Source organism: Carcharodon carcharias, chromosome 13 (genome assembly GCF_017639515.1).
Source record: "Carcharodon carcharias isolate sCarCar2 chromosome 13, sCarCar2.pri, whole genome shotgun sequence".
Taxonomy (NCBI): Eukaryota; Metazoa; Chordata; class Chondrichthyes; order Lamniformes; family Lamnidae; genus Carcharodon; species Carcharodon carcharias.
Window position 1 is genome coordinate 127,582,951 of NC_054479.1, and position 121,896 is coordinate 127,704,846.

General features: G+C 42.7%; 3 protein-coding genes across 6 annotated transcripts; all 3 read left to right on the forward strand.

Annotated features, from left to right (window-relative positions):
• Window positions 1-9,025: 9,025 nt before the first annotated feature.
• LOC121286300 (legumain-like) lies at window positions 9,026-23,741 on the forward strand. Its single transcript, XM_041203362.1, has 5 exons — window positions 9,026-9,149; window positions 14,763-14,913; window positions 15,222-15,392; window positions 19,236-19,303; window positions 21,240-23,741. The coding sequence occupies exons 2-5, from the start codon at window positions 14,788-14,790 to the stop codon at window positions 21,283-21,285; spliced, it is 411 nt and encodes a 136-aa protein (XP_041059296.1). The 5' UTR covers window positions 9,026-9,149; window positions 14,763-14,787; the 3' UTR covers window positions 21,286-23,741.
• A 16,813-nt stretch (window positions 23,742-40,554) lies between these two features.
• tspan33a (tetraspanin 33a) lies at window positions 40,555-81,276 on the forward strand. Of its 3 annotated transcripts, none has more exons than XM_041203199.1 (8): window positions 40,555-40,847; window positions 70,393-70,450; window positions 70,722-70,849; window positions 71,263-71,337; window positions 76,911-77,006; window positions 77,701-77,826; window positions 79,091-79,252; window positions 80,298-81,276. In XM_041203199.1, exons 1-8 carry the CDS (start codon window positions 40,758-40,760, stop codon window positions 80,397-80,399), a joined length of 837 nt encoding a protein of 278 aa, XP_041059133.1. In that variant the 5' UTR covers window positions 40,555-40,757; the 3' UTR covers window positions 80,400-81,276. The 3 variants fall into 3 exon arrangements, with proteins under 3 accessions (XP_041059133.1, XP_041059134.1, XP_041059135.1); XM_041203200.1 differs by having other exon boundaries at window positions 71,299-71,337; XM_041203201.1 differs by lacking the exon at window positions 40,555-40,847 and adding an exon at window positions 50,290-50,347.
• A 9,403-nt stretch (window positions 81,277-90,679) lies between these two features.
• smo (smoothened, frizzled class receptor) lies at window positions 90,680-121,521 on the forward strand. Of its 2 annotated transcripts, XM_041203339.1 has the most exons (12): window positions 90,680-90,945; window positions 97,767-97,972; window positions 98,459-98,668; window positions 100,009-100,181; window positions 103,517-103,736; window positions 104,216-104,339; window positions 105,915-106,007; window positions 107,147-107,255; window positions 108,872-109,057; window positions 112,323-112,471; window positions 115,405-115,539; window positions 116,192-121,521. In XM_041203339.1, exons 1-12 carry the CDS (start codon window positions 90,696-90,698, stop codon window positions 116,815-116,817), a joined length of 2,481 nt encoding a protein of 826 aa, XP_041059273.1. In that variant the 5' UTR covers window positions 90,680-90,695; the 3' UTR covers window positions 116,818-121,521. The 2 variants fall into 2 exon arrangements, with proteins under 2 accessions (XP_041059273.1, XP_041059274.1); XM_041203340.1 differs by lacking the exon at window positions 105,915-106,007.
• Window positions 121,522-121,896: the final 375 nt, after the last annotated feature.

Here is a 121,896-nt window from a genome sequence, read left to right on the forward strand (position 1 = left end):
TCGTTCTATAGCCACAGCTCTCATGATATGGTTCAAAAACTGTTTTGAATGAGGTAGTTAAGAAGTCAGAGTTGCTGAATTTAACGTGTTGTCTTTTTGAACTGCATGATTCAACTGTAACAGCAGAATTATCTCCTCATATCAAAAATGTAGATTTTGCAACATTTCTGAGCCCACTAGACCTTACTGCTTTGTGTTACTGTCTCAGTCATTCTACTGTGGAAGAATTGGATTTAAGACTCTGTACCTTAAGGGACAATTGAATAAAACAGCTCAAGGAAGTGTTATCCAGCAGCAAATATATCCTGTGAGTAAAAACAGCTGTAATAACTTGCATTTATATAGCACCTTTTATCAAAGTAAAACATTCCAAGGCACTAGACAGGAGCCTAATAAGATAAAAATTGAAAAAAAGTCAAAGAAAGAGATATTATGACAGATGATCAAAGAGCTACACTTCAAGCAGCATCTTAGAGGAGAGAGAAGTGAAAAGGAGGAGAGGTTTACAGATGGAATTGCAGAGCTTAGAGCTGAGGTGGCTGAGGGTATGGCTGCCAATTTTGGGCACAGTCAGGGATGCATAAGAGGTCAGAGATGGAGGAATGTAGAATTCTCAGACATTTGTAGGAGTGATTACAGAAATATGGAGAGCCAAGGCTACTGAGAAATTTGAGCATGAGGATGAGAATTTTAAGATTGTGGTGCTTATGGACTGGAAGCTAATGTAGGTCAGTGAGCAAAGGGGTAACGCATGAATTGGTGCGAGTTAGGTACAGGCAGCAAAGGTTGAGCATAAATATATTGAGGGTACAGGACTGGCAGGAGAGCACTGGAGCAATCAAATCTGGGCTATTATCTTGGTATTCTACATATTCATTGGAATGAAATGGTAAGGAGTGTAGATTGTACATTAGAATAAGGAAAAGATGGTGATGGTAAAAGAGGTGACATACAATGGGAAACCGTTCTCTGATGCACCAGTTCAACTCCACCAATGGATTTGGACAGTTACATAATATAGTTGAGAAGAAAACATGAAATGGAGGATAGATCCAGATACCATTAGGTTATTGCTTGTTGCATTGGCTTTTCATACCTGGTCATCCCCTACAAAAGGTAAAGTTTGCAAAATTAAGGAAGAAGATTTATGTCCTCAGTTGTGTTTTTCTGCAGCTAGTCCGTTCATTGGGTGACACAAACATTGGGCTGAATTTTACCAACCTAGAAAATGATCGGGGGGATGGGGGGGGTGGTGGTGAGACCATTTCTGGATTCCGAACCTGCTCACACACCCATTAGCTTAATTTTGTAGGAGGGGGCTATTTAGCAGGCCTCCTTCACGTATGCTGTCCAATTCGACAACGACGGAGGCGGGAGGTGAAGATAGCGTAGTCCACCGCAAAGAATGTCAGCAGCCCCTCACCTTGTCACAAGTGGGAGCGCTACTGAGGGCCAAGCAACAGGAACGGGAGGGAAGCAGCGGAACTGCCTTTATTATCTGGGCAACAGCTGAGACCCTGTTAGTTTCATAAATTCGGAGACATCCACCACCATGACATCTTCAATTAACGGCAAGGCTGTGACTTGGGGAGACAGCAGCCTTGTCATTTTCTGCCAGTAACATTTAAATTCCTTCAGCTCTAATGCAGCTTCGACTTCCCACTGTGCAACTGCCTCACGTTAGGTGCTGAAACAGCAGGGGCTTGCATATGCTGGCAAAATTGCTGTCCTGCTTTAAAATTGCTGCTAATTGGCTCCTTATTACCTGGATTGGATTCCTGCCACTGCTGGGCGGGTTGCGCATGTCCACTTCCAGGGAGGCAGTAAGATATCGGGGAACTCATCTGACATTTGGTTGTCCAACTTTCCTGGACCCCCGCCACCCTCCAAAGGCTAGGAAAATTCTGTTCATTCTCTCACAAACTTTAGATATTCTTAGCAAAGCGAATCGTTTGTACTGTCTTTACAACTCCACAGAATGTATATGTCTGGAACTCAAACTTGTTGAATTTCGATTAGAGAGTACATTTTAATTTAATCCTCATTCAAATTGTCTTCATCCTCTATTGTAGGGTAAGTTCTAACAAGCTAACTGAGGAATTAGCCAAGATTTTCAGTGACATTTTCAAAGGGAAAGATTGCGTTGCTGAAAAGTTATCGTTAAGTATCTCTAATATGTTTATAAATAAACAAAAAGACTACTTATTTTAATGCAGACCACAAGCTGTGACCGTTCTGATCCTGTGCCTTTTAAGAATTGGGACAAATATCCTTAAATCCAGAGAAGTTCACATGTTGTTCGAAGCGCTCAAAAGTAACAGTTTAAAATCCCTTTACTTATATCATAATGAAATCACTGATGATTATACAGAGAAGATGAGTGACTGTCTCAAACAAAATGAAACCCTTAAGATTCTGCAGTAAGTCTGAAATTAATTTGATGTTTGTTTGACTTAAACCAAGTTCCTAAAAATCATGTGTCAATGTGCAGTTCATTGCACCATCCTGCCCTGAATTGCCAGCTTTGACTTTGCTGCCTACAAGTGTCTGTGGTAGATTACATAATTAACATCCACTTGTTACTTATCCCATCATCTTTTTGGGCCTTTGGGTGTCTTTCACCTCAGCCTCTCTTTCCCCATTTTACTTTTCATCTCTGCCGTACTGTTTCCCTGGTATCTCCTCCCTCCCCTCAGCTCAGTATGTCTTCTGTTTTCTACCTCCAGCCATTTCTTGCTATGAGCTATTTTGCCTCACCAAAGAGAGGCAGGGTCATCTTCCCCACGGAATTAACTTGATGCTACTTTGGGTGGATATTAAACTAAACTGAAATCACAATTGTCTTTTGTTGATAATTTCAGCTTAATTGACAAGAACACAAAGTTTGCTTAATTAATATCACCTCAGCTTGAGTTAGCTTTTTCTTTAAAGGGACCACTGGAGGTGAGATCCAAATTTGTGAGGCAAAAAGAGATCCACCTCCTGTAATATACATTGAGGTCCCTTTGCTGTTTTTGTTTTGTTATCCTCAAATTTGCCAAGCTCAGATTTCTCTCCCTGAATGAGTGAAGCTCACCAGCTCAGGACTCTTACTGTTGGATTGTTCCATGCTATAAATGTGGACATTGGCTAAAGCATTGGGCTCAAAGATCATGCCTCCCATGATAAACTAGTTAGGTAACAGTCAATTCTCAAATTGCACACTCCTCCTGTAGAGCTGCACTTAAAGGGACTTCCAGTCAGATAATTAGGGCTAAAGAATTGTAACTCTTTCTCCCACTCCTGACTCCCTTTGGGCATGGTTCAGTATTGGAGTGCAAGCTTTCAAAAGTTACCTCACTGTTAATTCACACATTAAGGAAGGCCAGCTGGACAGGATTGATACTATCCATGAACTGAACACTAGTATGAATGACATCTAGGAGCAATAAGAGGAGAAAATTCAATAAATTGAGATCAAAAAGGAATTGGATATGAATAATGTAGAGAATCACAAGTAAATAAAATGTATATATTGTATATGTACTATAAAACTATGTCTGGTTAAATGGTGCACTGTGTAACTTCACCTTTGTGTACACAGAGCCAATAGGAAAATACTTATTTAGGTTTTAAGGCTTTTCAGAACCAAAATACTTTAGTGTTTATGTGGAAACAAATTTGGTGAGCCTGGTCTGAGAAATATTCAGCAACTCAAAAAGTACTGTTCCAATCTGAAGATCATTACTTATATTGCAGAAGATGAAGAACTCATAGATCATGTTTATAACCAAATTGAAGAAGCCATGGCTGAATCAATGCAGTATGATACAGAGTGGCTTTCAAATCTCCTAGAAACCACACTCGAGGACCTTGAAGAAAGCATGTAACATATAACCAATCAACACACAAGGACAAAGTGGACACAATGAAGGAGAACATTCAAAAACTGCAAAACAAGCTGGACTGGGAAAAGCAGTTTCCCACTGTTTAATGGTGTCTCGAAGGTTTATGTGGCTTATTCTCAGCGAGTTCTTCTAGTCCATTATATTGTTGGAAATCATCATGCCATTGAATAAATGTGTAGTTAATGGGGAGTAGCTGTGATTGGGGTGGGGTGGGATGAGGTGGAGGCAGGGGGGTTGCTGTTTGTATTTCTCATTTTCAGCAAGTCAGTCTCAGACCTATTAAATTATCAAAAATAAAATCCAGATGAGCCTGTAAGCCTAATTTCATTGGTCATGCACTGCTTCTGCATTAGAATTGGAGCGGATGTGGAGCAGTGTAAACTGAGGTGGGATGGTGAGGGGGTGGGTGGGGACACCATGATCTGGTATTTGACCAGCAGTGGGGTAGGTGGTGGGCAGCCTGGCTGACCTTGGACTATTGAGGTCCTTAAGTAGTCATTTGCAGGGTATCTTCCCGCCACTGCTGGTATATTTTTACCCAATTGCCACAGCCATGTAAAATACAGTCATGGCATCCAGGGTCAGCGGATGTAGCCACGTACCCCCCACTTCCCAGTCAGTGGGCAGGGCCATCAGCTCTGTGTTAAATCCCAGCTATAGAATCTTACAGCGTAGACAGACTCCATTCAGCTCATTGTGCCTGTGTTGGATCTTTGAAAGAACCATTCAATTTAGTCCCACAAATTAATTCTTCAGCAAGAGGTGAGCCAATTTCAGCAGCTTTGGAGTTAATAATGAGTTGAAGGCAAGATTGCTGGAGGATCCCAGCAGCCAATCTCTACATTGATTACTGGTTAGTGTAATCATTCTACACAATGTAATCATTAATGATTTGAATGTTTTCCATTATTCAGAGTCAGTGCAAGTTAGATGATGCCTTGCAACTTGTACTAAATGGAAATCTATCTATAAATTTAAAATCTTGCAAACACATTCTTCTTGTCTGTAGATCACTATTTTTATATCAATCTTTAAATTTGAAATTGTCTTGGTAAATGTTTATGGTAAGAATTCAAATGTTGTGTATCACGGTTTGATGATTAGACCAGTTAGGAAAAGTAGATACTTAAAGAAACCAGGTGAACCTTTAGCATTACTCAAAATGTTTCAGAAAATAAATTTCATCTGTCATTTTTAATTTCAGTAACTGAAATTGCTAATATGATTAAATAAACTTTGTAACATAAATAGGCATGTTATTAGGTCACATGCTTTGGTGTACAGACATTTAAAATGTAATATTTCTCCTTAAATGTTTTACTCATTTTTTGTATAGCTGCAGTTACTAGAAAGTATAGGCATGGCAGGAGACTCCATTCCCTATGGAATGCACATCCTGTGCCATGTGGGAAATGTGGCACACTTCTTGTGGCCTAGATGGCCACATGTATATGTCTTGCCAGCTACAGCAGTGATCGGCAGCTTTTGAAGTTTGAAGCTTGGCTGGAGTCACTAAGGGGCATCCACCAGACTGAAGCTTTGTGGATAGCACTTTTCTACAGGTAGTCATTGTAGTATAATAGAGAATGTTAGACTAAATCCCATAAAAGGTTAACTGTAATAGTCTGTGATGTCATAAAAGAGAGTGACATATTAATGTGATGTGAGACTCTGGGACAGTCTAAAGTGAAAGTTAAAGAAAAGCAAACATGGTCAGAAGCTTGTAAGAGTGTTCTCCATAATCTGTAAATATATTAGAGTGTTTATAGGTAGCAATCTCCTGAAGTCATTGAAACTACTTCAACCAAACAATGCAATAATATAGTCACCCCGCAGCTTAAAAATGTGCAGACACAGAGGGAATGGCCACTGCTAGAAGGAAAAGGAAGACCAGGCAGGCAGGGTAGGGATCTCCTAAGTGCATCTGAACACTGATGAAAATGATGCTTCCTATAGGGCAGAGCTAAATCCACAGCATCATGGGTGGCTTAGTTGCACAGGGGTGAGGGTGTTGGGAAGAAGAAAGGAGCAACAGTGAGGGGAATGGACAAGAACTTCTGCGGCCACAGATGTGACTCCAGGGTGATATATTACCTCCCTAATGCTAGAGTCAAAGATTTCACTGAGCCGCAACAGGACATTTTGAGGGAGAGAGTGAACAGCCAATGGTCATGGTCCATAATGGCATCAATGACACAGGCAGAAAGAGGGATGAAATCCTGAAAGCAGATTTAGGGAGCTAGGAGAGAGATTGAAAAGCAGGACCTCAAAAGGTATGATCTCTGAATTATCCATGGTGCCATATGTTCACGAGTTCGGAAATAAAAAGATAGAGCTGATAAAAAACATGATGATGGAGCAGGAGGGAGGGCTTTAGATTCCTGAGACATTGAGACCGCTTCTGGGGCAGTTGGGACCTGTACAAGATGGGACGAGTTGCACCTCAACAGGGGCAGGATCATTCCATGTGGTAGTGAGTTCCACGTTCTCACCACTCTCCGGGTAAATATCTTTTCCTGCATGCCTTATATTTATTAGTGATTATTGTATATTTCTAAGCCCTAGTTGGACTCCCTTACAAGGAAAAACATCTCTACATACGTCTTATTGAACCCCTTCAAAATTTAAAAAATCTCTATCAGGTAATTTCTTTGTTTTGCCTTTACAGAAAAACACCATAGCCTGTTCCATCCTTCCTGATAGTTATAACCTCTCAGTTATGGTATCATTCTTACAAATCTACTCAAAATGAACCTGACAGTGGTCAAACTCAGTATCCTGCCTGAATTGAGCTTCAATCCTTACATTCAGTCCATTGCTAAGATTGCTTATTTCCACACTGAAATTCTACCCTCTTCTGTCCTTACCTACTCTGCTGCTGAAACCTACATCTGTTGCCAGCTCCAGGCTTGCCTTCTCCAATTTCAGATTTCCAGCATCTGCAGTATTATGCCTTCTCCAATATTGTCCAAGTCCAACTTCACAACTCCAATTCATGCAAAACTCCACCAATTGTACCTTTGATCCTGTATTAAGTCCCATTCCTGTCATTCCTGGCCTGCTTACATCCTTGTCCTCCGAAGCACTGATTTCAAAATCATCCCACTTGTTTATAGTAAGTTTCAGTAAGAAAAGAGCCCATGGTTTTCGAGGCAAGGTACTAGCATGGATAGAAGATTGGCTGTCTGGCAGGAGGCAGAGAGTGGGGATAAGGGGGTCCCTCTCAGGATGGTGGCCGGTGACTAGTGGAGTTTCGCAGGGGTCAGTGTTGGGACCACAACTTTTCACTTTATACATTAATGATCTAGATGAAGGAACTGAGGGCTCCTGGCTAAGTTTACAGATGATACAAAGATACGTGGAGGGACAGGTAGCATTGAGGAGGCGGGGAGGCTGCAGAAAGATTTGGACAGGTTAGGAGAATGGGCAAAGAAGTGGCAGATGGAATACAACGTGGGGAAATGTGAGGTCATGCACTTTGGTAGGAAGAATGGAGGCATAGAATATTTTCTAAATGGGGAGAGAATTCAGAAATCTGGAGTGCAAAGGGACTTGGGAGTCCTAGTCCAGGATTCTCTTAACGTTAACTTGCAGGTTGACGTGGTAGTTAGGAAGGCAAATGCAATGTTGGCATTTATTTCGAGAGGACTAGAATATAAAAGCAGGGATGTGCTGCTGATGCTTTATAAGGCTCTGGTCAGACCACATTTAGAATATTGTGAGCAATTTTGGGCCCCGTATCTCAGGAAGGATATTCTGACCCTGGAGAGGGTCCAGAGGAGGTTCCCGAGAATGATTCCAGGAATGAAAGGCTTAACATAAGGAATGTTTGAGGGTCTTTACTCGATGGAGTTTAGAAGGATGAGGGTGGATCTGATTGAAACTTACAGAATACTGAAAGGCCTGGATAGAGTGGATGTGGGGAAGATGTTTCCGTTAATAGGAGAAACTAGGACCCGAGGGCACAGCCTCCAGAGTAAAGGGAAGACCTTTTAGAACAGAGATGAGGAGAAACTTCTTTAGCCAGAGTGGTGAATCTATGGAATTCATTGCCTCAGAAGGCTGTGGAGGCCAGGTCATTGAGTGTATTTAAGATCGAGATAGATAGGTTCTTGATTGGTAAGGGGATCAAAGGTTACGGGGAGAAGACGGGAGAATGGGGTTAAGAAACTTATCAGCCATGATTGAATGGCGGTGCAGACTCGATGGGCCGATTGGCCTAATTTCTGCTCTTATGTCTTATGGTCTTTATGTACTTTCTTCATCCAATTTCCTCTCACTACATCCCTGATCCTCCTCCACCACCAATGACAGCAACTTGCATTAATAGTGCATATTTAAACTTGAAAAGGCTCCAAGTAATTTCACAGAAGAGGAAGGAGACAACATGGGCATTGAGCAAAAGGAGATATTAGATTGGATGATCAAAAACGGTCATGGAGATTGATTTTTAAGGAGAAGAGGACAAGCAGAGATGTTTAGGGAAGGAATTCCAGAACTTTTGGCGGAGGCGACTGAAGATACAGCCATCAAAAATGTGGTTAAATTAGGGGACTTTCTGAGTTTGGAGCACTGTGTGTTGCTCTCTCACCTCCCTTCAATCTTCAGGCATCACAGCTATATATCATCTTTTTATATCTGTATGCAGTATTTTAAGTAGCCAAGACACCAAGAAAACACTGCTCTTCTTCAAAATGTTGGCACAGGATATTTTACGTCCACCTGAGAGAGCATTAGGGGCTTCAGTTGAACGTCCCATCGAAAAGATGGTACCTCCTGAGAGTGCAGCACTCCTTCGGTACTGCACTAATGTTGGCCTAAATTTTATGCTCAAGTCTCTAGACTTAAACCTACAACATTTTGATTCAGAGGCCAGAATGCTATCACTTAGCCTCAGCCTACACCAAATAATAGACAAAACGAGAATAAATGAGTAACAAAATAACCTATTTGGAGATATAGCATAAAAATAAACAGAGTTCCATTAAATTCAATGTGTTTAGATTCCATATGCCCCTATTGATCGTAAAATCAACCCTCAGATTTTGTTGGATATTGTCTTTGCAACTTAATTATTGCCAACGTGGCACCATCATGTGATGGAGTCATGGCAGCTGCAATCCCGCCCCTTTGACGTCACGGGAAAGCGGTCCATCCCCGCCCTAAGCGCGGTGCATTGTGGGGATTGAATTCCCACCTGTCAATCAGGCCGCAAAGCCGGGGAGAGGCTGCGTACAACAACAGGCGTCTCTTGAGCACCCAGTGAGTTTAACCAGGGTTTGCATCTTCTCTTCTGGTCATGTGAATTTGTATGATTACGAAAAGTTGAAAGTAGATCATTTTACAAAGAGATAAAGTGAAGAACGTTTCACGTTGAAAAATGTGTCTTTACACTGAGGGTGGAGGTGGAATATGGAGCTCTTCCCCACAACAGAGAAACAGGAAGAACCAGTCCCCTGCTGCAGTTTCCGTCGTTGAATGGTTTATCTGTGATCTAACTCCACATACCGGCCTTTAGCCCTTGCTCTAATGCGTTTGGTTAACGAAAATCTATCAATTTCATTGTGAAATTACTGCTTGATCAAGCATCAATTCCATACTTCTATCACGGTTTGTGTGTCCGAGTGTTTCATAATTTCACTCTTGAAAGATCAAGCTCTAATTTTTAGATTATGCCCCCTAGTTGTAAACTCTCCAACCAGTGAAAATAGTTTCTCTCTATCTAGTCTATCAGTCCCTCTTGATATCTTGAAATCTTGGATCAAATCACCCTTAACCTAAATTCCAGGGAATGCACAGTAATTTGTGTAATCGCTCCTTGTAATTTAACCCTTGGGGTCCAGGTATGTCTGGTAAACCGACACTGCATTCCCTTCAAGGCCTTCCTAAGGTGTGGCACCCAGAACTGCTCACTACTGCAGGTGTGGTGTAACCAGGGACTTATATACATGAAGTATGATTTCTATACCTTGAATTCTCGCCCTCTAAAGGCCAGCATTCCATTAGTCTTTTTGATTATTTTCTGTAACTGTTCAAGACATTTTAATGACCTGGACCCCCATAGTCTCCTTGGACCTCCACTGTTTTTGCTTTTTCACCATTTAGAAGTCACTCTGTTCTATCTTTTTTAGGTCCAAAATGAATGATCTCACATTTGCCCTACAATGAAATCATTTTCCACAGCTTTGTCCATTCTTTTAATCTATCAATATCACTTTGTAATATGTTTCCTTCTACAGTGCTTACAATACTGGCTACCTTTGTATCATTGGTAAATCTGGATATGTGGCTTTCTATCCAACCATCAAAGTCATTAACAAACACGGTAAATTGTTGAGGCCCCAACACTGATCCTTACATAATACCACTAGTCACATCCTGCCAATTAGAGAACCTGCTCATTATCCCTGTCTCTACCTCTTGCCTCTGAACCAATTTCCTGTCCATATCAATAATTTGCCTTCATTTTCATGAGCTTTAGCTCTAGCTTACTGTCTCTTTTGAGGGAATTTATCAGATGCCTTCTAGAAGCCCAAATAAATAAAGTCCAAAGATATCTCCCATCTACTAATTTAGTCAACTCTTCAAAAAATTCGGTTAGGTAAGGCACGACCTACCCTTAATTATAGACTCAATCTGTCAAATTTTTTCAATCAAGGTATTCGAAAGGGAGTTAGACTGTTATTTGAATGGGAAGAATGTGCAGGGTTATGGGGAGAAGGCAGGAGAATGGCACTAAGTGAACTGCTCATTCGGAGAGCCGGTGCAGACATGATGGGTTGAATGACCTCCTGCAACACTCCAACGGTTCTGTGGCTCAAGTAATATCCCGATAACAGATGATAGGATAACTGGTTTACAATTCCTTGTTTCTCCTCTGTCACCTTTCTTAAAAAGTGGAGTGACCTGCACAATTTTCCAATCTATAGGAGTTGAAAGAATGTTGGAATATTAGGGAATCTCAGTGACTTCTTTTAAAACCCTAGGATGGGAACCATCTCAACCTCTGGATTTGTCACTCTTTACTACCAAGCAGAGTATGGAAATTATTGAAATTATTTAAGTAGAAGAACATAAAGAGAATGGGCAGTGCAATATTAAAAGGTATGGGGAGTGGGATTAGACTCAATAGGATATTAAAAGGTATGGGGAGTGGGCTTAGACTAGGTGGAATATTAAAGGGTGTGGGGGGTTGGATTAGACTCAGTAGGATTTTAAAAGGTTCGGGGAATGAGCAACAAGGTTGGGTATCTCACTGCTCATAGATGAATTCTGATCATCCTAAGGTTTGAATGTAGATTTCCTTTTAAGAAAATATTGATTGGACAATGCCACATTCTGGCCTTTCACACACAAACAATTTGCATTTTATATAGCACCTTTAACATAGAAATTTACACGATAGAATGCAAGTGGTAGAGTTTTGGATGAGTTGAATGTTTGAGGTTGGCCAATGACAATGTTGGAGATGGCAAGCTTTGAACTGGCAGAGGTAAGGATGAGAGCTTGAATGGCAGTCTAGTTAAGATGGAACAAAGGGAGGCACAATTTCAGAATGGAATAGGCAGTCTCTGGTGATGGATTGTAAGAATTGAAGTTTAACTTGTATTCAAACAGGATACTGAGGCCACCCACTTTCAGGTGGGTGTCCAAGATTGGATGTCAGATGAGTAGTCTGACAGCAGAGAGGCAGTGGAGAGATTGAGAGGTGGTGGAGAGCTGTTGCTGAGTGTTGTCAGCGTATGTGTGGAAGGTAACTAGAAGGGGCAATATATAGTTGAGTGCAAAGTAGCTGCTAATTGAACAGGCACAAACTGTTGAGGTATTTTACTGGATATTAAGGACTTATCTCTGAATCGGACATGTTGCTGCCTTCAGTGGCCAGTAAAATTCATATGGAACAGACAAGAATAGTGTAGTTATGTTCCTGTTTCACAAGCGCACAATGACACTTTACTGAAATCCCAGTGAGAACAGAGAAGGATGCCTCATAAAACATTGAGGACAGTGGAATCATGACCTGAGGTCTCCCTCTAGAGGTGGAACTTGAATAGTGTTGCCTATTAACTGGAAATCATTCTTCTGTGACAAAAATGCTGATAATCTTGCTGTTGTACTGTGTTAGACATGTGAGATATTGCATAATTGTCACATATGCTCTCTCCTTAGGCAGAGTCATGAATTTTGAAAAGTTTTTTTGCAATGTGCAGTTACATTCTACAAGTGTTAAACCCTTCAATTCTGCTTTATTTTCTCTGGCCACCAGCCAGTTCTCATGGTGTTGGAATAATTGTCTCAAAAGTTTGATTCCCCCCACCCCACCTCACCCCCACCACCCCCTATCATTGAGAATTCAATATCCATGTGTTAGCTTCTCTTTGAGTGGGGTATTTCCTAATCTTACTTCCCTGTCCTATAAAGAGAGAGAAGTGAGGTGAGAGTGACTGCCCTTGACAATGTGGCATCAAGGAATCCGAGCAAAACTGGAGTCAGTGGGAATTGTGGGGAAAACTCTCTGCTGATTGGAGTTATACCTAGCACAAAGGAAGATGGTTGTGGTTGTTGGACGTCAGTCATCACAGATCCAGGACTTCACTGCAGGAGTTCCTTGGGATAGTGTCCTTGGCCTCACCATCATCAGCTGCTTCATCAATGACCTTCTATCATAAGGTCAGAAGTGTGGATGTTTGCACACTGTTCAGCACCATTCACGATTCCTCAGGTACTGAAGCAGTCCATGTCCAAACGCAGCAAGACCTGGACAATATCCAGGCTTGGGCTAACAAGTGTCAGGCAATGACTATCTCCAACAAGAGAGAATCCAACCATCGACCCTTGATGTTCAATGGCATTACCATCACTGAATCCCCCACTATCAACATCCTGGGGGTTACCATTGACCAGAAACTGAACTGGACTAGCCATATAAATACTGTAGCTTCAAGAGCAGGTCAGAGCTAGGAATCATGCGATGAGTAACTCACCTCCTGACTCCCCAATGCCTATTCACCATCTACAAGGCACAAGTCAGAAGTGATGGAATACTCCCCACTTGCCTGGATGAGTGCAGCTCCCACGACATTTAAGAAGCTTGAACACCGTTCAGGACAAAGCAACCCACTTGATAGGCATCAAATCCACAAACATTCAATCCTTCCACCACTGACACACAGTAGCAGCAGTGTGTACCATCTACAAGATGCAAGAATTCGCCAAGAGTCCTTCAACAGCACCATCCAAACCCACGACCGCTCCCATCTAGGAGGACAAGGGCTGCAGATAGATGGGAACACCACCACCTGGAAGTTCCTTTCCTAGTCACTCACCACGACATAGAAATATATCACCATTCCTTCACTGTTGCTGAGTCAAAATTCTGGAACTCCCTTCCTAACAGCACTGTGGGTGTACCTACACCACATGGACTGCAGTGGTTCAAGAAGGCAGCTTACCACCGCCACCTCAAGGACAATTAGGGTGGACAATAAATGCTGGCCCAGTCAGCGAAGCCCACATCCCATGAATGAATTTAAAAAAAAGTAGCCTCCTGATTCAGATGTTGATGGAATCCATGGAAATGATGTGTGCTCTGTTTTAACTGAAGGAGAGAAGCACTGAATAAACTTCCAGTGCATGTTTGTTAGTTCTTGACAAATCTTTAACCAGATTAATTGTAATTATGTCTCATAAAGTGAATTCCATCTGTAGCTAGAGTTATGGACTCAATCTTCATGCTAGATCATCATGTCTTGAAAGTGACTCTGTTGCACAATGCTAAATGTTTCTATCTCTTAAGCCAGCCATTCTTGAAGCCAATTTAGACCCAGGTTGTTGGCTTTGTTTCCCTGAGCTGCAAGAAAAATCAGGATCCTATTCCCGATTGTCCAATGGCTCTGTGGTGTACAGAAACACAACTCCATGTTGGGATCCTCTTGTCCTTGCCATCAAATCAAATGCACCACTAGTGGTGTTTACATGTGCTTAGATATCTGGCATGGTTCCGTGGGTAGCACTCTCATCTCATAGTGCTACCACTAAGCCAGAAGGACAATGGGATCAAAACTCTTCTCTCTGCTACGTGTAAGGATCCTTCATGAAATTAATTTGAAACTTCAACCAGCAGTTGATGAATTCAAGTTCATTTTAGAAATTTGAGCAAAAATTCCAGACTGACACTCCAGCTGCAGTACTTGAGGGAGTGCTGCACTGTCGAGGTGCCATCTTTCAGATTCGATTTGAAACAGAAGTAGCTGCCCACTCAAGTGGATATAAAAAAGTCCATGGCAGTATTTTGAGAAAAAGTAGAGGAGGTATCCCATGTGTCCTGGCCAATATTTATCCCTCAACCAACATCACCTAAACAGTTACCTGGTGACCATCTGTGTTCAAATTGTGTACTGTGTTTCCCACAACAGTCACTACACTTCAAAAAGTACTTCATTGGCTCTAAAGTGCTTTGGGGTATTCTGAAGTTGTGAAAGGTCCTATATAAATGCAAGTCTTTTAACACGTAATCAATGTGCCCTCTAAATTGCGTACATGCCCAACAGCATTGGAGGTATTGTCTGGGCCTAGTACTGTGTTAAATACAGCGAATTTTAAAGTGTGTAAAAAACATTTAAAGTACTGAACATAACAACAAAATTTTAATGGGGATATTGCTTATGATAAAGAATCACAACTCAACCTCAGCTATTGCTGTTTGATCCAGTTCTGATCAGGCTCTTTCTGTGTTGAGTATCCTGGCAGCAAGCCCACCCTGTTCGAGGGCAGTGTATAACTTTTTTCAGACTCACTGTGCCTCCCCTTTGGGTTGGAGAGCCCTGTTTCATCGTGCAGAAGTTGAGGATCTTCTTGTGATGGTTCTTCCCACAGGTACTGGTAGAGATTCAGAGCGACAATGGCTGGAAAGGAGGCTGTAGCACAGTGTGATGTACCTGTTACCATCCTTGAGAATCGGATCAAAGCTGCCAAGGACCCTGAGGAGATGGCAAAGCTTCAGAAAGACCTGGACCAGCTCCTTGAGGTAACTGAACATGGGGTGGGGTTCCTCCCCTGCACACCCCTCCACCAATGGTGCTTCCTCCCTTCAAAGCCAGTGACTGAATGTTACTATTTGGTGATGGACTAGGAAGTGATGGGACTGGATGCTCACTGGCAGGCTGCAGGCAGGCAGCTCACTGACTTAGCGATGGAGAGTGCTACCACCAGACAGCTCTCCATCCTTGGGACTTTTACAAGGTTTCTACAGGAGAGGAATAAAATAGTGGAATCTAATTTCGCAGTCCTTTACAGGCTGTTGGGGTATAATTAAACAGATCCATTATTTTACAGACAAGAGAGCTGATCCGACAGACAGTGCAGCAGATCGTTAGACTGGCTATGGACTCCGAAGAACAGGCCGAACGCGTGCTAACCACAAACCAGCGCCTCACAGAGCGGGAAAACTATTATGCTGTGGTGGAGTATTTCCGGGTTCACTGCTTCGACTGGCACAAGCGAGAGGTACGTCTGTGACACTGGCATTTAGTGATGGACCAACAGAACAACAACAATAGGATCAGGCGAAGACCATTGGCCCCTCGAGCCTGTTCCACCATTCAATACGATCATGACTGATCTGTGGCCTAAATATATAGCCACCTAGGTTTCATATCCCTTAATACCTTTGGATAACAAAAATCTATCAATCTCACATTTAACATTAATAATTGACCTAGCATCATTTCTACCATCCTTTGTACAAATGTTTCCTAATTTCACTCCTGAAAGGTCTGGCTCTAAATTTTAGACCATGATCCCTAGTCCTAGGCTGCTCAATCAGCAGAAAGTTTATTTCTATCCATCCCATCTACTGCTCTTACTTCCTTGAAAACTTCAATTGAATCATTCCTCAAACTTCTAAGTTTCAGGGAATGTAATGCTACTTTGTGTAATCCCTCTTCATGATTTAACCGTTGGAGTCCAGATATCACTCTGGGAAATCTACATTCCACTTCTTCCCAGGCTAATAGATCCTTCTTAAAGTTTGGTACCCAGAATGCCCCACAATACTGCAGTTGTGATCTAACTGGGCCTTTGTATATCTGAGGCACGATTTTACCCCCTTGTATTCTTGTCCTCTAGATACAATGGCCAGGCATTCCATTAGTTTTTTTGATTTTCTGTACCCGTTCATGATATTTCAATGATCTATGTACCTGGATCCCCAAGTCTTTTTGGAGTATCATGTGCAATTTTCCAACCTAAAAGAATGTTTCCTGAATCAATAGAACTGTGAGGGATAATTCAGAAGTAAAATGCTGCACATACTGGAAATCTGTATTAAAAACTGAAAATTCTGGAAATACTCAACAGGTCTGGCAGCACTGTGGAGAGAGAAACAGAGTTAACGTTTCAGGTCAATGACCTTTCATCAGTTCTCACTTACTTCCTTTAAACCCTGGGTTGGAAACTATCTGGTCCTGAGGATTTGTCACTCTTTAGTGCCATTATTTGCTTCATCACTGTTGTTTTGTTTATGTTAATCATTGTGAGTCCCTGATTCGACAATAATTACCTTAGGGTTTCTGACAAGCTTCCTGTACTGTAAACACTGACACAAAGTAATTATTAAAAATGTCTGCCATTTCTTTGTCATTCTTATGTTTAATTGTTTAAAAAGTTGTGTTGATTTTGATATCCTTTGCGAGTTTCTTTTCATACTCCCTTTTTGTAGCTGTTACTGTTTATTTTATCACCATTTGCTGTTCTTTGTAATTTTCCAGTTATTGGGATCTGTACTTTTTTTTGCACTTTTGTATGCTTTTTCTTTTAGCTCTATGTTGTCTCTTAACTCTCAATTCATCCATGGGCACTGCTTTTGGTCAATAGAGCGTTTTCCCCTTGGGAGCATAAACTAGTTCTGCACCAGATTAAATTAATTTTTAATGAATGTATGTGCACTACAGCCATTACTGACCCTCATCTTGTTCAATATCCACTTTCCAATCAGTGTCACTGGACCAAGAGTAGGTGAGTGGACTCTAATCGATTTTCTCCCTCTCTAACCCTGGCTGAGATCAATTGGATTAATATAGAATGGGATTGAATGCGGAATATCCTGGTCTGCACCTTGGTTCCACATCATTTACCTTCAGACCATTGGAGGAATCATACAAAACCCAAGTTATTGGGGCAAAACATTGCAATGTAAGATATCATGAACCCACTGCTATCTTCTTCACGAGAAATAGATTTCAAACATTAGAAATTTAACTTCATGATTAGACTATTATTGTTAATTATTTCTGTTCCGAGTACAGACCATTGTGCCCACACAGGCTGGGAAAGAGCTATCCAGCCTAATCCCACTTTCCAGCTCTTGGTCTGTAGTCCTTTACCTTATGGCACTTCAAGTGAATATCCAAGTACATTTTAAATACAATGAGGGTTTCTGTCTTTACGACCATTTCAGGCAGAGAGTTCCAGACCCCAACCACTCTCTGGGTGTAAAAGTTTCTCCTCAACTCCCCTTCAATCCTTCTACTAATTACTGAAAATTGATGCCCTTAGTCAATGACCTCTCTGTTAAGGAAAGTAGATCCTCCCTATCCATTATCATAATTTAATACCCTTCAATTAAATGTCTCCTACAGCCTCCTCTGCTCCCAAGAATGCAAACTCAGGCAATCTAATCTTTTCCCTTGGCTAAAATTCTCCAGTCCTGGCAACATCTTTGTAAATCTTCTCTGTACTTTCTCTAGTGCAATTATATTTTTCATATAATGTGGTGACCAGAACTCCACGTAGTCCTCTAGTTGTGGCATAACTTGTGTTTTGTACCATTCAAGTATAACATCCCTGTTCCTACATTTTATGCTTTGACTAATAAAGGAAAGTATCCCATATTCCTTCTTAACCACCTTATCCTTTGTCCTGCACCCTCACTGATCTGTGGCCATGCACTCCAAGGTCACTCTGTTCCTCTACACTTCAGTACTCTACCATTTATTGTGTTCCCTTGCCTTGTTATCTTCCCTTGCCTTCCCCAAATGTATTACCTTACACTTCTCTGGATTGAATCCATTTTCCTGCCCACCTGACCAATATTAATATTTTTCTGCAGTCAACAACAGTCTTCCTCATTATCAACTACAAGGCTAAATTTTGTATCATGCGCAAACTTCTTAATCATGCCCCCTACATTTAAATCTAAATCATTGATGTACACCACAAAAAGCAAAGAATCTAGTACTGAGCTCTGCAGAATACCTCAAACAGCCTTCCAGCTACAAACATCTGTCGATCTGTCTACTGCATTTGTTGCTCCCAATGTGGTCTCCTCTACATTGGAGAGACCAAACGTAAACTGGGCGACCGCTTTGCAGAACACCTGTGGTCTGTCCGCAAGAATGACCCAAACCTCCCTGTCGCTTGCCATTTTAACACTCCACCCTGCTCTCTTGCCCACATGTCTGTCCTTGGCTTGCTGCATTGTTCCAGTGAAGCCCAACGCAAACAAGGAACAACACTTCATCTTCCGACTAGGCACTTTACAGCCTTCCGGACTGAATATTGAATTCAACAACTTTAGGTCTTGAACTCCCTCCTCCATCCCCACCCCCTTTCTGTTTCTTCCCCTTTCCTTTTGTTTTTTCCAATAAATTATATAGATTTTTCTTTTCCCACCTATTTCCATTATTTTTAAATATTTTTAAATCTTTTATGCTCCCCCCACCCCCACTAGAACTATACCTTGAGTGCCCTACCATCCAATCTTAATTAGATAATATCACCAGCTTCAACACCTATGTGTTCTTTTGTTCTGTTGTCTGTAACATCTTTTGATGATCTGCTTTTATCACTGCTTGTTTGTCCCTACAATCACACCACCCCACTCCACCTCTCTCCCCCCCCAACCCCCCCTCCCCCCAAACACACACACACACACACACACACCTTAAACCAGCTCATATTTCACTCGTTCCTTGGATTCATCTAGTTCTGTTGAAGGATCATGAGGACTCGAAACGTCAACTCTTTTCTTCTCCGCCGATGCTGCCAGACCTGCTGAGTTTTTCCAGGTAATTCTATTTTTGTCGATCAGTACCCTTTGCTTCCTGTCCATATGTATGCTAGCACCCTTATATTCATTGTTTTAACTCCCATTCTTGGCTCAAGGAATGTTATATTTCACAAGAGATGGGGGTGGGAGTTGGGAATAGTTAGCAAAATAAAAGGTTCAGACTCTAAATTCATTTAACATTTTAGAGCATCTCTTTGTTGTAAATGGTGTAGAGGGAAGAGTTCCTCTGTAATGGTATGGACACCATGATTAATTGTCCATTTGTGGTTTTATTGTTGCAGTACGAGTATGCTCGTCACCAGCTGAGCGCCTTCGTCAATCTGTGTGAGGAGCGGGTCCCACTGGCACGGTATGGTATCGCCCAACAACCACATACTCGGGCTTTTAAATTGAAGGGAACCTGAATTCCATTTGATAGTTGTGCAGTGGTGGTGGGGGGGAGAGTCATTTTTAACAGAAACCCTTACAGACAATAGTCAGTAGGTAGTTTGTATGTCATCTTAATTTTAAGCTAATGTTTAATGAAAGGTTTGATATTATGAAGCATTAAGGAAGAATGCAACATAATACAAGGAGACATTAGAAAACATGCAGACTGGGTAATCTGGCAAATAAACTTTAACGTACATAAATATGAGGTGGTGTGCAGAAACATCACTTACACCTTATAAAGTAAGAAAATGAATGGTGCAGAAGAGCAAAAGGATCTCGGGTTAAAGGTGAACAAATGTTGAAAGCAGTATCACAAGTTATCAAAACAATTGAAAATGCTCACAAACCACTGGGATTTATTTTTTGGGATATGAAAGACAAAAATGTTGAAGCTATGCTAAACTTGGGTCAGGCTGCACTTGGAGCACTGTGTACATTTCTGGTCTCCATACTATAAAAAGAACTGGAGAAAGTGCAAAAAAGATGTGCCAGAATGGGACCAGAACTGAGAGATTACAGCTACTGGTAAAGGTAACAGGTTGGGACATTTTTCTTTAGAAAAGAGACAACTTGGAGGAGACTTGATCGAGTCTTTAAAATTATGAATGGGTTGGACAGTATAAATGTGGAGATCATTTGAGGGAGATTCCTAAACTAGGGGCCATAAATACAAGATGATTACCAATAAATCCAGTAGGGAAATTAGGAGAAACTTGTTCACTGAAAGAGTGTTAGAATGTGGAACTCGCTACAACAGGCAGTGGTTGATGCAAATAGCTTAGATGCTTTCAAAAAGAAACTATATGTATTGCATGAGGGAGAAACAAAATCAAAGGATATGCTGACAGGCTGAGATGAGACAGTTTCTTATTTCCATGGAGAATGGAAGGAGACACATGTGGAGCATAAACACCAAGAGAGACTAATTAGGTCCAGTGGCCTGATTCTGAGCTGTGCATTCTATGTAATTTTATATAATTAAACTGTTCTAAGGCTGTTTACCAAGAATAAATGGGGTAATCTCTATTGTACAAATATTGAGAAGCTGTAACCGCAACAAGAAGGGTTATCTCAGTCATTACCAACCTGAATTACTCACCTAGAAACTGGGAGACCAGAAATCATCTTCCAATCTAAGTCAACACCAAACTTGGTCTTGAAGCAGGGTAACCTGGGCATTCCAATTGGATATAACGAATTGTTCCATGTCTTTTGCTTTGTTAGTTCTGGGCTTTCCAAATTGGAGAGCCTGTCAGTGGATTAAGAAAGAGTATTGATGTTCTATCACCAGGTGTCAATAGAATACACAGTGTACATGGCTTACACAACAAACTAAAAACGCTGGGAAGCAGGTAATATACTTACTTTAAGAAGTCTCCACTTTGTCAAATTGAGTCTAATAAAGCTTTCTGAAAATTGGAATTTGGGGGGGGTCAATGGAGATCTCATCTCAGTCTTGTATTCCTCTCTGCTGGACAGCCAGGTCCTTCAAATCATCAGATTGTAATAGAAGTTTTTCCCTACTTGGACTTGAGTGGTGCATCTGCTTGCAAAATAAATAAGAAATAAAATACTGCAGATGCTGGAAACCTGAAATAAAAACAGAAAATGCTGGAGAGCAAAATTGCTCAGCAGGGCAAGGAGCATCTGTGGAGAGAGCAGCAGAGATACCATTTCAGGTCAATGATCCTTCATCAGAACTCTGAAAGGTCATCAACCTGAAACATTAACTCTGTCTCTCCATGGAGAGACCTGCTGTACAATTCTGCAGAATAAATAACTACTTTAAGATGTTTTCTGTGTTTTTTCTCTGTACGTGAGCTGCATTGCATTCACTCTGTGTCTTTGAACAGGATCAAGGAAACCATTGACCAAGTGAGTGAGAAGCTGAAGAAATGACAATGTGGAACCCCCTCCCCTCCATTTAGTTGAGACCAGGATCTCCCTCTCTCAACTCCTTGTGTCTTCCAATTAGAGTCAAAACTTTTAAAGCTGGTAGCTTCTCTCTCTCTCTCTGGTGCTGCTGGTTAGACGACATTATTCAGAATAACTGGACAGGGGATCGCTACAGACCAGCAAATCACTTGATGCAAACTGCAAAGAACCCTAATACTTTTTAGTCTATAAAATGTGCACTGAAAGTATGAACACTTAGTATTTATAAAGCAAATTACATTATATACATGCTTTGTTATTTTAATACATGCTCATTAGTAATGGTGCTGATCAAGCTCAAGGTCACTAGATATGCCGAAAGACAGAGTTAAAACCATCTTCCATGCCCATTGTACGCTGCAGTTTACAGTTTAGGTCCTGTATTGATGGTCTGAAAGATAAACAGCTTGGTTACCTGATGGATGCACCAGTCAGCTAGCTCGATCACTCAGCTTCAAGGATCAGTTTGCTTTTGGTACAAAGGTCTTTTGTTGTTACTGGGACACTGTCTTTATGTAGATGATGAACTTCTTTGGAAGGGTAGAGGAGAAGTTTACTCTTTCACAGTGAAAGCATGAGGCTGTTGATTCGGTGAATGGTGTCATTCCATTGTCCATTTTCAAACAAATGAAAATATTTCAGGAAAATCACTTTTTGAAGATTGTGTCACTTTAAAATGCCAACATTTTCAGGAACATGAAAAATGTATTGGGGTCAAATATCCTTTTCCTTTTTGATTATTTTTTATCATATTCTGTGATGTCATCTCTTTCCAAAAATGCATCCAGTTTCTTTGCCAATTCATTTTTACCAGCTCCTTTAGTTGTTTCATTAAATTCATTAACTCTTTGAGTGAACACGTTTTGCCCAGCGTTTCTTCTCTGTGTATGCAGATTCTATCTTTCTATGAATTGGGCTCTCTAATTTTTAATTTGGGTCTCTGGATATTTGAACTTTTCATTGCAGTTGACATTTTGCCTGGCTGAGCTTCACACTTCAGCTTCATTCTCGAAAATTTTGATTCAATCAAAGTCTCTTTTCAAACAGGCCCAATCTTTCCTCTTCACTTGGTGGCAGGGATCCCATTGGACTGTCCACATCACCTTCCCATTCCTCAGATTACACAACAAAGATGCAGAATGAGAAAAGGCCATTCAGCCCATCAAGTTTATTCCACTTGAGTCCATGCCTGATTGGATTATCAAGAACCTCTGTCCCACAATACCTGTCAACGTCCCCAAATTAGAAGGCATCAATTTCCTTCATCGAGCTCCCTCAGCGATTTAAAAACAATCAGTGCCATTAATATCTCTCTAACCGTTCAATCTCCATTCTCAACAGATATGGACACAGCTCAAATTAAATGTCAGTTGGTCCCAAATCAAACCTCTGGGGAACTATTTCTAATCTTGTACCTTGTAGCCTAGGAATGCAGTATCGTGACCAAATTGCCCAGTTTGGTCTACTTTACTCTGCCCACATTGCCCAGCCTGGTTTATTTGAATGAGTGTAGAACTAGAGGTTTGAGCAAGTTAAACAGTTCATTTATTTCCACCTCTTTGATACCTTTCATTAGTTTGAAGGGTGTGTCATGTCTCCTTTGAACACCTTTAATTATTGTACCTAACCTTGTTCTTCTCTGCACTAGTCCCTGAGCCCTTATTGTACCTGTAGAATTTGTGCTTTAGCTCATATGAAGCCTCTGATACTCTGGTAGAAAATATCCTATATTTTGGAAACTGCTATAACAGTTTCATAGATATGCAAAAAAAACTTCTTTTCAAAATTTTGTGCTGACCTTCATTTCTCCCTCATCCTTCACATCCACAATGTAAACCAACCCAATTCATCTGACACCCACCATCGAGCTCTTTTTAAAACTCTTTTAAATACTGTTACCTTTTCTGATACCAATTTCTATTCTATAGGTTTTGGGGTTGGTTAGGACACATCATCTAGGCTAACAATTCAGGGCACTACTGAGAGAGTGCTGTTTTGGTGAAAGTGTCATCTTGCAGGTGAGATGCTGAATCGACCTATTGAGATGAATGTAAAATATCCCGTGGAAATATCTGAAGTGTAAAGCAGGAATTCCTGGATGATATTCATCCCTCGACCAACAAGACTGATTTACTGGTCTTTCATCCCATCTGCTGTTTATTGGACCTTGCTGTGTGCAAACATTTCCCTATAGTGACCACACTTTAGAAGTAATTAATTATCTGGAAAGCACTTTAGGATACCCCAGGGTCATGAATATTAAATAAATGTAAAGCTCACTAGCTTAGTTTTAAGTAAATTAAATGACTTGGCAATTGTTCCAATTGGTTTTATTTGTGTTGTTCTTCAATCTTTTATTCATTGACCTACTAACTGCATTTTAAGTTTTAAAAAACAATTAAAACTTTTAAATACTTGGAGTAAAAGTGCAACTGTTTTTATTGAACCTAGTGTGGGAGAACTGAGATTTGCAACAACTAACTCCTATAAAAGGAACTAGGTTGGTATCTATTAAGAAGCAGGGTTGAGGTGTATATATATTTTTTTTGTAGTGTCAGATGTAGGTCTTTGGTAACATTCTTGCTTATGAGTCAGAAGGTTGTGGGATCAGGTTTCGCTCCAGAGACTAAAATCTAGACTTAGTCATGGTGCCAATTCTGAGGGACAGCTTCACTCAGAGGTGACATCTTTCAGATGAGACATTAAACTAAAGTCCTGTCTGCTCTCTCAGGTGGATTTAAAAAATTGAATGAGACTATTTCGAAGCAGAGCAGAAGTGTTCTCTCTAGAGTACTGCATAATGTTTAAAGCTCACCCAAGATCAATGAAAACAGATTATCTGATCATTATCACATTGCTGTTTGTGGGATCTTGTGTGAAAATTAACTCTTATGTTTCCAGATTTTCACTCTGCTTTGAGTAAAGACGTGTTTTCTGCTCTCACACCCCTAGCTTTGTGTCTTAGCTTTAATTTTAAGGTTATGTCCCCATGTTCTGGACTCTCCTGCCAGAGGAAATAGTCTCTCTCTATCTATCCTATTAATTCACGTAATCATCTTAAACATCTCAATTAGATCGCCCCTCAATCTTCTGTATTCAAGGGAATACAAACATAGTCTCTGTAACCTGTTCACATCATTCAACCCTTTTGGCCCTGGTATCATTCTAGTGAAGTTGCACTGCATCCCCTTGTATTCTTCCTGAGTTGCAGTGCTCAGAACGGAACACAGTACTACTGCACTGTGAGCACCTTTGGATCTGAATGGATAGTTGGTCCTGGATTTTTAAACAAGTAGCTATACTCGGATTTAACTGAGAAGCGCCAGGAATAAGGGAAATTTAGGGCCAATATAATAAAGTCGGTTAAGGAGAGCATTGCTGGAGAAAGAGGATGACCCAGAGGGTTCAAGGCCAGAATCAATTTGGCTAGAGCTAAGGAACAAAAAGGGTGCAATTGCATTGCTCGGTGTAGTCAATAGACCACCAGCTAGTTAGAAGGACATAGAAGAACAAATCTGCAGGGAAATTAGAGAGATGCAAGCATTATAGAGTAGTTATAATGGTTGACTTTAATTACCCAAATGTAGACTGGGACAGTGGTGGTGGAGAGGGGCAAAAGTTCCTAGATTGTGATCAGGAAAATTTTCTACAGCAGTGTGTGTCCAATCTAACAAGAAAAGATGCACTGTTGGACCTGGTTCATGGAAATGAGGTGGGCCAGATAGATCAAGTGTCAGTGGGGGAACATTTAGGCAACAGTGATCATTGTATTGTATGTTTTAGGATGATAGAAAAGGACGATAGGCAATCCAGAGTAAGAAAAATTAACTGGACGAGAGCCGACTTCAATGCGGCAAGAATGGTGCTGGGCCAGATAGACTGGAACGAAAGATTAGCGGGAAAAACTGTAGCTGAACAATGGGCTACCTTCAAAAAAGAATTGGTTTGGACACAGTCAAGGGATATTCCATCGAAAAGGAAAGATAGGGCAAACAAATCCAGAGCTCCCTGGATTAAAAATGAGATCAAAATTAAGATAAAAAAGAAAAGTTTGCTTATGACAGGTGTCAGATAGAAAATACAATTGAGAACCAAGAGGAATACAGAAGGTTCAGAGGGAAGGTGAAAAAGCATATTAGAGAAGCAAAGAGAGATTATAAGAAAAGACTAGCAGCCAACATAAAGAGGAATCCCAAAGTCTTCTATAGGCATATAAATAGTAAAAGGGTGGTAAAAGGAAGAGTAGGGACAATTAGATACCTAAAAGGGAATTTACACATGGGCGAAGAGGCCATGGCTGAGGTATTAAATGAATATTTTGCATCTGTCTTTACCAAGAGGGTAGATGCTACCCAGGCCGTGGTGACAGATGAGGAAACTCTGTCACTAGAAGGGCTCAAAATTGATAAGGAAGAAGTGCTGAACAGATCGTCAATACTTAAAGTTGACAAGGCGCCAGGACCGGGCGAGATACTTCCAAGAGTACTGAAGGAAGTGAGAGTAGAAATTGCAGGGGCACTGGCCATAATCTCAGTCTTTCCTAGACTCAGGGGAGGTGACAGATGACTGGAGAATTGCAAACATTACACCCTTGTTCAAAAAAGGTGTAAGGGTAAGCCCAGCAATTACAGACCAGTCAGTTTAAGTTCAATGATGGGCAAGATTCTAGAAACAATTATTCAGGATAGAATGGAAAAATATGGGTTGATAAGGAAGAGCCAGCATGGATTTCTAAAGGAGAAATCATGTTTAACAAACTTGCTGGAGTTTTTTGAAGAGGTAACAGAAAAGGTCAGTGAGGGTAATGCTGTTGATGTGGACTTTCAAAAGACATTTGATACAATGCCACACAGCAGACTTGTGAGAAAAGTTATTGCTCATGGAATAACAGAGACAGTAACAACATGAATACAGAATTGGCTGAAAAATATGAAGCAGAGAGCAATGGTCAATGGATATTTTTTGGGCTGGAGGAAGGTTTGTAGGAGTTCCCCAGGGGTCGGTATTAGGACCCTTGCTTTTCCTGATATATATTAATGATCTAGGTCTTGGTGTGTAGGGGACAGTTTCAAAGTTTGCGGATGATATGAAGCTTGTAAACTGTGAAGAAGACCGTGTAGAACTTCAAAAGGACATAGACAAGTTAGCGGAATGGGCAGATAGGTGGCAGATGAAGTTCAATGTGGAGAGGTGTGAGGTGATGCATTTTAGTAGGAAGAATATGGAGAGACAATACAAAATAAGGGGTGAAATTTTGAAGGGGGTGCAGGAGCAGAAAGATCTGGGGGTTATATGTGCATAGATCATTGAAGGTGGCAGTACGGGTGGAGAGAGCAGTTAATAAAGCATATAGTATCCTGGGCTCTATTAATAGGAGCATAGAGTACAAGAGCAAGGAGGTTATGCTGAATTTATATAAGACTCGTTAGACCCCCTCAGCTGGAGTATTGTGTACAGTTCTGGGCACCACATTATAGTAAGGATGTGAATAGGAAGGAAATGCAGAAGAGGTTAACAAGAATAGTTCAGGGACGAGAAACTTCAGTTATGAAGATAGATTGTAGAGGATAGGATTGTTCTCCTTGGACAGAAGGCGGCTAAGAGGAGATTTGATAGAAATGTTCAAAATCATGAGCGGGCTGGACAGAGTAGATAGGGAGAAGCTGTTCCCGCTCGTGAAAGGATCAATAATGAGAGGGCACAGATTTAAAGTGATTTGCAAAAGAAGCAAATGTGGCATGAGGAAAGACATTTTCACACAACTGATTTGGGTCTAGAATTCACTGCCTGGAAGTGTAGTGGAGGCAGATTCAACTGAGGCATTCAAGAGGGCATTAGATGATTATTTGAATAGAAACAATGTGCAGGAGTACAGGGAAAAGGCAGGGCAATGGCACTAGATCATAATGCTCATTTGGAGACCCAGTGCAGACACAATGGGTTGAATGGCCTCCTTCTGTGCAGTTAAAATTCTGTGATTCTGTGGATGGGCAGAATTACTTACATCATCCTCTGTCTCCCTTTACCCTGCAGACTGACTTTGATGAGGCTTTACTTTGCTTAGGACATCATTGTTTGTTACATTCTCTTGTTCCCTGCCCAGGAATGCAAGGAAAAAGCAGAAGAAAGAGACCTGAAGTGTTCTGGTAAATGTGATCAGCGACTTCAGTAACAGTTAATGCTTTACATAACCGCTTGACAGATGAATTTTAGTCATGTGTTGATGTGACTTTGATGAATATAGAGTGGCAAACCCCTTGCTTTGTGGCAATGAGTCCTGCTTATACCATCATTGTGTGCAGAATCTAACACAAGTAGATTCTCGCTTTTGCACAGTGATAATAGAGAATTAATAAGCTCTGACACTTTTCATCTCCTTCTGTAACCACAGCTAGTTCCAGGATGATTTATATTGAGTACAGGAGTGTAGCTAAAAGGAGAGGAATCCAATTACTCTGAGGCAGCTGACAAATTAAGTAGCAATGAACTGTCAGCCCATATATCTGAGAGTTCTACAAAAGTAAATCAGCATTAAACAGATTTTTAATCTCCTAATTTTCACCTCTGCTGTAAAAATGCTGAGACATACTGCAGGATAGATCCATGATTGCCGGTATCCCTCCTGTATCTTGATAAAGTGGATATTCTCCATCAAGTGGTCTGGCGAATGAACGTTGCAAGGATATTCAGCATGGAGAAAATACATGTTCTCACCCGGTATCTATACACAACATTTACAGCAGGGATCACTGGATAATGACCTATCGAGAACCCTGGTGGATTTTCTCCTTCCTAATCTGCATTTACACTGCCCCGGCTGAAATCAAGTATCTCAGGACAGATTTTTTTGAACACGTTCTTGGGATGTGGGCATCACTGGCAAGGCTGGCATTTATTGCCTATCCTTGATTGCCCTGAGCTGGTGGTTGGACTTCTAGACCACTGCAGTCTAATTTTATTCATTGTAGCATTTGATACAATTGAATGGCTTGCTATCTCATTTCAGATGACAGTTAAGAGTCAACCATGTTGGTGTGGGTCTGGAGTCAGGTAAAGGCCAGACTGGGTAAGGGCGGCAGGTTTCCTTCTGAAAGGACATTAGTGAACCAGTTATATTTTTAATGACAATCCAACAGTTTCATGATCACCTTTTATGATTTCCAATTTATTTCAGTTGACTCCAGCCTCTACAGCTTTTTGGGGAAGAATGTTTCAGATTTCCACTACACTTTGTGTGAAGATGTGCTTCCTGATGTCAGCCTTGAACAAGCTAACTCTAATTTTAAAGTTAAGCCTCCTTGTTCCAGACTCCCCCACTAGTGGAAATAGTTGTTCGGATTTTTCGCTGATTAGGGCTGACTCAGGGGCCCTTTAAAGTGGCAGGCAAGATTACTGCCCCCATTTCCGTTTCTGGGATAAGGGTGTGGGTAGCCTGCCTGCATGCAACTTTTGCCCAAAAAGCTGTAGAGCTTTTTCAAAATTTCAAAACTGAGATTGATAGATTTTTGTTAGGCAAGCACCTTATGGAAACAAGACAGGTAAATCGACTTAAAGTGCAGATCAGAATCAGCCATGATTGAATGACAGAACTGGCTTACAGGGCTGAATGGCCTCCTCCTATTCCTATGTTCCCCTGTTTGATCCCCCCTGATCTGAGCTGAGGTGTGGTAAAGACTGTACCATTGACCTCAGAAGGGATAGCTGGCTTTGGTTCTCTCTTTCTTGACGATGTGCAGACATCAATTAAAGACAGGATTGAGCTCGGATATGAGGCTTCCTGAAGACCAATTCTACATTGCCACAGAGTGAATAGACTCACCTAGTAAATTGGTGATGTATTGGAGGATGACTGATTCTGTGGAACAGTGAACCAGAATCAATGACTTCTGGAGAGGAGGGGGCAGAGGGAGAGAAATCAGAAGGGAAGAATCAAAACTGGGCAACAGGTTAAAAAATATCAGCAGGTCTGGCAGCATCGGCGGAGAAGAAAAGAGTTGACGTTCTGTCGAAGGGTCATGAGGACTCGAAACGTCAACTCTTTTCTTCTCCGCCGATGCTGCCAGACCTGCTGAGTTTTTCCAGGTAATTCTGTTTTTGTTTTGGATTTCCAGCATCCGCAGTTTTTTTGTTTTTATTTAGGTTAAAAAATATGTTTTGCAACTAGCCCTGGCTTGATTTAATGTCAAAGAAACAGATGCTGACACAGGATAATCTTCGTATTTGGCTATAGTTTTCAGGACATCTCTCGGGGTTGGCAGACACTGTATATACAAACAAAATGGGACATGGGGCTTATATTTATATAATCCCAAGCAATTCCCTTTTATGGACACAACAGGAGCATAATGTCTGGAGTTATTTCCGAGAGTTTAAGTGCCATACAACTCATTTCCCCTTTAAAGAGCAATTCTGCATTCCAAGCATCTACTAAAGGAACAACATCTTCAAGAAAAGATTTTTGGCAAATCTTTCTGTGAAAATAAACGGAAAGACAAAGTCAGGACACTTATGCACAAATCCTCAGTTTTAAAAATTACTTTTAACCCATTGAAGGGGTGAGCTGACAGTGTGAATCCTACCCAGTCTGTTGGAAAAAGACAAGCTCTATGGATTTAATGGCTTTTCTTTACAATTGTGAAGTCATACGACACAGAAGGAGGCCTTTTGTTGTACTAGCTCTTCCAATTATTCCCACAACCATGCTCTTACCCCATAGCCCTGCAAATGTCTCTCTTTCAAAAATGTATCTTCTAAGCTAAGATTTTTAACTTGAAATAGGAAAATTAGCATTACATCAATTGACAAATTAAATCAATTGGGAGGTTTTAAGGTTTTCAGTTACAACATAATGAGCAATGAAAGAGTTGACTTTGGCCAGCTAAACCTGTGTGAAAGTGATGGTGACAGCTCACACATTTATTGACTGAACTTCAACAGTAATTAATTGTAAAACAGTGTGTGACATCCTAAGTTACTATGCAAATGCAACTTCTTTACACTGCTCATTGACTAGTGAAAAGAGTATCCCAGGCAGAGGTGTGTGAGGGAGAAGGAATATTATTTGTGGAAGCGGAGTTGAAGACTGTGAGAATGGATGAATATACTGCAGTTTTTCTTGATTACCTTTGGTGATTATAGAGTATTGATACAAAGCATTCCTTCATCGAAGATCGTGTGCTTTTTACAGGTACATACACTGAGCTTGGCTCAGTCCACAGCACACTTGTTGCTGGGTCAGTAGGTTGTGGGTTTTTTCGCTATAATAGGATTTTGACTTCACAATCCAGGCTGATCCTTCTGCTCAATACTGAAGGAGGTACTGTACTGTCAAAGGTGCTGTCCCTTAACTGAGATGTTAACCAAGGCCCCATCTGCCTATTTAATAAGATGTTAAAGATCCCGAGGAATTATTACAAGAGGAGCAGGAAGTTCTCCAAATGTCCCACAGGTCAGCAACCCCCAAAATAGATAAATTGGTCATTGCTGTAATTATAAATCTTTTAAATGGTTGGAATCTATGATAAAAGAAAGATTTTCATTCACATGCCACATTTCATAACCTAAGGATATCCCAAAGTGTTTTTATAGCCAATTATGTTCTTTTTGAAGTGCTGTCACCATTGTAATTCGGGAAACACAGGAGCAAATTTGTGTACAGCAAGTTCACACAAACAGCAATGAGTTAATAGCTAGCTAATTTGTTTTAGCAATGTTGGTTGAGGGATAGATCTTAGAAGATATATTGACAAAACAGGTATATATGGAAATAATTTTTTATTCATTCATGAGATGTGGGCTTCACTGGATAGGCCAATGTATATTGCCCATCTCTAATTGCCCTTGAGAAGCTGGTGATAAGGTGTCTTCTTGAACTGCAGCAGTCCCTGAGGTGTAGGTATACCCACAGTGCTGTTAAAGAGGGAGTTTCAGGATTTTGACTCAGCAGCAATGAAGGAACGGCGATATATTTCCAAGTCAGAATGGCTTGGCGGGGAACTTCCAGGTGGTGGTGTTGCCTTGTGTCTGCTGCCCTTGTCCTTCTAGATGGTAGTGGTCATGGGTTTGGAAGGTGCTGTTGAAAGAGCCTTGGTGAGTTCCTACAGTGCATTTTGTAGGTGGTACACACTGCTGCTACTGTGTGTCAGTGGTTGGGGTGCCAATCAAGTGGGCTGATTTGTCCTGGATGATGTCAAGCTTATTGCGTGTTGTGGGAGCTGCACTCATCCAGGCAAGTGGGCCTTGTGGATGGTGAACAGGCTTTGGGGCCTCAGGAGGTGAGTTACTCGCCGCAGGATTCCAAGCCTCTGACCTGTGGCGATAGAGCCCTGGGAATAGGTGAACTTGATCTGTTTCATTTTTCCTTTGTGAACCTCAGTAGGGGTGAATGTGAATTGAAATTAGCATGTTTGTGAAAAAGAAACAATCATTTTTGCCATGCATGTGTTCCTCCTGCAGAGGGCAATATTGCAAGAAGCCAAGAAAGCATGGAACAAAATTAAGCCTTTTAGTCTTTCAAGCTCTCTTTTTCCTCTAACTACACACAACCTCTGTATTAGGGACACTGCCCAACCTAATTCACCTCCCCAGGCAAGTTTCTGCAAAAGAGAGAGTTGTTGAGGATTAGGGATGGAATTCCAGCGAGCAGGACCCATGTGGGTAACAACAAAAAAACAGCGGATGCTGGAAATCCAAAACAAAAACAGAATTACCTCGAAGGGTCATGAGGACTCGAAACGTCAACTCTTCTTCTCCGCCGATGCTGCCAGACCTGCTGAGTTTTTCCAGGTAATTCTGTTTTTGTCCATGTGGGTAACACTTTGCTTCAATACTGGGGTGAAAGGATTTCATGGATGCATAAGAGGCCAGTGTCAGAACAAGTCAGAGCAGCAGTATGTTTGGGAGGATATGGGGCTGGACGTGATTGCAGAGATAAAGTGGGGTGAGTGTGCTGAGGGAATTAAGAGATAAGAACTAGCTGATTACAGTAGTTTATAAAACAAGTGTGATCCTTACCAAACAGAAAAAAATAATAACCAATTGAGACTTTGCTTTAATATACGAACAAGGAGCAGGAGTAAACCTGCTCCGTCATTCAATAAGATCATTGCTGATCTGATTGTAACCTCCTATTTACCCCCAATAACCTTTTTACCCCTTTGTTGATGAAGGATCTATCTACCTCTGCCTTAAAAATATTCAAAGACTCTGCTTCCACTACCTTTTGAGGAACAGAGTTCCAAAGACTCACAACGCTCAGGGAAAAAAATTCTTCTCATCACTGTTTAAAATGAGCAACCCCTTATTTTTATACAGTGACCCCTAGATCTAGATTCTCCCACAAGAGGAAACATCCTCTCCACCACTCTGTCAAGAATCCTCAGGATCTTAAAGGTTTCAATAAAGTCACCTCTTACTTTTCTAAACTCCAGTGGATACAAGCCTAACCTGTCCAGCCTTTCCTGGTATTAGTCTAAACCTTCACTGAACTGCTTCTAATGCATTCACATCTTTCCTTAAATAAGGAGACAAACACTGTACTCTAGGTGTGGTCTCACTAGTGACCTGTACAACTGAAGCATAACCTCCCTACTTTTATATTTAATTTCCCCCGCAATAAATTATAACATGCTATTAATTTTCCTAATCACTTGCTGAGCCTGCATGCTAGCCTTTTGTGATTCAGGCACTAGGACACCCAGATCCCTCTGAATCTCAGAGCCCTGCAATCTATCACCATTTAGATAATATGCTTCTCCTTTATCTTTCCTGCCAAAATGGACCATTTCACGTTTGCCCACATTATTTGCCAGGTCTTTTCCCACTCATGTAACCTATCTGTCACTTTGTAGTCTCCTTATGTCCTCTTCACAACATACTTCCTTACCTATCTTTGTGTCATCAGCAAATTTAGCAACCATACTACCTTGTCCCTTCATCCAAGTCATTTATATAAATTGTAAAAAGTTGAGACCCCAGCACTGATCCCTGTGGCACAACCCGCCAACCAGAAAAAGACCCATTTATGGCTACCCTCTGTTTCCTATTAGCTAGCCAATCTTCCATCCATGCCAATATGTTACCCCCTACACCATGAGCTTTTATTCTCCACAATAACCTTTGATGTGGCACTTTATCAAATGCTTTCTGGAAATCTAAATACAGCACATCCACCTGTTCCCCTTTATCCACAGCACATGTGACTCCTTCAAAGAACTCCGATAAATTGATTAAACATGATTTCCCTTTCACAAAATCAATCTGACGCTGCCTGATTTTCTTAAACTTTTCTAAGTGCCCTGCTATAACACTTTTAATAATTGCTTCTGACATTTTCCCTATGACAGATGTTAAGCTAACTGGCCTGTAGTTTTCTGCTTTCTGTCTTCCTCCCTTTTTGAATAAGAGTTACATTTGCTATTTTCCAATCTAATGGAACCTTCCCCGAATGTAGGGAATTTTGGAAAATTAAAATCAATGCATCAACTATTCCACTAGCCACTTCTTTCAAGACTCTCGGGTGAAATCCATCAGGACTTGGGGATTTGTCAGCCTGCAGCTCCAACAATTTGCTCAATATCACTTCTCTGGTGATTGTAATTTTCCTGAGTTCCTCCCTCACATTTCCTGATTTACAGCTATTTCTGGGATGTCATTTGTATCCTCTATAACAAAGACCGATGCAAAATACCTGTTCAATTCAGCTGCCATCTCCCTACTTCCCATTAGTATTTTTCAACAGTAATTTTATGTGAGGTTGATTGCCTATTCCCCCATGGAGCTTTTTGCCATTCTTGAGAGGCCTCAGAAGAGGAGTTAGCTGAGATAAGCTCCCTAATACAGATCCCCAAGATTCTTTGAAGTTCAAGCAGGAATGAAGGAAATCAAAACTTCATCTTTCAAAATCAATTAAAGTTACTGATCTTCAGTGACAGACCTTGTAACCCAATGGGAGGCAGGGGACCAGGTATACGGGGGGAGCAGGGTTTGGAGTCAAGATTAGGCCAATATCGCGGAAATGGGGCCATGCTGAATGCCAAGCTGGGAACCATACAGATCTGCAAGCCGATCATGGAGACCAAAGACAGATAAGATGGAGCAACATGGAGGCATTCTTTAAAGTTGTGTTGCCCTCCCCCCATATCCTCCCAACATCCCCTCTACATGCTTTGCACCCCTACAACCACCCTATCAACAGACCCTAATAAAGTACCCTCACCCTGACTCACTACCCCCACAATACCCACCCAGCTCAGCTGTCTACTGTTCCAGGGCTCACGCTGGTGTGTCAACAGTGCCACCTAATTTATGCCAAGACTCAGGTGCATTGGCTTGACTGCAGGTCCCTTTCACTAAACCATTCAGTCCAATGTCAATCAGGAAGTATTTTGGCAATAGAACCTGAATAGGTTAATAATTAACTCATAAGTTAACAGATTATTGCCACATGATATCACCACAGATGAATGATCTCTGGGAATGGATACATGGGTGGACTAATGTACAGCTCCCAGGGTGAGTTGCACCTGATTTTGAGAAAAGAAAGACTGGAAATACCGTACAGCGACAATGTTCCATTTAATCATAGTTAACTTCATGCTTCGTGCTGAGCTGAGGATTCCTTGGAAGGTTTAGGCCATAAATTTTTACCCAACATGTTTTTGGATAGTTCCTTGTATTGAAATAATAATTTGAAAAAGGAAAGTTTTTATGAAAACGCCTAATACAGAAATCACTGCCTTGTAGTGATCATCTTTGTACTTGAGCTAACACTTGGGCCCAATGGTCTCCGTGTGCTGCAATTCGGATGGACAGGGATGTTATTGCTCCTCATAAGGGAAGGCTATCTATTCATCACATTGCAGCAACACAAAGAACTCATTCACTTTTTCAACGGTCATTATTTTTTATGGCTGGAAGAACATGGTAATGATTCATCTATGGCCAGGTATGAGCTATCAGAGGAGCGATCATGTTGTAAATGTTCAAACTACAAGGAGCTAACAGCTGTTTCCCATTGAAAAGGGGAAGACTAGAAGATGGATCCAACAACAACTTACATTTATATAATGCCTTTAACATAGTAAAACATCCCAAGATGCTTCAAGGAGTATATTTGGTCAAAAAAAATCATCCAAGCCAAAGGAGGACACACTAAGGCAGACGTTTCGAACCTTGAGAATGAATGTGTTATTTATAAATCAGGCCATTTGGCATTGAACTGCCGAATTCTACCTGCACTCACCCTCTGCTCCAGACTATGAAAAAGACACGTTATTTTCAGCTTAGTATCTATCTTCAATTTGTCATTCCCTAATTTGTAGGCCTTTTTCCTTTGATCTGGTATGAGGATTTGGAGAGCAGAGTGAAGAAGTGGAGAGAGGTTCTCTACCAAGATCATTGAGATAAGAATTGATGGAGAAACGTGAATAAAAAGGATGCAATTTTTTCTCTAACACCACCATCAGAATAGTTTTGAGTGGAAAGAATTCCCAACAAAATTGTGACAGAAGAGTTACTGAAGATTGGGGTGACAGTTTTTGGAACCACTTTCAATACAGTTGTGTTTAACAGCTCTAGTAACAGATTTACAAAGTTAAAATTGGTTCAAGATGCTTGAGGCTGATTAAGGCACCAGGTCAAATAGGCAAAAAAAACCAACAGAACATATTTAACCAAGCGATTGAACTGGCTACTCGCATTTTGCTATGACATCAAAGGGTCAACACTTGTTTCTCAATGTGACTAGTACCTCAACTCAAGGCAGGACTTGTGGTCGCAGAATTGAGACCAGGCACGTCTCTACAAGAATGAAGAGTAACTCAGTAGAGTGCGTCTTGCTGCTCACTACAGCTCTGTCCAGCTCTCTCTCCTGTACCTCCTCAGTCCTGGTGTATAAAAGATTGTTCAGATGAGTTACTTGGAGCCAACACTCACTTAGTGGACTTGCAGATGGACATGGAATGGCCTTTCAGAGCATTGTTATCATTCTTGCTATCTCAAGGGCAATTAGAATGGGCAACAAATGCTGGCCTTGCCAATGGGGCTCAAATCCCATGAAAGAATAAAAAAATCACTTTGCTTCTTTCTCTATAACTGTCTTTATCTTTTTAATGTCTCTCTTCTCTCACTTTTTCCTTTCTATCCCTCTGTCAGTCCTCCTCTTTGTCACTCTCTCTCTTTCGTTGCCATCTCTTGTTGTCTCTCATTGTCTTTCTATGTCTCTGTCTCTTTCATTGTCTCTCTCTCTGTCCCATGTCTCATTCTGACTTTTAATCTCAGTGTCTCTTTATCATTGTCTCTTGTTCTGTGTTTCATTCAGTTTCTGTTTCTCTGTCTGTCCCTTCTTGTCTCACTGTGTCCTTTCTTTTATGTCTGTATCTGCTATTAATGTTGTCAAACTTCACAACATGAAGCTTCTGAGAGTTGAGAGTCTAAGTGACATTTTGTCAGATGTCACACACATATTCTTGATACACAGGATTTTCAGGAGATTATTTTTATAGAGAGGGGTGTGGTGTTTCCTAGTGGGGATGATACATAACTTCAGGGCATGTTGGGAGAACGTCCGTGATCAGTACTATTTATAAATTTATATTTAACACTTTATTATTCAAACCTAGGATCTAAGAATACAGTGACTATCTTGTGCAGTGGGACTGCAACACACAAATAAGTCAGAACATTGGAAAGGGGTCTCAGTTTCTTGCTGTTCTACTTCATCATTTATTACAACCAATAATGTCTGGTTTTTAATTGAATTCTTTTTCTTTCTTTAATTTCTTTGATGTAACGCACCCATAAAGTTCAAAGGGAAACAATCAAGGCTTACAGAACCTCAAGCATGAATTCTCAAGCTGATTTGTTCAAATTTGATCAATTAAAACCACAGTTTATCAGCACACAGCACTTATGACTTCTTGTCCTGTGAGGACTACTGTCCATGTTAGGCGATTGGCTTGTTCCCATTGACAGTCTTAACATTAACAAGCCAGGTTGGCTGGGCAATGGGCAAGTGACCTGGAATACTGCAATCCTGTCTGGCTCAGGGATAAAAAAAGTATGACTTGGTTCCAATCTTCCATTGCAAGGTATGTCACCTATAAGTCAACTTGGCCCCAGAAAAGTCTGCTTTATCTCCCCACAACTGCCAGATATTCAAGCTCAAACTGCTGGTCAGTAGGGCTGCCAACTGCCCCCATCCCAAGAATTTAAAATGTCAAGGGATATAGAGGATTGGATAAGGAAAAAAAAGGAGGGTTATGGCAGATACAGATGGTTGAAAACAGCAGAAGCCCAATAGGAGTGTAGAAAGTGTAGGGGGGGTACTTAAAAAGGTAATTAGGAGAGTGAAGAGGGGGGCATGAAAAAACACTGGTGGACAAGATAAAGGAAAATCCCATGGCAAATATATTAAGGGCAAGAAGATAACCAGGGAAAGAGTAGGGCACATTAGGGACCAAAGTGGCAATCTGTGCGTGGAGCCAGAGGATGTAGGTGAGGTTTTAAATGATTACTTTTCATCTGTGTTCTCTATGGAGAAGGACTATGTAGGGGTAGAAATCAGGGAGGGGGGCTGTGATGTACTTGAACAAATTAGCATTGAAAGGGAGGAGGTATTAATGGTTTTAACGGGCTTAAAAGTGGATAAATCCCCAAGACCAGATGAGATGTATCCTAGGCTGCTATATGCGGCATGGGAGGAGATTGCAGGGGCTCTGAAACTAATTTTCAAATCCTCTCTGGCCACAGTATTGGAGGACATCGAATGTGGTACCATTATTCTAGAAGGGTAGTAGGGATAAACTAGGTAATTACAGACCAGTGAGTCTAACATCAGTGGTAGGGAAATTATTAGAAAAAATTCTGAGGGACAGGATTAATCTCCAATTGGAGATGCAGGGATTAATCAGGGATAGTCAGCATGTCAGGGGAGATCATTTCTAACAAAGTTGATTGAATTTTTCGAGGTGACTAGTTGTGTAGATGAGGGTAGTGCAGTTGATAGTCTACATTGACTTCAGTAAGGCTTTTGACAAGTCCCACATGGGAGAATCAAGAAGAGCCCATGGGATCCAGGGCAATTTGGCTAAATGGATCCAAATTGGCTTAATGGCAGGAGGCAGAGGGTGATGGTCGCAGGTTGCTTTTGCAATTGGAAGCCTGTGTACCGCAGGAATTGGTGCTGAGATCCTTGCTGTTTGTAGTGAATATTAATGATTTAGATGTGAATATAGGAGGTATGATCAGTACGTTTGGAGATAACACGAAAATTGGTGTTGTCGTAAATAGTGAGGAGGAAAGCATTAGATTACAGGACAATATAGATAGGCTGGTAAGATGGGCAGAGCAGTGGCAAATGGAATTTAATCCTAAGAAGTGTGAGGTGATGCATTTTGGGAGGACTAACACATTAAGGGAATACACAATGAATGGTAGGACCCTTGGAAATACAGAGGATCAGAGGGACCTTGGCGTACATGTCCATAGATCCCTGAAGGCAGCAACACAGGTAGATAAGGTGGTTAAGGCGGCATATGGGATACATGCCTTTATTAGCCAAGGCATAGAATATAACAGCAGGGAGGTTATGTCGGAGCTGTCTAAAATGCTAGTCAGGCCACAGATAGTTCTAGTCGCCACACTATAGGAAGAATGTGATTACACTGGAGAGAGTGCAGAGGAGATTCACCAGGATGTTGCCTGGGCTGGAGCGTTTCAGCTATGAGGAGACCCTGGATAGGCTAGGGTTATTTTCCTTAAAGCAAAGATGGCTGAGGGGGGAACCTGATAGAGGTATACAAAATTATGAGGAACATAGATAGGTAGAAACTTTTCCCCTTAGCGGAGGTGTCAATAACCAGGAGGCATAGATTTAAGGTAAGGGGAAGGAGGTTTTGGGGGGTTTGAGGAAAATTTTTTTCACTCAGAGCGTGGTTGGAATCTGGAACACACTGCCTGAAGGGGTGGTAGAGGCAGGAACCCTCACAACATTTAAGAAGCTTTTAGATGAGCACTTGAAATACCATAGCATACAGGGCTACGGGTCAATTGCTGGAAAATGGGATTAGAATAGATAGGTGCTTGATGGCCAACATGGACACGATGGACCAAAGGGCCTGTTTCTGGGCTGTATGACTCTATGAACCTAAAGATTAATCTCCTGCACATTGCTGCAAGTAACCAGTGAGATAAATCATTGCAGATTTGAAAAATATTTTCATTGAACACTCTTGTTGATTAGTTGTAAAAATATTGGAGATGGGGAAAATTAGTTTGACAAGGACGGCATTTGGAGGCAGGAGTAAACCTCCAGGAATACATCCAACCAGAGTTGGCAACTCTAGTTATCAAACAGTTTGCAATCAAGGGGTTGAGTTCTCATTCGGCAGATCAGATACTTTACCACGGCTTCTTTAGGAGCTGTATTGTGATCCACGAAACTTAGTCTAACATCACCACCATAATATTCTGATTATAGCACGTACGTCCTCACATACCACATCAATCAGTTGAAGGACTGAAGCTGCAGCACACCCAGTATACAACCTAATCAGTATAACTTTCTGATGTCACGGGTGGGGGTAATTTTAATTTAACTCACTGGGCGAGAAATCCCCAAGATTAGATTTACTGCCAATTTTACACCCCCAGCAATGTTAATAGAGAGATTGAAATTGGACAGGGTATAAAACCAAGACACCCAATCACATCAATATCCCAATGGGTTGCTTATGCTAAAATTGCATGTCGCATTTAATCCTCTCCCAGTTCTGTCAGAATTTCCTCCTCCTCCTTAATTCCCATGTCATAATTACCCCTCAATTACGCCTGTCTGCAACACCCCCCGCCCCCGATTCTGCCCTTGCAAATTCCCGCCTTCCTATTTTCTTCTCTCGCTGAAAATTCTCTTTCCAAATTCCCTCAAATTTCCCTTCCTTTTCTCCTATCCCCAATATCTACTCATCTTGCTAGTTACCTCCACACCTGTAACCATTTGAATGAGGTCACGCTGTGGAGGGGAAGGTGAAGAACAACCTAACCTGCTGGCTGAAATTAGACCCCGCCCATTGTTGCGCAGCGTGATGGGCATCGCCTAGGAGCTAATGGGAAGCGCCGATTGGCGCAGCCGTACCAATGGGATGTTGTAGAGGGCGGATCCCGCGACAGGGGGGGGGGGTTTGGAGCTACTGGGCCTCCGCCAGGTTCGGTTGATCTGCAGCGCAGGCTCGTCAGTTTGTGGGGACGGCAGACGAGCGTCGCAATCGGGGAATTTCTTGCGTTTCTTTCCACTTTAAAGGGAAATCACTGCCGAGAAGCACCAGTGAATGTAATCTTGAACCTTTCTCACACCCGGTGCAGTAGGAGGAGACTATTTTAATGCAATGTAATTTTTATAGTGGGACCTTTGAATCCAGGGGAATCTTGACTAGCTAACCATGGCTCGAACTCGGACCCAGGGAGAAGATTTCACCTTCGTCAACCCTGTTGTTAAATATTTACTGTTTCTGTTTAACATGCTGTTCTGGGTAAGTGATTCCTTTTCATTCTGTCTCGAGAACCTCGTCCTGATCTATTTTTCTCTTTCTGTTCCTGTCTCCTCAAGGGAGATTTTTATCCGTGCTCGGTTCTCTTTTTAAGAGGTTGCAAACTTGCAGCTTAGCAACCGTCCCTCTTCTTAGTCCAGGCATGTTCTACCAGGGGCTAGAGCGTACAGGCATTTGGTGCTTCTAATCCCCTCCATTTCATTCAATCCACCGTCAGGCCAACCGCTGGGGATTTCCTCGCAGCACTGTTTAAAATGTTGGAGGTCCCCTATAATGCTTCGAAACATAACGTTCGTGACGGAAATAAAAACGTTAATCATTAACTCATTTGGTATGATGATGGTTCTTTTTGGGATTTCCGAGCTCTTCTCTCCCCACTTCCCCCCCCCCCCCCCAAAAAATATTGTTTTTGAGGTCTGATTTTATCCCCTCTTCGCTTCTCTTTACCCCGCCCCGCTCTAATTGAATGAGGACAAATCCTGCAATAATTAAAACAGCAGTCTTGCAAACCGCTGCCTCACCACAATGGACGGTGGCATCGGCCTGGGAGCAGCTCATGGCATCAAAAGGATAGTGATTCTCACTCTGCCCACCAACAAACCCCACCCCCACTCCCACCCCCGAAAAAAAAAGTTTGCCAAAATGATTTCAGCTCGTTTTGACTAGTGGCTGAATGTTAGGTTACACACCTGACACTTAGTTGACTTCCCCTCGTGACTGTTTACAGGTGGATATGAAAAAAAAACCCCTCGTGTCGACCTTTCACCTCTCCCAAATTAAGAAAAACTTGCATTTATACAACGCGTAATCACGCTTTAAAGCAGCCAATGAAGTACTTACTGATGTGTGGTCACTTGTAGGAAATGTGGCTGGCAGTTTGTTCACTGCAAGGTGCCACAAACAACAATATGATGAACAATGAACGTTTTTAACCGAAAGAAACAGTTTCAAGGCGCCTGGGCTTGTCCCTGACATAAGGCCCGTCCTATTTAAAATTAATACAACAGCAAAATACTGCAGATGCTGGAAATCTGAAGTAAAAGCTGCAAATATTCAGGTCAGCACTTGTGGAGAGGGGATAAGTTGATGTTTCAGTTTGGTGACCATTCAGCTCCTTTTTTAAAAGGGATGTGATTCCAATCAAACACTGGCGCTTGCCCACATCTCCTTCCCCGTGGATTCACTGAGCTGGGTTATTTGGTTCAGTCTGTTTTACATGATTGTGACCACATCCAGCCTTGAGTCCCGGAGGTGCACTGTGTGCTTCAGAAAATTATCAATGTTGCCATGAGTTGGCAAGATCCAAAATCTTCAATGTATTTACTTGTGACTTGTTATAAATATCCAGTAGCACTAAGAAAAACTTGCATTTGTGGATTGCCTTTTGTATCCCCAGGGGGTCAGCAACGGTCTCTCTCCTGCCCCTGCACCATTATCACTAGAGTTTCTTAAAGATCTATCACTGACCCTCTTCCTTGTCTACGTGCTGCTACTTGGTGGCATTATCTGCAGACTACCTTGCCTACTACCTTTCTTGACCCTGCCACTGTCTCCGCTGTCTGACAGCTTGACTGTTCTGCAGTCTCCAGCTGAACGTTAAGAATACTGAAGATCAAAGCGTCAGTCACAGCCACAAACTCCATATCCGCATTAAATGTGACAACATCACCACCAATATTGTTCTCATGTGACTCCCAGGATGTAAGAAGGTGAAATGATGGATTTTGGTCTTTTTGCCTAGCGATTCCTATGGGCCTTTTCCATTCTCCTCTAGGGCAATGTCTTGGGTTGAACCAGACCATCTGCAATATCCATACCTATTTGATGCTAAACTGAGCTTCCAACTTCACGTTCTCCACATTGTGGTCGTCACCCATTTCCACCTCTAATATCACTCACTGCTGCCCCTGTCTCTGCCCACCTGCTAAAACATCCTTTGTCACCTCCAGACTAGTGCTTATTCCAATATAATAAACCAAAAATGCTCATTATTTGCAGCTGGTCGAGCAGCATCTATGGAGAGAGAGAAACAAAGTTAATGCTTCAGGTCAATGACCTTTCATCAGAACTCCAGACCTTTAAGCATTAACTCTGTTTCTCTCCCTCTCCATAGATGCCATTTGACCAGTTGAAAATATCCAACATTTTTTCTTTTCTGTGGTTGCTGGGAATCTGTACTGTACTTTGCCTTTGGTAATTCCTGTCCTCACTTGGTCAGCTTCCCATCCTCCAACGGAATGGGACATTTGGAATTTTGGATATTATATTTTGGAAGCTTGTAAGGAAAGCAATGACTTATTAACAACTTGCATATATTTAATAGTGTCCCTAACATATTTGGCAAAGTAAAAACATTAGCTTATTCTCACAGTTTGTACAGTGAATAAGGTGTACTCGATTAGAGGAAAGGCTGCCCCCTGGACAGTGGTGTGGGAGTAGCAGAATGGGCAGGTGCTACATCTGTTACCAAGGAGGCATGGGTGTTACCAGAATGAACTAGGGCTCCCCACAGGGTGTATTCCTTCCTGAAAGCAGCCAAGAAAGGGGAAGAATGTGTTTAGTTCTTAAATCAGGTGGTGAGAAATGATCTGGCGAAGGATGAGACTGATGGAGTGGCAGTTGTCCAGGGGCTTAAACACTCCAACAGGAGGCAGCTTTTCCTCTAATCGAGTACACCTTATTCGCTGTACAAGCTGTGAGAATAAGCTATTGCTTTTACTTAACCGAATATGTTAGGGACACTATTAAATATATGCGGGAGACTCCCAAGCCTGAGGATGTGGAAACTGGTGCAGATGTAGTCAATGTCAAGGCTGAAGTACTTCATAGAGTATTTGGAGATTCTGCTCTTTTGCATTTGGGTTGGGCTGTGTTGGGAGAAAGCTCTTTTGGGTTGTATATCACTAAGGTAATGGGGCTATAGGTCTGTCAGTGTACAGCACTGGGACCTATGGGCATACCACTGATACCAGAAGTATAGGGGGAGCAGACGTACCTCAGGCCACTGCTCACACCCTTACTCTTGACCACAGTGCTCTGGGTGGTCCCCCACATTGCCCAACTGTAAGGCTGGCTCTGCATTGCTCTTATTCAGGGTTCACAGACCCCATTGTGAGAACCACTGCTTTGGTATCTGTGTTTGATTAGCAGGAAGTTTGAAGCACTAATAGAAAACCATAAATCTTTTGGCATTTTCTGACAGGATGAAGTTCCACATTTCCCCAGATATATTTTAAGAATGGTTTTGGTTTTGCAACATTTACACCTTTCCTTAAACCATTATGGTATAATGCAGCATCCATGCTCCATTACACATTACTGGTACCTGCAGTTACATACACTGAGACCTCAGCCGGAGCCACCCTTAACCAAGAAGGTTCTAGCTTCACAGTCCACTCCAGTGCAAACATGTAATTAAGGCTTATTCTCCAGTGCAATGCTGAGGGAATGCTGCATTGTTGGGGATAAAGTCTTTTGAGCTGTTAGGGCACTGTTAGGTGATGTAAATATCCTGTGGCACTCTGAGGATGGCTGGGAGTTCATTGCTAAGAAATTGGCAAAGACAGATTAGCCTGCTCACTCATCTTGCTGTGCATACAGTCAATATTCCACATAACAGTGCACTTCCAAGCAACTCATTGTGTAAAATACCTTGTGATACATAGGAGAGATCTAATAGGCTCCGGCTAGAAAGACCTTGTATTTCTAGTGCACCTTTTGCAACCGAAGCACTTTTGAAGTGCACACTATTGTAATGTCAGAAATGCAGCAGCCAATTTGCAAACAGCAATGTAATTTAATGTGGAATTCTCACATTGCAGTGTTACTTCAGATTATTGGAATTATTTTTGGCACAAAAACAAATTTGAATTGTCAGAAATTGGTTTCTGGAGGTCAGGACAGTGTGTTTAGTACCATCCGTCACATCATGTGCTAGCCTTTCACTGACTGGTGGATTCGAGAGGTCAACTGGGTTGCCATGATAAAAATTCACTTGTGGAGGTCAGAAAGCTAATAGTATTTATATCTTCAAGGGAAAACAGATGCCTGATATATTTAGCGCTTGCTTTCATGTTCTCTTTTAGTTTGGAAACAGAACTGCTGTACACTTTGAAACATAATAAAGGGTGCGGAGTAGGTGGGCAGCATCTGTAGAGAGGAGCTATGCTGGATGGGATAAGGAAATATGGGGAGAGTGGGATTAGGCTGGGTAGGATATTAAATGGTTTGGATAGGGGGATGAAAGCGGGATGAGACTGGGTGGCCTGTACAGAAAAACAACAGGATAGACTGGGTTACCGAGAAAAACTCAGCAGGTTTGGCAGCATCAGCGGAGAAGAAAAGACATTTCGAGTCGTCATGGCCCTTCAGCAGAAATGGGTGAATCCAAGGAGAGGGGTGAAATATAAGCTGGTTTAAGGGGGTGGGGTGTGGGGAGAGGGGGGTGGGGTGGGGATTAGGTGTGGGGAGAGGGGTTGGGGATTGGGTGTGGGGATTGGGTGTGGGGTGTGGGGAGAGAAGTGGGGGGTGGTGTGGTTGTAGGGACAAGCAAGCAGTGATAGGAGCAGATAATCAAAGGATGTCACAGACAAAAGAACACAGGTGTTGAAGTTGGTGATATTATCTAAATAAATGTGCTAATTAAGAATGAATGGTAGGGCACTCGGTACAGCTTAGTTGGGGTGGGGGGGGCATAAAAGATTTAAAAATAATGGAAATAGGTGGGAAAAGAAAAGTATATATAAATTATTGGAAAAAAACAAAAGGAAGGGGGAAGAAACAGAAACGGGGTGGGGATGGAGGAGGGAGTTCAAGATCTAAAGTTGTTGAATTCAATATTCAGTCCAGAAGGCTGTAAAGTGCCTAGTCGGAAGATGAGGTGCTGTTCCTCCAGTTTGTGTTGGGCTTCACTGGAACAATGCAGCAAGCCAAGGACAGACATGTGGGCAAGAGAGCAGCGTGGAGTGTTAAAATGGCAAGCGACAGGGAGGTTTGGGTCATTCTTGCGGACAGACTGCAGGTGTTCTGCAAAGCGGTCGCCCAGTCTGCGTTTTGTCTCCAATGTAGAGGAGACCGCATCGGGAGCAATGAATGCAGTAGACTAAGTTGGGGGAAATGCAAGTGAAATTCTGCTTCACTTGAAAGGAGTGTTTGGGCCCTTGGACGGTGAGGAGAGAGGAAGTGAAGGGGCAGGTGTTGCATCTTTTGCGTGGGCATGGGGAGGTGCCATAAGTGGGGTTGAGGAGTAGGGGGTGATCGGAAGAGTGGACTAGGGTGTCCCGGAGGGAACAATCCCTATGGAATGCCGTGGGGGGGGTGAAGGGAATTTATGTTTGGTGGTGGCATCATGCTGGAGTTGGCGGAAATGGCGGAGGATGATCCTTTGAATGCAGAGGCTGGTGGGGTGATAAGTGAGGACACGGGGGACCCTATCATATTTCTGGGAGGGAGGAGAAGGCGTGAGGGCAGATGCGTGGGAGATGGGCCGGACACGGTTGAGGGCCTTATCAACGACCGTGGGTAGGAAACCTCGGTTAAGGAAGAAGGAGGACATGTCAGAGGAACTGTTTTTGAAGGTAGCATCATCAGAACAGATGCGATGGAGGTGAAGGAACTGAGAGAATGGGATGGAGTCCTTACAGGAAGCGGGGTGTGAGGAGCTGTAGTCAAGGCATCTGTGGGAATCAATAGGCTTGTAATGGATGTCGGTGGACAGTCTATCACCAGAGATTGAGACAGAGAGGTCAAGGAAGGGAAGTGTTAGAGATGGACCACGTGCAAATGACGGAGGGGTGGAGATTGGAAGTAAAAGTAATAAATTTTTCCAAGTCCCGACGAGAGCATGAAGCAGCACCAAAGTAATCATCGATGTACCGGAGAAAAAGTTGTGGAAGGGGGCCAGAGTAGGACTGGAACAAGGAATGTTCCACGTACCCCATAAAGAGACAGGTATAGCTGGGGCCCATGCGGGTACCCATAGCCACACCTTTTATTTGGAGGAAGTGAGAGGAGTTGAAGGAGAAATTGTTCAGTGTGAGAACAAGTTCAGCCAGACAGAGGAGAGTAGTGGTGGATGGGGATTGTTTGGGCCTCTGTTCGAGGAAGAAGCTAAGGGTCCTCAGACCATCCTGGTGGGGGATGGAGGTGTAGAAGGATTGGATGTCCATGGTGAAGAGGAAGCGGTTGGGGCCAGGGAACTGGAAATTGTTGATGTGACGTAAGGTGTCAGAGGAATCATGGATGTAGGTGGGAAGGGACTGGACAAGGGGAGAGAGAAGGGAGTCAAGATAACGAGAAATGAGTTCCGTGGGGCAGGAGCAAGCTGATACGATCGGTCTACCGGGACAGTTCTGTTTGTGGGTTTTGGGTAGGAGGTAGAAGCGGGCTGTCCGAGGTTGGGCGACTATCAGGTTGGAAGCTGTGGGAGGAAGATCTCCAGAGGAGATGAGGTCAGTGACGGTTCTGGAAACAATGGCTTGATGTTCAGTGATGGGGTCATGGTCCAGGGAGAGGTAGGAGGATGTGTCTGCGAGGCTGAGCGTCAACTCGCAGACACTTCCTCCTACCTCTCCCTGGACCATGACCCCACCACTGAACATCAAGCCATTGTTTCCAGGACTGTCACTGACCTCATCTCCTCTGGAGATCTTCCTCCCACAGCTTCCAACCTGATAGTCGCCCAACCTCAGACAGCACGCTTCTACCTCCTACCCAAAACCCACAAACAGAACTGCCCCAGTAGACCGATTGTCTCAGCTTGCTCCTGTCCACGGAACTCATTTCTCGTTATCTTGACTCCCTTCTCTCTCCCCTTGTCCCGTCCCTTCCCACCTACATCCATGATTCCTCTGACACCTTACGTCACATCAACAATTTCCAGTTCCCTGGCCCCAACCGCTTCCTCTTCACCATGGACGTCCAATCCCTCTACACCTCCATCCCCCACTAGGATGGTCTGAGGACCCTTAGCTTCTTCCTCGAACAGAGGCCCGAACAATCCCCATCCACCACTACTTTCCTCCGTCTGGCTGAACTTGTTCTCACACTGAACAATTTCTCCTTCAACTCCTTTCACTTCCTCCAAATAAAAGGTGTGGCTATGGGTACCTGCATGGGCCCCAGCTATCCCTGTCTCTTTATGGGGTATGTGGAATATTCCTTGTTCCAGTCCTACTCCGGCCCCCTCCCACAACTTTCTCCGGTACATCGATGATTACTTCGGTGCTGCTTCATGCTCTCGTCGGGACTTGGAAAAACTTATTACTTTTACTTCCAACCTCCACCCCTCCATCATTTTCACGAAGTCCATCTCTGACACTTCCCTTCCTTGACCTCTCTGTCTCAATCTCTGGTGATAGACTGTCCACCAATATCCATTACAAGCTTACCGACTCCCACAGCTACCTCGACTACAGCTCCTCACATCCCGCTTCCTGTAGGCACTCCATCCCATCCTCAGTTCCTTCGCCTCCGTCGCATCTGTTCTGATGATGCTACCTTCAAAAACAGTTCCTCTGACATGTCCTCCTTCCTTAACCGAGGTTTTCCACCCACAGTCGTTGACAAGGCCCTCAACTGTGTCCGGCCCATCTCCCGCGCATCCGCCCTCACGCCTTCTCCTCCCTCAAAGAAACATGAAAGGGTCCCCCTTGTCCTCACTTATCACCCCACCAGCCTCCGCATTCAAAGGATCATCCTCCGCCATTTCCGCCAACTCCAGCATGATGCCACCACCAAACGCGTCTTCCCTTCACCCCCCGGTGGCATTCCGTAGGGATCGTTCCCTCTGGGACACCCTGGTCCATTCCTCCATCACCCCCTACTCCTCAACCCCCACCTAAGGCACCTCCCCATGCCCATGCAAAAGATGCAACACCTGCCCCTTCACTTCCCCTCTCCTCACCGTCCAAGGGCCCAAACACTCCTTTCAAGTGCAGCAGCATTTCACTTGCATTTCCCCCAACTTAGTCTACTGCATTCATTGCTCCCAATGCGGTCTCCTCTACATTGGAGAGACAAAACGTAAACTGGGTGACCGCTTTGCAGAACACCTGCAGTCTGTCCGCAAGAATGACCCAAACCTCCCTGTCGCTCGCCATTTTAACACTCCACGCTGCTCTCTTGCCCACATGTCTGTCCTTGGCTTGCTGCATTGTTCCAGTGAAGGCCAACGCAAACTGGAGGAACAGCACCTCATCTTCTGACTAGGCACTTTTACGGACTGAATATTGAATTCAACAAGTTTAGATCTTGAACTCCCTCCTCCATCCCCACCCTGTTTCTGTTTCTTCCCTCTTCCTTTTGTTTTTTCCAATATTTAAATAGATTTTTCTTTTCCCACCTATTTCCAATATTTTTAAATCTTTTATGCCCCCCCACCCCCACTAGAGCTATACCTTGAGTGCCCTACCATCCATTCTTAATTAGCACATTCGTTTAGATAATATCACCAACGTCAACACCTCTGTGCTCTTTTGTCTGTGACATCTTTTGATTATCTGCTCCTATCACTGCTTGTTTGTCCCTACAACCACACCACACCGCCACCCCCCCAACCTTGAACCAATCAGTTCTGCTGAAGGGTCATGAGGACTCGAAACGTCAACTCTTTTCTTCTCTGATGCTGCCAGACCTGAGTTTTTCCAGGTAATTCTGTTTTTGTTTTGGATTTCCAGCATCCGCGGTTTTTTTGTTTTTAAGTATCTTTTTTGGTTTTGTAGCATTTGATAATTCTATATTTGTCGACACTAAATTGCCACAAGTAAGGGAACTTCCTCGGTGAGGAAGTAAAACTGACATTTGCTGTTCTTGACTAGTCCTGAAACCAGTAGTTGCAGCCCAGGATCACCCCGGTTTCTACTGAATACACTGATTTGCTGTACACAGGCTATACAATTGTCTTCTGACCTTAGGTAAGGAAGGGCAGATTCTCACTGCTCATGGTAGACCCTGGGTATGAGTGGTTATCAGTTGGTTATGTTTCTTCATGATGAATTAACCAGATGTTACCCATTGTCTAGCCTTGCATGGATTGGCACTTTGATGAGATGCTGGGTCTTAGCAACTGGAGAGTGAATTAGCTTAGGTGCGGTCAATGGCTTTAGAATGGGAGTGGAAGAAATAGAATGCCGTTTACAAAAATGGGGAAGAAAAGAGTGCTTTCACTGGCAGTTTACCCTCAGAACTGCAGCAGCTCACTACCACCTTAAGGCAACTAGAGGTGGACAGCAATGGCTGCATCACAGGAACAAAGTAACAGTCTGATTCCTGATCTCGGGAAAGCAGATGGGCTTGAATCCTGTCTAGTTAGCTTATACCCCGTCCACTTCTCTCCCCACACCCAACCCAATCCCCCCCAACCTTAAACCAGCTTATATTTCATCCCTCTCTTTGGATTCACCTAGTTCTGTTGAAGGGTCATGAGGACTCGAAACGTCAACTTTTTCTTCTCCGCCGATGCTGCCAGACCTGATTTTTTCCAGGTAATTCTGTTTTTGTTTTAGCTTATATAATTGTCTGGTCCCTCTGCTTTACTGGACAGGGAAAGTTTTGAGGTGATTGCATTATATGTATATTAACAGCGCTGTACAAAATAAACCAACTCCATATGGGTGGAATAAGTTTGAAAGCACCATCTGTGGTCAATGTTCCTTTTGACTTTTCTGTGTGGCCTGTTTGCACTTCATGGTCCCTTTTAAGATTGCTGTGTGGTCATGGACCCCACAGCTTAGAGAACATTGCCTTGCTGCCACTCATGGGTCACTGCCCTCAAGCTCCTTATGATGTCCCAAATGAGCAATTCTTCAGCTAATGACCTGTTTTGAAAACACAACATTATATCAGTCTGATTTAAAGCGGGACAGCTGAGATCAGACCTGCCAGCCAAGGGGCCAGATTTGGGGCAAGGTGGTTTTGGCTGTGTAATCTCCCTGACTCCTTCTATATGTAGGTGTAGTGCCAACTGTGATTTCTGTGATGGGAGGACTGATGTGGTTGCACCAGGTGGTAGCTCAGGGTAGTTTTAGTTTTAAATTTGAACAGGGCTGACACTCTACAATGATGGGGAGAAAACAGGCTTGTTTATATTGTACAAAAACAGAAAATGCTGGAAAAACTCAGGTCTAAAGGCATCTGTGGAGAGAAAGACAGTTAAAGTTTCTAGTCCATATGACTTCAGAGCTAAGAAGTAAAAATGTGATTGAAATTTATAAAAAAATTCTTAAATTTCATCACATTTTTACTTAGCTCTGAAGAAGAGTCATGTGGACTTGAAACGTTAACTCTGTCTTTTTCTCCACAGAGGCTGTTAGACCTGAGTTTTTCCAGCATTTTCTGTTTTTGTTTCAGATTTTCAGCATCTGCAGTATTTTACTTTTATCTTGTTTATATTGTGCCTTTCTCAGGACCCATAGGGCTTTACAGCCAATTAAATGCTTGAGTTTAGTCATTGGCTGCTGCGTTTCCCACATTACAGCAATTTACACAAGGCAAAGTTCCACAATACAACTATATGGAGGGAGACTGTGGAATCTGAATAGCCCTCAAATTGTAATGTTAAAACCTCAGTTTAACCTTCTCAGATAGACATAAGATCCCATTGCACTCTTACAAAGATAAGCAGCGGAAGGAATTTCCTCCAGTAGTCTGGACAATATTTATCCCTTTTAATGTCCATTAATGTCTTTTATATAACATGACATCCAGCCCCAAATAATTTCTAGTAATAATCAAATTGCTGTTTGTGGGATGTTGTGCACAAACTGGCTGCTGCATTTCCTACATTACAGCACTAAGCATACTTAATTAACTAAGGCACTTTTGGGGAGTTCTGAGGGCATGAAAGACACTATAAGAATCCTTTCATTCTTTCAAACTTGTATAACCAGTATGTCCCATCTCCCCTCTGCTGTGTAACCAGCTAATATCTGCAGTGTGAACAGCTAATGTCCGTGTCTAATTGCCTCTCACCCTCAGGTCTATAATACTTTTCAAGGCTTCACAACAATGTTTATTTTTCTTAGATTCTGTGTCAAGCTGTCCTTGCTTTGTGTCAGGAAAGATACTGGAGCTCTGTTGGCCCAACCTTTCTATGCTGTTGTTGGTTTGGGAGTGGGGAGGAAAGCAGTGAAACAAATTAGAGAAGATAATTATTCTTTTCCGCCTCTATTTTTCACCAATAGGTCACTTCTTCAAACACAAAAACAAATGAAGATCTATTAAGTACAGGGAGGCAAGGGAAGCAGGAGGAGAATGTGTCAGTAATTTGAGTGCAAGTGTGTGGTTCAGTGACTGGGGGCCTCAGGGGATCCTTGGAGTTATTGATGGGAACTTGTGGAGCCATCTGAAACTGGGCACCTGCTGAACATTGTCCCTCGAGGCAGAACTGCAAAAGCATGTAAGTTATGTTAGTTATATAAAGCTCTGACTGAGCCTATTTAGCGTACTGCAATCAGTTTCAGGCATTGTACCTCAGCAAGAGTATATTGACCTTGGAAGGGGTGCAGCAAGGACCAATGACACTGGGGCTAAAAAGGGTTAAATTATAAAACAGCTTGCATAGATTAGGTTTGTATTTTGCTTGCATATTAGAAGATTATAAGGTTATTTAATTGAGCTGCTTAAGATGATCAGAACAGTTGATCGCACCTCTCTACTGAGACAGATTAAGACCTCACCCTGTTTATTTTTTTCTAAAATACATGGAAATATGCTTATTGCTTTCTCTCAATTTCAAATTGGCTGAATCAATGCCTGTCTGTGACCCCAAACAAAAGAAGCTACCTGGCTGTATCGGGGGAAACTTGCACATTGTTATTCTTGAAGAGTTACTAGCAACCCACTGTGGGATGCACAGACCAAATTCAAAGAGAGCTATACAAAGGCTATATGCATTTCATGAACCAGGGTGGCCAACAGGAATCTACTCGTCTATTAAAACAAAGAGCCCTGCAATCTTTCAATTCTTAATAAATGAGACATTTGGCAAACTTGGGGACCCAGATGAGAGATATACGTCCTTTGTCTCAGTGTAGCGGGGTGGGAGTCATGTGACTTGGGCCTCTGGCTTGTGGAACCAGTAATATTGTCTTGCTGAACAGCAAAATCTGTCTGCTTTTCTACGATCTGACTAGCAGACGCTCAGACATGAAGCTCTGGCCCAGGTTGGACTCCTGGCCCTATCTACACTGCTTATGCTGGAAATTCTGTACCATCAACTACACAACAGGTATGCAAACATGAATCAATTTCATTGAATGACGTCAACACTACTGGGAAAAGTGAATTATCCAGCTTTGGTTTTCAGCTCACTGACCTCTGAAGGAATACCTCATTGGGCTTTAATTCTGGACTCTGGAACACGTGGGAAACAATATTTCTTGTAGTCTGTGCACTATAAAACCTTCTTTTCTCTATCCCTCTTTTATTATGAGTACAAAAGGGGGGGTGTTGCGAACCCTTTTTTCATGTTTTATGTGTGCAAATAAACTAACCCCTTGAGTTCGTTCTATCTCTAGTTTGCTGTGGGGTTATTAATAGAAAATTGGATCACATCAAAACCAAGGGGTTGGGAAATACACTACCACTTATAAGGGGGGAAACTAATCAAAACACCTGTCTGTTTACAGATGGGTGAGATGAGAAATTAGTACTATTTAAATAAACCTCCCTCCCGTCCATAACATTATCTTGTTTCCTCTAGTGAAGGAATCCAGAACAAGGCACAATCAAATTAGAACTAGGTCATTGAGATGTGATATCAATAAGTACTACTTCACATGAATTGAATGCAAATCTGGAGCTTTCTCTCTCAAAAAGCTGTCGGAGGCTTTGGAGGTGTCAATTGAAAATTTGTTAGGTAAGAATATTGAAACTTATAGAACCAAGGCAGATAAATGGAGGTAAGATACAGTTGAGCCATGATCTAATTGAATGAAGGAACAGCTTTGAGAGGCTGAATGGCCTCCCTCCTGTTTTGTGATCCTCTGTCCAGTGTCAAGGGCCTTAAATGTCAACCATTCTGTTTGTTTAAATGAAGCTGTTCTACAAAACTGTGCCCATAAACAACAGGTTATTTGGCATCTTTTTCCCACCAACTCTTGTCTACATTGCCCACTTAACCAAACCGAATATGGAGTAGCATGTCTTCTGTTGGCTGCAGAGAAAAGTGAGCTGTACCCTAACTGGCCCCCATGGACACATTTAATATAGTTGAGATCCCCAGGATGGTGACTAGGGCTTATTTCCAGTAATGTGCCTCCCAAGTCTGAGAGAAAATCCTGGTGCGCTCCCCCACCCCACCCCCTCACTCCCATGACTGCTGTGATTGATGTGACTTTAGTAGGTTCCATCTTCTGTCCTCCTTTCATCATCCAGAGCTGAAACGGAACCAGATAATTTCTTATATGTAAGAGTGATATTGGTTTGCCCTCATTTATAATGGACAGTGTTTATCATGTTAAACCGATAGCAGGGGAGGTAGCCCACTGACCGACATTTATCCTCCCTACCTTCATTTGTTAAATCTAGGTGAGGCAGGGTGGCTGTGTGGGGTCTCTCTGATTGAGGCAGGACAGGAGAGAGAGAGTGGGATCTCCCTATGAGTGAGATAGGGCTTGGAGGCGAGTGAGACAGAGCTCAGACTTGGATCAAATACAGCTAACAAATTGGGGCAACTTATTCCAGCTCAGTTGAGAGCTCATTGTCCCAGGAAACGCCTCCATATAGACACAGTTTACACCCATCACTGGTTGCCCATCCCTAATTGCTCTTGAAATGAGTGACTTGGGCATGAGTTCAGAGGGCATTTAAGAGTCGCCCACATTACTGTGGATCTGGAGTCACATGTAGGCCAGACCAGATAAGGACGACAGATTTCCTTCTCCAAAGGACATTAGTGAACCAGATGAGTTTTTACAACAATCAATTACAGTTTTATGGCACCATTTCTGAGATCAACTTTCAATTCCATATTTTACTAATTCAATTTAAATTCCACCAGCTGCCATGGTGGGATTTGAACCTGTGTCCCCAGAATATTAGCCTGGGCCTCTGGATTACTAGCCCAGTGACCTTACCAGCACACCACTCTCTTCCCCCTGTGCAATGATGGCACATGGCCAAGTACACATACGCACGTGCACTGATGGATTCTGGCTATACTCCAAGACTTGATTTGTACCTGGAGAGGTTCAGGGTTAGGGAGGAAAGAGAATGGGAAATCAAGAAACTTCAGAAGTTTGGTCCCTGTGTTGGCCATTCTCTGTGCATGAGCCTCAAAAGTGAGTGTTCTTGGGTTATTCGGCCAGGTCTCCCTCCACATCTTACACACACACAAGGAGCAGGAGTAGGCCATTCGGCCCCTCGAGCCTGCTCCACCATTTAAGATCATGGCTGATCTGATAGTAATCTCAAACCTGCATCTTGCTTACCACGGATAACCTACTGTCCCCTTGCTTACCAAGAATCTATCCACCTCTGCTTTAAAAACATTCAAAGACTCTGCTTCTACTGCCTTTTCAGGAAGAGTGTTTCAAAGACTCTCAACCATTGGAGAATTTTGTCTCGACTCCATTTTAAATGGGCGACCCTTTATTTTTAAACAGTGACTCATAGCTCTAGATTCTCCCACAAGAGGAAACATCCTCTTCATATCCATCCTGTCAAGACCCCCTCAGGATCTTTTATGTTTCAGTCAAATCGCCTCTTGCTCTTCTAAACTCCAGCAGATACAAGCCTAGCCTGTCCAACCTCTCCTCGTAAGATAACCTGCCCATTCCAGGCATTAGTCTGATAAACCTTCTCTGAACTGCTTCCAACATGCTTACATTTTTCCTTAAGCTGACCAATACTGTACACAGAATCACAGAAATTTAACAGCACAGAAGGAGGCCATTCAGCCTATTGTGTCTGTACTGGCTCTCCAAATGAGCATTATGACCTAGTGCCATTGCCCTGCCTTTTCCCCATAACCCTGCACATAGCTTCTATTCAAATAATCATCTAATGCCTCAATTGAACATGCCTCCACCACACTTCCAGGCAGTGCATTCCAACCCGAACTACTCGTTGTGTGAATAAGTTTTTTCTCACGTCACATTTGCTGCTTTTGCAAATCACTTTAAATCTGTGTCCCCTCGTTCCTGATCCTTTATGAACGGGAACAGCTTCTCCCTATCTACTCTGTCCAGTCCCCTCATGATTTTTAACATCTCTATCAAATCTCCTCTCAGCCACCTTCCAAGGAGAACAGTCCCAACCTCTCCAATCTATCTTCGTAATTTCTCATCCCTGGAACCATTCTTGTAAACTTCTTCACTCTATCCAATGTATTCACGTCCATCCTATAATGTGGTGCCCAGAACTCTGTACAATACTCCAGCTAAGTTCTAATGAGCGTCTTATATAAATTCAGCATAACCTCCTTGCTCTTGTACTCTATGCCCCTATTAACAAAGCCCAGGCTAATAAATGCTTTATTAACTGCTCTCTCTACCTGTCCTGCCACTTTCAATGATCCATGCACATATGCACCCAGGTCTTTCTGCTCTTGCACCCCCTTGAAAATTTCACCCCTTATTTTATATTGTCTCTCCATGTTCTTCCTACCAAAATGCGTCACCTCACGCAGCTCCGCACTGAACTTCGTCTGCCACCTATCTGCCCACTGCACCAACTTGTCTCTGCCCTTTTTTGAAGTCCCTTCAAAACCACTTTAAAAGCACTTTTATACAATGTACCAATAAAAGTCTGAGGTCAATAATAGGGCAGCCCTAAATCTGAGCAAGTCCAGTACTCCAGATGTGGTCTCACTAGTGCTCTGTATAACTGAAGCATAACCTCCCTGCTTTTGTATTCCATTCCCTTTGCAATAAATGATAAAATTCTTGCTGTACTTACGTACTGATTCATGCACTAGGACACCCAGATCACTCTGCAATTTCTCACCATTTAGATAATGCTTCTCATTTATTCTTGCTGCTAAAATGGACATTTTCACACATTATACTCCATTTGCAAGATCTCTGCCCGCTCACTTAGCCTGCCTATATCTTTTTGTAGCCTCCTTATGTCCTCTTCACAACTTACTTTCCTGCCATCTTCACTTGAAGTGGTTGTGCACTTTCCAGCAAGGTTCACTGGGTAATGGTCAGCAGCATAAACCCACGTGCTTGGTAACAGAGGGCAGGGGTCAGTATTGGCAATCTCCTGAGCTATCTGTTGCAGATTAATAAGAGACTTGATGCATACGACAAAGGTTGGGTCAGTTCCTGCCACGCGCTCGGCTTGATCTGAAACGTGTTGTAACTGCTTTTGAATCAGCTGATCCTGGCCAGATTTCAACCTGTGAAGGGCAGCATTTAACTCTTGGAACCTGTTGATTGGCCCTGTTCAATTGTTGGAGACTGTATAACTTTTTTTTGTCCCAAAAAATAGCTGTCATTTTCCCCCCACCCTGCACCCCCCTCATCCCCCAACAACATCACCCAATAAACAAAAACCACTATAGTGCTGAACCCATATTCCCATCAGAGTATAAAATGATCCTGCTGCTATCCATTCTTAATGCACAGACATTCTGCAGCACGGTTCTTATTCCTCCTTTAAGTTTGACAGCGATCAGGAGGATATGCGGACTGTGAAATGTGCTATTTGACTGTGGAAAGTACATGCCAATTACACAGCCTGGCCAACAGCACCATTAGTTGCACTGGGCAGGAATGTGCTGGGAATAAAAAAACAGTGAAAGCTCTAGATTGAAACCAGGATCATAATGCTGACTGCTTTTGGGAAGGGAGGGATGGTGAGACCTAATTCTCCTGTTTATTATGAAATGAAACCATGCCTGCTGGTTCCCAGTGAATAAAGGATTAAAGATTAGTGAAAAGGAAATGTAGACAGGGTGGATGAGGGGGCGATTCGTTAAACATAGCCTCTCCTTCAATGTCTCTGCAACTTTATTTAATTTTCCAACCAGTTTGGATTTGCCTTGAAGCAGCTTTTTATCCCAAACCATTCCCCAGCTTTCAAAACGTTTATTGATCAGAGGCCAGTGAGCTTCCGAATGCTAATGAGTTCTGGAGATGAAGCTTAAAAACTCGATGCCAGGTGTTTGCTCAGGGGGTAGTAGTAATGCCTCTGAGTCGGAGGGTTGCGAGTTCAAGTCCCACTCCAGAGTCCCATAATTCAGACTGACAGTCCCAGCTGAGGGATGAGATGTTGAACCAAGGCCCCATCTGCCCCCACAAGTGGATGCAACAGATCTCATGGTGCTTTGTAGAAAAAGAATAGGAGATTTCCCGGGTGTCCTGGATAATATTTATCCCTTGGCCAACATCAGATATTTTGTCTCTTTTCAGCCCATGCTATGAAAATTTGCTGCTTTTCCCTACATTACAACAGTGACTACACGGTAAAGAAAGAACTTGCATTTATATAGTGCCTTTCCTGACCATGGGATGTCCCAAAGCATTTTACAGCCAACGAAGTACTTTTTTTGTGGTGTAGTACTTCCATTACTGTTGACAAGTTTTAAATGACCAAAGGACTGACTTGGCCCCAGTGGGATCTGTGGAGAGAATCTGGGCATTTTTAGAATGAGTGTAAAGAAGCCGGATACAAAGAAGGTAGAGCTGTCATGCTTGTGTTAACTGTTAAAACACATGCTCTATATACAGTGTGTTGTCTGACCCAACTTCTCGATTGACCCTGATCTAACTGAATGGCCTTATCCTGTTCCTGAATACTCTACAAAAGCTGAATGCGGTCAGCACTTAGTATGACTGTCCACTGGGACCATTCTGCATTCAAATGGAAATCTGGGCAGGATTAGGGTATGGTTGTACTCCCAGTATGAGAAAGAGGCTTGAGGAAGATTCCTTGAACAGTGAGTATGGCCTGCATTTTCTGTGTGGAGGGGTCTCTGGGGAGACTCTTGTTAGATTTCCTGCCTTGATCAAATTTTCAGTAGTGTTTTTAATGGATAACAATAAGTTTTAATTGTCGCTTATATTTTTTAAAAAACGGCTTGCGGATTTGAATAATCACAGCTCAGATACTTCACTGGTTAGCGGGAAAGTAAGCTACCTCAGTGTCACATCAGAAACAATTCAGTCATGGAGAATATTGGGCATTTGCATAACAGACACATCATGGGTAAAAATGTAAAATAAAACTTTCTGTACAGTCTTACTGTATGCTGCCACATCACACGTTGTGTTTTATTCTTAAGCCATTTGATTGTGAATCCAGTGTTACATATGGAAAAAGACAACAACCATTCCTTATGTTTGTGGTTGGTCCCTGTCAATCCATTAGGACACCATTGCCATGGATTGGCACGTGCCAGTGGTGGAACACTTAAGCAGTTGTGTGACTTTTGTTTTGTCCTGACTCATCTGGTAGCAGGTTGGAATGAAACTGTTTGGCATCTGAATTGGGTTGAGGGCTGAAAGCCAGGAGAGTGGATTCATTTCCATACCCAGGCCTGGAATTGCCACACAAGTGCCAGGCAATGACCATCTCCAACAAGAGAGAAATCAACCATTGCCCCTTGACATTCAGTAGTATTGCCATCACTGAATCTCCCACCTTCAACATCCTGGGGGTTATCGTTGACCAGAAACTCAACTGTACTAGCCATATAAATACCGTGGCTACAAGAACAGGTCAGAGGCTAGAGATCCTTGATGAGTAACTCACCTCCTGACTCCCCAAAGCCTGTCCACCATTGACTAGGCACAAGTCAGGAGTGTGATGGAATACTCCCCACTTGCCTGGATGAGTGCGGCTCCCACAACACTCAGAAGCTTGACACAATTCAGGACAAAGTAGCCTGCTTGATTGGCACAACAACCACAAACATTCACCCCCTCACCACTGACGCAATGGCACTGTGTACAAGATGCACTGCAGGAATTCAGCAAGGCTCCTTAGACAGCACCTTCCAAACCCACGACCACTCCACCTAGAAGGACAAGGGCAGCAGATAGATGGGAACACCGCCACCTCGAAGTTCCCCTTCAAGTCACTCACCATCCTGACTTGGAAATATATCACAGTTCCTTCACTGTCACTGGGTCAAAATCCTGCAACTCCCTTCCTAACAGCACCGCAGAGGTTCAAGAAGGCAGCTCACCACCACCACCTTCTCAAGGGCAACTAGGGATAGGCAATAAATGCTGGCCCAGCTAGTGAAGCCCACATCCTGTAAATGACTAAAAAAAATTGGTGTCTTGCTGTTAATGAATGAATTGTTTTTGAAGTTGATGGACTGATGCACACTCCATTAGTGATGGGAGCGAGTTTTGTTCACCACAGGATAGCCTGCAACTAGAGAAATTTGTGGGGTGATTTACTCGAGGGCTTTACCATCTATTCAATTTCATTTTTTCCCTTGGGAAAATGGGCCTAACATCTCTCTGGTTAAGAGGACAGGGTACAGTCTCCTGATCATCTGACACTTTCAATCCTCTGCTTCCATCACCTTATCATTTTCCCCCTTACTCGTTCCTGGCAGTTACATGAACCTAGTATACTAGGGGCTGCTACTCATTCTGTTTTCGATTGGGCAGCCTGGGTATCGAGAAATTTCAAAGGTGTAAACTGTGTGGCAAAATTCATTATCCATTTAAAACAAAAATTAATTTACTTTCCAGGCAGCGATGCAGGAGTTCGTTTGAGGCAACTATCCCATAATACTCAGAAATGGAGCAAAAACTTATTTGTAGAGCACCTTTTAACATGGTCAAACTATCCCAAGGTGCTTCCTAAGAGTGTTATGCTAAGCCACATATTAAGGCAGATGATCAACAACTTAAGTCAAATTAGGTTTTAAGGACTCTGTTAAAGGAAGAAAGAGCAGTTGCTTGGCAGAGGGATTCCAGAGCTCAAAGCCTTTGCAGCTGAAGACACAGCACCGATGGTAGTGATTAACATCAGGAATGCTGAAGAGGCCAGAATTTGAGGAGTGCAGATAATTGGCAGTTTTAGAGCTGGGGGAGATTCAAGGTGTGGAGGAGTGAGGTCATGGAGCGATTTGGAAACAAAGATTAGAATTCTCCTGGTTAAGGAATATAGATATGTGAGCATGGAGGAGTTAGGTGAATGAGACTTGGCAAAATTAAGGACACGGGCAGCAGAGTTTTGGATGGCCTCAAGTTTATGGAGGGTGAAGGTACTGGACACTGCAAAGGCTGTGAGCCCCCGACAATATTCTGACAATAGTACAGAAGAATTGTGCTCCAGAACTTGCCGCGCCCCTAGCTAAGTTATTCCAGTACAGCTACAATACTGGCACCTACCAGTCAAAGTAGAAAATTGTCCAGGGATGTCCTGTGCACACAAAGCAGGACAAATCCAACCTGACCGATTACAGCCCTATCAGGCTATTCTTGATCTTCAGTAAAGTGACGGAAGGGGTCATCAGCAGTGCTATCAAGTGGCACTTGCTTAACAACCTGCTCACTGACGCTCAATTTGGGTTCCGCCAGGCTCACTGGGTTTCTGACCTCATCACAGCCTTGGTTCGAGTATGCACAAAAGAGTTGAACTCGAAATGTGAGGTGAGAGGGACTGCACTTGACATCGAGGCAGCATTTGACAGAGTGTGGCATCAAGGAACCCTAGCAAAACTGGAGCCGATGGGAATCAGGGAAAACTCTCCATTGGTCGGGGTCAGAACGGCTAAACAGGTTAGCCTTTATTCGTTAGAGTTTAGAAGAATGAAGGGTGATCTTATTGAAATGTACAAGATTCTGAGGGGGCTTGACAGGGTAGATGTTGAGATGTTTCCACTGGTGGGGGAATCTCAAACTAGGGGACATAGTTACTGAATAAGGGGGCACTCATTTGAAACAGATGCGAAGGAATTTCCTCTGAGGGCAGTGAATGTATGGAATTTTCTACCACAGAGTTGTGGAGGCTAGATCACTGAAAGTATTTAAAGAGGAGGTAGATAGCTTTTTAAAATATTGGGGGGGGTGTTGAGAGCTATGAGGAGCTGGCACGAAGGAGGAGTTAAGGCCTGGGGCAGATCAGCCATGATATTGAAAGGCAGGGCAAGCTTGAGGGACCGAATGGCCTACTCCTATTATGTAACCTAGCACAAAGGAAGATGGTTTTGGTTGTTGGAGGTCAATCATCTCAGCTCCAGGACATCACTGCAGGATTTCTTCAAGATAGTGTCCTAGATACAACCAACTACAGTTACTTCATCAATGACCTTCCTTCCATCATAAGATCAGAAGTGGAGATGTTTGCTGATGTTCACCATTTCAACTCTTCTGATTCTGAAGCAGTCCGTGTCCAAATGCAGCAAGGCCTGGTCAATATCTAGGCTTGGGCTGACAAGTGGCAAGTAACATTTGTGCCACACAAGTGCCAGGGAATGACCATCTCCAACAAGAGGGAAACTAACCATCACCTCTTAACCTTTCAAAGGCATTATTATTGCAAAACTGAACTGGACTAGCCATATAAATACTGTAGCTACAGCAGGAGGTCAGAGGTTCAGAATCCTGTGGTGAATAACTCACCCCCTTACTCCCCAAGCCTGTCCGCTATCTACAAGGCAGAAGTCAGGAGTGTGATGGAATACTCTCCACTTGCCTGGGTGAGTGCAGCACCAGCAACACAAAAAGCTTGACACCATCCAGGACAAAGCAACCTGCTTGATTGGCACCCCATCCACAAACATTCACTCCCTAACGCACTGTGCTACTGTGCTTCTGGTGATCATCTACAAGATGCACTGCAGAAACTTACCAAGGCTCCTTAGGCAGCACCTTCCAAACCCACGACCGCTACCATCTAGAAGGACAAGGGCAGCAGACACCTGTGAACACCGCCACCTGGAAGTTACCCTCCCAGCCACTTGCTATCCTGACTTGGAAAAATATTGCCGTTCCTTCACCCTCACTGGGTCAAAATCCTGGAACTCCCTAACAGCACTGTGTGGGTGTGCCTACACCACATGGACTGCAGTGGTTCAAGAAGGCAGCTCACCACCACCACCTTGAAGGCAATTAGGAATGGGTAATAAATGCTGGTCCAGCCAACAATGCTTCCCATAAATGAATTTTTTTTAAAATGGGAGGCTGGCCAGGAGTACATATGAACAGTCTAGTCTAGAGTTAACAAAGCAATAGATAAGGGTTTTAGCAGCAGATAAGCTGAGGTAGGGGCAGAATCATTTGCTATCACAGAGGTGTGAATAGGCAGTCTCAGTAATTGCATAGATAAGTGGCCAGACTGATCTCTAGATCAAATACCTCCAGGTTAAGGCCGCAAAGATATTTGCTAGTTAGAGAACAGCTTGTGACAGGGACAGAAGACAATGGTCTTGCCAATATTTAATTGGAAGAAATTTCTGCTTATACAGCACTGGATGTCAAACAAACCCTCTGATAATTTAGAAACTGGAGCATGCTTGTGTGAAGTGGTGGTGAGCTGGAGCTGAGTGTAGTCAGTTTACAGGCAGGAACTTGTGCTGTGCTTTCGAATGATGTCAACAAGCGGCAACACGTAGAAGGATAGATCCTTGATGGACATCAGAGATTAGTAACTTTATAACCCAGCATGCTGAGATAGAGTTAACATTTACAATAGATTTGTAAGAATAGGAAGCAATCCCCAGCACAGAGAACCTGTCCTATTTCTTCTTTCCCCAGGTACTGTGGTATATTGCCCTCAAATGTCTTCCCATGCCTTTGGCAGAATTTCCTATGGAACCTTGAGTTCTAAATCCAGACTGACACTCCAGTGCTGTACTGAGGGCATTGAATCGCTATTTGAGCGGAGCTAAACAGGGGCCCTGCCTATCAGATGTGGTGCTAAACAGGGGCCCTGCCTATCCCATCAGGTGAACTATGCCATTGGTTTGAAGAATGGGTGAGTTCCCCCCAGGTGTCCTAACTATTTATTCCTTGGCCAACACCTAAAATGGATCATCTGGTCATTTTGTCTCAATGCTGTTTGTGGGACCTTGCTGTACACAAATTGGCAGTCGTGCTTCCTACTTTACAGCAGTGACCATTCAAAAATACATGCTCATAGGTCGAGCAGCACCTATGAACATAAAAGAAATTTTTAACATTTAGGCCTCTGATCTTTCATCAGAAATGTGTTCTATATTGGAGGGCACTGTTATTTTTATGATTCTGGCTGCTGAAACAAATGTAGCTGTGGCACCCAGATGTGGATTTATGAATGTTGCACTTCTCCCAAAAGAAAATAGATGTTTTGTTGGAGAAAATTCCAGGCTGCATACCAAGCCTGGGATGTTCCATCCAATTAAATCACAGCCTCCAGCCAGGAACTTCCTCCGATTCAGCCCAGCCCTGCACACCTGTCAACCCTTCTGATCTTAATGTGGAATCTATTCTAGTGGCCAACTTTGTTCTCACTGTTTAGCCTGATTCAATCTGCCAGGCTTCCTGAGCGCTTATACCAATGGTATCCACACAGGACAGTGCATTCAGTCCTAAGTTAATGCCACATCGAGGAAGATAACTGCCCTCAAATATACAATATGATGACAGCTTGGATTTGTAAAGTACCCTGACGTATTCCCAGAACCGCTCCAAGATTTTCAGTCAATGAATTGCTTTTTAAGATGTCCACACATTTTCCATCTTGGCCAAATGTGTAAATTTTATATAAAATTTATAATATAGTAAGTGTACTTTGTGCATATATTTACTTGACAACACCTAATGTCATTCAGTGCCTAAGGAAGTAAGACAGGAACAACAATCAAAAGATGCTCACATTCTGCATTTTATCTTGCCATTTTGCAAACAAAACCACAAAAAGGTTAAAGTTTGCATGCACACCATGTGAATGAGTGTTACAATCACAAGACCAACAACTGTGTTTATTACTTTTTTCCCCTAATCAAAAAAGTAATTTTCCACATCTGGTTTCCCAGGGGGCCACATGTGGCTCATGGTTAACTTAGTGGATAACACTGGTGCAACAGAATCGTTCTTCTCCCCTTCTTCCCCCTACCCCACTTCCTTACCCATCTTTATTGTAGTTTTGCTATTTGAGTCACATGCCAATTGTCAGTAGACGGGTGGGTGGCTATACACTTTGATCTGCATGAAGAGCTTCTGCAAAGGGTCATTGAGATTTCTTTCATCCCCTTTCCCACATCCCATGCTGTACCATTGGCCTCTTAGCACTTCCCTTTGATGCCAGTCTGGGCATCCTTGGGCCTATAGTCACCAGCAATACCTCACCTCGTGGTGGGTAGACTGGCTGGCTCAAGTACATGGGCTGGTCTGGTAGTCTGACTCTTGCACTGATATTAAAGGGGTTTCAAAGAAATTCTGTGGTAGAGCTCGGCTTGGATTTCATTTGTTTTGTTAGTGTCTCAGTGGTTGGATGATACATACTGTGAGGAAAACATTGGATGAGTTTATTAGAGAGTTATTATGAGTTATTATCACAGTCTTTGTGTACTAACTATGCCATCTGAGTTGTCTGCAGATTGTAAAATTGAACTTCTGACTCTCAAGACCAAATTGTTCATTTAAAATGATCAACAGTTGTCCCCATACCAATTCTTGTAGAGCTCTACTTCCCACTTTTTGCCAGTCTGAATAATTGCCTTCAAACTCGAAGATTGCATTGTCTGTTTTGTACCCAGCTTGCTATCCATTCTGCTACTTGTTCTCTGAATACATGTGTCTTGACTTAACCAGGAGTTTACTATGCAATAACTCACTGAAGGCTTTTCTTTAAAAAAAATCACAATATATTATTGTATGTCCAAGGGCCCAAACACTCCTTACAAGTGAAGCAGCATTTCACTTGCACTTCCCTCAATTTAGTCTACTGCATTCATTGCTCCCAATGTGGTTTCCTCTACATTGGAGAGACCAAACGCAGACTGGGTGACCGCTTTGCAGAACACCTTCATGCTTGTCCACAAGCATGACCCAGACCTCCCTGTCCCTTGCCATTTCAACACTCCACACTGCTCTCATGCCCACATGTCCGTCCTTGGCCTGCTGCATTGTTCCATTGAAGCTCAATGCAAACTGGAGGAACAGTACCTCATCTTCCGACTAGGCACTTTACAGCCTTCCGGACTGAATATTGAGTTCAACAATTTTAGATCATGAACTCTCTCCTCCATCCCCACCCCCTTTCCGATTTTCCCCCCCCCCCCCCCCCGCCTTTCCAATAATTTATATCGATTTTTCTTTTCCCACCTATTTCCATTATTTTTAAATGTATTTCCATCCATTGTTTTATCTCCTACCTTTTAGCCTATTTTGATCATTTCCCTTCACCCCGCCCCACCCCCATTAGAGCTATCTGTGCCTTGCTTGCCCTGCTTTCTACCCTTAATTAGCACATTCCTTAGATAATATCACCACCTTCAACACCACCTTTGTCCTTTTGTCTATGACATTTTTTGGCTATCTTCACCTATCACTGGCCCTCTATCCAGTTCTATCCAGCTCTACCACCCCCTCCCTTAAACCAGCTTATATTTCACCTCTTCTTTTTTTACTTAGTTCTGTTGAGTCATACAGACTCGAAACATTAACTGTGTTCCCCAGCGCAGGTGCTGCCAGACCTGCTGAGTTTTTCCAGGTATTTTTATTTTTGTTTTGGATTTCCAGCATCCACAGTTTTTTGCTTTTATACAATATATTATGTCTATTACAACACCTTTGTTTACTGTTGTGGTTGGTGAAGCAGGATTTTTCCTTTGAAATCCAAGCTTCTTTACTATATTTTCAGTTTCTAGTTCTTCTATTGCATCTTTATTTAAGGATCCCTAATTATTCTATAGTTACCTGGACTTGTCCTACCTACCTTTTAGGAATTCGAATAGCTGACATATATATTTAGGCAATAGTGTCCCTATCTCTGTCATAACTTCTAATTTTCAGGGGTTTTCCTCTGATTAGATTATCAATTTTCTCCCCCCCCTTTTTATTTTAAATGACTTCATACCCTTTTTGACCTCCTCTAATGTCAGGTCTGTGATGGATAGTCCTGGTAAATACTGAGGCAAATTAATTGTTTAATATTTCTGCTGTTTCCCTGTCATTACCTGTGAGTTTACTGTGTGTACCTTAGTCGTCCAATTCCTATTCTAATTTTTCATTTGCTTTTTGTGTGCCTGTAGAATACTTTATTTCCTTTTATATTTCTTGATATAATTTTGTAATTTGTTTTTGTCTTCCTGATTACATATACAGGATATATGCACAGATACAGGCTACTTGGCCTAACCAATCCATGTCACTGTTTCTGCTTCACTCATGCCTCCGGCTATCTTTCTTCTAAATCTATCATTGTAACCTTTCATTCCCTTCAGACTCATATGCTTTTTAGCTTCCCCTTAAATGTATCTATACTATTGGCTTCAAGCGCTTCCTGTGGTAGCAAACTCCACATTCTCACCATTCTGAGTAAGGAAGTTGCTTGTTTTTTGACATCTTTCCTAACTGTTTCATATGCCCTTTTGTCACCCTCTCCTTCGAATATGTACTTTTAGTGTGTGCCTTTTTCTTTGGTTGAAGGAAAAAGAGTTACTATTGAAACTAAAGTGTGTCATCACTGGCTACTTTCATCTTGCAAACACTACCTAAGGAGATATTTGGGACAGGTGACCAAAAGCTTGGTCAAAGGGGTTGGTTTTAAGGAGTGTTTTAAATGGGAGAGGCCAAGGGGTTTTAGGGGGGACTTCCACAGCTTGGGTCCAAAGGCAGCTGAAGACATGACTGCTAATGGAAGGGCCAAAAAAGTGAGGGATATGCAAGAGACCAGAATCGGAGAAGCACAGAGGTCTTCTGGGGTTTTAGGCTGGAAATGATTGCAAGGGTAGGGAGGGGTGAGGTTATAGAGGTATTTACAGGTGAGACTTTTAAATTTGAAGCTTGCTGGTACAGGAACCAGTGTAGGTCAGGAATCAAAGTGGTGGAATATAGGATACAGGCAGCAGGAGTTTGGATGAGTTTTTTTGAGTTGCTGGGTTTATGGCAAAGAATAGTTTCAGCCCAAAGAACATTTTTTTCATTTTGCCAGAAACCCCAATGTGGGGCGATCTTCCCAGACAAATGAGTCTCTCCCTTTAGCCTGACCTCCCCAGTGTGAAGTTTCACTGTTGGTTTAAAGGACCAAAGGTGTCCAGATTGGTCACTGCAAGGACACGCTGAGATGAGGTAGGGAACTGTCCCATGATAAAACCCCAACAAAACTCCTCTTCCTCTTCAATTTCAAACCATTGGGTTACTGGAAGGTTCCAACTTGCCACCATGTTCAGACTTCAATTCAGCAAGGAAATGTTTTGCAAGGGTTTTGTCTGAACAAGGGTTTGAGTGCATTTCACAACTGACCATCAGCATCCAGCCCCTGAGCATGGACCTGTGTGGTAATGTTTGCTGCCATGTGTGTGCAGGGCAGGATGTCACTGAGCACCTTGTAACTCCTCCTCAAAATGTTGACCAGATCAGAAAATAATCACTTCATTATTTGGGGCGAATTTTTTGTTCTGGTAAATGTGTATCAATCTTGGAGAGTCTTCCATTTCCTCATTTTGAGTGTCAGCATCAAATGTTCCTAGTTCAAATGTAGTAAATCTGGATAATGGCTAGAGTTCCCCCTGTACACTGTCCCACCAAACACTCAGGGTAGATACAGAGTAAAAGTATGTGGCCCCCATTTCCATTTATTTGTAATGGCCTTGGACAGCTTCTTGGATACTTGAGTTGTCTTATGGGTAATGTCCATTATTTATACAAAAGGCCCATTACATGTGCCACACAGGCTCCCAGAATGCTGTAATAAAGTCAAAAGACTGCAGATTCTGGAAATCTGAAATAAAAACAAAATGCTGGAAAACTTCGGGTCTGGCAACATCTGTGGAGAGAGAAACTGTTAGCGTCTCGAGTCCATATGACTCTTCCGAGCTCTGAAGAAGTCTTGAAACATTAACTGTTTTTCTCTCTGCACAGATACTGCCAGACCTGCTGAGTTTTGACAGCATTTTCTGTTTTTATCCCAGAATGCTATGCTGGCTAACCAGATTGGGGCACATTTGTTGCTGGGACAGCTCCAGGTTATTTGGGGATTTACATCCCCATCCCTGTGGTGTTTTTCTGGTATCTACCTATCCCAGAATTGTTGTCTTTTCTACTGGTTTCATTTCTATGTTTTGTAACAAGAGCTTTGCTGAGTTTGAAATGGAACTTTTGCAATATAAGTGGTTAACCAAGGAAATGGTCAGTGGTTAAGAAGTCACAAGCTAATCACATGAATGGATTGTCTTGTCTTTACTCCATAGTCTATGTATCGTTAACCACAGGGACATGAGACAAGTTTTCAAGGCCGAGATGGACAGATTTTTGTTGGATTAGGGTATTGCAGGGAGGGAAAAGGCAGGAAAATAAGAGTGGGTTACAGATCAGCCATGATTAAATTGATTGGTGGAACAGCTCGGGATGAGCAGCCTTCTCCTGTTCCAATGAGACGTTTCAACATAATTTTGCTTAGGTTGGGGTCTCCTAATGATGGCCCATGGCTCTGTTTGATCTCTGAGTCCTGATAGTCAGGCCTTGCATTCCAGTCATTGCTGGGCTTCAATCATTAGAGCAGGTTCACCTGAGCAGAGGTAGGGCCCAAGTGAGACAGTAGTTGGGGGTGGGGGTTCAGGCTGAAAGGTGACCCCTTCTAGTAAGAGGGTTATAAGCTGTTTTCAGGTTTCTTCAGTAAAGAACACCATCTCCCTCCGCCCCCTGCTGCCCTGCACCCATCCCACCACCCACACCAGTGTGACTGACTCTAAATTTGCCCTTGAACCAGGCCACTCAGTTGAAGGCCATTCACTACCACCTTCTAAAGGCAATTTTGGATGCGCACTCATCACTGGCTTTTCCAGCGTCAGTGAAGTTGACAACTCTGGCTAGACATAAAACCTCCAGGAATAATCACAAGATCTCCAACTGCCTGCCATTGGTCACCATCATGTCCATCTGCATGGCGTAATGCCTTCCCATAGCCAATCAAAGTGAATGAGCTCTTTACCTGATTGGATGATTAATTGTCAGTCAAACAATCCATTTCTTTTCCATTTCCCAATGTTTGTTTATTGGTTTTATAAGAAAAGTGTTTAAAAAAATATACTTTTTTTCTAAAAGGTCTGATTTTTTTTTTTTCTCTCCTGGGTTTTACTTCCAGCAGCGTCTTACATGTTAATCATGGAGGCCCCAGGATAATCCTGGAAAGTCCGCAATCTTAATTGATGATTGCATCCTAAAAAATCAATTACAAAAATGTAATTTGGAGCAGATTTGACTGAGGCCTGGGGCAAATGTCTCCCATCCAGGAAGATGGAGTTGTCTTAGCCTTAAAGACATTGGTATATTTCTTTTTTTTAAAAAAAAAATATCTTTTAGCTGTTGGGAAAGAAACCAGTCTAAAGTCAAGTTTAAACTTTCCCCACAACCAGTGACACAATTTAATCTTCCTGTCTAAATCTAGCCTGTTTGGGTCTAATGTTTTGCAGAGCATCTCCATGGTGATGGTTGCTATCGGTTTGTATGCCAGAGTCATGAAGCATGCAGGTGAGATATATCATTTTATAGTTTCATTTCTCCACTGTTTATGAAGCTACAGGAGGGATGGCAGAATTGTGGAGATGGGTAGAGTGGGGATAGGTTTAAAGGCGGTGGGGGGGAGAAGAGGGAGGGGTTTTGGGTTATAAGGCAGTGGATATTGATTTGGGTGAGGAGGACGACAGAGGATGTGTGGGTGGGGTTGGGATGGTGGATGGATTGGAGTGGAGGGTTCAGGGGTTATGCAACTGTGGGGTGACAAGTTTGCCATATTTTTCAGAGGCTGCCATGGCCTGCCTTGCAGTGGACCCTGCCATCCTCCTCATCGTGGTGGGCGCACTGATGTTCCTGATCACATTCTGTGGCTGTATAGGATCGCTGCGTGAGAACATCTGCCTGCTGCAGACAGTGAGTGACACACAAAATGGGGGGATCCCAGCTGTGATGTAATACTCTAATGCACTGCCTATGCGTATGGTGGAAACAGATTCAATCGTGGCTTTCAAAAGGAAATTAGATAATTATCTGAAGATAAAATTAGCAGGGCTGCTGGGAAAGGCTGAGGGAAGTGATGGGTAAATATTCTATGATTCTACTCTAAGCTATTGGCTCTGGGCAATTTAGGCAGGTATTGATTTGTGGAGCTGTGGAGGGCTTGGCCTGCTGTGATGGTCAATCTTCATTTCAGTTCTACCTTCCTGTCTACCACTCAGCACCACTTGTTGGAACATTAACATTGCTCCCCTGCCTGTCTCTGTGCTCCAACTTGCATTTTACCGTTCTGTGACTGATTTTTGATTTGTTGTGATTTGATTTTCCAGTTCTCTATCTGCCTGACGCTGATTTTTTTGCTACAGTTGGTCGCCGGAGTTCTAGGCTTTGTCTTTTCAGATAAGGTATGATTGTATTTCCTTTAATTGAAAATAATGTAGAGGGCCCACTGGACAAAAGGGTGGTTGGGGGGGGACGTGGTGGTGAGGGTTGGTCCATAGGGCAAAGGGGGATTGCATTATTTATGGTGACACCAATTTAGGATTTAAAAGACTGGACATGGTGGGAGAAATGCAAGAGGTGAGGAGTGCGATGGTGCTGGGTCCTCTGGTGGAGGTGGGGAGGATTGGATGGTTGCATATGGAGCTTGAGGAATATAAGGGAAAGTGTTTCGTGCTGAATCAATGCAAAGCTCCATATTTGCTTCTAATTTTAACATAGATGAGATATGTGTATCCTGGTTTCAAGAGCATTGGCATTTGGCTATTCATTCATTGATGGCATAGCTCTGTGTTCATGGCAAATAATGGAGCGAAAGCAGCTTTTGACTTGTTTAAGATCCCAACCGTGTGAATGGTCAGCTGAAGGCAGAGCAAGAATTTGGAATTGTCACCACTGCTTTCAGAAAAGAGAGACCTAAAGATATAAAATCGGCAAAACTGAAAGATGTTTGACAACACTGGTATCTCATATTCTTAATATGCATTGATTTCATGGTCTGGTGCAGACTGCCTGATCTGTAACCTCAACTGCAACCTGTGCTCCCAGAGCAGCTACACATCTGCAGGTCACATCCAGGCATCCTTTCAACGGTGTCAACCTTGCAAGAATTCTGAACTCCCCTGACTCAACATTTACAGATTTTGGAGAATATGATTTTTTTTTACTCTCAGGTTGTGGGTGTTGCTAGCAAGGCTGACATTTATTGCCCATGTTTTGTTGCCCTGAGAAGCTGGGCAAGTCTCTTCCTTGAACTGCTGCAGTTCCTATGTTTTTAATTGCAGTGATTTGGATGTATTTGAATATCTTGCTTGGCCACTTCACGGGACAGTTAGTAGTCAAACCATGCCGGTGTTGGACTGGAGTCACATAGACCATACCGAGCAAGGCCAGCAGGTTTCCTTCCCTGAAGGATATTAAGTGAAGCAATTGAGTTTTTATAACAATTGAACAGTTTCATAGTCACTTTTCAGTGGTTGCAAGTTTTTATTCAGATTTTTAAACTGAACTCAAATTCTCGAACAGTGTGATTTGAGCTTTCATTCCCTGGGTTACTAGTCCAGTAACACATCTGCTTACCCTCTTTGCTAATGTGTTCAATACTGTGGTCTGGGAAAAATTAATAAAGAGTGAACTTATTCAGTCATCCTTCTTGTATTCCTGTTACATAGGGGCATGTCTTAAAAACTGGGAATCCCACAACAGCAGTTTTGCAGCCCACAGCCTGGTTACTGAATATTCTGTACACCAGTTCCCTGTTAGCTAGCTGAGATGTACTGAGGATTGTTATCATACATGTGTTGAAATTGGTTGTTTTATTTCTCCATTCTAACAAAAAATCCTGATAAATGCTCACATGGCAAAACATCACGTTACATATCTGTTTCCGTGCTGAAAGTTCCAATTCGGCCCATGTAGTCTATACTGGCATGTAGGCTCCTTGGAGCCTCCTGACGCCCTACTTCATATAAATAAGTTTTGCATATCTTTCAATTTCTTTATCTCTCATATACTTATCAAGCCTTAAATGTATCTCTGCTATTTTCTTCAACTACTCCCTGTAGTAGCAAGTTCCACATTTCAAGTTTCTCATGAATTCCCGACTGAATTTATTATTGACTATCTTATTTCTGACTCCTAGATTTGGTTGTCTCCACAAGTGGACAGGACACATCATCTTTATTTCTACCTTTTCATAATTTTAAAGAACACTATCAAATGGTTCCTCAGGGTAACGTTCTAGGCCCAACCATCTTCAGCTGCTTTATCAATGATCTTCCATCATGGTCAGAAGTGGAGATGTTTTTGTTCGGCACCATCCGCGACGACTCAGATACTGAGGCAACCCATGTTCAAATGTAGTAAGACCTGGTCATTGCCCAGCACTTGTGTGGCGTGAATATTACTTGCCCCTTGTCAGCCTAAGCTCAACACCGCCCAGGACAAAGCAGCACGCTTGATTGGCACTCCATCCACAAACATTCACTCCCTCCACTGCCAACACACAGTGGCAGCACTTTGTGCCATCTACAAGGTGCACTGCAGGAACTCACCACTGCCTCCTTAGACAGCACCTTCCAAACTAAGGCACTTACTACCTAGAAGGACAAGGGCAGCAGATAGATGGGAACGCCACCACCTGGAAGTTCCTCTCCAAGCCACTTGCCATCCTGACTTGGAAATATATCACCATTCCTTCACTATCACTGGGTGATAATCCTGGAACTCCCTCCCTAATAGCACTGGGTATGCCTACACCACATGGACTACAGCGGTTCAAGAAGGGAGCTCACCACTGTCTTCTCGAGGGCAATTAGGGATAGGCAATAAATGCTGGCCTAGCTAGTGACATCCACATCCCATGAATGAATAAAAATTCATCCCTTTTTTTGAAAGAGGTTCCAGCCTGTTCAATCTTTTCCTGATCGTTTTTAACTTCTCTGCTGGTATCATACTTGGAAATCTTCCTTCCCAAGTGCTTCTCTATCTTTTATAATATGGAAACCAGAAATCTTCACAGTACTCTTAAGTTTAATACAACATTTGCATTATTTTTGTTTGGGTAGGAGATAAAACAGGGAAATGTAGCCCAAAAATGCTTGAGGGTTGTTCTCTTGAGAGCAGAGAAGGTTAAGGTGAGATTTAGTTGAGGTGCTCAAAATTAGGATGGATTTCAGGGTTCTGCCAGAGCCACTGTGCTCCTGACCTCATAACAGCCTTGGTTCAAACATGGACAAAAGGGTTGAATTCCCGAGGTGACGTAAGAGTGACTGCCCATGACATCAAGGCAGCATTTGGCCGAGTGTGCCATCAAGGAACCCCAGCAAAACTGGAGTCAATGGGAATCGTGGGAAAACTCTCTGCTGATTGGAGTCATACCTAGCACAAAGGAAGATGGTTGTGGTTGTTGGAGGTCAAACACCTCAGCTCCAGGACATCACTGCAGGAGTTCCTCAGGGTAGTGTCCTAGATACAACCATCAGCTGCTTTATCAATGACCTTCCATCATAAAGACAGAAGTGGGGATGTTTGCTGATTGCATAATGTTCAGCACCATTTATGATCGTCAGATACTGAAGTAGTCCATGTCCAAATGCAGTAAGACCTGGACAATATCCAGGCTTGGGCTGACAAGTGGCAAGTAACATTCACGCCACACAAGTGCCAGGGAATGACCATATCCAACAGGAAAGAATCCAACCATCGCCCTTTGATGTTCGATGGCAATAGCATCACTGAGACCCCAATGTCAACACCTTGGGGGTTACCATTGACCAGAAACTGAACTGGACCAGCCATATAAATACTGTGGCTGCAAGAGCAGGTCAGAGGCTAGGAATCGTGCGATGAGTAACTCACCACCTGACTCCCCAAAGTCTATCCACCATCTACAAGGCACAAGTCAGGAGTGTAATGGAATACTTCCCACTTGCTTGATAAGCGCAGCTCCCAAAGCACTGAAGCTGGACACTGTCCAGGACAAAGCAGTACGCTTGATTGGCACTCCCTCCACCACCAATGCACAGTAGCAGCAGTGTGTACCGTCTACAAGATGTACTACAGGAATTCACCAAGGCTCCTTCAACAGCACCTTCCAAACCCACTACCACCTAGAAGGACAAGGGCAACAGATAGATGGGAACACCACCAACTAGAAGTTCCCCTCCAAGTCACTCACCATCCTGACTTGGAAATATATCACAGTTCCTTCACTGTCACTGGGTCAAAATCCTGGAACTCACTAAGAGCAGTGAGTGTACCTACACCACATGGACTGCAGCTCACCACCACCTTCTCGAGGGCAACTAGGGATAGGTAATAAATGCTGGCCCAGCCAGCGAAGCCCACATCCTGTAAATGAATTAAAAAAAAACAACTTTTGATAAAAGTAAATAAGGAGAGTCAATAACTGGAGAACACAGATTTCAGATGATGGACAAAAGCACCAGAGAAGATAATAGTTTTTGCACATTGAGTTTTTAAAATCCTTTCCTGGGATGTGGGTATCACTGGCAAGGCTAGCATTTGTTACCCATTCCTAATTGTCCCTAGGAAGGTGGTGAGCTGCTGCCTTGAACTGTTGAGGTCCATCTGGTGTGGGTAAACCCACAGTGATATTAGCAAGGGAGATCCAGGATTTTGATCCTGCAATAGTAAAGGAACGGTGATAATAGTTCCAAGTCGGGAGGGTGTGTGGCTTGGAGAAGCGTTCCCATGCCTCTGCTGCCTTTGTCCTTCTAGGTACTCGGAAGGAAAAATCAGCAGAACTTTGAGGTGACTGGATCTTGTCTGAACTGGAGTTCCATTTAAGGTATACAAGATCAGTTTGGACCATTACCAGTCGTTTCCCAAGATTTGCTGGTTTTTCGTTTTGGGTGGTAGTGGTAACAGGTTTTGAAGATCCTGTCGAAGGAGCCATGGTGACTTTGTAGTGCTTCTTGTATATGGTACACACTGCTACCACTGCATCGGTGGTAGAGGGAGTGAATTCTTAAGTTGGTGCATGGAATGCTGATCAAGTGGCCTGTGAGGGAGAAGTTGGGAGAATGGCACTAAGGGAATTGCTCATTCAGAGCCAGTGCTGACACAATGGGCCAAATGGCGGCCACCTGTGCAATAACAATTGAGATTCTGTCCAGGTTCTAACTAGCATCTTGTATATCAGTTTTATTCGTATGGAGTTTCTGCTCCCTCTGGTGGCTCACTATGTAAGCACAAGGCTGTGGAATATGAATCTTTACAGATCTAACAGTCCAAAATTTAACTCTAGGTGGTGGCAGTGGTGGCCCATCTTGAGCCACTACAGTCAGTGCGCTAAAGGTAGCGTGCTCAATGCCTAATTGTAGCAGTTTTGATAACTGAGTAACTTTTACTGCTAGGCACTTCAGGAGCAGTTAAGAGTTGATCACATACTATGGCATACTATGATCCAACAGCTTCACTGCCACTCCTACTGATACTAGCTTTCTATTTCCAAGGGCTTTTTTAAACTAAATTCAAATTCCCAAACTCAGTTGAATTTGAACTGGCTTTCAAAGAATTAATCGTGCAGAAATATGATTCTTATATTCAGCAGATAATCGCTATGGAAAATTACTCCTGATGAGCAGTTATTCCATATTCAGCAGATAATCGCTATGGAAAATTACTCCTGATGAGCAGTTATTGGGTTAGTTCCTGAAGTAGGGAAGTATTTGAAGTAGTAAACGCCAGAAAAGAGTCTGATCATTTGAGAGGAGAGATACACAGTTCCTGATGGGGAATAGATATGCTGAAAATAGATGCAATGGTTCTGCCCATCAGTGTGAGGTTGTGGAGGGGCTCCTGTTATTGAACACATTTCCTCCCGCAAATGCCAGTCCTACCAATAGAGCCAGATTGTTTGTTCATTATTTGGGTGTGTAGGGAGAAGCCTGATTTGGTAAGTGGGAGCTATGGCTGTCTTTAATTGCCAAATGTTCTTTTGCCTCCAACATAGGCCCGATCAAAGGTCAGTGAGATCATCGACAGCGCAATAGTCCACTACCGCGATGACCTGGATCTCCAAAACCTCATTGACTATGGACAGAAGCAGGTAGTGTCACATGGTCACAAACTCGCTCCACTAAGTAACCTGCCCAGTATCCTCACGCCCTCCCCATCTCCTTCAGATGCTTCCTCTTTCTACCTCCTCACTGTCTTGTTGATTTTTCACTTGCTAATTCTTGGGCTTTGCTTTCTCTCCCTGTCTCGCGCACTCCCTAGGCCTGTGAAATTTCATTGTTCCAAAGTTGCACAGAAAGCATTGATGTTCAAGTTAGCGAGACCTAAAAAGAGACTCGCTAGTTGGAGGCAATCGAGCAATTTGAATGAGGACAGCATCATTTACAATCATTTTCTCAGCCTTTTAGCTTTAGGTTTTTGACTACTAATAATTGGAACGTAATGTAAGGATATAAATTTAGTGTTGAATGGGTTCTCTTCCTATTTCATAATCACTATTGATTACTTATTTTGACATTCTCAGCCTCCTAGTAAAACAAAGGATTCAGTTTGGATTTATTTGTCCATATCTAGCTGTGTTCAACCTTTTAATATCTCTATCTACACACCCAAAGTCCTTCTGCTCTATGTAACATACACCCACTGACACAAACCCCACTGAGGATCGGCACCTTCAGGGAAGGAGGCCGGGGAAATGTACTCACTACCCAACACTGGGAACAAAAGGCATTAACCTGTTTGCCTTTGTCTTTTCTCCCACTCACAATTCTCTTTTGACCCGGCAGTTCAGCTGTTGCGGTGGAATCTCATACAAGGACTGGAGCCTCAACATGTACTTTAACTGCACACTGGAGAACCCCAGCCGGGAGCGCTGCTCCGTGCCCTATTCCTGCTGCCTGCGCTCTAAGGAGGTGAGTGACTGCGACGGGTGAATTTTGCAATAATATAGATCTGTAGACTGCCATGTTTAATGATTCAAACACATGGTCAAAAATAAAATCCTGCAGATGCTGGAAATCTGAAATAAAAAGAGAAAATGCTGGAAATAGTCAGCAAGTCAGTTAAAGAACACCAAGTTTATTAATGATTTAAATGTTATATTTGCACCCAACACTTTGATTGTAAAGGATCCTTTCTACTGACTATACTCGCAAGTCGGTTGCATTCAACCCTGCAGATTACTCCCTCCATCTCCCCACATCACAGTGCAATGGTCTCTCTTTAAACTTGTCTAAAAGGATATTATAGCACCTCGTCCCTGACCTGTACTCTTGGTCTTACATCTGGTATCATTATCTCAACATGCCAAAGGTTCCACAACACAATCTCAGGACGTTACAGAACTATTGTGTCCGTTTACTGTACAGAAAAGAATCACCATATAGGTGATTAAGCCCAGCTGGGATATTGTGACCTATTCTGGGCCCAATACTTTAGGAAAGATGTGTAGGCCTTGGGTGAGGTTCAGAGGGAACTCTACTAGATTGGTGTCAGGGTTGAAAGACTTCGGTTATGTGGAGAGACTGGGGAAGTTGGGGTTATTCACCTTGGAACAGGGAAGGTTAAGGGGAGATTTGATACAGGAGATCAAAACCCTTCATGATTTTGATAGCATAAATAGGAAATTATTTCCAATACTAGAAGGGTTAGTAACCTGAAGACACAGTTGAGATAATTAGCAAAAGCACAAGAGGTGACATGAGGGGAAAAACTTTATGCATCGAATTATGGTGATCTGAAATGCACTGCTTGAAAGGGTGATGGATGCAGATGCAATAACTTTCCAAAGGAAATTGTAGAGTTAAAATTTACAAGGCAGAAGTGTAGGGGAGGGGGACCATTGGATCACTAAAGAGCTGGTGCAGACACGGTGAAGCTAAATGACCTTTGTGTACTGTATGTTCCTATGTATCCATGAGAAAATTATTCAATCTATATTTTATGATCACACTTACAGCCCCTCAGTTTAGGTGCATGTATTACATATAGCATCTTTTGGAGCAATTGGAAAAAACTGTCCACAAAGTAGTCACAACTTCATCTGGCACAACTTGTCTAACATGAGCAATGTGTCTATCTGAACGGGGGTGGGTGGAGAAGGGAGTGAGCCAAAACACTCCCTCCTCCTTGGCAGACTTGCCGCCCCTCACTGACCCCAGTGTCCTTCCAATGCAGAAAGTGATCAACACCATGTGCGGTCAGGGGATGCAAGACCTGGACTACTTGGCAGCAGAAGAATACATCTACACCAATGGGTGCATCGACAAGTTGGTCAACTGGATCCATAGCAACCTCTTCCTGTTGGGAGGGGTGGCCCTGGGCTTCGCAATCCCACAGGTCAGTGTCACATCCGCTTTATCCCCACCTACATAGGCCATTCATTTCGTCAAGCCTGCTCCTTCATTCAGTTAGATCATGATTGATCTGTATCTCAACTTACTTTACCTATCTTGGTTCTGTATCTTAATTAATCTTGCCTATCAAAAACCTATTAAACTGTGTTCATTTGAATCCGACCCCCATCTCAATGAGTATGTGGGAGAGGATTTCAAATTTCCAGTACCCTTTTAAGTGAAGAAGTGCTCCCTGAATGGCCTAGCTCAGATTTTAAGGCCCCTTTGTTCTGAATTTCCTCACCAGAGAAAATAGTCTCTCTATTGACCCTGTCAACTCATTTAGTCACAAACATCTGAATTGGATCAGCCCTTACTCTTCTATACTCAATGAACTAGTATAGTCTATGCAACCTCTTAATTTAACCCTTTTAGCCTCAGTATTCTTATCTGCTCTCTACTTCTAGTCCTGCATGAACCCCTTGCTTGGGACCTCAATCCTCTTTCCAAATCCTCCTTGCCCCCATCTCCCCACCCAGTACATTCACATGTGAGCCTCGATGGTGAGCACCGGTGCAGGATTCAGCTGGGAAGTGGGGAGGAAGAAGTGTGACTGAATCTGCAAACCAGTCACTGAGACAATTGGGAGAACGGACAATTTGGAGAAGGGACCTTGGCTTATTCGTTCAGCGTTCTTTCTGTTCCGTTGCCCTGGGTGCGGAGGCTTCCTGACAGCTGGTCTCCATCCAGTGCTAGTGCTAGATGTGCTATTTGTAAGGCAGTGATGCTTTATGCAGTGGAATAGCACCTGGTGAACCCTCACCAAGGTGGAGCTATGAACACCAGTGGAATTGCACAATGTTAGCACTTACCAGAAGAGTTAAAGTTGAAAAGGCCTCCGATAATGGGGGTGCTTGGTGGGCTGGGAAGGATGTGGGTGAGAAATGAGCAAATGTACAAAGCTTAGTTATGGGGCATTGCTCCTTTAAGCCTGTGTGGGTGTCTTTTCACTTGTTTGTTTTGCTTCTCTCCTTGGCTACCATCTCCAGTTGGTGGGAATTCTTCTCTCCCAGATCCTCATCAACCAGATCAAAGATCAGATTGAACTCCAGAAGTACAACAGCCAGCACAGAGCAGACCCATGGTACTGACCCCTGCCTGCTACACAACACCACCTCCACCCCAACACTACAGCTATTCACATACTGGAGGAGGCACGCTGTTCCCCTGGAGCTCTTTTACAAGTTGCTGGTGTGAAGACCAATCAAATTCTGAAGCCTTTTGTTTCTTTGCTCAGGAAGGACTGCAGCCCATTGGGATTGTCAGAGTGCCACCTTCATTCTTGGTGCATTATACGCATTGTGATCACAGGATGAAAAGGCCCACAGGAGCTGTGTTTTAAATTTAATCTCTCATCTAGCCCATCAACTTCAAGTTTAACTAATCCATTTGTTTTATAAATATCTATAGTTGGAGGTCCTGTTATGGCTGTCATGTACTGGTGTATAGAACAATGTCCCACATACATCATTGGTACTGGCCTGATCTCTCTCCCCTTCTCATTGTGGTCGTGCACTTGTCTTTTAAGGGATTTGTTCATCCGTTCCTGGTAAACTCTGCTAATCTGTGCCTATGTTGCCTTTGTGAAGCTCTCTGTGCCTCTATTGCTGTCTTTACTTTGTTCCTGTATGTTACTGTTAATTGGTCAATTTTTTGTTGATGTTTTACTGTGCCTCTTTGTCTCTCTCGGAAGGACAATCTGGGGTGAATTTGGTAACTCCCAAATGTTTACCTGTCGGAGGGTGTTCAAAATCAAGTGCTTCCTGGGTCAATTACCTAAATCTAGCACTAAGTGGGGGGAAGTACTTTCTGACTTATGGTGTTAGAGTATTGAAAAGGATGTTATGATTGGAAAAGCCACATTACTGTATGTGCATACTTGGGGGGAAGGGGTAAATGTTGTCTACCTGTTAATTTAATTTTTTTGCTAAATTAAATATTTTTGTCTTTTAATAAAATATATAATCTGTCTGCCTGTGTTGGGGTATTTTAAATGTCTTTTGGTTAATTTGTGTCGTACAAATAATGCACTGTGCTAGAGGCTGTTCCAGCAGATGGTGCAGTGACACTGAGTTAGTTCGGTAATATGCTCAATTTCTCAGACAGATTGTATCGTTACAGCTGCAGTTCACTGTGATGCACATTCCTAACCTCAGGTGTACCATTTTTAGCTAGGGAGGGAGGAGATCAAAGTCTGGACTCAAAGCTCTGCTGTGATGGTACTACAGATGAATAGCCTGCCAACATTTCAATGTTTGGATATTCATTATAAAGGTATCAAAAGGTTGGCCAGCATCAGGAATATTTTTTTAAAAAGCCTATCACCTTTTAAAGAGAAGAGCGGGAAAGCATGGGGTGGGAGGTGGGGGAATGGAGTTGCTGCTGATATCCAGTTGCAACCTGAAAACAGTCCCCCTCCAAATGAGGAAATACTGGGCAACCACATTGGCTTTAAGTATTGTGAACAGTGAGGAGGATAGTGTAGACTTCAGTTTGGATGGACAGGCAAATGTAATTAATGCAGAGAAGTGTGAAGTGATTCATTTTGGTAGGAAGAACGCAGAGACAATATAGAATAAATGGCACAATATTAAAGGGGTACAGGAGCAGAGGGACTTGGGTGTATATGTGCCTAAATCATTGAAGTTGGTAAGACAGGTTGAGGGAACAGTTAATGAAGCCTACAGTGCTATATGCTTTATTAATAGGGTCAAAGTACAAAAGTGAGGAAGTTATGTTAAACTTGTACAGAACAATAGTTGGGCCTCCAACTGGAGTATTGTATTCAGTGTGGGCACCACACCTTAGGAAGAATGAAGACATTAGAGAGAGTGCAGAAAAGATTCTCAAATGGTCCCAGGGATGAGGAACTTCAGTTACGCAGATAAATTGGAGAAGTCTCCTAGAGACGGGAAGGTTGAGAGGAAATTTGATAGAGGTATTCACTATCATGAGGGGTCTGGATAAAGTAGATAGGGGAAAACCTATTTCCATTGGTGGAAGAATTGAGAACGAAGGGGCACAGATCTAAGATAATTGGCAAAAGAATCAATGGTTACGTGAGGAAAAACTTTCACACAGTGGGTGGTTAGGATCTGGAATGCACTGCCTGAGAGCATAGTGGGGCCCAGTTCAATCTAGGCATTCAAGAGGAATTGGATTATTATCTGAAAAGGGAGAAGGTGGGGAGTGGCACTAGGTGATTTGCTCTTTCGGAAAGCCAGTGTTGACATGCTAGGCCAAATGGCTGCCTCCTGCATTGTAATTACTCCGTGATTGTGATGGATTGATCAGAGGTTGAGGTGAATCTGCATCTTGCAGCAGAACGCTTGCAGGCCATGGAGATAACTACCGATTAGGGGAGCCATTCAGCTCATCTTTGTTCCCCATTCAGTCCCTGCAGTCCTCCCATTGGAACATCCAGCCCTTCCTTCAATAATTTGAGGGCTTAGACGTCCCAATCCCGTCATTGCTTTCCTGAAACCAGTACTAGCTGTTTCCAATATGGGGGTGATGGCAAGAATGATTGGATTGATCACAATTAAAGCAAACATGACTGGGAATCAAAGATCACAAAGGTTTGTTTCCCTTGCCCCTTTCAAAATAACTTATTGTTTATCTACTGGCATTCCTTCATCTGTGACACATTGTTCAGGGCTCCACAAAATATTCCAAACAAGTTCTTGTTTAAATCTGTCTGTTCACGATTGATACCACAGGAGATGAACTGGCAATTAAATATACAACGAGCCTGTATGTCTGTGCAAGGCCCCATGAGCTGTGTTCTCTCAGGATGGAGGGCCTGTGTGTGTGGTCCTAAAAGTCTTGCCAACAAGAGGCACTCCCAGCAGCCTGCTGCACTGCTCAGTTTTCATGTCAGACTGAGCTCTGCTTCCTGCCCTTGTGTTTTTTTAATTGTTCCCCTGCCCCACCCACTTCTGCCCTTTTACTGAAGGCTCAGATTCTTGGAGGAGGTTGAGGGGAGGAACCATTTCACAGTATAACCTGTCGTGAGGGGCCTTGACAGTAACAGGGAGATTATCTGCTGTGACAGTCCCAGCTTTGGGCCTCCCACACACACACACAACCCCACCCCCCCCCAATCAAACTCTTGTTAGAGAGGCAGCACGTGTGTTGGAATTGCCACACTGTTTGAGTATCAAGCCAGTCAGCTGTGGGGGTCATCACCCAAACTCAGTCACCCATATGCTTTCCAGTGTTGATGGGTAGGAACCTGTGGGCTTCCCCTCTTCTCCCCACCCTTACCCACAGTGGGGTGTTCTGAGGCATACTGTGTTTGCCCCATTCTCCAGCCCTGTGAGATCAGTCTACTCCATGCAGAGCTGTCGTGGAACCATGGGAGAGGCTGCTCTGCTGTATATCTGATCCACACCCAGTTCTTTAATGCATTGATCCACCGAGTAATTAGGGAAGACCATCAAGCTTGTTTTGACTGGCGTTGTATCATTTAAGAGGCTGTTTCACAGTTAGTAGGTGAATCTTGCTTGGCCAAGGAATGTTTCTAAAACCTTTATAAACACTTGTTTGGGCTCCGCTGGAGTATCACACTTCAGAAGCAATAGCAAGGGTTTAGAGTGGGTGCAGAGGAGATTTATTAGATTGACATCAGGGGTAGAGAGCTAGAAGCTAGTGAAACTGGGGTTGTTCTACTTAAAAAAACAGAAGGTTAAGGGAGACTTGTTCAAAATCATGAAGGGAGCTAGAGAGTTCATAGAAACTGTTTCCATTTGTAAGAGGATCAGTAACCATAAGGCACAGATTTAAGATCATTGGCAAAAGAACCAGGAGAGAGATGAGAATTGTTTTATCTGATGAAGTGTTAAGATCTGGAATGGAAAGGAAGCAAATTAAATTATAGCTCTCAGAAGGGGCATGGAAACATTTACAGAGCTATCAGATTGGGACATTGAATAGCTCTTTCACAGAGCTGCCACAGGAAAGATGGGTCAAATGACCAACATCCATATGTTGTCAGTTTTCAGCACCAGCTCTTGCCAACCAGTTGAATTTTCCCCAAAGAGTCACCCCATCTCCCCAGCCCAAAGACTACCCCCTCCTTCAGTGAGAAAGAAGGAACTTTCGTTTATATAACATCTTTCACAACCTAAGGACATTCCAATGAGCTTTACTTTTTGAAGTGTAATGGAGAAATTGTGCCAGCCAATTTGCACGCAGCAAGCTCCCATAAACACCTATGATAACCAGATAATCTGTTATAGTAAGCTTAGTTGAGTGATAAATGTTGGTCAGGACCCCAGGGTAATTTTCCTGCTCTTTGAAATTGTCATGGAAGCTTTTATGTATACCTGACAGGACAGACAGGGCCTCAGTTTAACATCTCATGTAAAGTACAGTATCTTCAACAGTATAGCACAACCACAGTACTGCACTGGGAGCGTCAACTTGGATTTTGTGCTTGTCTGTCTGGAGTGGGACTTGAACCCATGACTTTGGGATTTGGAGGCAAAAGTACAAACCACTGAGATGAAGCTGAGTGAGGTCAGAGTTGCTTCTGCACCACCTTCAAAGCAGTGATACAATATCACAGGCATTCTAACTCGTGAATTGATTATCAGAGACAATTTCTGGGTAAAATTATGCCTCTAAGAGGGCTGCAAAATCTTGGGACTCTGCTGTGTGCTATTGCTGAGATGTGTGAACTTAATTGCAGCTTCTTAAGATATGCTTTCATCTGTGATCAGTAATTGTTTAGCACACTTAAGTTGCAAATTGTAACACAAATGCAAACTGGTAAGTAGCAAATTTATGCCTTTTTGTAAACTTGTTTTCTGCTTCACAATGTGTTGTATTGTAGGGTGGCCGAGTTGTGCTATTAATGATAGAGTTGATCTGCAGACCCTTCTTGGGTGGAAACATTAAGTTTATTTACAATATACTCAGCAGCAACTACACATGTACTTTCAACTCCAACTCTATCGGACTGCTGAGGTAGCCTGTGCTACTCTCCTATTGGTTACTACAGATCATGTGATCTTACCTAACACGTATTATTTTTAAAAATACATTACACACTAAACAAAACCATAATTACTACAGGTTGACTCAAGTTCATTTGCTTAAAATTTAGCAAAGACGGGAAAGTGGTGGTGACTGCACATGAGGCCCTAGGAAAATTGAGAGTGAGTGGGCCAGCAGTGTAAGAGTGTAAGCGCTCTCAGTGGTGGTGGCAGCTCTTGAAGTCAATCAGTGTGGTGGGGGGAGGGTGCTCTAGGTCAGTGCTGTCAGCTGTTAATGGATTATTCAGCTGTCCAGCTCAGGAAGGCCCTAGACTCTCATGCATGTCTGTGCTCAGTTTGCTGGGTCTTGTTGGGAGCCCCAGTTGCCTTTGTTGTCCAATGAGGTAATAACACAAAGTCAGGCACAGCTTCTGCTCCTGAATTGCTATCTAGTGATCTCGGAAATGCACACAGGTATGGGACTGTGTGTGGATCTTGGGTGAAAACAAGATTGGGCTCATCTCTGATGCACTTCCTTGTTAAACTGCTGACCGATGGGCACTTGGCTGTAATACCAGTTGAACTGTTACCCCAGCTAGTGGTGGTCCTAAAATTGGAGGGGAGGGAGTGGTAAAGGGAACGGGATAAACACTTAAAAAGGGAAAAAAAATTACAGGGCAGTGCAACTAATTGTATAGCTCTTATCAAAGAGCCAGCACAGGTACAATAGGCCAAATGGCCTCCTTCCATGTCACATCATTCCATTATGGCAGGAGGGTGGATCTTTAACGCGGGCTGAGATAACAGTTTTTATAAAGCGTTTTCAAATGTGGTAATATAGTTTTAGTAAAGAGCTCTGATTTGCTTAAGATTAAATAAGCCACTGAGGTTTATAAACCAACTAATCTATACCAGTTTATTTTTGGAAAAAAATGGCAGCTCTTGAATTTTATTCCCAATCTCTTGATTTTCAAGAGTTTGAGACAGTGGGGATGGCATGAGTGATACTGGGTTATTTTTAGGAGCTGGCCTTGACAAGCCAGCTTACCCTCAGTGGGGAGGAAGTGCATAAGTGGAACTATGTAAATAATGTATGAAGCTGCAGCTCCGGCTTATTAAGGACTGTTCAAGAGAAGTTGCAGTGGAGATCTGCTGTGTGGCAGGGTGCAGCAGGTGAGTAAGTCTGGCTAAGGTTAATTACTGTAGGCGCATTATGACGCATTTAGTGTTTAAGTTTGAAATGTGTGGGCCAATTGCGTTTTACTTTAATGACTTAATTATCTTCCACAGTTCTGGCCTCCATATTACAGAAATGGTACTGGAGAAGATGCAAAAATGATTTACAAGGATGATAGAACTGAGAGATTAGAACTATCAGGCAGGACTGAACAGGTTGGGGTTGTTTTCTACAGAAAAGAGAAGGCTGAGGAGTGACCTGATATCTTTAAAATTATCAAAGGGGTTCAACAGGGAGGATGTGGAGATGATATTTCCAATGATGGGGGAGATGAAAATTAGGGGCCAGAAATATAAGATAGTCACTAATAAATCCAGCAGGGAGTTTAGGAGAAATGTCTTTCCCCAGAGAATGGTAAGAATGTTGAATTCGGGAACACCAGGAATAGTTGAGGTGAATAACACAGATGCATTTAAGGGAAAACTAGATGAACACATGAAGGAGAAAGGAATAGAACGATATGTTGATTAGTTAGATGAAGTAGTGTGGGGAGGAGGCCCATGTGGAGCATAAACACTGACATGGACCTACTGGCCAAATGGGCTCCTTCTATGCAGTAAATTCCAAGTAATTCTACTTGCGTCTTCCTCCTGAAGGTATTGAGCTCCCTTTGGAATTTGAGTGCTACAAACACTGGCAAATCTCCAATACTTCATATATTCCTCAACGTATTGACTTTAACCGGAAGAATCAGCATGTTTCTACATGCTTCAGTATGCTCTGAAGAAGGGTCATATGGACTCGAAACATCAACTCTGTTTCTCTTTCCGCAGATGCTGTCAGGACCTGCGGAGCTTTTTCAGCATTTTCTGTTTTTGTTTTAGAGTCAGCATGTTGTTTGATCTTGGCATCTAGGGTGTTAAGCCTCACCTGAGGACTACACATACATCTCGAGGAAGGCATGGAGCAGGAACCTCTTGATTAGCCATCAGCTGTTGGAATACTTGTTGATTTCATTGCTACCCTAACTGGGGAGGACGAGGGTAAAATTCCCCTTGGGTGACAGCACAGAAGGGCATCTAGTTTTGTGCCCACTTTGTGACATTGTGAAGGTGAATTTCACCCCCACTGAGACCTATCACAGCACACCCTTCTTCTGGTATTGGGTAACTAAGTGCAGACCATAGATTGACCCCAGGATCTTCCTAATCCCTACATGGCACAGCACGAGGCAGGATGGCACATTTACTCCCTGCTTACTCCTCTCCATTTTATTATTTGCTCTCTTTCCACTCCTTTCAGGTGCGTTTGGACCAAGGTGCCACTTCCTAAAGTGAGAGGATAGACAACTCACTCGAGTTGTCTGTGCTGCATAGAGGGAGGAGACTATAGGCCACAACTACATTCACATGTAATTGGCCTTCCCTTGTGTGACATTTTTCAGGGCTTTCATGGTTCTAGCTGCAGCACCCGGTGCTGTATTGCAACCTCCTGCTCACTTTCCTTCTGTTTCATTAGTTTGTATTGTTTGAGTAGTGAAAGATTGCCAATGTGGACAACTGTGAACACGTCACCAAGTTCCCCTCCCCTGTATACACGATATTAAATCTGCCTCCCCAGTATCTGCTGATATTCTGTCGGGTATAATATGATTTTGTGCTACTTCCTACTGATGGAGTCTGAGGATATGCTGCTCTACAGCAATCTGGGCCTATCAACAACGTGTGACGGGAGTGCGACTGGGAGGCTGTGGCTGGGAGAATGCATTAAGAAATGTGACGGGCAAATGTTATATTGTAATTGTGACACAGGAAATGCGAGATTTTTGGCATATATGAATGTTTCATTTTTTTCTCCCTCATGGTGCTAACTTACTGGGGTACAGTTCCCAGGTATTGGTGGGCCTCTGGTGTTACTGGATAATCTTTATATCCCTAAGTAAAAGCAAAATACTGCGGATGCTGGGAATCTGAAATAAGAACAGAAAATGTTGGACAAATTCAGCAGGTCTGGTAGTATCTGTGGAGAGAGAAACAGAGTTAACATTTCAAGTCCATATGACCCTTCAGTGTTTTTCCAGCATTTTCTGTTTTTATTTATAATCTTCATACCCTTCTCTGCTGACAGTCTTTTTCCTATGTTTCATTTCTGATGTTTTTTTAGTATAAAATTAGTGATTGAAAACACAATCCTCAGATCAACACTGTGTAGGACACAACAGTGAGGGGCAGTTTACTGAGGGACACTATGCTGTGGGACATTGCACTGCAGGACACCATATTGAGAGACAAAGTACCATAGGGCACTGTACCCTGGGGCACTAATGACCAGATAATAAACGGATTCTAAAGACAAGCTCCAGTTACAATTTTTAATAAAGTCATAGAATTATACAGCACAGAAATAAGCCCTTTAGCCCATCATGCCTGTACTGGCCATCAAGCACCTATCTATTCTAATTCCATTTTCCAGCACTTGGCCCATAGCACTGTAAGCTATGGCATTTCAAGTGCTCATCTAAGTACTTCCTAAATGTTGTGAGGGTTCCTGCCTCTACCACCCACTCAGGCAAGTGTGTTCCAGATTCCAGCCACCCTCTGGGTGAAAAAATTTTTCCTCAGATCCCCTCTAAATCTCCTGCCCCTTACCTTATCATCACTCACTGCCCTGGCAAGGGACACTTGATAGTGGGCAGGAGAAAGAGCTTGCATTTCTATAGCGGCCCTCACAGCCTCAGGACTTCCCAAGATGTTTACAGCTAGTTCAGTGCTTTTTGAAACAAAAACAAAAATTGCTGGAAAAACTCAGCAGGTCTGACAGCATCTGTGGAGAGAAAGACAGAGTTAATGTTTCAAGTCCATATGACTTCTTCAGAACTGAATTCCAGTATCTGCAGTATTCCAGCATCTGCAGTATTTTGCTTTTATCGCATACTTTTTGATCTGCAGCCAATGTAGGACATGCAGCAGCCAATTTTCTACAACAGCAATGTGATAATGACCACATAATCTGTTTTTGTGATGTTGATTGAGAGATGGTATATTGGCTAGGACACCGAGGAGAACTTCCCTGCTCTTCCAAGTACTTGTAGAGCCATGGGATCTTTTAATCTCTATCTGAGCCTGGATTTGAGGTCTCACCTGAGAAGATAGGATCCCCTTCCCTGACCCTGAGCTCCCAGGGCTGGTTATGCAGTCCTTTTGGCTCTTGCAGATCTTTAAGGACACAGTCTGATAGACTCCTTTCAAGGTGGGGCGGGGGAGGGGAGAGGATGTTGACAATTGCGCTCAGGAGCCAGGGAGGTGAAGTGAGTTGAAGCTTCCAAAATGAGGTCGGGGATCTCAGTTGATGCAGAGTTAAATGTTTGTAAACTGAGGGGGCTGAAATTAAACTTAGCCTAAGTTTGCTATGCTTAACGGTTTGTATGGTGTGGGGGTTTATCGTTTCAACTGCATGAAAAGGCAGGCGGGGGCCGGAAAAGGGGCACTCACTGGATTTAGCTTTTGCCAGTATGGTTTTGGATAGTGATTGGCTGGGTGGGTTCGGCTTAAACTTACTATGTGCCTCCCACTCCCTAGCATCAATAAAAACAGCTGGTGATGAGCCACGCTCACCCACAAAGTGAGTGTAAAAACACTTTTTATTTGAATGGACTTGTGAAGTATAGTGAATTGGAGATCCAAAATCGAGCATTGGGAGAGGTTACAAGGAGGGAAGCGAGAGTAGCGGGGGGGAACTCGACTGGGTATCAAATTACAATCCCTTTTTCTCTCTGTCACTTCTCCTGCATGTAAAAATGGGAGTCGGGAGGCAAATTCTTTGAGATCACGCACGTTCTTGGTATAAATCAAACCGTTTGCATTCTCTCCCCACCCACCCCTCCTCCCCCGGTGGCTTTGTGTTGTGACAGTGTTTAAGAGAAAAAAAATGCTTCACTGAGTTTGGAGAAGGAATGGTCAGATCCCAGTTTGCAGCCAGCGGAGTTTGCAATGAGTTGAAACTGACGCGATGGCATTCGCTGCAAGTTGGGAAACGGACACATTTTGAGGGGCAGACAGAGGCAGAGGAAGGGGGACCAGCAGCTAATCGAATGAAGTTTTGGGAAGTTTTGAGTGGAAAGGGGGCCACGATCAACTCCCTGGTTTCAGAGAGAACAAGCAGCGAAGTAAAGGCGGCGGGGGGGGGGGGGAGGATTTCGTTAACTTTGTAACTGGAAGTCTGGAAGAACCAAGATGTCTACCGGCTGGCAGTCTTTTGTTAAAGCGGCTGCAGGCTCCTTGCTTTTACTCTGGACCTTCCTGGAGCAGAGCGGCACCAACCACACGTTTCCCCACGACCGCTGCAAGAAAGTGTCCGACTGCGAGCCCTTGAGATACAACACATGCATGGGTTCGGTTCTGCCTTACACCCACACCTCGCTCGCCCTGGCCGAAGATTCCAGCACCCAAGAGGAGGCTCACAACAATCTGGTCCTGTGGTCAGGTATTGCATTCAAACCCTTTGCATTAAAAGAAATGTGCTTTCCTGGATATTTACATCAGCATAAAATCAAACTAGAGAATCTTTACAGCGTCAGAAGTGCCTCCCTTCCCCCCTCCTCCCTTTATTTTGCATCATTTTGCTGGAATGCAAAACTTCGGGAAAACCGAATGTGCTTCCAGCAAGATGGTCTCATGAGGGAAAGAGCTGGGTGGATTGTAGTTGTACTTTTTAGTCAGCGTGTGATGGCTTGCGCTGTGCATTAGTACTAAAGCCAGGGTAGAATTGGAGACCCTATCAGCTACAGTAAGGTCCGGAGTACTCGCCCGACCACCTCTCCATTCCACCTCACCCCCCACCCCCCCGACTTCCTTCACCCCACCATTGGTGACAGTGCCTTCAGCTGCCTAGGCCCCAAATTATCTCCCTAAATCTCTCTTCCTTTAAGACTCTCCTTAATATCTACCTCTTTTACCACGCTTTTGGCCAGCTGCCCTAATATCTCGTTATGTGTCAAATCTATGTTTAATTACGCTCTCATAAAGTGCCTTGGAGTGTTACTATGCTAAAGACCCTGTAAAAATTAAAGCTGAAGGAAGCAGTCTCACACTAACTTCAGTTCAAGTCTTAGGGCAATATAATTCCAATCTTAAGTACATATTAGGTTGCCACCTCTTGCCAAGTCCAAAGCATGGGTAGAGGACTGTTGGATCCTGGTTGCCAATTTGTTGGGACTTATGGATCCGGGTTGCACACTTATTTTGGGATAGCCGAGTTGGTATAATAGACAGAGTAGATCAGCAGACAATTCTTAGGTGGAACACACTGTTTATTTACAAAGGAACTCAGCAACTACACTTATGTGCTTTCAACTCAAACCCTGTCTCTACACTACAGACTCTTAACTATAGACTACTGAGGTAGCCTGCGCTGCTCCTCTATTGGATACTAAGATCATGTGATTTTCCATTATAACCTTCTTAAAGGTATATTATACATCAGATTACCACATCTCTTCCCCTTTACTCAAACACATTTTACAGTTACAATTACAATTTTCTCAAAATATCAATTTATTTGCACAGATAAGTAATTTACAAATTCAGTCATTCGGGGGGGTTTCTGGGTGTGTAGAGCATCTCAGCTCTATAGCTTCAGATGCTTTGTCAGGAACCTCATTTTCTGGAGTTTTCTTCGCTGGGCACCAGCAAATCTGTTTCCTCAACTCTTGCAGATACAGCTGACCCTTCAGACATATCTGCACTCTCAACAAGAAACATTGGCTCAGTTGTGAACATTGGTGGAATCAGTTCTTGGTGAATGGTTTCTCTCTCCCTTATATGATCCACATGTTTCCGTATGACCCAGTCTTCCACATTCACATGGTAAGAAAAAGGTCCAATAGCTGCACTTATTTCACCTGATAATCACTTTGGTCCTTCTCCAAAATTCTTCACATATACCATCTTTCCTACGGTAAACTTCCTATCACAACTATGCCAGTCATGTCTAGTTTTCTGACTTCACTGACTCCTCCCCCCCCCCACCCCCCCCACCCCCCCCCCCCACCAAATTTGGCGTTATTAAGATCAACCTCATCCTGAGACAAAGTTTCATCAGTAATTCCACAGGTGTGACACCTGTTGTGTGAGGGGTGGTCCTATAATGGAAAAGAAAGCGTGCTAGCTTGGTTGCTATGGAATCTCCAGTTAATTTCTTCATGCCAGCCTTGAATGTTTGAACAGCTCTTTCGGCCAGTCCAGTCAATGAAGGGTGGTACGGTGAAGTTTTTACATGAGTGATACCGTTGTGGCTGATAAACCGTTGAAACTGAATACTCGTCTATGCCGTGCTGTTACCAGATATTACCACTTCTGGTAGTCCTTGAATGGCAAAACTTTGACACAGCTTCTCAAAGGTAGCAGAAGACATTGGCGACTTCACCTCATATATGTCCATCCATTTTGAGTGGGCATCAACAATGAGCAGTAACATTGTTGCCATGAAAGGACCCACATAGTCAATGTGTAATTGTACCCATGCCCTTCCTGGCCACTCCCAAGGGTGTAATGGAGCTGATGAAGGTAGCTTTTGCACTTGCTGACATTGCATACAATTCTTCAGTAAGCTCTCTATTTCTCCATTCATCCCAGGCGACCATAGACAGCTGCATGCTTTGGCCTTCATTCAGGAAATTCCTGGTTGTGCATTATGTAGTTCAATTAACAATGGCTTTCTTTCTTTTGGAAGAACAATCACTCGTGCTCCCCAAAATAAGATACCAACCTGGCTGGTTATTTCATGTCTTCTGTTAAAATACGGATTTATTTCATCAGATATCTGCTCTTGTGACCAACCAACTTATTCTCATACTTTGGATAAGACTGGGTGTCAAGTTGTCCAGTCTCTGATCTGTCCAGCAAATACCCGTGATGAATTAAAGAAATTCAGCAATAAAACGAGTTCTTGAGGAATTGGGACATCCTTATCTTTTTCTTGTAAGGACAAATGGCTAAGTGCATCAGTGTTTGCAATTTGACTTCCAGGACTGTGGATGAAAGTATATTCATATGCTGCCAGGATCAACACCCATCTTTGTATTCTTGCTGAGGCTATTGGTGGTATAGCCTTGTCCTCGCTGAACAATCCTAGCAATGGCTTGTGGTCTGAAATGATAGTAAAATGGCCATGTACATACTGGTGAAATTCCTTGACAGCAAAGATGATTGACAGGCTGCCCTTTTCTATCTGTGAGTATCCCTTTTCCGCTGTGGTGAGCGTTCTTGATACATATACTATCGACCGCTCTGTGCCATCATCCATTCTGCTCCCACTCCATAGGGAGGTGCATCACATGCCATCACCAATTCTTTCCTCTGATTGTAATGTACTAATAGATTGGACCAGTGCAATGTTTTTTTTTTACCTTTATGAAAGCTTCTTCCTGTGGTATTTGCCAAGACCAATGTTGGTTTTTCTTGAGTAGGTAATACAGAGCTTCCAGTTCTGTAGACAAATTAGGTAAGAAACGCCCATAGTAATTGATCATCCCAAAGAATGACTTGAGCTCAGAGGTGTTCATTGGCACAGGTGCCTCTCTTATGGCTCTCACTTTTTCCTTAACTGGGTGGAGGCCCTGTGAATCTACCCTGTGACCCAAATAGATTACCTCCTTTGCTTGGAATGTGCACTTTTCTTTTTTTTTTTAAACACACTTTTCAAGTACGTTTAAAAAATGTAAGACACATTTTAAGACTTCTTCTAAGTTTGCCAAATGTTCCTTTTCAGTGAGTCCAGTCACCACAGCGTCATTTGAATAAACTACAACATGGGGCAGTCCCTGCAGTAAACTCTTCATTGTTCCCTGGAATATGGCGCAAGCTGAGGAGACGTTGAAAGACAAACGGGTATATTGGTACAACACTTCGTATGTGTTAATTGTAACACGTTCCTGGGTGGTCTTCTCTAACTCTAATTATTCATAAGTAGTAACTCTGGTAACCCATTTGCTCTCAGCTGAAAAATTTCAGCCCATTCTAACTTTAGCCAGTTTCATTCAAGGAAGCTTGGCCCCTCGCCTGCTACCACCATCAAGGGTGGTTTTACCGATTGGCTTCCGTAATGGACAGTAATGCCTTTGACTTGGATGTCTTCTCCCATAATTCGGATATTTGAAGGTGTGTTCAATCACTGTAGTGGAAGCTCCTGTATTCACTTCCATAGAAAATATGATGGGACATGAAAGAGTTGGTCTTTGTCATAGACAGGTTATGGAAACATAGCTCAAGGTAAAATCCAAAACAATACAATATACTTTTTTATTGTCCTTGTTTGGTTCAGTATGAAACAATGGCCAGGGAAGGGGTCGTGAGGATATGGAGTTTGTGCGGGGGTGGGTGCAGGAGCAATATTTTTGAACATCCCAATGTTTAACTGGATGAAATTGCAGCTTATCCAGGATTGAATACCAGAGAACCAGTCTTAGAAACATGGAAGCAGTGGAGGGATGGAGAGAGGTGGTGGTGAGGTAGAACTGGGTGTTGTCAGCATACATGTGGAACCTGATGCTATGTTTTTGGATGATATTGCTGAGGGGTAATATGTAAGTAAGGAAGCAGAAGGGACCAAGGATAGAAAGATTTGCATTTGTAAAGCACTATTCACCATCTGAAGACGTCCCAAAGCATTTTACAGTCAATGAAGTCATTTCGAAATGTAGTCACTGTTCCAATGTAGGAAATACGGCAGCCATTTTGTGCGCACCAAGGTTCCAGAAACTACAATGTGATAATAACTTGTTGTACTGATGTTCATTGAGGGCTAAATATTGGCCAGAATATATGACTAGGGAGAACTCCTCTGCTCTTCTTGCAAATAGTGTCATGGAATTTTTTTCTGTCCACTGAGAGAGTAGTTAGGGCCTCAGTTTAACTTCTGATCTGAAAGGCAATCTGCTATGTCATTACACTTGTGACTCCCATCTGGAATTGTCATTCACCACTTTAGTGACCTCCTCAAAAAATTCAACTAGATTAGTCAGACATGATTTGCCCTTCACAAATTCATGATAACGCACTTTGATCAGCTCATACTTGTTCAAGTTCTTAGTCACTCTGTCCCTGACAATAGATTCCAATAATTTTTCCATAAGTAAAGACTATACAGCACATTTAAGCCCAACTACTCTGTGATGGTGTTGATATTCCACATGCATCTCCTCCCATTCCATCTACCTCATCTCAACCTTTCAGCATATCTTTCTGTTCCCTTTTCTCTCATGTACTCATCTAGTGGATGCATTGGTAGTCATCTTCCGAGATTTTATAGACTCTAGAACAGTTCCTACAGATTGGAGGGTAGCTAATGTAACCCCACTATTTAAAAAGGGAGGCAAAGAGAAAACAGGGAATTATAGACTGGTCAGCCTGACATCGGTAGTGGGGAAAACTCTTAGAGTCCATTATAAAAGATTTAATAGCTGAGCACTTGGAAAACAGTGATAGAATCAGACAGAGTCAGCATGGATTTACAAAAGGGAAATCATGCTTGACAAATCTACTGGAATTTTTTGAGGATATAACGAGTAGAGATGATGAGGGGGAGCCAGTGGATGTGGTTTATTTGGACTTTCAGAAGGCTTTCGACAAAGTCCCACATAAGAGTTTAGTGTGTAAAATTAAAGTGCGTGGGATTGGGGGTAGTGTATTGAGATGGATAGAAGACTGGTTGGCAGACAGGAAATAAAGAGTAGGAATAAATGGGTCTTTTTCCGAATGGCAGGCAGTGAATGGTAGGGTACCACAGGTGCTGGGACCCCAGCTATTCACAATATATATTAATGATTTAGATGAGGGCACTAAATGTAATATCTCCAAATTTGCAGATGACACAAAGCTGGGTGGGAGGGTGAGCTGTGAGGAGGATGCAGAGATGCTTCAGTGTGATTTGGACAAGCTGAGTGAGTGGGCAAATGTATGGCAGATGCAGTATAATGTGGATAAATGTGAGGTTACCACTTTGGTAGCAAAAACAGGAAGGCAAATTATTATCTGAATGGCTATAAATCGAGAGAGGGGAATGTGCAACGAACCTGGGTGTCCTCGTACACCAGTCACTGAAGGCAAGCATGCAGGAAGCAGCAGGCGGGAAAGAACATGGTATGTTGGCCTTCATAGCGAGAGGATTTGAATACAGGAGCAGGGATGTCTTGCTGCAATTATACAGGGCCTTGGTAAGACCACACCTGGAATATTGTGTGCAGTTTTGGTCTCCTTATCTGAGGAAGGGTGTTCTTGCTATAGAGGGAGTGCAGCGAAGGTTTACCCGACTTATTTCTGGGATGGCGGGACTGACATATGAGGAGAGATTGAGTCGGTTAGGATTACATTTGCTGGAGTTCAGAAGAATGAGGGGGATCTCATAGAAACCTATAAAATTCTAACAGGACCAGACAGGGTAGATGCAGAAAGGATGTTCCCGATGGTGGGGAGTCCAGAACCAGTCTGAGGATATGGGGTAGACCATTTAGCACTGAGATGAGGAGAAATTTCTTCACCCAGAGAGTGGTGAGCCTGTGGAATTCACTACCACAGAAAGTAGTTGAGGCCAAAACATTGTATGTTTTCAAGAAGGATTTAGTGAAAGGGATCAAAGGATACGGGGAGAAAGCGGGAGCAGGCTATTGAGTTGGATGATCAGCCATGGTCTTGATGAACGGCGGAACAGGCTCGAAGGGCCAAACGGCCTACTCCTGCTCCTATTTTCTATGTTTCTAGTTTCCTTTTGAAAGTGATGTTAAACTGAAGGTCAGTAATTTTCCTGGTTTCTTCCACCTTCTCTTCTAAAACAAAGGAGTGACATTTGCAATTTTCCAATCTAAAGGCACAATTCACAAAATTAGAGAGCTTTGTAAAATAATGACTAATGCATTTTTTTAATAGCCTAGGGTGGAAACCATATGGATCGGAAGATTTGTCTTATCTGAAGTCTTATTATTTTCTCCATGGGTCACTTTATGGATCAGGTCAGAACTTTCAAGATGGTGAATAATGTTAACAGCATCTTTAGACACAACTGATGCAAGGAAAACGGCAATAATTCCTTTTTTTTCATGATATAATGAACATGCCAAATTTCTGAGTGCACAAAACTTGGAGAGAAGGTGTTGCTCTGAAAAGCTCCCATTCAAATTCCCTAAATAATGTGAGAAGCTGGATAAACTTCCGGTTCCTGTGATCTTGCATTGGTGTTTATAAAATATCTTCCCAGATACTTTTAGTATGGGTCTCATTCATCTTCCCTTTTCCTCCTGTCTTCTTTTCCAGGGCTGCGGAATGCTCCGGGCTGTTGGAGTGTGATTCAACAACTTCTGTGTGCCGTCTACATGCCAAAATGTGAAAATGGCAAAGTGGAACTGCCTGGTCAGGTCATGTGTCAGATCACTAGAAGCCCCTGTGCCATTGTGGAGCGGGAGAGAGGCTGGCCTGACTTCCTGAAATGTTCAATTGACCGCTTTCCTGAAGGATGCCTGGTGAGTTTGGTGAACATTGGCCAAAGCAAAAAATAATCCATACACAGATTGTGTTCCACCACACCCTGAAGACATTGAATTACGTGCTGGTGCCCCACTTCCTCCAGTACCTCAACCAAGTGGCTGCTCTTCATGTGTGAGCCATGAGACTTGTGTGAGTGTTAACAGAGCATTCCATCTCAGGAAATGGGTGGGTGGGGGTAGCAATACCCACTGAAGCCTGATCCCATTCGCACGCAGGCACACTCTCTTTCTCCAGTAGGAGTCATTGGAGGTCTTGGAGGTTGGATTGACGCTGAGTTGTGCTGTTGCAACAAATCTTGATAACAGGTTGCCAAGCTGCCGTCTTGCCCACAGAGTTGGTATGAGAACACCAATCGGAGTGCCAGCTGTCTAGAAATAGAGCGTTGGAAGGTTGAGGTGGAAATATCCACAAAGGAATAAAGTTAAATTAACTTTTCATTTTAAATTCTCTCCTCCTTTCAGAATGAAGTTCAGAATATCAAGTTTAATAGCTCTGGTCGCTGTGAATCCCCTCTTGTGCGCACGGAGAATCCTAAGAGCTGGTACGAGGATGTGGAGGGATGTGGAATCCAGTGTCAGAACCCACTCTTCACAGACACTGAGCATGATGCCATGCATGTCTATATTGCCATCTTTGGTTCCGTTGCCATTCTCTGCACGTTCTTCACGTTGGTAAGCAACACCCTGGCTGGCCTTTAATTGGAAATGACCACCAAAGCAGCATGAACCCATTAACACCTTGCTACACAAAAGAAGAATAATGACATTGAAGTAAACAACAGCTTTGGCGGTTTAATTTTTTTTTCCCTCCCGGTGAAGATTGGGTCGTAGCCAATGGAGCCTGATAACGCTGCTGGGAAGCTTGGTCCATTTTGAGAGTGACCTGCCTGGTGGAAAAGTAGGTCCTAGGAGAAGGAGTCCAGTAAGGAAGCTGCCTATATTCCTTTCAGGGAGCCCAGAGCCGCCTCCTCGCCCAGCAAAATAACTGTTAATAAAGTTTGCCATTTTTGATGTCAGGTAAAACTGGACAGAGCCTACATGGCGCATGTCCTGCCCATGTCCTAAAATGGCGGTTGCAATCCTACTTGTGTCCACAATTTGCAAAACTAAATATCTGACTATCCAAAACTGATGGTCGCCCTATATGCCTACCAGGATGCCCATTTCACGATGGGGCCAGCAGGTGTGGTTTTTGGGATGCTACCAGGCAAAGGCACTGGGAATCTCCCCTGTGATGTGTTTCACAGTGGGGCAGGGGAGAGAGATTAATTGACTTCTCCAGCTTTGCCTGTACATTAACAGCTGGACTCATTTCAAAATCGAATTATAATCTTAGAAAAGAGATTATATTCATCCTACTGAGTCCTACCATATGAATTGTAAAACACAGTGATTCCAAGGCAGAAATCCTAAATCAGAGTTCAAATAACTATCATTTGTGCCCCACTTGAGTTCATTCCAGTCTGTACATCACTGTGTGTATTGGTATTGAACAGGATGGTGTGACATGTTTGTGTTTTGAGCACATGGTATATTGGCCGTAAGAGTTCAAAATATTGGAGAATTTAGATCGGATCCTAATTGGAAGGTACCCATAGTGCACGATTACTCATTACTTGGCACAACTCGGAATGATGTTGATAGTTCCATTTCTTACCATTGCCATTCTTATTATTCTTTGGGAATATATTGTTGGGGTTAGAAGCTAAGGTATATTATTAAGGTAGAGTAGGAGCTTCACTCTCTATCTAACCAGTACTATATGCAACATGAATGGTCCTCCCTGACATTCAAAGAGGGTTCAGTTCCCAACACCAGCATTTTCTCACTTTGATGTCAGTGAAGTAGTACTGTTGTTTTTCCACTTGACATCATTGGTGTACTTCTTTGCAAAGCCTGTTGGCACCATGTTGAAGGGCCTCGTGTTGTTTGGAACTTTGTTCTGAGTCTAGCTTCTGTCATTTTATATTTAATTGAGCATACCCTTATTTGTTTGTTTCTTTGTTTTTTAGGCCACATTCGTTGCTGACTGGAAGAACTCTAACCGTTACCCCGCTGTCATTTTGTTTTATGTAAATGCCTGTTTCTTCATTGGAAGCATTGGCTGGCTCGCGCAGTTCATGGATGGTGCACGGAAGGAGATTGTATGCAAGGCAGACGGGACCATGCGACTTGGAGAGCCAACGTACGTTCATCTTATGTTGGGTTTTTTCTTGTGTGTTGCACTCTCCTGAAGGTCTTTCTGTGGTTTCCTCATTAGCATTTTCCACGTTCCCATCATAAAGGGTGGAATGTGTAATAGAACTGAGAGATTATAAGTGTCAAAGGACAAGGTTCTATCCCCTAGAAAAGATGAGACTGAAGGGTGACCTATTGAGGTTTTTAGGATTATGAAACAGTTTGATAGGGTAAACATAGAGAAGATGTTTCCACATGTCAGACTAAGTCTAAGACTAGGGGCCATGTATGTAAGATAGTCACTAATAAATCCAACGGGAAATTCAAGAGAAACGTCTTTCCTCAGAAAGTGGTTAGAACATGGAACTCACTACCACAAGGATTAGTTGAGGCAAATAGCATTGATGCGTTTAAAGGGAAGCTAGATAAATATGAGGGAGAAAGGGATGAAAGGGTTAGATGAAGTTGGGTGGGAGGAGGTTCATGTGGAGTACATTCTCTGGCGTAGATGAGTTGGGCCAAATGGCGTGTTTCTATGCTGAAAATGCTATGGGATTCTACTGCAAACCAATAAGTGGTTGACCATGTAGTCATCTGCAAACTTAGCCTCTAAAGGGTTAAATTGTAAAAGAGATATCTGCTCCTTAAAGGTCGTAAGTGAAGATGAGAATAGAAAGGTTGCTGCTCAGGGTCTATGATAATATTTAGGACCTCTGGAGGAGATGTGCACTGTTGAGAGTAAGAGTGTTAGCAATTGATGGACTCAGACAAACACAAAATCCATAAACAGATGGCTCCAGCCATTCATTCCATATGAAAGGAAATCTTCTGATGCCCGGACTGAAGCAATCCCATTGTTCGTGGCCTTTAGTTCCCACTGGGTGGAGAGGCAGTCACAATGGGAGTGATATCTCAGCAGAACTGACACACAATGAGTGTCCCAAATACATAAAAAGGTTATGGCTTGTGTACAGGATTGCCAACTCTGGTTGGATGTATTCCTGGAGATTTCATCACATGATTGCCAACCTCAACAAGCCCTGCATAGCCAGCTTCTTTCCAATATTCCTATAATAAAAAATGTCCAAAGAATATGAAAAAATAATATTTGTTTTTAATTGTTGCTATTATTTGCCTCCTGGATTCCTCATGGTAGTGACCAGGAAATTAATCTTCAATTCCTATAGAGCAATCCTGGAGGGTTGGCAACCCATTTCTGTAACAAAAGTGATGTATTTGTGTTAGCTTTAGTTTGGTACTGGTTTCTGATGTTCTGGCCCATAGTTACCCCTCAATCAAATCAGGAAAAAAAGGTTATCTGGTCATTATCATATTGGCTGCCTTATTTCCTACATTAAAACAGTGACTATACTTCAAAAGTACTTCATTGGCTTTAAAGTACTTTAGTACATTCTGATGTTGTGGTCTAGATAAATGCAAGTCTTTTTTCCTGTAACTTAGTCACAATACATAAGGGATATTGTATTGGTAACTAGCTACATTCAGAACTAGTGTCCCAGCCTAATGTCATACAAATGTCATAAGTAACTTGGTTTGATTGTTCTTATTGGTTTGAGGATGTGAAACCCAAGCCATGTAATTCACGCACAAACAGCTGAGTCATTTGTTCAGTTATATGCACAATTGGTAGCTACTTTTCAATTTAGTTGAAGGTTATTCAAACTCACAAAGAAAGTCAATGGTCCGGATCTTCCACGGAGCGGCAGTCATCATCGAATTGCCACAAAGTTTTCCACACCTTGACGCTGCTCCGCATTTCTTGCCAGATCTTCCAAGCCCAGCTTCCCCAGAAATGTGGAACGTAGTGTCCCTTGGAGAGCTCCAATACAGCACAGTAGTGTCAGGGGGCAGACAAGACATGCACTAGCTGCTGTATGGCAAGTTCAAATGTCCGTGCGAATCGTGAGTGAATGAGTGATTGTATGAGTGTTAGTGAACAGGTGAGTCACTGGGTGGATGAATGAGTGAATGGATAGGGTGCTAGGGTGGGTGAGGCAAGTGCGTAAATGGGGATAACTCTTGAGGTAAGTACCATGGAACTGTCCAAAGTCTCCAACTTTGCATGGGAATTGCCCATCAGAAGCTCAAACTTCCCAAGCAATTCCCATGGGACTCAGCACGTTGGGACTTCTGCAGGGTCCTGATGCGCATTCTTGGGTCATACATCTGGTCGCTGACAATCTGGAGACTGGAAGATCTGGGCCATTGTAACTTTTTCAGGAATATTTATATGCTGGACTGTTTCGTTTGGGGTGGAGAAGGATTTGATAGGAAACTGGTCAGGCTGGGTAATCCTGCATTTGGTAAGGATATAAGAAAAGAACAACAGTTTATAAAATTAAGAATATAAGCACAAAGAGTCATACCTGCAAGTTCCCCAAGTTCCTGACTTGGAACTATATCGCTGATCCTTCACTGTCACTGGGTCAAAATCCTGGAACTCCCTCCCTAACAGCAATGTGGATGTACCTACACCACACATAAACGTCAGAGATTCAAGAGGGTTGCTAACCAACACCTTCTCAAGGGCAGTTAGGTCTAGCCAGCAACGTCCAAATCCAATGAAAAGAATTTTTTAAAACTTACAAATTCTCCAGCTGTTGCCCCTCGTGTTGGTTGAGATTGGGGTAGCTCAGCACAGTCTGGGAATCAAATCTGGTCTGTACAGGGGTCAGTAAGACACCAGGCATCAGGAGAATGTCCCGCACCATAGGTATAGGAAACACTGTTTCTCTGAGCCAGATGGTCATGGCTTCAAGTCCCACTCCAGAGGCTTGAGCACAAAATGTAGGCTGAGACACCCAATGCAGTACTGAAGGAACGCTGCACTATCGAAGGTGCTGTCTTTCTGTTGAGATATTAAAATGAGGCCCCATTTACCCTCTTGGGTGAATGTAAAAGATCCCAAAGGACTATTTCGATGGAGAGCAGGGAGTCCTCCCAGGTGTCCTAGCCTACTTGATCCTCTAGCCTTTTATCCTTCAACCAACATCTTTTTCAATAAAATAGGTTATCAGGTTATTATCACATTGCTGTTTGTGGGAGCTCATTATTTGCAAAATTGGCTACTGCATTTCTTATTTCATAACAGTGACTACACTTCAAATGTATTTCATTAGTTGTAAAGTGTTTTGGGACACGCTGAGTCTTGAAGAGAGCTATATAAATGCAATTTCTCTTTTCTTTATACTTTTTAAAACATATACTATGGTTTGAAGTGATTTCATTTAAGTACATTACAGATTCCTGGATCCATGAGTCCAGACAGTGGCTGTGTACAGATTAGAAAAATCTCACTGAAAGCTGCTATTTCTCTGACAGGTCCAATGAAACACTCTCTTGTGTTATAATATTCGTTATTGTCTACTACTCTCTCATGTCTGGAGTGATCTGGTTTGTGATGTTGACCTACGCCTGGCACATGTCATTCAAGGCTCTCGGCACCACCTATCAGCCTCTCTCTGGCAAGACATCCTACTTCCACCTTGTCACCTGGTCGATCCCATTTATACTGACAGTTGCCATATTGGCTTTGGCTCAGGTAATCCATGCATCCTATTGTGCTGTCCAGAAACTGGGAGGGTTCGCTGGGATGGGCAAGAAGACAATAGTGACTGGGATCTGGGATGGAAAATGTGAAGGAGCCCCTGTTTTTTTTATTTTGGGAGGAGGATACTGGGAATAGTAATGAGGGTTAGGGAGGTGGTGGGGATTGAAATAAGATTAGGAAGACATATCAGATTTTAAATGGTGGCCGAGGGGAGAATTGTGTCAAATTCATGACTGGAGTCAATAGACGATTGGTTCAAGGTGAAGATGCTCTAGAGTTACTGATTAAAATTCCAAGTGAGGATCTATTCCTAGTATGTGAAATATAAAAAGCTCCCTTGGTGCTTAGTATTTTGTTCTTGTTCAACATGTATCATAGTTACGCTGATCCTTAACTTTTACATGATCCATGTCTTCTGGTGAAACGCTCCCATTGGGATGGTTATGCACTAAGATTATTTTGTTCCATAGGTGGACGGAGACTCTGTGAGTGGGATCTGCTTTGTTGGATATAAGAATTATCACTTCCGGGCAGGGTTTGTCCTGGCTCCAATCGGACTGGTTCTGCTGGTTGGTGGCTATTTCCTTATAAGAGGTATGTAGCATTGACTTATTATTGTGTGAATGACAATGTCAGACTCTGCAGTATCAGTCTGTGATACTTTTGTGTGCTTTATTCAATGTGATTTGGACAGGCACAGTGCAGCAGCAATCACTGCAGTCTCTGTTCACAGCCAGATCTCACTCCTTCAATCAGTTCCCGGTGTTGGTTTGTGGTGACTGTCCCTTTGATTATCATCCTTCTCCATCGAGGGAGGGTTCCAACACTCTGGCAAAATTAGAATGAGCCATGACCATGTGTGCATTTGTCCTTTATAATCACCAGGTATATGACTCCTCAATGCACTGAATCCTAGAGAAGCAGGGCAAGGATTCACTTTGGGCAGTTTTCCGCATGATACAGTGTGAGCCTCTTCCCTCAGCCTTACCTCTTCTGGCTGCCATTCCCCCTCAAGTTGTAACAGAACTGCAGCATGTACATCTGTCCATCTGACTCATCCAAAACCATTGACTTATGACCAAGCATACCTTCCTTGAGCAGTGATGAAAAAAAGAAGTGCTTTCACTTTATAATGTGCCTTTTGCAGTTTCTGGATGTTGCATTGTGCTTTACAGCTAAAGAAACACATTTGAGCAATAAAGTTACTGTTGCAATGCAGCGAGAAGTTTCACCCAGTCTGCGCACAGTAAGATTCCACAAGCAGGAATGAGATAATAGCCTGATAATCTGCTTCATTGATATTAATCCTAAGAAAATTTGGAAATCACAGTCAGAGATACAACAGGATGCTTTGGATATGAGCTGGGGAAAAAATATCACCCTCGTGCACTGGTGATGAATTTGAGGTTGAATAAATCTGCTGGGGAACTTTACTCTGCACCTGGCTGTGCCATACCTAACCTAGGAACAGGAGAGGTCATTCAGTTCCTTCATCTTGTTCCTCTATTTGATTAGATCATGACTGATCTGTATCTTATCTTCATTCACCTGCCTTGGCTGCATAACCCTTACCTAACAAAAATCTGCTAATCTCAGTCTCGAAAACTTCAACGTTTATCGGCAGTCAGTTGGAGGAGAGAGTTCCAGATTTCTACTACTTGCTGCTGATATTGCTATGGGGTTTCTGAAATGGGAAAAGTTCCATTCCCCAACAAAAGAATAAAATACCTGACCCTTCACTTTAACCTGTTTCTTCCCCTTCCCTTTCGTGTTACTCAGTTATATGAAGGAGTTCTTTCCTCCCAGTTTCCTTATCTGGCAAAATATTTAAAGTCTTTCATTAATCTGCCTTTTTTCATTACATTTAGGAGCAGGAAGAGGCCATTCAGGCCCTTGAGGCTGCTCTGCTATCCACTTAGATTATGGTCAATCTATATCTTAACTCCATCTACCTGCCTTGGTTCCATAATGCTTAATATTCTTGCTTAACAAAAATCTTTGAAACCTGGTTTTTGACATTTTCTCCCAGGCTCAACAGCCATTTTGGGGAAGAAAGTACTCTTTGAATATGCTGCTTTAATATTTTTGTTTTTAATTTCCAGTTTCTAGTAATTGTAGTTTCTTTTATTTTTTAGTTATCATTTCAGTTGCCTGTTGTTTCTTTTACAGGTGTCATGACCCTGTTTTCAATTAAAAGTAACCACCCTGGGCTCCTGAGTGAAAAAGCAGCCAGTAAAATCAATGAAACAATGCTGCGTCTTGGTAAGGGCCTGGCACAACAAGGACTCACCTCTTCGTGTTCAAAAACAACTTCAATTCTCTGCTGTGTAACTTGAGAGATTGGCTGTTCAGGATGTGACAATAAGTTTGTCAACTCTCCAGGGATTGAAGATTAATCTACAGCACAATGCTGGGAGCAAAACTGGGGGTGGGGGAACCATCAGGCAGTAAAATAAAATGTTTTTTTTCATTTTCTTTGAATATTTTCATTTCTTAATCGTAAAAGTGTTGGAAAAGGAGAGAAAGGTTACCTGACAATCTATGACTGATTGATCAAATTAGTTCATGGAGGGTTTATTCGCTTGCCAGTCATCCATGGAGGATGGACCAATGGCAGGGTTGTGGGGTTGAGAGGACATATGATGAAACTGCCAGCGATACATTCAACCAGAGTTGGGAACCCTACGTGATTACCATGAGGCAATTAGGCGGGGATGTTGCTTGACGAATATTTGGTTGCCATTTTATTTGGAGTGGCATGAATGCATGTTTATAGAATTTTTCCACAGAAGTTGAATAGAAGCCATGCTTAGGAGTGCATTTTTGGCATAATTTTCCTTCCTATCTTTTCATTTGTACAGTTTAGACCCAGAGTAAGGTTGCCAATCTTCCAGGATTGTCCGGCAGCCTCCAGGACTTAAAGACTGATCTCCCAGGCTTCCAGCAGCCCTAGAGCAAAAATATATAAGGACACAAAAAGAACATGTGTTTAAAAAATAATCTTTGGACACTTTTGCTTATTAGTAATGAACTTTTTTGAAACACATTTCTGTGTAATCACCTGCACTATACACTTATTCCATATGGGGATTATAATGTGCTAAAGAGAAGGGGCCTCAATTCCCCACTCACCTTTGTTTTCCCTTTCCGTGTTTTGGAATTTTACAGAGGAAATAATTTGAGGTCAATCCCCATTCTAAAATTAATAAAAACCATGTCAAAGCTCTTTTATCATCTTCTGTTTTTCACAATTGTAGGTGTAGGAAAGCAGTTTGGGGTGACTGTAACTCTATGCATGGAAGAAATTGTACTTCATTACCATGGAATTTGGATCAGGAGCTCATATCTTGTCTGTGTGTGCATGTGTGTGGCGTTTTAATGGCTCGAGTTTTATTTTTCAGGCATTTTCGGATTCCTGGCATTTGGTTTTGTCTTCATCACATTTGGCTGCCATTTTTATGACTTCTTTAACCAGGCTGACTGGGAGAGAAGTTTCCGCGACTATGTTCTGTAAGTGACGCTGCGTCTTTCAGTTCTTCTCAGGCTCTGAAGTAGAACTCTTTAGATTTTGGGCTATTCATTCAGTGAAGCTACAACGCTGGCATCTACCCAGCAATGTGGAAAATTGCCCAGGTATGTCCTGTGCACATGAAGCAGGACAAATCCAACCCGGCCAATTACTGCCCCATCTGTCTACTGTCCATCATCAGTTAAGTGATGGAAGGGGTCATCGACAGTGCTATCAAGCGGCACTTACTTAGCAATAACTTGCTCACTGATGCTCAGTTTGGGTTCCGCCAAGGTCACTCAGCTCCTGACCCCATTACAGCCTTGGTTCAAACAAAAGAGCTCCAGAGGTGAAGTCAGAATGACTGCCCTTGACATCAAGGCAGCATTTGATGGAGTGTGGCATCAAGGAGCCCTAGCAAAACTGGAGTCAATGGGAATGAGGGGGGGGGAACTCTCCATTGGTTAGAGTCATACCTAGCACAAAGGAAGATGGTTGTGGTTGTTGGAGGTCAATCATCTAAGTTATAGGCCAACACTGGAGTTCCTCAGGGTAGTGTCCTAGGCCCAACCATCTGCAGTTGCTTCATCAATGACCTTCCTTCCATCATAAGGTCAAAAGTGGGGATGTTCGCAGATGATTGCACAATGTTCAGCAGCATTTGCGTCTCCTCAGCTACTGAAGCAGGCCATGTCTGAATGCAGCAAGACCTGGACAATATCCAGGCTTGGGCTGACAAGTGGCAAGTAACATTCGTGCCACACAATTGCCAGGCAATGGCCATTTCCAACAAGGGAGAATCTAACTATCGCCCCTTGACATTCAATGCCATTACCGTTGCTGAATCCCCCACTATCCACATCCTGGGGTTACCATTAACCAGAAACTGAACTGGGCTAGCTATGTAAATACCGTGGCTACAAGAACAGGTTCGAGGCTAGGAATCCTGTGTTGAGTGACTCACCTGACTCCACAAAGCCTGTCCACCATTGACAAGGCACAAGTCTGGAGTTTGATGGAATACTCTCCACTTGCCTGGATGAGCGCAGCTCCAACAACACTCAAGCTGGACACCATCCAGGACAAAGCAGCCTGCTTGATTGGCGCCCCATCCACAAACTTTCACTTCCTCCACCACCAATGCACAGTGCAGCAGTGTGTACCATCTACAAGATGCACCACAGGAACTCACCAAGGCTCTTTAGACAGCACTTTGCAACCCACGACTGCTAGGCAATAGCATTTTATTGACCGGAAAGTGCTTTGGGATGTACTGAGGTCATGAAAAGAGCTCTATAAATGCAAATTCTACTTTTTATATTCAACATTAATTTTCACCCTCACACAAGGAAGTCACCATGATGAATAGGATGGTATGTGACAGGAGTCAGGAATGAATTATAGTTTGGTTTATTGCCAGGTATGGATGCACTGAGACCCATTGTTTATACTGGTTCTTAGTGTATGAATTTGATTGTTTGAATTTTTTTGTGTATATTTGATTGTGGGGTTTGTGTGTGTGTGTGTGGATTTGTTGCTATTTTTGACTAATTTGCACATTGTACATGTCTTTAAACAGAGTCTTTCTATTTGTTTGACTTTGCATTTCATCCATCAGGTGTGAGGCCAATGTCTCCATTGCTGAACAAACCAACACTCCCATCCCCGAATGTAGCATCAAGAATCGCCCCAGCCTCCTAGTGGAAAAGATAAACATATTTGCTATGTTTGGGACAGGCATCGCAATGAGTACCTGGGTCTGGACCAAAGCTACCATTTTGATCTGGAAAAGGACATGGTTCAGGTATCAGAAGTCACTCTGGGATCATGGGCTAATGGAAAAGTTAGAATTGCCATTGACCAAAATGGATTTCCTTGTAATTTTCTGTGTAGTGTTTCTGGTACTTCACCCCTCATCCCATCTTCAAGGTCACAAACCACTTCTTATGCATAGGCTTGCCATAGTCATGCAACCTCTGTCATCCTTATTAAGGCTTGAGGGCAGAAATGGTTTGATCCTCCACATGGAACACTGCTCTTCATTTTCAGCCATTTCAGTGATATCACTGGGCTCTGGCCTCACTGGCTTAATAAGCAGCTAACCTGTATTCTGAAGCAGGAGGAGTAATAACCAAAGTACATAGCTTTTACAATTGGTGAAAGAACTGGGATACAGGTATTAAGACTTTTCTTCAGGCAGTGAGCGGCTACAATCTGAAATCCACTATTTCAAAGGATGATGGAAACAGATTTGATTAAAAACTTTCAAAAGGAAATTGGGTGTATACTTGATGAATAATGTGCTGAGGGAAAATTGGGGGAGTGGGGAAAACTGGATAGCTCTTTCAAAAAGCTGACACAGGCACAATGAGCAGAATGGCCTCCTTCTCCAATAAGTGAACTAGGATGCAACCTGCTTTCAGTATTCCCCATAAATGCCCTCTGTCACTAGGAAGCCTTTAATAGTAGGTAAGCCTAACCTTTATAACTTTGTGTGTCATTCATTGTTCAGTTGGTAGCACTCTGGCTTCTGAATCACAAACTGCTAGGTTCAAGTCCCACTCCAGGGCATAAGCACAAATTCAAGGCTGACACTCCAGTGCAGTACTGAGGGAGTACAGCACTATTAAAAATGCTGTCTTTCAGATAAGACATTAAACTGAGCCCCCATCTGCCTGTATGGGTGGATGTAAAAGATCCTGTGGCACTCTTGAAGAAGAGCAGGGGAGTTATTCCCCGGTGTCCTGGCTAATATTTATCCCTCAATAAATATCACAGAAACAGATTATCTGGTCATTATCCCATTGTGTTTCTGGGACTTTGCTGTGTGGAAATTGGCTGCTGCATTTCCTATAGTACAACAGTGACTACAGTTCAAAAGTACTTCATTGGCTGTAAAGCACTTCGAAATGTCTGCAGGTCGTGAAAAGTGCTATATAAATGCAAGTCTTTCTTTGCTAGGTATAGAAGCAGGAGTAGAGGTCATCCTGTCCCTCTAGCCTGTTCAGCCACTTGATCATGTTTGATTAGTATCCTAACCCCAGCTACCTGCCTTGGCTCTGTAACTCTTGCTACCTTTGCCTAACAAAAAATAATCGATCTCTGTTTTAAAATTTGCATTGCCTCCCAGTCTCAACGGGTTCCAGATTTTCACTATCCTTTATGTGAAGAAGTGCTTCCTGCCATCACCCCTAAACAGCCTAGCTCTAATTTCAAGGTTACGCCCCTTTGTTCTGGACTCTCCCACCAGAGGGAGTTGTTCATCTCTAGCTACCCTATCAACTCTTTAATCATCTTAATTGCCTTAATTAAATCTCCCCTTGATCTCCTACACTTGTGGGGATATAAACCTAGTCTGTGCAACCTTTCCTTTTTAACCCTTTAAGCCCTTTTGCAAAATGGAAAATTCCTTCCATTCACTTTTCAGCTTTCTGCAGCAGGCTGTCTGAGATCAGGATCTCAGTAATCTCAGTGGATGGCTGAATGTACACACCTATTGGCATGGCACATTGTATTACAGTTCCAAAGCTCTATGTCATTAACCAGTCAAGAGTCAATGATCTGAATAGATGCATTGTTTTTAATGTAATATTTAATACTGTACAATCAGGGCACTCTGTTCTTAATATTTCATGTCAATCGTGGGGATGTAAGTGGAATATTGAGCAGTTTGCTGATGGCACATGGAAATTTTTTTTACAATATTATTGAGAAACCCTGTGTAAAAGAGTTGATGCCCATAGTGCAGCATGTCACCAAGATTGAAAGAAATTTAAAACATAGTGATTAGGTGAAGTCGAGCTTCAATTTTAAAGATTCTTTGAACGGTAGGAGATTGGGAAGTCTTAAGGAAGTAGGGAATTCCACGTAACTGTGATTCAGGGTTTACTGATTTAGATGAATGGCAACTGCCAGTTAATGAGAAAGCTAGGTTGATGCAAAGAATAATAAATGTGATCACAGTGAGGGATGTAGCATTAAATACAATGAGGAATTAAAGGGCGTGCCTGTTCATGAAACATTAAAGTCATCATTGTGCATGACTGTAGTTGCCTAGGCACATAAAGTATTATAATAGATCCATGGACAGGACACCTATAGCAGCATTTGGGATGCTCTTTGTAGGTTGGTGAAATCACACATGTGTTATCATGACTAGACTTTGCCAAAGAATGGAATTAAACACAATGAGAAAGGTCTCTGGCCATGAATCAATTAAGAAAGGGGAGAAAAGTGAGTTCAATTTATTCCTATTAACAAACATATTGGAGGAGATAGGCTCCAGTGAATCAATAAGGTACACACGGAGAGATACTTAGATCTGATTTTAACCTAACCTATCCAGCAAGAACCAGGCATCTTAATGTCAGGGACCCATTTTATACCTGGCCAGATTTTATACTCTGTTGAGTTCATCCCTCTGTCCCTTCCCCATTCCCACAGAATGAGTTAGGTTAAAATCGAGGCTGTTATGTAGAATCAGGGGCACTGACAACAAATCTAACAAACTATGAGCCTGATGTAACATGGTTATTAACGCCCTCACATTGGAACTTTCCCCAGTGTGGGAAGCTCAACTCATTTGAAATGTTTTGTGCAGAGTTGAAGGTAGGGGGCCTGGTCCAGAGCGAGTGGGCAATTGGTTTGATTTATGGCATGGCTTACACTTGGACTTAAATGGGCAGACCAAGATATGATATCATGAACCAATAACAAGTATTGGTAACAGTTAGTCCAATATAGCCAGTGATGCTCTCAGCTGGTGATTAAAAACCCAACAGGGTAATGATTATCAAAGCATATGAAGAGTCTGGGCAGTCATCAGACTTCAGAGTGGTCTTGCAGTTTCCATAGTGACAGTACTGGTAGCTCAATCTAAATTTAGAACCCCAAAGGCAATTTAAAACAAGTTATATCACTGGTAGGAGAGCCAGGAATCTTCTGCCTGTGCCCCCACCTCTTCCCACTCCCCTCCACCCACCCCCCTCCAACACGCTGACGCCACAACATTCCTCTCTGCACCTCGCCCCAGCTGTTCAACGGAAGCTGAATGTCTTCTATATTTTCAGAATTATTGGTCGAAGCGATGATGAGCCAAAGCGAATTAAGAAGAGTAGAATGATTGCCAAAGCTTTTTCAAAGCGAAAAGAGTTGCTGAAAAATCCAGACAAAGAGCTATCATTCAGTATGCAGACTGTGTCTCACGAAGGACCAGTGGGTGAGTTACCTATTGCCAAGGGGTTTCATTCAGTATGTGGATTGTATATGTTTGAGTACTTGTTGAAATAAAAACAGAGAATGCTGAAGTACTCAGCAGGTTAGGCAGCAGCTGTGGAGAAAGAAACAGAGTTAATAATCCAAGTCGATGACCCTTCATCAGAACTGGGAAAAGGTAGAAACGTAACAAATTTTAAGCAAGTGAAAGGGGTGGGAGGGGGAGGAGAACAAAAGATAAAAAAATTCAAAAGCGGATTGCAATGGGACCAAGTAAAGGAATAAAAGCTGAGGTCTAAAGAAGGTGTAAAAACGGGAATAGCAGAATCATTACAGCAACTGGTGTATGATAAAATGGAAGCGGTTGTTATGATCTGAAATTAATGAACTCAGTGTTGAAACTGGAAAGTTGTAAAGAGCTTAACTGAAAGATGAGATGCCATTCCCCGAGCTTCCATGCACTTCAATGGGCTGCAAAAGACAGAGAGGTCAAAGTAGAAGTGGGATGGAGAATTAAAACAATAAGTGACCAGAAGCTCAGGTCTGAACAGAGGTGTTCAGCAAAGCGGTTTCACCAATCTGGAGGATAAGCAGCGAATACAGTATACTAAATTGAAAGTAGTACAAGTAAATCACTGTTTCATCTGGAAGGAGTGTTTTGGGTCCTGGATGATGGGAAGGGAGGAAGTATAAGGGGCATTTCTAGTTGAAACTAAGTCCGTGTTACAAAAAATAACATAAGAAATAGGAGTATACCATTCAGCCCTTAGAGCCTGCTCTGCCATTCAATGTGATCATGGCTGATCTTCTACCTTAACATCATTTTCCTGCATTATCCCTGTATCCCTTGATGTTTTTATTATGTAGAAATCTATTGATCTCAGTCTTGAACATACTCAATGACTAAGCCACCACAGCCCTTTGGGGTAGAGAATTCCAAAGGTTCACCAGCCTCTGGAGTGAAGAAATTCTTCCTCATCTCTGTCCTAAATGGCCTGCCCCCCATTGTTCTAGACCTCCTAGCCAAGGGAAACATGCTTCCTGCATCTACTCTGTCGAGCCCTGTGAGAATTTTATATGTTTAAATGAGATCACCTCTCATTCTCCTAAATAAAGAAAAAATTCTCAGTCTATTTAATCTTTCCTCATAGGACAATCCCTCCATCCCAGGAATTAATTTAGTGAACCTTCATTGCATTCCCTCTATGGCAAGTATATCTTTCTTTAGGTATGGAGACTGCTCCAGGTGCAGTCTCACCAAGGCTGTATATAATTGTAGTAAGATATCTTTATTCCAGGACTCAAATCTTCTTGTAATAAAGGCCCACACACCATTTTCCTTCTTAATTGCTTGCTGTACTCACGTTAGCTTTCAGTGACCCGTAAACAAGGACACTCAAGCCCCTTTGAAGTTCAACACTTCCCAGCCTCTCTCCATTTAAGAAATACTCTATTTTGATTTTTCCCATCAAAGTGGATAACCTCCCATCTCTCCACATTGTATCCCATCTGCCAATTTTTTGCCCACTCGCTTAGCCTCTCCAAATCCCCTTGGAGTGTCTTTGCATCCTCCTCACAACTCTCATATCCACCTAGCTTTGTGTCATCCGCAAACTTGGAGATATTACATTTAATCCTCACATCCAAATCATTGACATAGATTGTGAATAGCTGGGGCCCAAGCACAGAGCCTTGCAGTACCCCACTAGTCACAGCCTGCCAACCTGAAAATTACCCATTTATTCCTACTCTCTGTTTTCTGTCCATTAACTACTTCTCAATCTATGACAGTAAATTACCCCAGTCCCATTTGCTTTAATTTTGTTTCCTAACCTCTTGTGTGGGACATTATCAAAAGCTTTCTGAAAATCTAAATATACCACATCCACCTGTTTCCCCTCATCTATTCTGCTAGTTACATCCCCAAAACACTCCCAACAGGTTTGTTAAACATGATTTCCCTTTCTTGAATCCATGCTGACTGCCCAATCCTACCATTATTTTCTAAGTGCCCTATTATCACATCCTTTATTATAGGTTCCAGCATTTTCCCTACTACTGATGTCAGGCTAATAGGTCTGTAGTTCCCTGTTTTCTCTCTCCCTCCTTTCTTAAATAGTGGGATTACATTTGCCACCTTAAATGTTTCCTGGTCCCAGCTGAAAAGTCAACTATTGTGATTAGGGAGGCCAAGAATTAATCAGTTGCTAGGAGTTTTTAATAAGGAGATTAGACTGTATATAATTTACTGATAAAACAAGTGAATGAGTCACAGATCCTACACTACAGGCTGGAACAGGTTAACCTGGCTGAGTGCCTATCCTTTGATTTAATGATTTCGAATTCCGCTGCCTATATTTTTCTCTGATTACTCTTCTGTGAAACACTAAGGGACATTTTACTGTTACATCAATCTACCTACCTCTACTCCAACCACTGCTCTCCCCCAAAATCTGTCTTATTAACCCTGTGTATGGTTGTATGTACTTCCCCTGCAATCTGTCTCCCCATTCCCACTCTACAGAAATCTGCTTTCCCACCCTCTTGTAATCTGGCCCCTCAAGCCCAACTCTTAACAATCTGCCTCTCCATCCCTGAAAATCTGCCTCTCCCTTCCCACCCCCCAGGCAACCTGCTTCCTAATCCTCTAACTAGCAGCAAAGGGTGAGGCCTTGTTAGGATTTGAACACATGGATGAGAAACCTTCCTAGTGTGTAATGCTCACAGACAGTGACTTACATCTGTGGCATTAGAATTGATGAAAAGAGACATCATTTTAATTAAACAAGTTACAAGCCACCTGATTCTGTGCATTAGTTTTATAATCACAAGTAGACAAATGGTATAGGGGGAGCGAGACTTTACTTGAAATACCTGTTGAAGGGAGGAAAGGAAGAAAAGAGAAATCAATATCTGAAAATCATCCTGCGTTTTCAGCTGGAATCAACTTTGAGCTGAATGAACCATCTGCTGACCTTTCATCTGCCTGGGCTCAACACGTAACAAAGATGGTGGCTAGAAGAGGAGCCATTTTACCTCAGGACATTTCCATCACTCCAGTAGGGACACCAGGTGAGATAAACAATCGGTCTGCCAATAAATCAGTGTAATTTTTTTGCTCTGTGTAATTTCAAGGCAGTTGGATCCTTCAACTATATTGTTTAGCCTATGGCAAATGGGGGTGATGGGGTAGAAGTGGGGCGAGAGTGATTTATTCACCCTTCCTTCCCTCCCTCAACACCCACCCAGAGCTGGGTTCTCAATCTCAGCTTGGCCACCAAGAACCTCCTTGCAATAGCAGTTCAAATGTCTTCCCAGAAGTCAGCTGATGCCTTGAGTTAGTATGGTCATCTGTTTTGAGACAGACTAATGTATCTATATGAACTGTGTGCCCATATCAATGATAACACCCAGAGCAAACCTTACTCTTTTGGCCACCTCTTTATTAATAAGGTAGTGGGTTGGAGAGTCCAAATTACCTACCATATAAGTCTTGGATCTACTGGCCTCCATGAAGGAGCTGTTTAATTGCAATATTCTATTTCAGTTCATTTGATGAATTAAAATTCCCACACAGCATCTGCCACAAGATACAGATTTCATGCTTTTTCCAAAAGCTAGGGACCATCTTACTTTAAGTGGGCTATGTTGCTTGAAGCGCTCGAAACTGAGAGATAGTGAGAGTTTTGGAAATCCTGTCTGACTCTATTTCGACTCATTTCAGTGCCACCGGAGGAGAACAAGAGGAATCTCTGGATCATTGAAGCTGAGATTCCCCCAGAACTCCAGAAGAAAGCCGGAAAGAAGAAGAAGAAAAAGAGGAAAAAAGGCATTAGACCTCTGCGGCCTACGGAGGAGATGCACGACATGGGCTACTGCACAGAGAGAGCATCCAGCACTGTCCCACACTTACCCAAGTTGCCCGGGCAAAAAAACTTGGTGTCTAAAGCTGTGGAATCAGCTGACATTCAGGATAATTTACCAGGCACTCTCTTGGAGTCCGGAATCAACCATGTATCAAACAATGGGAGATTTCTCAGAGGAACACTCAACAACCCCTCAGGGTACAGGTGGAATGCACCTCTGAATTTGATTGCAAACCCTCTCTCAAATGATGATGTCCTGCAGGATGATCTGGGATTTTCCCAAGGAGATCGATTCCAGCCTCTGCAGAGACCATATAATCACCCATTCCCCCATTCCTCGGCCAATATGGAGCTTGGAAGACTCCCTGTAATTAATATCCCCCATGGACCACGATCCCAGGGCAGAAGGACTGCTATTGCACCTGTACATTCCAGAACAAATCTAGTGGATGCAGAGTTAATGGATGCCAGCTCTGATTTTTGAACCTTGGGCCAATATTGGTTTTGTTTAAGGCATCATCTACACAAGAAGTAGCACATCCAGCTGCAACGAGGGACTTTGGTAAATATCAGCTACAGTTCAAATGAGTTCATGGAAATCATGGGAAGTATTTTACCAAACTGATGAATATAAATGGCTAGCAACTGCAAGTAACTTTATGTTCAAATGGATTCATGGAAACTGTAGGAAGTGCTTTACTACCCTTCTGAGGGATTGCAGCATCCCCTGATATTAGGACCCATTTCTTGAGAAGAGGCCTTCCATCTTAATGCCCAACGCCATCTAGAACATCAGTAATAAACCATCCTAAAGGTCCAATTTGGTAAAGCTATTGAAGATTTTTTTGGACCTGAGGCTTAGTGAATTGGTCAGGAATAGGAATGCAAGTAACTTCCATGTCTAGCCTTGCATTCTGCTAGACCAGAATTATTCATTTATCTTTGACAGAAGATTAGATGCATGTTGACCACGCCTAGCCTTCAGTTCGATTTTGTACACAACCAACAAGTTAAATCATTGAAGTTTACAGAAGGAGGCCATTTGGTCCATCATGCCTTTGTTGGCCCTTTCCTACAGCAATCTAATCCTACTAATCTTGTTCCAGCTTCAAATAATTATCCATTTTTTCTTTAAAAGATGCAACTCAGCTATTCCTATGATAAATCAATCCTCTTTGTAGAAGAAATTTCTCATTATCTCCTCCGAGTGAAAAATTAAAATTAATGATTCTTTGTCACTAACCCACCAACCAGTTGAATAACCATCGAACTACCCGTTGGGCTGATCGTTTTAATAACTTCACTCAATGCTACCGAGTTACACCTCCCAAATTTGTATCTGCTCCTAGCATCAATTAGAGTTCATGTGTTTTATTTTACAAAGATCTAACTTGTTATCCCCTGAATTTATATTCAGAAAGGAGAAAATTTTTAAGGTTAAGAATGGTCCATAAAAACATTTAAAAACAAACACAACAACTTTGGTCAAATTTAGGAAATAATGTGTCAGGGTTTGACCCAGGCAACTCTATACTCTGAAAGGGAAGGGAAATGTTAGTCATGACAAACTGAAAGTGACAAGGTGTTCCCAAACTGGTCTGAAGCTGAGATCAGCGGTTTATACAGTCAAGATACTTGGGCACAAGCATACTACATAGTTGTGTCCACATTAAATGAAGATCTGTTGTGGTGCTGTCTAGCTGTGTGACTGAACGTTGAAGATATTGCAAGTTTTGTACAGTGTTCGCTGGATACAGTCATTTGCTGTTGACCATCCTTGCTAGAATGGTAAAATGAATAAGATCAGTCTTACTTTTTTCCTGCTCAAGTTGGTCACTCCATTATGAACTTCTGTTCTTTGCAACTCTATCCAGGGCCATATTTTGCTTTCCTCCCCCAATATCCTCTTCACTGCTTAAGATTCCCCACCTCTAATAGTGGGCACTTTTAGCCCAAGTTACAAGTTTAAAACTGCCTGTACAGCATGCATTGTATATGCCCCCGAACCTGCTTAATCTGTGTTTTTAATGTGTTTTATTCAACTCGATTTTTCTATTATTCTACTGTCCATTTTCTCAATCCTCAACCTTTCGTAAACTGCAGGTCATCAAAAACTCTACTGCATGTATTTTATCCCACATCAAATCTTGCTCACCTAGGATTTACATACCTATATTGGCTCCTGGTCCCACAATATCTCAAATTTAAAATCCTCAGCTTTTCCCTTAAATCTCTTGATGACATCACCCCTCTATTTCTCTGTAACCAGTTCTATAACGCTCCCTAAACCTCTGAACTCCTCCACTTCTCTCTTTTCCCTTAATCCTTATAACCCGCCCCTTTGGCCAAGTTTTTAAGTCACCCCTCCTAATATCTCTTTCTTTGGCTTTATGTGTTTTTCTGTCTGCTTCTGCTTCTGTGAAGCACCTTGGGACATTTTACCTATGCTAAACATGCTATATGGCAGCAAATTGCTATTAATACTGTCTCTTGCCATTGAGTTGGACTCAAGGATAATGTAAGATGACATTGAAGGAGGGAGAAATTTAGAATTATCCTTTATATCATCAGACTCACTTGCATACAGAGGCAATACAAACACACCTGCAGTCTCTAGTCCAACCAATGTCAAGGCTCCATATTAACAACTCCAAGAGTGGGATTTTCCAGCCCCACCTGCCGCTGGGATCATCCAGATCCGCCAAAAGTGAATAGATTTTTGGCTAGGTTGCAGCATCCCCTGCGGCATGTCCCACCATGATGGGGCCAGAAAATGCCAGCCCAAGCATAAAAGAACAATCACTGTCACAGCAGCTTAGTCACGTGGATTGCTGTCTTTGATTACCTTACATCCATGGTACCATACTCTTTGAAATGGTTCTGACCTATTATCCACTTGGCCTGCTTGCAGCCAATCATGTTGCCAGATCCGTCTCTTAACCGGGTCTCTGTGACTCTACAAGCACCTACCCCACAAGTCTTCAAGGTATATCCGTCCCATCCATTTTTGCATCACAGTAACAAACGGGCTAAAAGTGGTAAATGATCAGTAACTATAGCTGAAAAGGAAGATGGATGATACAGCACTGCAGGCTTCAGGAGATGAGTAGTAGATTTACACTGAAAAAGGACAGAGAGAAAAGACAAAATGTATTTCAAAGGCTGTTAAAACTACTTTTGTTACAAAAATGACTTGCGTAAATAATTTGTTTAATGAAGAACACTGCAGTGCGGTTTCTGTGGTTGTGTATTTGAATTTTTGTTTGCCAGATTATGTATCAGAATTGCAGTTAATTCTGAAAGAGTTGTATTGATAGAGAGCAATGATTTTAGTGTGAAGAAAAACACTTTGTATTATATACATAAAAACATAAGCAACATTTCTACAAGAACCAGAAGATGGTATTGGAAATGTCCAGGTTGGCAGTACAAGATACTGTGTTACTGGGGAATAAAGTATCTGATTTGGGTCCCATTGTACAGCAAAAAATGAATGGTCAAGGTCTCTGAATTACATGCCCAGCACATAGCTATGCTACCCAGGAGTACAGTCGGAATTCTAGCATTTTAGTGGCTCCTGATGATTCCCTCCTCCTCCTCATTGGTAGCATGGGTACTGATCTCTCCACCTTTCCAATTACACTGGACTAATGTTGTTCAGACAATGTGCTTGTCTTACGTTCCTCCGTTTGCTATTTTAACAGAGGTATCATTGATTTCAAATGGATTAAACACCCAAGTATAGCAAAGGAATCGCATGATCACGTTCAGAATTCATGTGCTAATGTCCCACCACCTGCTTAGAAAAAGTGTTATTGAAATTTTTTGCCCTATTCATTAGTTGTCAGTACTGAGGAAGGTCTGTATTTGCCCAGTGTCACCATTGACCGTTCTCAAGGCAGGGTGGGAGGTGACAAATCCAGAGTACAATCCTCAAGTCCTGCCCTAACCACTTCCTAAAATGCCATGGCATTTTCCTTCCCTGCTAGTGACAGTTTGTGCCACAGTATAATTGGGTCTACCTTGCCTAGCAACAAGGCGATTTGGCCCCAAAACAATTCGAGAGATCCAACAAGTCAAAGTTCCTTAACTTGGATGTTATTACATAGCTCTGCCCCACACTCCTTTAGCTATCACCCTGCTTCACTACCGCACTCTGACTCTGGCCCGATGTTATTATCAGTAAAGGCAGTGGAACAGCTTCATGGCACAAGCCAGCCAGTGTGGCCTTCTCCGTGCAACATCCAGAGGTTTGCAGTCAGCATGTCAACCAGGGAAAAGATGGGCTTGATGTAAATTGGAAAGGAAGGATGCCCAAGATGCCCATTAGTGCCAACCAGGGCATGCGTGAACCTGCTGATTTTGACATTGAACAATTTAAATGCTGTCTGTAAGCACAAGCTACGTTTGAACAGACAGAATCTGGAATCGCACCTCTGGCTGCTTATCTCTGTTTCAAGTACAAAGATTTTGCCCATAAAGGTAGGAAGGGAAATTTCTCAAGCTTGCTGTGTCAGTGAGAGGCTGGGTGGTTTTCAGTGTGGATCACAGTGCAAAGCCAGTGCAACTGCTGATCTTGCTCCACCTGCTCCTTGGACACTTAAAAGCATTCTGCAATTTCTATCCATTCTTTCTCTGCCTTACCTTCATTGCTCCAAAAGGTGAAGCATGGAGGATTTGAACTTTCTTAGTCTGAAACATGAAGTGCATTCTATGAGCATTATGTTCAATTTGAGCGATAGGGTAAAATGGGTGATAGCAATTTGGCAGCCAATTTTATGTGGCTCACACTTTTATTTCTCAGTTGTTGCTCATTTGCTATACTATCGCACAAAGTCAAAATAACCCCCCTAGAGATTAACCTGTGTGTGTGTAAACCCCACAAACAACCAGCATATGGAAACCCTGTAAATCTTCCCCACCTTCACCAAGTGATAGTCTGGTTCTGTAAAATGTTGAAGACTTGATATTTTTTTATAGAAATATAATGGTTATTTTTGTACCATATATAGCCATTTTAAACTTAATGTAATCAGTGTACATAGAGATCTGTAGAGTAGTTACATATTTTGTGGGGGAGGGGGAAAGAAGGTCATTTTTAATACTACCTTAATTCCTTAGTATGACGTCCATTTGATATAATGTTTTTCACCTGATAATTTTACAATAAACATGCTTTTTTTTTAAACCAGCACTTTATCAAATTGCTTTCATTAGAAGTTATTCTTCTAATTTTCTGTCTACTGAAGAAGCTCATTTCTGCTGGGCTATCTGTTCCATGGGCAACCCTGCTCTCCAACATGCACCCCTGCTCCCTTGCCTTGACAGTCCATCACTGGCACACAAGTCCATTTGGAGAGTCTGAGAGTTCTACCACAAAGACATCATGGTCAAACCTCATCCTATACCTCTACCTGACACCTTTCTTTTGTGTTCTAGCAGGATTGACAGAATGAATGGTGAACACCAGGAACTGATTTCCTTCCCCACCATTTCACTCAGAACACAGGACAAAGGATTTGAGATCTTCCTGGTCTGTGTGCCAATTAACCATCTGGTCTCT

Coding starts and splice junctions, on each gene's coding strand:
- LOC121286300 (XM_041203362.1), top strand. CDS start 14,788: ATGGCTGGAAAGGAGGCTGTAGCACAGTGTGATGTACCTGTTACCATC. Junction 14,914..15,221: donor ACCTGGACCAGCTCCTTGAG/GTAACTGAACAT, acceptor ATTATTTTACAG/ACAAGAGAGCTGATCCGACA. Junction 15,393..19,235: donor TCGACTGGCACAAGCGAGAG/GTACGTCTGTGA, acceptor TTATTGTTGCAG/TACGAGTATGCTCGTCACCA.
- tspan33a (XM_041203199.1), top strand. CDS start 40,758: ATGGCTCGAACTCGGACCCAGGGAGAAGATTTCACCTTCGTCAACCCT. Junction 71,338..76,910: donor GCTTTGTCTTTTCAGATAAG/GTATGATTGTAT, acceptor CCTCCAACATAG/GCCCGATCAAAGGTCAGTGA. Junction 77,827..79,090: donor GCTGCCTGCGCTCTAAGGAG/GTGAGTGACTGC, acceptor CTTCCAATGCAG/AAAGTGATCAACACCATGTG.
- smo (XM_041203339.1), top strand. CDS start 90,696: ATGTCTACCGGCTGGCAGTCTTTTGTTAAAGCGGCTGCAGGCTCCTTG. Junction 106,008..107,146: donor TGAAACAATGCTGCGTCTTG/GTAAGGGCCTGG, acceptor TTTATTTTTCAG/GCATTTTCGGATTCCTGGCA. Junction 109,058..112,322: donor TGGAAAAGGACATGGTTCAG/GTATCAGAAGTC, acceptor CTATATTTTCAG/AATTATTGGTCGAAGCGATG.